The sequence below is a fragment of the Protopterus annectens genome, chromosome 1.part2, assembly GCF_019279795.1.
Source record: "Protopterus annectens isolate FY-2018-M chromosome 1.part2, PAN1.0, whole genome shotgun sequence".
NCBI classification, from domain to species: domain Eukaryota; kingdom Metazoa; phylum Chordata; order Ceratodontiformes; family Protopteridae; genus Protopterus; species Protopterus annectens.
In genome coordinates this window covers 650,401,703-650,545,881 of record NC_056727.1, presented here as the reverse complement: position 1 = coordinate 650,545,881, position 144,179 = coordinate 650,401,703, and positions in this window count along the sequence as shown.

Here is a 144,179-nt window from a genome sequence, read left to right as displayed (position 1 = left end):
AGCAGTCCTGGCTAAAAGTATGCAGTCTATCTGGGTCTCTTCCAGGCTGCCAGACTCACATGCTTGTCTCCTAGCCTGACTGCGTTTAACTGCCTAAGTACATGATACTGCTTCATCCAAATCCTTCCCTCTCAGGACATCTGCAGGATGGTAGCTTCATACCCCAGTTGTCTCAAGACAACCTACTATTGGCATTTTGTCTTTCCCACTTACTGTCTCTTTCACCTTTTGTTCCCCACCTTGCCTCCATGGACAACTGTATGCCACATGGCCCCACTGGTTGCATTCAAAACATTTAACCCTAGCTCCTGGATGTATACCTGGACTAGTGGCTTCCCCTGCTACTGGTGGATTCTGCTGGGGCAGTCTGTGCTGCCCACCATGGGTTCCTTTAGTCCCATGAGCAGTACTGGGGGTCCCTTTCCTGTGCAGGGCTGCCCTGCTTGCTAGGTATAGGTCTCCCTTCTTCCCCAACTCCTCTGAAGTAGCACACTGTCTATCAGCTAACCAGATTCACATGTCCTCAGGCAAAGTGCTAAGGGCTTGTTCCCTTACCAAAAGATCTGCCAGCCCTTCAAAAGTGGTGACCTGAAATCCACTCACCCAGCTATGAAAATAAGTGCTCAGTTCAGCAACATATTCACATTCATTTTCATCTGCCTTGCATCTATGCTCACAAAACTTTTTCCTATACATTTCAGGTGTTAGCTTACAACATTCCAACAAGTGTCTTTTTACAGCAGTATAATCAAAACAGTCAGTGTCATGTGTTTTTGCTAAAGAAGTTACAGCTTTACCATGGAGTAAGGGGGTCAGGAACTGTACCCAGAGCCCTTGATCAACTTCATGCTGTTTACATACCCGCTCAAACATATGAATGAAGCTATCAAAATGATCCCCCTCTTTAAACCGTGGAAGAAATTTGTAACTTTTTGTGCTTCTGGGCTCCAGTTACTCCCTTCCCCATTACCTCCATGACTCTGATGAAGAGTCAGCATTTCCCTCTCATGCCTCCTCTGATGTTCATTTTCCTCAGCTTGTAGACTTCCTCATTTTCTCAGCTGCTTCTAGTTCCCTACACCTGGCCTCCAATTCAAGTCTCTTTAGCTCCAGCTGGATTTTTAAGTCCACTGCAAAAAGGTTGAGCTGTCCATTCTCCGAGGATATCGTATCTCCACTGTCAGTCTGATTGTCCTCCAGGCTGCTGTTTTCTGATGCAGCTGTAACCAAGGCTGCAATCAGGTCTGCCTTAGTCAGGTTTCCATGCATCAGTCCCCTAGCCTGGCACATCTCCACCAGCTGGCTCCTTGTTAGCTTTCCATACTCATCTGCTGACATGCTGCCTGCTCACCCTGACTAACATTAAGCTAACAAAAGAAATAAAACAATTGTGATCTGAACTATGAGTATACACTGCATTGCTGTTTTAGAGTACAAAACACTTTTAGAGATCACTGTACATAAGCTACAGGAATTTGCTCTACCCACACCACTACAAGCCAATTAGTGTTTGCCAACTAATCAATATGTGATGTGGATCCCACCACAGCAAACCAATAATGTGATAGGATATCCCAACCACTGCCACCAATATGCGACACCCATGCCCTGGCCTAGCAATCAAGGAGCCTCAATCCTCACCACTGACACCAGAGAGCACGACTCCTAGAAGAGGAAAGGATAACTAATACACAGAGTAAAGTACAATTTCCCTTAAGTGCACACAGAGATCACAGTCAGTCTGGGGCTGGTTGCTCCTTTGCTCACAAGGTCCCCAATAAGACTCCCCACTGGCACAGCTATAGGGTCCAGATCTCAGCCTAGCTGGGCAAGCTAAATCCTCCAGTACCTCTCTGTCCAACTAGTGCTTCATGTCCCTGTCACGTAGCTGACACACCACACACACACTTTGAGAAGAGGTTATACAACCACACAGACCCTCCTGGGAAAAGGCTGGCACAGGTTCTCCAGCTGTGCCCCTATTACCCAGACCATATGGTAGTAATTCCTGCCACTACCCAACTAACAACATCAGCTACTAAAATGACTTAAAAGGGTGTCCAATTATTACTGTGCAATATTATTATCCAGTTGGTAATGTGACTATTTAGTCTAAGACTTATTAGAGTGGCCTATTAAAGTAACCTCTATAAATATGCAATGTACTTTAGAGCCTACTTCTCTATACAAACCAGCCACAGGTAAAGGTTTTTAAAATATTTAATAATAAATAATTAAAACACAAGACAATACTACTACACCACAGAGATATCTATGAGTTCAGAGATCACACAGAAACTTAAAATAATACAGTAGGACAGGTCTGATGTCAAAGAAAAACACTTATTCTAACTTTCTAATCTTTAGCTATTCTTAAGAGAAAACACAGTGCTATATTCTTACTTACATACATAAAGAGCAAGCAGTGCTGGGTTAGATGTCCACCATCAAAATGCTTACAGTCTCTCACTCAATAATAGTTTTTAAACACTAACCAACAGCTCTGCTGAGGCCATCCCAAATTACATCATTTTGACACTTAGGTTTTCTCAGGCCACAAACTGCATTTTTTAGCAAGCTAACACCTGCTATGGAAACTACAACAATACAAGACATTTCACATATACACTGCAGAAACCAGAGCAATAAAGTACCTTCCACTTGTAAATTCTGGCCTTTAACTTTAACTTTAAAACAATGTGCATGAAACCTTCATCCAGACCCACTGGAGCTGACTTTTAAAATATCACAGAGATTCATAAGATCTTGTTAACTTTAAAAGACACATTTGAAATGCTTGGCTTGGTTTTCCTTACAGTAGATGACAATGTTGCAACAATCCTGAAGTTCACATTTTACAGTGTTTTCTTTTCATTTAAAAACACAAGCCTGTATTTTACATTTATTTATACAGTTGATATAATTATGTATCAAATTCTATTTGACTAGGCTGCCAGCCTTCACCCGTCTTCCTTCCAATCTTCACATGTACATTGTTATTCCTGCTTTAAGTAATATATACAATGTATGATCAATGTCTATGTTACTGTCCTGAGGCTGCCTGGAATGCTGATATACAATTGATGAGTTTCTGTTACAGCAATTATAAAGGAACACTGTTGTGTTGGGAGTAGGGTACAACACCATATGTTCTGCTGGGATACACAATAGACTGACTATCATGTAACCCCACTGTCTAACATCTCCCTTGACTGATGTACCAGTAATCTGTTGCAGTATGACTGTATGAATATTCCATGCATGAGGCCTAGTGAATAGTAATGGAAACATGATAGTGAAATGGGTATCTGTAGTCCCATGTGGATGTTATTTATGCCCAAGTAGCCCACTATATTTACTTACATAATGTACCAGATCCATGCATACAATGGTATATCATATTAATCCTTACAAGTACTGTGTAGGTTATGGACTTATTTTGCAAATGTAGCAGGTGACATAACTGCTGGATGACTCTGCCAGATGCAAGCAGTACACAGCCAATAGATGGGTAGGTACAGGATGTGTGGGTTGCCTGCCATCATTTTTAATTTCTGTATGTGAGTAAGAGTAAGGTTTCAGTACCTAAGTCCCTAGCTTGTCAGCGAATGTGCTATGTATTGCCTCTTAGCCAAAGCCAGGGCATACTGAGCATGCCAACGTCTGCCTACAAGGACACGAGCAGGGAGCTCCTCCTCTGAGTCCTCCTGTGACTGTGGCTGTGGTGACCTAGGCAATGGTGGGGGGGGGGCTGTGTATCCCTTCCCTTTGCTGATCCTGCTGCAGCTATTTCCACAGGATTATATTGGGTAGCATATCACATACTGTAAATATATGTGCACATGTGGTTGGAGAATACTGCAGGGCTCCACCAGATATATTTAGGGACCAGAACTATGACTTCAGAAGCCCAAACACATGTTCTCTGATGTTCCTAGCTTGTACATGTGCCTCATTATGGCATTCTTCTGTGGGTGGGTATGTGTGCATTTCTGACGGATGTCATCATCCACAGTTCCAGGGCAAAGCCAGCATCCCCCAGTAAATGTCTCCCAGTAGCAAACATCTGGTACAGCTGTGATGTGTGCCAGATATGAGAGTCATGATAACTGCCAGGGCTGCCAACATACACACTCAGGATAATCCCCTGGACATTGCACATAACTTGGCAGTTGATTGAGTGATACCCCTTACATTTAACGTAGATTCTACCCTGCTCACCAGGTGGTGCCTTGATGTGTATATGAGTGAAATCTATGACACCCAGTACTTCATGGTAGTGTGCTACAAGGTAGAACTGTTGCATATTGCTGACCCTCACCTCAAGGGAGAGGGGTAAAGATATGGACTCACTGGCATGTGGTAGCTTAGCATGCAGGATCTGGTGGAGTATCCTGGATGCAGATGCCTGTGACACCCCCATCATGTCTCCAATTAGTCTTTGAAAAGTACCTGTAGCTAGTATCCTAAGGGCTACACATACATTTGTTTCCAGTGGGATGGGTTCCCCTCTGTTGGCTCTGGCTCTGATTTGAGGGTGGCAGAGCTCAGTGAGTTCTTGTAATATGTCCCTGTCCACCCTGTAGAGCTCTACAGTTTCCAGTTCATGTAGCTCCTGGAAGGTTACCATGGGCCTGAACACTCTTCTCCTTCTCTGCCTAGGCCTATTGTCAGCAGCAGCAGCAGCAATGACTTCAACATTTAGCACATACAGATGTAGCAGAACTGCAGCAGCCACTAGCATTATCTCAGTTAAAATTCCCAAGTTTGTACTCCAATGGTCCAGAGTATTAGGGGAAAATCAGATTGTAGGGTATATGCATACTTTATAGAGGTCTACTGCAGGTCCAGCATGTGTGACTGGCTAATTATTACTCATTTCACCTGGCTAGAATGTAACTAACATCATTTAATGGTCCTACTTTAGTGCACGATGTGGATCTATGCACCATGCCATACCGCATAGGTTAGACACAATATTAAATATTCATTGGATATATCTGCTTTCCATTCATTGCTGCCTATATCATTACTGTCATGTGGGTAGTGTGCTGCATGAATACATTTAGCTATGTGGTGTGCTGTGCAGTATACCTTAGACAAAAGTCAAAGTCAATTACTGAATATATCTGGTTTTAATTACTTGCTGCAAACATCCTCACTGTGACTTGGATGGTCTTTCCACATGAACACACTCAGCTATGCAGCTTGCAGTGCAAACACATGCAATAGGAATTAAACAATCCTAGAAGTGAAAGGATACACCTCCCTGCTGGCATCCACATCCAGTGGAAATGTCAACATGGTGTGGGAGCCTACACAAAGTGGATATGGGGACACGCTTTCTCCTTTTTGCTATTCATCTACCTCATTTCATACATATCTGTGCTGACAGCCTGGAAACTACATGGTTCATAGCCATATGAACTGAGAAACAGCACCAATGCTTCATTGTATGGACCCAATGCAAGGATGTATAATACATTTTTGACATATTATAAAATGCATTTTTTGCCTTTTTTTCTATTAAACATGTCTACAGACTGTGGTGCATAGCACAAACATGCCAAGATTATTAAAAAAAATATTATTAATTTAACTTATTCCCTTCCTTTTTATGATATCTACAATATTAGTATTGCACATATTTGTATGTGGTATAACATTTTCAGGGGAGGTATGTCCAGATTTCTGTTGTTTTACTTCCCCTTTTGTCTGTGTAGACTCCTGTATGTGGAAAATTTCTCCATACACTATGGACACTGACACAAAGTCTACACGGATGCCTTTCTACTTGTTGTATCTCTCTACTTGCCTGATTTACATAAGATTCACCTACTTATCAGGTAATTTACATTCCTCTGTATTTTGCATGTTTGAGCATGCATGTGCACCACTAAGCAATGCTTACTGAAGCTAAAATTGCTCGAGCTTGTATAAGCATCATGCCACAACGCATGCACAAAAAAAATTGTGTAGGCTTTACTGAACCCCCCCCTGCTTATCTTTTAGATTATTTGACCTACAGGAAATGATTAGCAGCACTGATTTTGATAGCAGTTCATTACTGGTCACTCTGAACATCAAGGATTTATACCACGTTTTACCACAAAGAGATGATGAAGAAATATTTTTGAGTTGTCGAATAAGATTCTGTTTTCTAGTTTTATATCATTACATATTATTTATCAAATACTTGATGTGATTTTTGGCTAAAACTATTGCTAGTTTCAATCTCAAGCTTTTCAGACAGATATGTAGATCAAATATTTGACAATTTAATATCAAACCACTGATAATGAGATTTTATTTATAGTTCTGATTTTTGGCAAATACACTGCATTTAACTTTTGTTACATACATAATTTATTTATTTTTTGTGCAGCAATGTGAAGAGCAAAATCTACAAAAATTTGTTATACACAAACAATTATGTACCATTTCTTAAATTTAATGTGAACAGTTTGTTTATAACAGTTTGTAACCAGAGACTTATTCCTTTAAGTGACGACTGGACATCTGGTAACTTGTCTAGTTGGATGTTCTGGGTTTCATTATTTTACAGTTTTGGTTAAAAGGATTTTCACTATCATCATCTCGATCTTCTGTAATTTGTGTATATGGGTCTTCGATATTATAACGTAGACCCATATACACACACACACACACACACACACACACACACATATATATATATATATATATATGTGTGTGTGTGTGTGTGTGTGTGTGTGTGTGTGTGTGTGTGTATATATATATATATATATATATATATATATATATATATATATATATATATATATATATACCAATGAAACACTTAGATATAATATACTTGAAGGTCCAAAAAACACTTCACAATTTAACAAGGCTGTTATCATACACAACTGGGAGGAGGACCTGAACCAACAGCCAGAATCACCTGCATCCTGGCAGTACTAACATGATCAGCTACTCAGACAAACCAACCGGAGTCTCTACCTCCAGATACAGTAATGATCCATTTTATAAATGTGCAGATACAAAGAAACTATGCTACTTAGAGTTAACATTTCACTCACAGGTTATAAATTATAAGCAAAAGAAACAACTGCATTGACAAAGATGCCCACCCACCCAAAAAGGTTGATCATACATATTTCCCTATCTAATGGTGAGGTTAATATAAACAGACAAGCAAATAAAGCTGAACAAATTTCATGATAACACATCTGGGGTAGGGGATTGAACCCACAGGTATCCTCATAATGTGGGAACACTACCCACTTGTCTAAACATATGACAGGATATATGCACAGACAAACTAGTAACATTAAATAGTGATACTGTTGCCTTTGAGCTGTGGAAGGCATGGCAGAACTGGCAGTAGTGTATGAAATGTATATATTTTAGGAATGAATCCATACTAAACTTAAATATTAAAAGTAAGACAGTCTACAGCATGTATACCCACCCCTGTGCTCTCTTGATGGAAATAGTACTAAAGATTGTAAGACAATATTTTAGAGAGAATTACCATCTTTATAATCATAAATTACTCTTCCATGGTAAAGAAGAATTTGTAGCATTTCTTTACTGTTATATATAATGGTTATACCAAGGTATTTAATTTGATTACTATTCCAACTGAAGTTAGAATATTTATTGTATGAATTTTTTATTTTTGTATTAATTAATAATATACTTGTTTATGGGTTTAGTGGCCAGTTCCCCCTTACATATTGATTTAATTAAGATGTTTGACTGGCATGGACTTGATTTACTTGAATTGTTAATGAAATACAACAATAAAGATATAGATAAACTTATGGCTGAACTGAGTAGTTTGGAGGTCGACGTGCAGACTGATATAGAGCATGAGAGATACAGATTCGAGCATCAGTGAATATATACTAGTATTGAACACAATCTGATTGAACTCAAAGAGAATAAGCTTAAAAAATTAAAAAGGGACAAGCAGCAATATGAAAAGTGACAAGCATATCCTAAACCCCCTAAAAGCCAGCAATGGTGTGAAACTGTCAAAGGAAAAATATACTTTAAAAATGATCAAAACATGGTAGGTTCAGTTTAAGGCACTTTAATCTTGCAGCAAGGAGACAAAAACATGCTAATACAGAGTTTGTCTAACCAGAAACAGGAAATACTTTCATTTTTATACATTCTCAAACTGGTTATGTCCTACCAAGCTGACGTAACAGATTACCACCTTTTTCATCATCATCTGCTGACCATCTTTCCCTTGAATTTCTGCTGATTTATCAATTTTTATGTGAAACTTCCTGAGGAAAACAACATGGCCTTGATTACTCCCAGTTAGATACATGTTATGTTACCATTCAAGGTACTATGGCTAATTCAAGCACAATGCTAGTAGTTCATTTCTCTAATAATCGTTTGTCTACTTTATCTCTAAGTTACTGCAGCTGCACATGTTCCCATCCTTTGAACAGAGTTGATTGTCTAAAATCATTACATTTACAGAATATAGTATTGTTCATTTATTCATTCCTGACCTAGCAGATAAGCACCTGCTTCTCAAGTACATTTCCAAAAGGCATAAACATGAATATTGCTGTGCTAGCAGTTACTAGGTCAGAGGGCAACTTGCAAGTTTCAGAAAGCATACTGCAGTTTTCAATAAGCATATTTTTCAATCTCATATGAAACTCAATTTGAATAAAATACAGTGCATGAAAAATAGAATGAAAAGCGTATTAAAATACTTGGTTATTAATTGGCATTAAGCATACACACATTAATACATATTTTTCTAACATTTCCCTCCTGTTAATACTTTTTGATTCTATTTTCAAAAAAGAATAAACAGTTTGCTTCTTTTCCTAACCTCTTCCACTCAGGATTTGCAGTTAAGAAAGTCATTCAGTTTAAACTTTTATGAAAGTGTTTCACATTCTAGCAGCTCTTCAAATTCAGTACTTTGATACATAGTCTCAGATACTGATATATCTATGAATTCTTTGATTAAGTTCTTCATGCAGGGAATTCCACAACAAACACAAACTCCTATTAGATGATCATTAATGTCATGCTGATGGTCAGGAATAAACGCACAGCATTCTTCTTTGATTAAAGCACACGTCCCACCCCTCGCCACTAGGGTGAAGTCAAGAGCCATTCGGTTTTGGAGTACTACAGTTCTCATGGCATTCAGTTCATCAGTTATCAGTTCAAGAGCAGAAAAAGTCGCATTACTCATTACTTCGAGAAGTTTCGACAGTTTTTGCAGCTCCCATATCGATTTAACTGCACCATATGCAGGTAATATACCTGCCCAGGATATGACAGCATCACTTAAGTCCATGTGCGCAAGTTTGGTTCCCACATCACGATGGTCTTTTCAGCCCGCTTTGATCTGTCCCACTGGATTCGCAGGTTTCTTAACAGTCTTTTTGGTCACATCTCAGGTATTTCAAATGTTTCCCTGAGGCAAAACTGCAGTGTGTCGGATGGCTGGAACCAGGTACCCCAAAAAACAACTGCCAGACCAATTCTCAGGAAACCATTTATATGCTTTTTTACCACACACAAAATAACAGTCCTCAACTTTAGTTGTTACTTTGTTACGAAATGACTGCCCTGCATGAAACATTTTCCTATCTATTACAGATAACTGTTTAAAAAGTACAGGATTGCGTTGTACCTGATCAAGAGTCTTATGCATAGATTTCAAAAATGAGTCATAATCTGTACTACAAGATCCACTCAAATCATTTGGTTTTCTATAACATTTATACTGTACTGTAACATTACACTTACTCCATCCCACTTGGATGGTGTCATTTTTGTAAAAACATACAATTCCTTTTTGTGTCACAGGCAAATACAGTGCTACTTTATCATGTGCTTTGATAACAACTGTGTCAAAAACTAGATTTTCCCAGGTCTCATTGACCCCTAGGGGGATAGCAGTCATCAATAAACCCCCATATGCTGTTGGTATGGCCGTACAGACCCAGCAGTTCGAAACATTAAAAGTCTCAGTGTACACACGTGTAATTGCCTGATAAGTGTTAAAGTTCGGATGCCAGTCTATGTTTGGTTCATTACGTCTAATCAGTTCAACTTTTGTGGCAGGAAAAAGGAGTGGCCACAACAAAAAGAACAGTGTGATTAGCATAGCTATTAAAATGATCATACAAGTTTTCTGAGGTTGCTCAGTGTCTCTATTCACTCTGTACCTGGCCATTATGTTCTTGTTGTACAACAGTAACAAAGTTTTTGTCCAATTCAAAGTTCTTAACCAGTTTACAGTGCGTCAAATGAATCCAGGAAGCTCGCTCTGTGATCTTGACTGCAGTGGGTGTTGACAGTAGTACCTGGTACGGTCCTTCCCACTTCGGTGAACTCCAATTCTTTCGCTTCACAATCTTCACCCAGACCCAGGTGCCTGGGGCTACTGGTGCTTCTGATTTCGGTTGTTCTTTATCTGAAACAGAATTTAACTGCAAAAGTTTGTTATTCAAAAATCGCCTCATATATCCTGCAAGTGAACTGTCAGCCTCCTGCTCTGCGGACATGAGAGGTTTCCACTGAGGTGTATAATATGCCCTCCCAAACAAAGTTTCAAAAGGAGTTAATCCCTTTACATTTGGAACAGTTCTCATGCTCAACAGTGCTAAAGGCAAACAGTGCACCCAGTTCTTCTGTGTCTCGGTCATTAACTTTCTAAGCTTGTTCTTCAACACCCCATTGTGTCTCTCTACTAACCCTGCAGATTGGGGGTGGTAAGCGCAGTGATTTTTTAACGATATCCCAAAATAACGACTAAGTTGCTGTACTGTTTGGTTCACGAAATGTGTACCGTTATCACTATAAATCTTTTCCGGTATGCCAAATCTGGGTATAATTTCTTTAACAAGGACCTTTGCAACAGTGGCTGCATCTGGATTTTTAGTTGGAAAAGCTTCTACCCATTTGGAAAACATATCTATAATGATAAGGCAATACTTTTTATTCTCGCATTTATTCAATTCTATGAAATCCATACAAATAGTATGAAACGGATACAGTGGTGTAGGGAAACTCCCTTGCTTAGGCTTCAATGCCCCTTGTGCATGATGCTTGTTACAAGCATGGCATGCTGCACAGAAATTTTTTGTGTAATTTGTAAATCCATAGGTTGTAAACACTCGATTCACTAACTGTACCATCCCCCCTGTTGAGACATGGCTCTGCCCATGGCTCAACAAAGCTGCATATCTAAACAAATTAGATGGCAAAATTGTTTTTTTTTCCTTGGAGATGTACAGTCCCTTTTCAAGGATCGCTCCTCGTTTTATCCACTTCTGTTTTTCTACATTTGTAGTAAGTGTCTGCACTGTTTTTAACATTTCTAAATCTAAAGTCTCAGAGGGTTGTAATTCCTCACTCAAAAGAAAAGCTTCTGAGGCTGAAGCTGCTTGCTTCGCAGCTGTATCAGCCCGTGCATTACCTTTTGAAATCCTATCCTGTTGCTTGGTATGAGCTACGCATTTGCAAATAGCTATTTTTTGAGGTAACTGAATAGAATCCAATAGATCTAAAATAAATTGCGCATGATTAATTGGTTTACCAGTAGATGTTATCATTCCTCTATTTTTCCACTGCTGCGCAAAAACATGTAGTGTAGAAAAAGCATACTGACTGTCAGTATAAATGTTCAGTTTCTTACCTTTTGCTAAGGTACATGCCCTTGTCAAGGCAATCAATTCTGCCGCTTGTGCAGATAAATTGTGTGGTAAAGATTTTGCTTCTAAAGTTTCAGTATCAGAAACGACTGCATACCCCACTAGGATCTGTCCTGTAGGACCCCTCCTGCACGAGCCGTCCACATAGTGTCACTTCGGCATCATCCAAGGGAACATCCGTAAGGTCTTGTCTAGGTAATGTCTTTTGCTCAATCTCCTGCAGGCAGCAGTGTGGTTTGCCATCCACAGGGGTTGGGAGCAAGGTTGACGGATTCAAAGTTGTGCATCGTTCAACTGTCATATGAGGTTGGCTCAACAGTATAGTCATACAGGAAAGATGCCGAGCAGGAGAAAGATATGCTACTTTTTCTTGCAGTAAAATAATTGCGACTGCATGAGGCACTCTCAATGTGAGAAGGTGGAATAACACTACTGAGGCCAAAGCCTGCACTGCCATTGCAGCTGCAACTACTGCTTGTACAAAGTGGGGCAGGGATCGCGCCACTGGGTCTAACTGTGATGAGTAGTAAGCTATGGGGCGTTGCTTGTCCCCATGTTGCTGTGTCAATACTGATGTCATATAACCCTGCTTACAGTCTACAGTTTGAATAAATTGCTTATGATAGTTTGGTAATCCTAAAACTAAGGATGATGCTATCAGTTGTTTCAGCTTGCAGAAAGCTGCTTCTGCTTCTGGTGTCCATTGTAATAAATCCTGTGCTGCCATCGGCTTTTTGAATATTAAATCGGCCAGTGGAGCAGATTCCAAAGCATAATTTGGTATTCAGCTTCAACAAAAATTAGTAATTCCCAGGAAGGACATCATTTCCTTCTTGGTAGTTGGTCTAGGTGCCTGTAATATTGCTGTTTTTCTATCTTCATCTAATATTCTACCTTCCTGGGATATTACATATCCCAAGTACTTAACTTGTTTTCTCCAAAGTTGTAGCTTTTCCTTGTTTACTTTGTGACCTTGAGTAGCTAAAAACTGTAATAAAGCTATCGTGTCCTCTTTGCATTCTTGCTGGGTGGGGGCTGCCAGCAGAATGTCGTCTACATAAAGTAAAATCTGACTACCTCTCAGTGGGATAAATCCTGCCAGGTTGCTTGCCATTTCTTGTGCAAATATTGTTTGACTTTCACAATATTCCTGTGGTAATCTTGTATATGTATACCGCTTTCCCTGAAACGTAAATGCAAACCAATATTGGCTGTCAGGGTGTATCGGTATCGAGAAAAATGCATTACTAATATCTACCACAGAAAAATATTTTTGCTCAGGCTTTAAATCATTCAGTAAGGTGTGTGGGTCTGGCACCGTCGGTGCCCTGGGTATAACCGCATTATTTACAGCTTGTAAATCTTGGACAATACGCCATTCCCCGTTTGCTTTCCTGACAGGAAATAAGGGTGTATTACATGGTGAATCAGGAGATTCTATTAAGACTCCTTCCTTAAGTAAGGCTGCTATTATAGGTTTGATTCCTATCTCTGCATCCTTTCTCAAGGGATACTGTCTTTTCTGGGGTCTAAATGCTGACTTTGGCGTAATAGTAACTGGTCCTGCTGTTCGTATAAGTCCTACATCTGATTTCCCTGTTGACCAGAGAATGTCTGGTATGCTTTGCAAGGCTTTTTCCTCTTCTTCTAATAAAAGTAATACTCAGCTATTCTCATTAGCCTGTGAGTGCACAGCTGGGTGTGTCTGTGTGATCCAATTCAATTTCTGTTTCTGTACTCCTTGTTCAGAGAGCTCTAATTCTGTCTGCTTTTCCCACCTTGTGACTTTTTCACCTAAGTCTGCCCATTTCAAATTTCTATTTTTAGTTAAGCTAACGTGGCAATCGATTAGATTTGTAAAGTGCTAAAAATTCCTGGGGCAGTGAACAGCTTACTACACTGTTTCCTTCTGCATCCCAGTACAAATTTTGTAACACTAGTCTGTTTGCAAGGTTCTGAAACAATTCCTGTTCATAATCTTTATCAGGTCCTGGTCTATTACAGTAATATAGAGTACAATACAACAAATTCTGTTTGTCAATGTCGAGGGAGGGGGACTTACTGATGGCTACGTTCATCAGTTCTTCGGTTACTGCCCCTGGACCAATCGTAACTAAGTCCTGGCTGTACCAATAATATGTTTCACCCTCCGGTCGCACTACAAAAGTATCCATTTGTCGCTGTGCTTCCATACCCTGCATGGTTGGAATTACAGCTATGCCAAATATCTGCATTAGGTCTCTACCCAAAAGGTTTACTGGGCATTTTGCAGAAACTACAATTTTACTTCTCTGGGTCATCCCTGAAACGGGGTCTGTTATTGCTATGTCATGGGAGAGTGGATCCCGATACAGCTGTCCATTAGCTGCCTTCACTGGTATATAATCTGGTGATTCTGAATCTTCCGGTAATTTGGAAGGGTGTATCAGGGTCCGTGAGGCCCCTGAGTCACACAAAAATTTGACTTCCCTCCCCTCTACCAGAAGTGTCACTTCCGGTTTTGTATCTGCTAAGTAAAGCTCTAAGCTCAATAAAGCTAAGTCCAAAATTTCATTTTCTTCGATGTCTGCAAATTCATGTACATCCTCTACCCCTTCTGTCACATCCTCTACACTTGCTATCACATTTGCACTTGTCTTTTCCTGCTCATTTTCATTCAGTGATTCCTGACTATCATATAGTCATTCCTCATCCTCCTTATTTTCTGTAGTCACCTTCTTATTTAGCCTGCAATCCCTTGCTAAATGTCCTTTTTTCCTGCACTTAAAACATTCACCTTTCTTCTTTCTTTCTTCAAAATCTTCTGATCGCTTGTCAGATTGTTTATTTCCCTGGGCATTTTTCTTACCCTTTTTCCCAGTTTGTACTACAAATATTTCTGACCCATCTTCTGCCGAAAATACTTGAGTTTCTTTTTCTTTTTACTATTAAAATGTCTTTCTGCTTGTCTAGCATATTGAAGTAATGGCTGTAATCTACTTGTACGTTGATCTACCATGTGCTTTGTAATAAAGCTGCTGATGGGAGTTATGCTACCCTTCAAGAATGCATTCTTTAACTGTTGTTCATATGAGGAATCTTGTGTCTGGTTTTCTGGTATCTGCATTCCGCAGTGGTTATTAAAACATTCTAACAGTCTAGCATAATATCTATCAACCGTTTCACCTTCCTGTTGGATACACTGATTAATGCAAGTCCAATCAGCCCTAGGCTTCCATTTTTCAGAGATTCGGTCTGTCAGACCTTTCACTCTGCCATCCAGTTCTGCATTAGTATGTAGGAGTGGTCTAAGTTGTGCGTCACGAGGATTCCAGTCACCACTGATCATGTGCCAATCTGGACCTACAATTTGTCTAACTACTTTTTCTACTTTTTCTCCATTCAAATGGTAACTTAATCTCATACCCTGTAAGTCTTCTAAAAATTTTTGAAAATTCACTTTCGGATGGGGAATTCCCTCCGTGGCTTTCTGGATATCTTCCGGTGTCCACGGTCTATAAACTAAAAGAGTCGGATCCTGTTCTGCCTGTCCTGCCTGAGGATTTGGTACTTCTATGAGTGGACATATCTCTTCTTCACTCATAGCCTGTGATTTTCTATTTATTTCACATAGTTCAATCTCCCTCCTCAAGTCGCGTGTTCGAGACCTTGTCTCGATAGGATCCCTGACAAAAGGTTTTGATGCTGTAGAAACAGCTGGATATAGCGGAGGTGGATCAGCTTGTCCACTCGCTTCATATTCTGGTAAAGGAAGCGGAGGGGGCGAAGGAGGGGCCGTTGCTATTACCAAGTTATTGTCTTTTTTGTCTAAAAACATTGTTTTTGAATTCTTTATTTTCTGTTCCCTGCGATTTTCTTCCTCAAGCCACCTATGCGCCCGAGGGACTCCTAATTGTCATTGCTTTTTAGTTGACCTTTCGTGTCTGTTTTTAGTTGCCTAACAAGTTTCATAAGTGCAAGTTTATCTAAATTACCATCAAAGTTATACTTATCAACCCATTTTGTATAATACTTAACATTGTCGGCCCGCTGTAATTGCATATACTCCGCTTCTTCCGTTACGGGCGGGTCTCGGGAACTTTTTGTACACTGATTTCCCATTGTTGCCTTAGCTAAGCTGTTAATTGTTACTTAACCCTTTTTATCACATGGTACGACAATTCTATACCTTTTCACAGTTTATCTAGAATAACTGCCTACCTATTCTGTTTCCCTGATCTATGACAAAAACAGTAACCTCTTTTTCTGTCCCTGATCTGTACATGCAAATCTACCTGACAAAAAACAGTTCTGTAACTAGTCCCTGATCTTAAAACAGAAATAAGGTAATTCCTCCTTACCTGACCCCCCGTGAGTTGATCCACCGGATCGTTGACTCGTCCTCCAATCCCAGATCAGAAACAGTGTCTGGTCTCTTTCGAACGACAATTCAGTCAGAGGTCTTTCAAAACAGAAGAGCCAATTTGGCCTCTTCTCCGTACGGATGCATGCCACCGGGCCCAATTCTGACCTAGGCCTAGAGCGAGAGGTACTTTCCGGTCCGAAGGACCAAACTGTCAAAGGAAAAATATACTTTAAAAATGATCAAAACACGGTAGGTTCAGGTTAAGGCACTTTAATCTTGCAGCAAGGAGACAAAAACGTGCTAATACAGAGTTTGTCTAACCAGAAACAGGAAATACTTTCATTTTTATACATTCTCAAACTGGTTATGTCCTACCAAGCTGACGTAACAGATTACCACCTTTTTCATCATCATCTGCTGACCATCTTTCCCATGAATTTCTGCTGATTTATCAATTTTTATGTGAAACTTCCTGAGGAAAACAACATGGCCTTGATTACTCCCAGTTAGATACATGTTATGTTACCATTCAAGGTACTATGGCTAAATCAAACACAATGCTAGCAGTTCATTTCTCTAATAATCCTTTGTCTACTTTATCTCTAAGTTACTGCAGCTGCACATGTTCCCATCCTTCGAACAGAGTTGATTGTCTAAAATCATTACATTTACAGAATATAGTATTGTTCATTCATTCGTTTCTGACCTAGCAGATAAGCACCTGCTTCTCAAGTACATTTCCAAAAGGCATAAACATGAATATTGCTGTGCTAGCAGTTACTAGGTCAGAGGGCAACTTGCAAGTTTCAGAAAGCATACTGCAGTTTTCAATAAGCATCTTTTTCAGTCTCATATGAAACTCAATTTGTATAAAATACAGTGCATGAAAAATAGAAAGAAAAGCGTATTAAAATACTTGGTTATTAATTGGCATTAAGCATACACACATTAATACATATTTTTCTAACAGAAACTAAAGAACAATTTAAAAACAATTTAAATAACATATCAGCCACTAACTATGTAGTACGACAAACACAGGACAATGTAAATGAAAGGGGGTTTAATCAACAGTCATTTACTGACATAAATGATTTGCAGGAATTGCCTTATTTAAGGCATTCAGACAGAATAAGGGAAATAAATCAATGAAATAATGATGGTGTCCCTCACACAAATGATTTTTATATGCCATCAAGGAGAAATCAGAGGAGAGGGGGATTTTATGGTTGATTGAGCAGAACGAGGGCCAGTTACTGTTACAGGAGGGATTAGATGACATTAACAATGAGACATTTAATAATCATTTGATGTATTTTAATATTTATTCTGAATCTGTCACAACATAATTACCTATTATTGTTTCAAATCAGAATGAAGATTTTAAGGAGTATATTTTTTCACATACAAAGATTGATATGGATGTAGTTAATTTATTGAGCAAAGGGCTTAATTTTGTTCCTTTAAGGGGATCTAGTTTTGCCGCATTGGTCACTGATCTCAAATTATTTTTAAGAAAGTTACATTTTAGATTAACATTTGATAATGACATGGCTATAAGTGGAGATTCCTGTATAGCCAGTACATTTAATCTGCCCCTTCATCCGGCTTTAATAATATATGAAAAAGTGTGTGAACTTGATTTTAGGCATTTATTTCATGGTAGATATAAAATTTTTAATTATAATCTTATCTGTCAAGAAAGAGAAGTTCTAACATACTTAGTAAGGCAGAATATTAGAGTAATTAGGCCGGATAACAAGGGTGGACTGGTTATTATAGACATCTTTGATTACAATGGAAGAATTACACAAATCCTTGAGAGGAATACTTATGAGTCAGTAACAAAAAACAGGTTTATGGGGCTTATAGAAAAGTAAGGGCATTACTACCGGATATTTTTTTTGGAGCAAAGAATTGATGTGGAATTATACAATTACTTAACAATGGCATCGCCAACAATACATGTGATGTTTGTAGCTCCAAAAATACATAAGGCTATAGCTAACCCCCCATGCACCCAATAGTTGATGGACATAATTGTATAACATATGCATGTACAAAGTATATTGATATGAAACTTAAGAGATTCATAAGCATTGAGAAACAAATATGTAAGGATTCATGGCAATTTTTTACAACTGCTTAATGAGATTGAATATTTAGATGATTTTTATTTCCTTACAATTGATGTTAAAGATCTTTTCTCGGTTATTCCACAACAAAAAAGGTATAGCGCTAATAAGTGAATATCTAATGACAAAAGATGTTACCCAAATGTATATTAATTTGTATGTTGATCTTTTAGAAATAGTTTTATTCAATAATTATATATTTTTTGATGGTAAGTTCTATCTTCAAAAAGTAGGATAGGTATGGCATGCCGGTAAAAGAAGTTAATTATTAATAATGAGACATTTGATAAGCATATTAAGCTATCGTGATAATATGTTTGTCTTATGAACAGGGATGCTGGATATATGTAAACTGTTTGTTGAGTCTCTGAATAATACCACTGATTATCTTAAATTTACTTAGGAGGTTGATACCAGCAGCATCAGTTATTTGGATGTTAGCAGAAAGATGTAATTAATAGAAGGTTAATCTCTAAAATATATAGGAAGGCAACCTATTCTAATTCATTTTTACATTACCAAAGTGCCCATCAAAAAAGGTCATTGCTGAAAGGTCAGCTGGTTCAGGCAGCCCAAATAGTTACTTTGGACTCAGATTTTGAGAATGAATGTGATAACCTTATTGATATGTTTATTGCTAGGGGTTACCCAAAGGGGTTGCTTACTGAAATGGCTATGGAAGTGATTCGGAAAAAACAAAATGGGTTCTTTTAACCAATATTAGGTAGTAATAATAATAGTAAGAATTCTAATTCTTCTGTGGAGTTTAGATCAAGCAAGGAAATTTGTAATTTTTCAGCCAGTTTTGTTACAACTTTTGCTGCTGATTTTAATAGGATAAGTGCAACTTTATTAAAGAACTGTGTCTTTATTGATGAAGATGGGCTGGTGAGAAACAAAATTAAAGAAAAATCAGGAATAATAGCAAGAATAGGGGTTATCCTTAAAACTATGTTGGGATGTAGTAAACCCTATAATTTTTTTAAAAAGTCTCAGGGATGCAAAAATGTGGAATGCACAATTATTGTGGTTTAATTTTAGTAGATGAACAATTTGAGGTCAGAAATGTAAGTTACAGTATCAAAGGAACATTTAACTATGCCATCAAAGGTGTTGCATATTTGGCAATGTGTAAACAATGCCTAGTAAATTATATTGGTAAGATGGAAAAAAGCTTAAAAGATAGAATATATGAACATCAATATGCTATTAGGAAGAGTAAGAATTCTAATGCATTGGCCAAGCATATTTCTACTAATAATGACCATTATTTTCATCATTTAGTGATTGAACAGGTAGTACATAACATGAGAGGTGGTCCGTGGACTTTACAACTAGAAAAAAGAGAGTTAATGTGGCAAACAATTTTGAGTGCTTATGCCTGGCCAGGCATTAATGAATATAGCTCCATCGATAGTATTTTGAAGCTAAGGGCACTTTGTAGATAGACATATAGATGTATGAATTTATTTATATATATATATATATATATATATATGTATATATATATATATATATTTATTTATTTATTATTTTTCCAGCTGGCATTACAGTTTTAAAAGGTTTTGTTAAATTATGTTTTTAAAGTATATGGGTTTTGATGAAATATTGCTATACATTATATAATTATTATAGTTATATTAACACAAAAAGTAGGACTTTTACAGGTTTGATGTTAAGAAGTAATGTTTAAATGACTGGTAATAGAATCTAAATCATCAGCCTGTTTTTTTTCAGTATATTTATATTTATGTTAATTGAAATAGTTATTTTAGATTTTGTTTTATTTAATATATTTGTATATTTTCATATTATCATGAACTATTAATACATTATTTAAATGTTCATTGCTGACAGTGTAATGTTAAATGTTTTAGAGAACATGACATAATTTCCTGGTATTTGGCAATTCATGGCTGGATATTTAAATGCTGAGTGTGTTAGTGAAAGGTATCTGAAGAAGTCTGAAATTAATCAAACAAAAGCACTTATGTATATTGTTTTATAAGTTAATTAAAGTTGTTGGTTCTATTAAGTGGCCGGTGGACATTGTGTTGTTTGTTTTGTTTAATGTACTTGTTTTATTATGATAAAGTCTTAAGTTCAGAATTTCATCAAACTGAGGGAGTCAGAAACCTCAGTGTTCTCCCATTGAAAACACTGGCACAATCTTGCAATAGGTCACAGTGAAAGAGAAATCCCCACATTGAGAGTCAGAAGCTAAGCTTGCTTCTGAGTCTGAATCAGAAATATGAGGAACAAAGCCTGTATCCATCCCTGCATCTTCCTGCTCAGATTCAGAATCTTGAATCTCTGCAGGAAAAGAGGAATCCCCTTTTCTTTAACCAGAAACTACTTTACAAGAAGGATCAATAGCCTGAAGTAAACCTGGAGCAAGACCCAGTAAACTATTCATATCTAAAGAAATTTGAGGAGAAGCCAATACATGCTTTGCATTCTGTTTCTTTTTGACAAGAAAAATATGGACTACTCTGTTACTAATAGCATCAGCTGCTTCCCCAGGGATGAGCACAAAATTCTGATACAACAAGTAAACTTTCTCTGTTCCCTCCTCCAGGACCATCAGGACTGTCTCTCTCTTGACCACTGAGGGGACCCCAACAGCTACAGAGGACGTGGCTAACTTCTGGTTCATAGTGGCTGTAAGTACTACACTAGAGAGATCCAGGGTAAAATATGAGTGGTTTGAGGTACAACAAATGGCCACACCAGAGTCGCCCACCATCAGCTGAGGCAAATAACTACCTTGCTGTGGTGGCAGAGTCCGTTTGCTTAACTTTTTCTTTTTGTGTCTGGAGGAAGGACTAACTGTGGGACCCATATTCTGTTCCACAGTCAAGGTGAAAATAATGACTCTTTTCTGGGGAAGAGAAGCCAACAACTGCCATTAAGCACTACCAGTCCACAAAAGTTACTTTTCTGACAGAAAACTCAGCCAGCCCTGCAAATGAAAAAGAAACACAATTTCTCTACAAAAAAAAAAAAAACATGTTTTCAGTTACTTCACACTACTTTTAAACTGACAGGAAAAAACAAGTGTTCCGTTTAATAGTATGTTACAATCTCAAGACAGTCCATTAAAACAAAACAGTCCTAGCTTTAAAATAAATTTCCCAAAGACATCAACAAAATTAAGAAAATGGGAGTTTTTAACACCAAAGTGAACTTATCTGCCCAGCAAAGGAGAAAGCAGGCTGGCTGTCAATCCTTGTAAGCCAGAGAGGAGTGTACTCTTCCGCAGCAGTAAAGCTCTGAGAGGCTTCTTGCCTAAACTTGTCTTTTAGTCAGATCAGCTCAAGCTGATTGACACTGTGGTTGCATGGAAGGTAATCACAAAAGATGAAAGAAAACTCCCTGAGTCAACAGATGTAAAGTAAGCGCTTTTGTTTACTGACATAAGCAAACTTTTTTCAGACAAAATTCAAAAGACATTACACCAATAAATACAATCAATTAATTACATCACCAACTAACAATTCAAGTTCCCTGCCCACATTTAAAGGAATACTTAAAAATGTATATGACCATAGGCAGAACCACATCTCATACATACATTAAGTCTTACATTATGCCAACATTTAAAATAAATATTGAAATTCATCATCATAAAAATCAAAAGTACAAAAGTACATATACTATATCCACAAAACCAATATTTTATAAAAATGCATTCATCTAATAAGAGATTTCAGTTTTAAAATGCATTCAATAGAAAGGCAATCATTAAGGCCTGGGGGTACATGTGCATTAAGCCTAACTGCCAATTTAATTCTCTCTCATCCAACCTAAATGGCAAATAGTACCCCCTGAGATTTTCCCCAACTTTATCAAAAACACAAAATAAAATTTGATGTGTGGGGAAAGACTTCACATGTCTAGCCAAGGCATTATTCAAATTTAATTTACTCATGTCATGAACATGCTCATAAATTCTCTGTTTCAAGCACCTTTCCATCTTCCCAACCCTGACACACAGCTAAATAAACTACTTTACTGGAATCACAATTAAATTTTCCTTTCAGATGATCCATCTTGTCCCGGACAGTGAATGAGTTAGTTACATTCACATATTTACAAAACCGGCACCTGCCACACTTTCCCATCCCACAATAGGGGGAATCCATAAACATGTGTCTCTCCAACCTTAGTTTCAAATTCAAACCCTTTCTAAAGGTTATTTTTGGTAAATCACCCACCTTATTCCTAATGAAGGGTTCCTCTGTAAGAAAACACCAATTTTTATTTAAAATTGATTTTAACAATGGTGCATCCAATGAAAAGGTAGTGATGAAGTTAGTGGGTAATCCCCCACTCGTCCTAGGGTTTTCACCTTCAGATACAATCGCAGTAGGATCACCAACCAAAGAGCCACCAGTAATTCCAAGCTCATTCAGGCCAAGATTCAAGTTATCAAACCTATTCATGTTATGTGCATGGAAATCTATACACTGACGTCCCACTCACTAGGCTGAATAAGGAAAAGGTTACTGTTAGCTGTCTGTCGGGCGCCAGGATCCACCACATAACACAAGCACTCAAGTCACTACAGAACAAGTACAAATATGACTCTGTCATTGTCCATGTTGGTGTGAATGACCTGAGCCATACCTCTCTAGACTACATGAAAAGAAACATGGAAGAGTTCTCTGATCACGTAGCCCACGCTGGTATGACCCTGACCCTGAGTAGCATCCTGCCCTCACCAAGAATGATACCACGGTATAAAGAAACAAATTCTCAATTTCAACAATTGGCTAAGTTTCTGGTGTCATTCAAAGGGGATCCAGTGTCTGTCCACCTGGGATGACATGCTCGACAAGCCATGCTGCTTCGCTAGAGACAGCTTGCACCTGTCACCCTTAGGCTTTCGAATACTGGCCAAGGCTCTTGCCACTCCCATAGTGCCTTTTTTAGGCAAGGCTCAAAAGACAAACCTACCGCCGTAAATAGCACAAGTAACAAAAAACTGAGGGTAGTGCTACTCAATGCCAGAAGTCTGAACCTCAAAATGCATGCACTTGAGGCACTCCTCAGTATGTAGAAAATCGATATATGTGCAGTAACAGAAACCTGGTTTAAGGCTCCAGAGAGCACCCCAGCACTACCAGGTTACAACTCATACCATACATTTCGGCCACAGAACCCAAACCAAAATACAAAAGGTGGGGTGTATCCATATTCATCAAGGATACCCACACCTCCAGGTTAGTGGCACAGCACGATGCTTCAGAGATCATCCACGTGCAACTAACAATGGGCAAAACTGCAATTCAAATTGTAGCTTGCTACAGATCACCCATCATGTCCCAGGACCCCCATTCCATGTTCCTGGAAACACTGGGAAACATAAAGATCCTACCAAACACCCTAATATTGGGTGATTTAAATTATCCAAACATTAACTGGGAGAACTACTCAAGTACTAACTCCCTTGCCCAACATTTCCTAGAATTTATAAACTCAAACGCCCTGGTTTAACTGGTCAACACTCCCACCAGAGGTGACAACATATTGGAATTGGTCATCACCAACACTGGCGACCGGTGTTCCACACCAGAGGTCAACCCCTCGCTGGTTAGATCTGACCATAAACAAATCACTTTGGATATCCACATTCCGCCCCCACCCTGGACAGGAAAACCACCATGAAAAACTTTTCAAAAGCAAACTTCACGTTACTTAAGACCGAGGTGGAAAGTTTCAAAGCCCCATGCTGAAGGATAACGCTGTCCAAGCTGCAAAAATCTTTACTAATGCATTCTACGGGCACCTACAAGAATGCATGGATCATGCCATCCCAAGCAAAACCAAGACTCACTCCTCCAAGAAAAGGAAACCTGTCTGGTGGACTCCTGCCATAAACAAGCTATACAATAGAAGGAGGAAACTAGTACAGAAAAGAGTAAAATCCCAAGAAGGGAAGACATCCCTGATCAGTATCAGCAAGAAACTATGATCCCTCATAAAATCATCCAAGGTGAGCTTTGAAAGAAAAATTGCCAAGGACTCCAAAGATAACCACAAGGCATTCTTTAGCTATGTCAAGAATCTAAGTGACAATGCTCAGATCTCCTCAGAGTTAGTGCAGAATGGCACAAAATACACTGAACCGACCGATATCGCCAACATCCTGGCAGACAGGTTCAGTGCAAACTTCACCCCCTCTCACCCCCAAGAGGGCCCATAACCATACCAGAAGAATGAAGAACCCCTGAAATCACAGACACTCAGGTTAAAACAGCCCTATCCAAAGACAAAAACACATCATCAATGGGACTGGATGGTGTCCCAGGCTGTGTCCTACACAAACTCAAAGACGAACTAACCCCTCACCTAAACACACTGTTCAAACTCAGCCTCTCCACAGGCTATGTACCCATAGAGTGGTGCACAGCAGCGGTTATTCCACTCCACAAAGGTGGAGCCACAACAAACCCCAGGAACTATCTCCCTATAAGCCTGACTAGCTTGGTCTGCAAGGCTATGGAGCGCAGCATCATGGAACTCATTAACAGAGACATTGGGAACCTCCAAACACTGGACCCTACCCAGTTCGGCTTTGTTAAGGGCAGATCATGCCTCCTGAACCTGGTGGACTTCTTTGAGACAGTTACCAAGGCTATAGATGAGGGGAAAGGTGGTACACACAGCCTACCTAGACCTCGCAAAGGCCTTCGACACCATTCCCCATTCTGGTATTATTGACAAACTCACCATCCTGAACATAAACCCCTACGTCACAAGATGGGTTGCCAACTGGCTCACGGACAGAACCCACATGGTGAGAGTTGTGGGAGCTAGGTCCGACTCTAAATCGGTTACAAGTGGAGTTCCCCAGGGCTCAGTCCTAGGACCCCTCCTGTTTGGCATATACTTCTCAGAGGTACAGGCAAGCGCAGGAGGACTATGGCTGACCAAGTTTGCAGATGACTGCAAACTAGGGGCTATAATTGACTCTCCGGCTGACACAAACATCCTCCAAAAGGGTCTCACTGAGACGGATACCTGGTGTCAAAATCATGGCTTCAAGCTAAATGCCAAAAAGTACATAGTCATCCCATTTGGAAAAAACAAAGTACCGACAAACTACCATATAGGTGGTAGTCCCCTAAATATGGAAGACGTAATAAGGGCTCTGGGGACTCAAGTAGATAGTAATCTCAACTTTGATAATCACATTGCCAAAGTGGTTAGAAAATCCTTCTACGTGGCCCACCTAATCACAAAAGGGTTTGCATCCAGATCAAAAGAGGTCATTATACCCCTCTACTCATCACTCATCAGACCCATCATAGAGTACAATGTCCCGTTTGGGATGTACCTTACAGGACACCTGCAACAGCTGGAAAGACCACAGAAATACCTCACCAAGAGGATCACTGGCCTCAAACAGATGCCCTATGCAGCTCGACTGAAGAAATTGCAGCTGTACTCGGTTGCATTCCGCCTACTTAGAGGTGATCTCTGCCTGACATGCAAGGCCGTGTCCAACCCAGAATTGATGGACATGCTCCACCTAAAGAAAACCTTATCCCCGCGAGCCACACGCTCTAGGGATCTAAACCTCACCACAACAATAAATAGGACATGCTGGAGGGATAGATTCCTGTCCCAGAGACTTCCCATGCTTTGGAACAAGATCCCAATGTACATCTGGCAGAGCTCCTCGCTAACACTTTTCAAAAGAAATCTTGAGTGGATGGGAAACAGAAAGTTTACCTCGGGGATCACTTCAGTGACTCTGCTGGACAGAGGCACAGGGAACTAATCTAAAGGGGCGACAAAAGCCAACACATTCTAGCTAGGCTTATAAATGCCATCGGGCAGATAGCCTAGTACCTACCTATGAACCTATGAACCTATGTCAGTAAACGAAAGAGCTTACTTTACACCTGTTGATTCGGGGAATTTTCTTTCTTCTTTTGTGATTACCTTGTTGGTTTATTCAGTTTTTCAGGTGCATGGAAGGTGCACTGATGCTTTTGAAGCAGGTGACTGCTATATGCTTGGCAGGCTATAACCCATATAGCTAAGGCTACTGCAGCAGCAATCAGTATGATGAACATCTCTATAGCTTTATCCATCATCTCAGAATGTAAAGTTGCAAAATGATTTAAGGCATAAAATAGATTTCAGATTGCAGTCCATCAGGTTGTGAGTCTTTGCTACTAGTGATGTTAAAGTTTACTTTTATTTATTTTATAAATAAAAGCATGTTTTCACCAAAAATCACATATATAGTCTCATTTTACATTAACAGCCAGAAAGGATATTTAGAAAATGAAATCCTCAGATAAAACGAATAGCTCACAAGATAATAAATTACATTCACATTGTAAATCTCAATGGACTGCAGTGAAAGAAAACTCACTCAAGGTAGAGATTTCTGCATTTCTGAAAGAAAATTGAGGCAGCAATCTACTTTAATAGTATATGGCTTGTAGCTGATGAATTAGAATCTAATCAATTAACTGAGTTCTAGAAGAGGAGCTACATAAAAGACTTGCCTTTGTTCTTCTTTCATGATGTCTGTAAAGCAGCTATCACATGCACTCAGTGGAGGAAGAGCTATTATATGAGTCATTCTGTGTCTTTTACACTAGCTGACAAATTATACTCTAGTGATGCAACCCCATTTTAAAACGGGAAACAACATAAGACAATTGCAATATAAAAAAATGGTTTATGTCTTTCTTCAATGCTGTCTTCAAAATGACCACTATCACTCACTCAGTTGAACATGCTCTACAAATTAACCTTTGTCTGAATGTTTCAAGTACATATTGTCTTCCCTTAAAACAATGTCCTTAGTTGATCTGCACAGAAGCTCACAAAACCAGAAATCCGTGCAGATATCCATGACTGTTGGCCCAAACTCGATAGGGCTCTCAGCAACAGCTGATGATTTACCGCCATCAGTCTGCAGCTGTCAGCTGTCAAGTAACAAAACCAGGATAAGAAATGTTTTCTCCACAAAATAGTATTAAGATGGAAAAATGATAGGGAGCATGGACCTGCTGGCACTTGATCAGTGATAACATTATGGGGACTGAGGAGTGAGTCATGAGCATTCATAGTTAACAATTTCCACGTATTCATTGATGAAGGGAATCACATAATATATCAGAAAAACAAGCACTGCACCAAAAGCTCTTCATGCCAAAGCTGACACATTGTTCTGATATGCAAACACAAAACAGGCAGTTCTAAAACCCACAGGAAATGTAACTTATTAAACTATTTAAAAAATATAAACATTAAAAATGTCATGAATGTAGACAGAACTTATGACTAGGCAGTCAGACACCTCCAGTTTGCCTTCTGAATAGTCTTTAATCACATCTGCGATTTCTTGTTTTGAGATGGGCACTAAAATGTATCCTGTATATCTAAAAAGCTTGAAAGATGAAGATCTTAGAAAATGTTTGCTTATCATTTTGTTGACAAATTTCTGAAGTTACATATATAGAGCTACAATGGTCAGTAAATATTGTTTAATCATACTGTTTCAGGTTAACCATGTTTTAAGAGAATTACACTAACGTTTTAGAATAAAATATGGCACAATATGCTGAATTATTCTAAAAGCATACAGCTCTATGCCCACCCATAAATTAATTTTCTTTCAGTAATTAAAAGTAAAATCAGTCATTCTGTTTAAAATATATTTTATTTTAGCAAATGCTTCTCGTTTTAGGTATTTAGTTTCTTTTATATACTCTGTATTTTGTTTTAAAACAGTATTAAAAGTATTGTCACAATTTTAATGCTATTTCTTTATTCAGTCCTGATGTTGTTTTCTGAGGTACTCCGCCTCTTCACCTAACCTTCTGTCTGTTCAAGTTTGGGTGCTGTAATACATCCTGCTTCACAAACACAGTACTCACATCTATAAATGCAGTAACATGGTGCCTCTTGTACTTGGCCCAGAATGCAGTGAAGTTCATAAAAGGCACTCGTTGTTCTTCAGCAAAGAAACTTGCCAGTTTGATTATGAATTACACCAGATAGCATTAGTATGTAATACATGACAGGATCAACATTTAATTATTGTATTTAATGTAGTCCATGAAAGCATTTATACAATCACCTTGAGTAAGAAAAATGATAATGATGTAATGTAAGATCAGTTATATCCATAATAAAATTTGTTTTCCATATTCTGCTTTAGTGGGGGGGGGGGGGTTGTGCTCATTATTATATCAGAACTGCCAGGATATAATTCACAGCACTCCCCACAGACATATTGCAAAGTTATATGATCTGCCTATGCACTTCCTGAGGTATAGCACTAGATGTTGTAGAAGGGTGGCTTTGAAGTGTTATGGTCCACAGTGTTCCATGGTCATTACCATGGGTGGTTAGAAAACATTTGTGCTCTTTAGGCATGATGTCAGATAATACTATGTTGGCATTTATTAAAATGTGGGATACAGTCCTGTGGTAACTCCCAATGGTGGGAGGTTTCAAATCAAACTGTGTTGCGGGTGATAGCATGGGTGGTTGTGCTCATGTTTCTGTGCATGGAAATATAAACTATATGCAGTGTTGTTCCATGACTGTATTTATTAATTTCCTCATGTTCATACATTTAAATGCTGATGCTGTTTGCTCAACCATTTCAAATGTTGTGTAACACATCAGTTTGTCACCTTGCAGTAGGTTGGACATTTTGTTGATATTTAGGTAGATGTTCTTTGCACTTGGTGTCCAGTAATGATGGCCAACTGAGGAGGAACACTGTCCACTCGTTTGCCTTTTCTGAATCACAGACATAGTCACAGCATCCCATTTACATACTTCTTGTACATGACACATTCAAGGTACATAACTACATACAGCCAGTTAAAACATATATGAATTACATTGTTTAGGGTTCTAGCATGTGGTCAACCATGTACCACCCACATGCAGTTGGGTAACATGTCTATCAAATCTGTACCATAATCGAAGAACAATTGTACAGATTATATATGTTATAGGTTGAATTTAAAAAAATCTTGGTAAGTCTTTCATTGTGAGATTCAATGATAGTATAAGAGATGAATAACCTAAAATAAATGAAGAAAGGTCAGATAAGTAGCATTAATTGTCCTCACTTACACATTTTTGCATATTGCAGTATAAACATGAATATGAATGTAATGGGTATATCCCTGGTTAACGTAAGATTCTAGAGACCATAAACTTCACAGAATCTGGTGGATTTAGCCAAGTCCACTGAAGATGTGTGGCAAACCCAGTTATATGCAAATGTGTCCTGGTCTAGTGAGCATAACTCACAACAATGCAAGCACTACAAATAACATGTGATATCAGCACGACTACATTTAGGTACAGCAAAAGCATTTTACAAGGAAAACTTGTTCATAAAGCGATATATGTGCATTACCAATGTACATGTGTGGAAGGTATAAAAACTCAGTGGAACATGTCAGTCATATTTGGAAAATACTGGCTGAAGACAAATGTGTATCAGCAATAGTTCTGAAACATGATAAATATCCACAATATGTTACAGATATCATAATAAATCACAGACAAATATATTTGGACACACCTGTTATCGTTTGCAGAGTCTATTGTCATTGTTTGCAGAGTCCATTGTCATCATCATCAGCCTCTTTGCTGAAGGCCCTCATTTCCTCTTGCTCTCTTACTGACTGCCCAAATCTTCATCAGCAGATTGTCTTCCTTTCTGCACATGTACTCAGGCCACTGTAATTTAGGAGGTTACCAGGCTATCAACCCAGAGGTCATTTCAAGCCTAGACATTCATCCCAATGTAATACCATAGATACTCTAGTCAATACTCAGGACTGTATTTAATAATGACTGTCCATGTCCAGGAGGGTTGTGTGAGCTATCCCTGGTAAGAATTTACTGTGCCCCATCCACTCGTTCAGGTTCCTTTTGGGCAGTGTCATAGAGGTGCTGTGCTTCACATGAACTGGCAGCCTATTCCAAAGAAGTGGCAGTCACTGGGAGACAAATCTGTCCCTCCAGTATGTTTTTATTTAAGTCACAGGACATATTTAGGTCTCTAGAACTGGTAGCAGTAGCCCCATTTGATTTACGGATGTGCAGCAAATTCATTAGGTTTGGGTCAGAGATTGCTCTGTAGGCCAGACATAAGTTTTCCCTAAGAACTCTGTACAGTGATCAGTATAGGTGACAGGACTTTAGTTGGTCTGTGTAAGCCATGTGCTGGAGTCCCTTGATCCTCTTATTATGAAACCTCTGAGTTCTCACCAATTGCTGCAGGTGCTTTGTACGGTATATGCCGAACGGGGCATTATACTCAATTATGGGCCCGATTAATGACGAGTATAGAGGGGTTATAACCTCTTTTGCTCTAGAGTGATGCCTTTCCGAATAAAGTGTGCTATGTAGAAAGCCTTAGTTACTACAGTAGACACATGGTGGTCAAAGGAGGGTTGCAGTCTACTTGTGATCCCAGATCCCTTAACATTTTGTAGGTACATAGGGTATTGTTGTTAATCTGATACTGTGAAGGGACATAGTTTTTACTGAAGGGAATGATGATCCATTTCTTTGCATTCAGTTTGGAACTGTGACAAAGACACCAGTCGTTGGTCAGCATAAGACCCTCATGAAGTATACTGACATTATTTGGGGATTCAATAATTGTACCTAGTTTGCAGTCATTACAAACTTGGTCAGCCACAGCCCCTTAATTTTGGCCTGAACTTCTGAAAAGTATATACCAAATAGTAGGGGGCCCAGCACTGACCCTTGTGGTACCCCGCTGGTGACAGGCCTGTTGGTTGATGTGGAGCCACCAACTTTGATAGTGTGTGACTGGTTTGTGAGCCAGTTGGCAACCCATCTTACAACAAAGGGGTTTACATTCAGTTTGCTAAGTTTATCGGTAATGCCTGAGTTGGGATTGTGTCAAAGTCCTTTGCCAAGTCGAGGTATGCTGTGTCACACATTTGCCCTCAGCAATGGCCCTGGTCACATTTTTGAAGAAATCCACCAGGTTTAACGGGCAGGATCTGCCCTTGGTGAATCCAAATTGGGTCTGATCCAGGGTTTGGAGGTCGCCTATTTCTTTATTTGTGAGCTCCATGGCTTTACAAATTGAGAGTGGCCAGATATATGGGTCTATAATTTCCTAGGTCTGTTGCTAACCCACCTTTGTGGAGGGTAATAAGTGTTGCTGTTTTCCATTCTGCAGGAACAAAGTCTGTGGTTAGGCTGTGAGTGAATGGGGTACTTAATGGTGATGCTAGTTCATGTTTTAGTTTGTTTAGAAAACAGCCTGGGATGTTGTCTGGTCCCAAAGAGGCTGTGTTTTTTGCCTTAGACAAGGCTTTAATAACCTGCTCTTCAGATATGTAGGGTGGGTGGGAGTTGGGGGTAAGGTTTGTGATAAGTTTGGAGGGGATAAGGGTGGGGTGGCAAAAGCCAAAGTACCTTTTTGGCTAAGCTTATATAGGTCCTACGGCCAATAGCCTAGCACCTACCTACCTATGAAATTTTTACCAAATCTGTCTACTAGCAGGTTTGCTATCTCTGCGGGATCAGGATTGTGTGATACTGTTAGTCATAGTTTGGCACATGCTTGGGTCCTACCTTTTAGACTATGTACATAGCTGTACATAGGGCATTTATAAGCCTAGCCAGAGTGTGTTTGGCTTTTGCCACCCATTTTAAATTAATTTTGCTATGCCCTTTTTCGAGGTTAGTATACTGTGCCTCTGCCTAACAGTGACACAGAAGTGATACCCGGGGTAAACCTACGATCTCCCATCTACTCATCAAGATTCCTCTTGAAGGGAGTCAATGAGGGACTCTGCCTAACCTGGACTGGGATTTTATTCCAGAGTGAAGGGAGCCTCTGGGTTATGAATCTGTCCCTCCAGCATGTCCTATTTATTTCAGTGCTGAGGTTCAAGTCTTTCGAGCTCGTGGCTCGATGGGATTTGGATTTTCTGAGGTGCAGCATGTCCATTAATTCTGGGTTGGACATGGCTTTATACGTCAGGCACAGATCGCCTCTGAGCAGGTGGTATGCCACTGAGTAGAGCTGGAGTTTCTTTAACCGGGCAGCATATGGCATCTGTTTGAGCCCTTTGATCCTGTTGGTGAGGTACTTTTGGGGGTCTTTCCTGTTGCTGCAGGTGTCTGGTAAGGTACATCCCAAAAGGAGCATTGTACTCAATTATGGGCCTGATGAGGGATGAGTAAAGAGGCACGATAACCTCCCCTGATCTAGATGTGAATCCCTTCATGATTAGGTGGGCTATATAAAATGTTTTTCTAACCACTTTGGCCACGTGGTTGTCAAATGAGAGATTGCTATCAACTTGGGTCCCAAGGTCCCTAATTACTTCTTCTGTACTTAATGGATTAGCACCTATGTGGTAACTTGTGGGCACTTTGTTTTTGCCAAAGGGGATGACTATACACTTTTTGGCGTTTAGCTTGAGGCCATGGCTCTGGCACCAGTTGTCTGTTTCTATGAGGCCCTTTTGGAGGATGCTTGTGTCAGCTGGAGAGTCGATTATGGCGCCCAGTTTGCAGTCATCTGCGAACTTGGTCAGCCACAGTCCTTCCGTGTTGGTCTGTACCTCCGAGAAATATATACCGAACAAGAGAGGTCCCAGGACTGAGCCTTGTGGGACACCACTTGTAACTGGATTGGAGTCTGACATGGCTCCAGCAATTCTAACCATGTGGGTTCTGTCCTTGAGCCAGTTTGCAACCCATCTAGTGACATAGGGGTTTATATTTAAGCTGGTGAGCTTATCTATAATGCCCGAGTGGGGTATTGTATCGAAGGCTTTTGCGAGGTCCAGGTAGGCTGTGTGGACCACCTTCCCCTCGTCAATGGCCTTGGTGACTGTTTCAAAGAAATCAACCAGGTTTAAGAGGCAGGATCTGCCCTTAACAAAGCCGAATTGGGTAGGATCCAGTGTCTGTAGGTCCCCAATATCTTTATTTATGAGGTCCATGATGATCCTTTCCATAGCTTTGCAGACCAAGCTAGTCAGGCTTATGGCGCGATAGTTTCCAGGATCCGTTGAGGCACCACCTTTGTGGAGAGGGACCACTGTTGCTGTACGCCACTCTTTGGGTACATATCCTGTAGTAAGGCTGAGATTGAACAGTAGTTTTATGTTTGGGTTTAGCTCTTCTTGGAGTTCATGTAGGATGCAGCCCGGGACACCGTCTGGTCCCACTGATGCTGTGTTTTTTGCTTTGGAGAGGGCGGCTCTTACCTGTGCATCTGAGATGTCAAGGAGGCAGCACTCTGCTGGGATACATATTTGCCCTTTTGGTGGGGGGGGGGGAGAAGTTTGCGCTGAACCTGTCAGCTAGCATGTTTGGACTAATTCTGAGCATATCTGGGAATTCCCACCCAGGATACTAACATAACTAAAGAAATCCTTGTGATTATCCTTAGTGTCCTGTGCAATTTTTCTCTCGAAGCTGGCCTTAGACGATTTTATGAGTGCCCATAGTTTTTTGCTAATACTGGTCAGAGATGCCTTCCCTTTTTGGGATTTTGCTCTGTCATGTAGTAGCTTCCTCCTTCTATTGTATAGTTTGTTTATGGCTGGGGTCCACCAGACAGGACGTCTGCCTTTGGAGGATTGGGTCTTGGTTTTATTTGGGATTGCATGATCCATGCATTCCTGAAGGTGTTCATAGAATGCGTTTATAAAGGATTCTGCGGTCTGGGCTGTATTTTCCACAGGCCCGGGGGCTTTGAAGGATTCCACCTCAGTTTTGAGGAGTGTGAAATGTGCTTTAGAGAAGTTTTTCACTGTGGTTTTCTGGGCAGGGGGTGGGGTCGGGATGTGAATATCCAGTGAGATTAGTTTATGGTCTGATATTGCCAGTGAGGGATACACTTCTGGTCTGGAGCATAAAGTCCCCATGTTGGTGATGATCAGGTCCAGTATGTTTTCCCCTCTTGTGGGAGTGGTAACAAGTTGTTCCATAGCATTTGAGTTTATAAATTCTAGGAACCTTTGGGCTAGGGTGTTAGAGCTAGAGTAATGCTCCCAGTCTATGTTTGGGTAGTTGAAGTCGCCCAATATAACTTACCTCAAAATAAACCAATAATATTGGAAGAACTTGTACTCATGCTGTTCTCGCAAAATAATTGCTTAGCAAAAGGTATACACAGTGCATTAATAATTGCAATATCTACCTTGTGGATGCATGATGTGAATCTTGGTGTATAATTTGCATGATCAATGCCATCTGCATAAAATTCACATATATGAGATGAACACATGCTAATGATCCTACAGGGCAAAAATGAGACTGACGATAAAAACACACACTTCCCTTCACTGCTCTTCCAGCCTGTGCATATGCTCAGTGCACAAGGCTTTGACATGGGTAAGATCCTCATCACCTGCAGGAATAAAATGAAAAGAAAGATTAAGTTCCAAAATTGATTGTATGTTATAAGGTTAAACAGCATTTAATGTTAAAATAAATCAGTGAAGAATTTACCCTTAGTAAAGTAATTGTAGTATACAGCATTGTTTTATAATCCTAGGTCACAATTTGCATAGAAAGACATTTATATCAAAGTGCAACTGCATCAAACACTCTAGGAGAACTTATGTTCACAATGAAGTCCAGAATTCTACCTGCCTAGTTACTTGTTCTTTACTATGCAAAAATAAGTTAACGGAAGTCTAATACCAGCAATCTATGACTTCGCAGTAGAAACATACCATGCCAAGTGTCCCTGACTACACATCAATAATGATAAACGAGGCGACTTTTGGATAAAATATGAGACAGGCCCAATGTAACATCTGAAGAATGATGTTATCTGCAATAGGCACAGTTTTTAATGATATTAAACAAGGGTTGTGCCAAATGCACACTAATGTTAGAGGGACAAGCTTTAAAATTTAAGCATATATACCCTAGTAATCTATACAATTCTTATATACTGTCAGATAGCATACAGCACATAATGGACATGTATAAGTGCACAATAGTACACACACTCATAAAAAATAACAATGCAACCATATATTTACATTTCTTTGTGTGGACTTTGCACAGTTATTTATGTAGGAAGAATGGTGAGAATTCCAAACGAGAGTGGAGAAACTTGATTTAAGTTATGCTTTAGCTAAACCTGTGAATAAATGTCATAGAAATGAGAAAGATAAAATATATTTTATATATTCAGTTATTGATCAGGTACCAGATTATGATGAAAGATTCCATGCAAATGATGAGTTAGATTGGAGGGAAATTTGCTGGCAAATCAGATTGAATGCCTGCAATTGCCCAGGTTTAAATGACAGAGAAAATGATAAAATAGTGCTGAGAAGGAAGGAGTTAATTCACTGAAGTAATTGTGCGACTGTTTGGAGGTTATTAAAATGCTGTAAGTAGTGTTTAATGGTGTCTGATTAAGTTCTATTGCAGAGAATGAAAGCACTTACCATTATATACAGGTGAATAAAGTTTTTATTTTTAGTGTTTTATTAGTCATTTTTTAAGTATTTATTTTATAAATGGCCATTGAAGTTCATGAAGCATTTGAGTTATATATATTTACAATGTTCACAAATTAGGATGTCTTGACAGATTTACAGATGGATGATGTACATCAAATATAATCATATATATATTATCCTACAAAGTACGGACATGAACAAAAACATACATATCCACACAGAAAAAGGATAAGGTAAACCATCAATGAAAATTAACCCGCAGCAGTTGCAAGTGAAAAAACAAAGCTGTCTTTCAAGCAAACACATAGATGTGCATTACAAGATCTAAATTCTGATGGGAGAGTCGACTCCACAAAAGCAAGGTAATGTGGAGTGCAGTCACTTACATGACCTATCCTGCTAACCCTTCTGCTATGCTAGAATCAAGGAAGCACCTAGTCAGATTTTCTGTAAATGAAGTGTGATTACAACGCAAACTCATATGGAATGCGCATCCACTGCAATGTTCCCAAAATTTCCAAGCTCAGCCAAATATCGTATTAATCAAGTAATTTATAATGCTGAGCATGCATATATTTTGGATGTTCAATACAATCTGCAATAGGAGCACAAGTTTATATTTGGTAAATGCGTAAATCGCATGGAAGTATCTAGAAGTACTGTGGATAAGGAAGGAATGTGTGGTCATCCTCAGCATAAACACATCTTGTACTACAATAGAGAGATTGCCTTACAAAGGTTACAAGTAATACGCGTGTCTCAATGTTAAACAAAAGAAAAAAAGAATGTCCGTGACATGAATGAAATGACAACAGTAGGGGTTCATACCCAAAACAACATAGCAATTAGAAGTGCAGTTAATGGACTCAAGCCAGAAGTGCTAAACCATCAGCTATGCCACAGTGCAGTGATTACATCTCCATACTTGATATACATCCAGTCTGATTACTGCACTCAGTCATATCAAGCACACGGCGACCTACATTAATATTACAATATTAGACTCAGCCAAGAAGTACTGCATGTGGACAAGTATTAATGAACACCTAAGACGCAGCTCACAAAAATTCAAATTATATGATCATTGCAATAGAAGTGCACATCCATGAGTGTTAAGAATGTTCTACATATCGTACATTCTTACAAAATTGAGGATTACAGAAAAATGTGTAGTCATCTACTGCCTATAGGCATTAACGCACTCTGAAAATGAAATGTGTGCAGTTTATTCCGAGTCAGTACATAACGTTGCAACATAATCATATCAAGTAAAAAAATCAAAATGTTTTGTCCATACATTTTGTGTATTTAAGGAATTAGTGGGATTTGAACCTGCAGAAAATCAACCTCCATATACATCACTCTGCAAGTTGTGCTAATGTATATCAAAACAAACTTCATGGCTGAACAGCTTCTCTGAATAATTAGCAGTTTCTCTGGGATCTGCAGAATACCTGCATTCCTTCATAAATACCTGATGTAACTTAAAATGCAACATGCTTGCATGTTTGGATCAACTAGTGTGCGAATTACTTCTGTATGTGCAGTTAGACATCCATCAATATTTAAATATAACATTTTAATTCCATTAAGAGTTCCCTAATTATATTCATACACATATTATATATGGAATAGCTTTGGACACTACATCATCTAACTACATATGGTCAGTAAATGTTTTTTATTGCTTTTGTGGAATACAATACTCATTATTACTCTACTATATTCATAGGGTTCTGTGTGAAACATCTAACATATTTCATGCATTTTTTGGGGGGGATTCTTTACACATCAATATTTCAGTTGCACAAAAGATGGGTATAGACTTTCTCAATATGCATGTGTATGGATACATGTCTGTCATTATCAGGTAGGTTTTCTACAATTAAACCAGCCCCAGTGGACTTTGAATAAGGATGAAATATACTCCTATATGTTGGTAATGCAGATTCACTTCTATGTCTGTATTAGGTTTGCAGATAATGGTGATTTACCGAGTTTTTGCAACTTGCATATTCAAGGTCTGATTTATAGATATTCACTGATGCTAACTAATACAGTGGTAGTTGCTATACCATTCAATGGAACTGGGGAACCTCAGGATGACTTAGCATTTAACTTGGTTGCTGTCATCACATCTAGCCATCACCACATAACTGTTTATTTTTCATAAGCTGATCTTTTTCTGCCTCGGCGTTTTAACACATTCTGATAGATATGTTGCTTCACATATCAAAGTCACATTTGTGCTAAACCTTGCCATGAACTGTAATTATATCTGTGATGTTACCCACATGCTTGATGTGGAATTGGTAGTTATAGCTGGATGTGCATGTAACTTAGGGCAGCACAGTGGTGTAGTGGATACTTTTGTTGCCTCACATAAACAGGCTTCCTGGTTCACTTCTCATCTGGGGTGCCTTCTGTGTGGAGTCTGCATGTCCTCCATGTGTACATGTGGGTTTCCTCCCACTTTTCATAGACATACAGTAGGTGGATTGGACACTCTAAATTGGCCATAGGTATGAGAGCATGTGGTATGTTAGAAGTACTGCAGCAGGGTAGCCACTCAGCAGTGTAAACATTAGCTCTAGATGATTGTCACTGTTGAATTGGCACCCGAACTCCATATGGGAAAAAGTGGCTGTAAGTGTGATAACACTGTTTTTGCACTACTGAAGTTGTGGTACTGTGATGATGTTCTTTGCCCTTACTTGTCAAAATATCCACTTACATGGGGTTAAATCCCATCTCTGCACATATGACATATCTTAAGATATGGAATGCATTAATGGCAGTACACATCTGTGTTGATGATGTTAGGGCATATGAATAAGCTATTCAGATAAGTTTTCTATGGTGTTTATGCATATCTGTACATAACAGTAATATGGATGACAATAATTATTTTGCCTGTCAGTGCACTGTATGTGAGAGGTGAGGCATTCAACTGACATATGTTTTGAACATTGACATGTCATTATGAGAACCCCAAGTCTGATTTGTGTATATTGCCCTTTCTTTCAGATGTCTAGCCATAATAGGCAGGATAATTTTTTGGCAATGGAAAATGAAATTAGTATAGATGCTCTGCACCAGGATGGACAGAATTTGATAGGACAACCAGGCTATGCTGCATGGAGACAGCAAGTGTGGAGGGATATTACCAACATGTTCAGCACTGTGGATGGGCACAACCATACCAGGGAGGCATGTTGACAATGTTGCTCTGACATGATCCTTCAACCAACAGACTCCACTGCTATGAGAGTGTGAGGAATGCCACTGGAAGAGAGTCACCATGGCCTCCCCTAGATGACATAATGATGTTTCTGGCCTCCCATCATAACACCCACCAGGATTGTCTTATACCTTGGTGAGGTTTTGAGGCAGGCATTTCAGGACATACAGGTATGCCTGATTTTCACAAACTCTGAAATATAGTCCAGTTGTCATTAAAGGCCATTCATTCATACATCTCACCTTAATTTTTTTATTACTGTCACAGTAGAAGGACTATGTTGTGTACTGCAAAACACTCCAGATGCGGACGCACACAGTATGTGTCATAGCATGTTATATTATCTAAACAATGCATAGATAGCACTGTCAACATTATGAGTACTGTTCTATGTGTTGCAGTTGCATGGACCCATTGACATCAGGACAACAGCATCATTTCTCACTTAAGTATCTCCATAAACTGTTTGTGTGATCATTAGTCTTTGTATGCCTCTGGCTCCTGTTATGGCTAAGGTGTATACTTCACTGTTGCTTCCATTACATTTTAATTTACAGGTACCTTCTTGTGCCACATGGTACATTCGCCAACAAGCACAGACAGAGCTGGTAAGATTGTTTATATAGTTACTATAGTACAGCACTTTTTGACACAACTGTGGCCTTTGATATTATTGTGGAATTGTTTCCGTTCATGGATACCTCATCTGGGCACCAGCACCACTTGTCACATGTCTCCATTGTCTGTTAGTGAGATCAGTAGCCTTTGTGTGCCTCTGCCTGCTGTTATAACTGAGGTATATACTCACCTGCTGCTTGTGTTCCACTTTAATGTATAGATTCTGCTTTACATTGATGCTTCAGCCCCCAAATGGGATACAGACCTGGTAAGGAAGTCTATATGGTTGCTATAGTGCAATATTGTTAAATACCTCTGTGAATTTTATGACTTATGTGGCCTTGTTCACCTGCATAGGACACTTGCAATCTGTACAGCATTGTTGTGCATCTGATATGTGTGCATCTTATTTACTGTGTTATACATCACTGCAAATGCTATGTGATGATGTGCATGCATTTACTACTGACTTGTTATGTATGTGTCTTTTTTACATGACAGTGGAGTTTTAGCTCTCACCAATGGTGATGGAGTCAGAAGAGGATATTTCAGGTATGAATTTAGTATTTTTTACATTGTCCATTATATTTCTTTGATATGTGACTGACATGGCTTATCTCTGCTGTGTAGGGACCCTGCACTACCCACAGCCACACTGACCTGGTAAGTCGATATCACCATGAGTATTCATTGCATTTAGGTAGTTGTCCAATCATGTCAGTCATATCCTGCCTTGTATGACCTCTGTGAATGTATATGACATGTATCATCTGTCTCTATTTGTAGCATGTCCATTACCTTCCTCCTCCAGTAGCCCATCCTCTAATCCTGAGCTGTGGTATGCTATGCCTTAATGTAATAGGATGCCCAATGGCATGTGTTTAACTGAATTGGTTTCATTGTATGGCCTGGAAGGGGACAGTTATGTGTGGCATGGTGTAGCTTCTGATTGAGATGATAGTGTTGCAAGCCATTCTGATGATGTTGGGATATCAGATTGTAGATATGATGATGACCATGACCCTCTGTTCCATGTTGAGTCTGATACTGATGGTGTCTCTTTCCTAAGAGAGATTGCTGCTATCCATCAGACTACATGTGGGAGTGTAGCTGATGTGAGTGGACACATGTCAAATGGTTCGAGCAGCCAAATGGTGTCAAATGGTGCCCATGTACTGTCACAGGCACAGTGATGTTATAGCTCTGACCTGTGCACACTTTACCACACTACCAATCATGTAGCACACCAACTGCATGTGTCACATGATGGTCAGAAACGCAGACATGGAGAGGTCATGGCAGCACTGGCTGCACAGAATGACAGTGTGTTATCTGTGGCATACTTTGTTGACAGCCTTGTTACAGTGATGCTAGGGAAGTGCCATAGTATGAACCATATGTTGCATACCCTAACTGTACTGAGCTGATTGCCTCTGGGGGGAGAGGCAGACTCTATCTCAGAAGACCTACACATGACCCCTGTAAATCAGTGTCTGTGCTGCAATATGTCTGCACATCTGCGGTTGGTGAATCAACACTAAACTCAGCAGCCACATACCGACAGACACATTGTGCTCCTACTCACACCATGTGTCACACTACTGGTGTCAGCACTTCCAGATCCTCAGTACAGCATTGTGGGCCAAGTTTTTCTGGATATGGAAGGACAGCCAGGACTGTAGTGTGAGCTGTCAGTGTGGGTGCCATAGACAATTTTAGGGAAACATTGACAGTTGATCCAATGTGTGCCCTGTTGTAACATCATGACCCTGTGGGAATAATGACTGCTGTGCTGACCACTGCCAAATCTATCTGTACACGGTTTCTCATATGTCTGACACCACAGGCTTTTTCTGGGCATTTATCTCACTTAAGTGATTGCCTTTAAGTTGTGTTATGTTGTACATATTTGTCATTATTATATGTTAGATCAGATACTGATGATTATAATGCGCTAAGTGACAATCTCCTTACTTCCATGTTTGCATCTCTTGATAGGTAACATATAGCAAGCACTTCTCATGATCATCAGTATGTTATCTTTTTTCCAACATTGATTGATATATTACACATTTTATTCTTGTCTGCCACAGGTATGCCACTGTATGCATGCCAGTGTTACATATAATATTTTAATAAGGTACTGCACATCCCTTACCCTCAGCAGTGCATGCACTTATGCTGACATACTTCCATTTGTTATCCTCTTGCTGATGTGTACCTCCCATGTGTGCCTTCTCATATCTATCTGCTTGCACACACACACACACACACACACACACACACACACACACACACACACACACACACACACACACGCATATCAATATGTATATACCTGTTTTGTTGTATCACAAACAATGATGCATGTTCCATGGCTGATGTGTCCTGTCTGTCATTGATGCTCTGCATAAGTGAACATATTTTTTACATCTGCATGACTCATGTTGTGGCAATAACCTGTGCATTTCAGTGTTGCCTTAGGTGTCCCAGTCTACGTCAGGCATGTAACATGAACCTTGGTTGTGACATGGATATGCTTTACTTGGGCCACTCATTGACATAGTGTCATTACTTATGCTGCTGTATGCATCATAGTGTGCTAACACTGTTACATATCACTATACTATGTGTCATGCAGCAGCGTTAGTGTACAACCCCTGCAATTATGTTATGCTTGTGATGATACATTCCTATACACAGTGTGGGCCTAGATTTGTGATGGTAATGGGTGTTGTACAACTAATATCACATGCTGTATTTCTTTATCATTATATCCTACCTTTATAACTACATTTTGTGATGTGCATACCTCAAGCATGCCAGAAATATGCCAGTGTGGTCCTCTTTGGTGCTGTATCTTGCAGAATGTATTCTGTGGTGATGTTCCTCTGTAGGCATCCAAATGTGTTCCTTGCTATATCATGTGTTTATTTATAAGGTATTTCGGGTGAATCATATGCTTTTATTTGTGATGCTCAATGTGAAGAACTAAAGGGCTGTTTTCATTAGCTGTGTTATGTGTTGCCTTTGTGGGGCAACACTGTGTGAACATCATTGTTTTATCTGCATACTTCTGTATGTGTGGTTTGTTATAACTCAGAGGCATAGATCAGATGCTTCTGTGTTTCCTGCACTAGAACATATGGCCACAGCCTCTGTCACCCACACCTATTTCTTTTCATCCCTGTGTCTTCCTGATCATCCTGTGACAGCTCTGACAGTTTTATGTCTGGACATCTTGGGTTCATTGGGTAGGTCTCCCACACCTTAGGCTGGTAGGCCACCATGTTTTGATGTCATCACATTTGCTGTATTGCTGTATGGCACACATGGTGACCATCTGTGCTGCCTATTCTGGTGTGTTTTGCAGTGCACCTATGGATGTTTTCAGACATCTAAATCTTACTTTCAGCATACCAGGCACATGCTCAATGGTGTTCCATGTCACAGTGTGTACTCTGTTTTATTCATCCTTAGCAGTCATTGATGGGGATCTGTATGGTGTCATAAGCCAAGGCAACAGTGGATAACTGCAGCTAATTGTTTTTAAGGGCATGAAAAAGAATATTCGTTCATCATGCTTCCTGTTGCAATGTTTGGCTACTGCTTACACTACAGTAGTGGTCATGTACTCATCTAGTAGGAGCCACTCTAGTATTGCACCATATTGGAATGCAGCCCTCAGAAAACTTTCCCTCCAAATTGTGCATCATGTACTTTACCAGGTTGTTTGCCATGATATTGGTAATGAGACTATCTGCAGATCATACCACCTGACAGCTTAGAAATGGTAACCTCTTTCTATTGATGTATGTTCAGCATCGGGTACCACTAGGATTTTGTTTGAGACATGGATGCAGTCAGTTATACTGAGGATAGGTGGGACATTTTCAGTGTCATAGAACTGTTACATGACAGTTCTGCACTCCAGGGCTAGTGCCTGGAAGTTGTTGTGTTCATATACTTTAACACATTATTGCCTGGAACTGCAGTAGAATATGACTGGCAGCTATCTGGGACACTTCTACAGCATTGCTAGCATGCCACATGAATATTCCAGAAGCCAGTACACCCAGACTCAGACACATTTTTGTTTCTATTGGTACTAGGTTACCCCACAGACTGTAATTGTATATGTGGGTTATATATATCCTGTTCAGAGTGCTGGTTTAACTGCAGCCTGGCTTGATGCCTTGCTGACTGCCTTCTAGGATGCATTTGTAGATCGTCCTCTATAAGGCTTGTAGTACTCCAGCCTGCTAAGGTACATTAAATGCTGCTTCCATATTTTTTCTTTTACTTATATTTTTTGGATTCCCAGGATTGCTTAGTAACTCATAGAATAAAGTAGCATTAAGGGTAAGTACATGCAGCCTATACTGAGTGCTTTCATGAAATCTTTGGCACACTAGTCTGTCACATTTTATTTGCATTGGGCTCAGACATTGTGTTTCAGAATTCAATGTGCATGCAAAATTAAACTGCAGTGAATAAATAATTACTTGCTTCTGTTTTACAGTCCATTATGGAATTGCATCCACTGCTGATGGGCGAATGTCTTCCTTCTGCTTTCTCTAATATCTGCAAATTTCTTTTTGAACCTAGCCAAAAGTAAGGCTTCTACCATGTCCAGGCAGGTGAGCGCTTACATGAAAATGCTGTATTTATCAGGGAAGTTAATGTATTATGCTTCCATTCTTGTTCAGATTATGTTATAAAAGAGGACATATTGAACTTTCTTTGTCAGTTTGTGAAAATGTGTGATATTTCCATCTGTGCCAGGGGGAATAGGCCTGTGCATGTGTAACATATGCCAGCATAGTTAGCTGGAGTTGATAAGTAGGTGATTTTGTGTCATTTGACTATCACACTGATTTGTACAGATACTTGTGTTAAAAATGCATCAACAGTATTATTATTACTGATTAAATGTATATGTTTAAACAAAGAGTTCTGGAAGAGAAGAATAGATGTTTTTGAAATTCGTCTATAGTTTTCAGATACTGCAACATATTTTAGCAAAGCTCTGAGTGTGTATTGTACCAGAGTCAGGTGATCAAATGTGATGTCATTCTATAACCAGCACTGAGAGGATGGAATTCTTACAACAGTTTGTTTTGTTTTCTTTGGAACCTGATATAAAGACCTGTGACAGTTATCACAGTCAGTTGAGTTGAGTTCAGTTCAGTTAGAAGTTGGAAGCACATCAGCTTGCCTTGTGGAAGTAAGCATTTCAGTATTTCATATTGCCTTGCTGAATTAATTAAGTTAGCTAGGGGACAGTTATTCTTTAGCCAGTCAAGAAATGCAAGCAGATTAGTAATATAGTACTTTCCTATATCTGTTTGAATCTGTCCAACTGTGTTATTTTTATTTCCCCTGTGAATGAAACTCTGGTGTTTATTGTACTTAGATATTCAGTATTCTCATGTTTTCTATTTTATTATTTATTATTAAATATCTTTATACCTTTCATTGTGACTGATCTTTAAGAGAATATTTTTTTTAAGAGAATACTTTTAATATCTTGAGAGTACTTGTGCTTATTTTAGTGATGCATTGGCCACTCTGAAAAGCCTGACTGTTTTGGTTACACTCTGCCATTTATGTTACTTGTGATGACCCTCCATTGTATGAGTAATCAGCCACAATGAAAGGTTTAAATATATTTAATAATAAATAATAAAAGAACAATAAAATACTCAGTATATATTCACAGTGACATCAGAGTTCAAAACCACATGAAATATTTAAAATAACATTGCAGTACAAGCTTACACTAATAAAGAAAAATATCTAAGCTAAGCTTCACTATATTCCTGACTGAATCTAAGAGAATTATACTTTTCCCTAGAAACTTACTATGGAGGAAGGCAGTTGATATGATAACTGGTTCTTGTTGTTGCTGTCAGGTCCAAGACAGAATGCAGAATGTTCTGCCTCACTAAGAGACTTCTCAAAATAACATCTTAAATATTACTGATGAGATAGCTTGCAGAATGATATAATTTCTGGTCATCTGACTTCTAGTTCTCATGCAAACACCAATACCCAGACAAGGGCTTTTGCTCGGATCTTTGGAAGGTGCTGGAAGAAGTCATAAAACAATGGCATTCCTTCATGCTTCCAAAGTAGCAATTAGTTCATCCCAAAGACAATACATAATGCTTCCTAGTACCGATTTTGTGTATCTAGCTGCATTAAAGTATCTTCATGGCCTAGCCTGTAAAGTAACTTAATTTCAGATATTTTTTTCTAAAGTTTGATGGACTGAGGTTAACCCTCCAGTTTCCTCTGTTAACATATACATTCAAAGAGTTACAATAGTGCATGTACTTTTCTGTTCTCTTCCAGTAGTGTACACTGTGGATACATTTTAAGCACAAGCAATTTACAAATACCTTTTCAGCACACACATCTGTACAGAGCAGTTTGATATACACATGACATACAGTTCTAATACATTTGTAACACAAGCATCTTATATATATTAGTTTGATATTCACAAATGACATATAACTATTTACAAAATTCCAGCTAGCTTTGCTGGCAGTACCTCCTTTTGCTCCTTTTGTCACAATCTTCCCTCTTCAAAGACTCAATCTAGTTTGCAAGTTCCCCTTGAGAAATGTTTCTTGAGAGGAATGAGCCTATCTAGGAATACATTACCTCATACCCTGTCTTCAGATTCCAGTTGCCTTGGCATTACTGACCCCATTATAGTGTTGCAGTGTCATATCATATGCCTGCAACCCTAGGTTCCAACACAGTAACTTGGCATTTCACTAGCTGGCTCAATGTAGCCATGTTAAGGGATTGTGATCTGCAATTACAGTGAATTTCCTTCCATACAGATAAGGATGACATTTCTGCAGTGCCCATACTATGGCTAAACATTCCTTTTCTACAACAGCATAGCATTCCTCCCTGGTTTGGAGTCTATAGCTGAGATATACCACTGGGTGCTGGTCTCCCTCTGAAGAAACCTGGCTGAGTACAGCCCCAACCCCATGGCATAAAGCATCCACCTGCACAACAAATTCTTTGCTATAATGTGGACTGGTTAACACGGGGGTCCTCCCAAAGCTCCTTTAGGCTTCTGGAATGCCTGCTTGCATGTTGGGGTTCACACTTCCTTATCTGACATGTTTTCCTTGTCAGATCTGTGAGGGAAACAGCTATACTACTGTAACTGGGGACAAACATTCTGTAGTACCCTGCTGTCCCTAAGAATGCACTCACCTGCATTTTGGTAAAAGGGGCAGGTCATGTCTGAATGGCTTTCACTTTGGTAGATTCCAGCCTGATCTTACCACACCCCACTCTTTGTCCCATGTAGGAGACCTCTGCCATACCCACCTGACACTTATTGGCTTAATGGTTAACCCTGCCTTCTGTAGTCTGCTCAGCACCTCCATGACATGCTGAAGATGCTCCTGCCAGGTATGGTTGTAGATGGCAATACCATCCAGGTTAGTGAGAACAGAATTTCCTACTTTTGATAGGATACAGTCTACCAGCCTCTGGAAAGGCACTGGGGCATATTTCATCCCAAAGGGCATCTTTGTGAACTCATACAAGCAGAAAAGAGTCACAAAGGCTGAACTCTCTCTAGTCTCAGGAGTCAAGGGCATCTGCCAGTAGCTCTTGGTAAGATCACTAGTAGTAAGATACTTAGCCCTACCCAGCTGCTCTAGAGCTTCATCTGTCCTAGACATGGGGTAAGCACCTGACTTTGTGTGACTATTTAGTTTCCTGTAGTCCACACAAAACCTAGTGCCACCATCCTTCTTTGGTATCAGCACCACTGCAGAGGCCCAAGGATTGCTGGATTCCTGGATTACCCCCATTTACCACATTTCCTATATATCTTCCCTCAGAGTCTGCTTGACTCTCTCAGGCATGCTATAAGAGGTCTGATTGATAGGCCTTTGGGGTCCTGTATCCACATGGTGCTGCATCAGCTGGGTACACTCTTGTTTCCCAGTGAACATGCCCCAAACTCCTGCAATAGTGCATGGGTTTCTCAAACCTGGCTAGGGGATAGCTGCTGGGATATTGCTACCCCTTCCACTGATGTGTCCATCTGAGCCTCACTGAGGAGATCAGTCACCATATCCCCCTCAGATTCCTCCTGACATCCACTGCAAATACTCAGCACAAGGGCCTGTCTATCATGATAAGGTTTCATCATGTTAACACTGTACAGTTTGTTGCACTGCCTCCTGCCTAGCAGTTCTACCATGTAGTTAATGTCACTGATCTTACTTACCACTTTGAAGGGTCCCTCCCAAGCTGCCTGCAGCTTACTGTGTCTGACAGGGATGAGAACGCATAATCTGCTGTCCCACAGCATACTTTCTGGCTTGAGCATTCCTGTCATACCAGACCTTTTTCCGCTCTTGGCTTTCTGCCAGGTTCTCCTGGGCAAAGCCCATAAGTTCCCTGAGCCTTGTCCTGAGGTTTAGGACATATGCTACAACAGACTCCTTGTAGGATTCATAGTTACCTCCCACTCATTGCGAATCAAATCTAGAGGTCCCCTCATCCTATGCCCATACAGCAACTCAAAGGGTGAAAAACTTGTGAATTACTAGGACACATCTCTGTAGGCAAACAACAGATGGGGTAAATATTTGTCCCACTCCCTCTTAAACGGATCTCCAAATGCCTGTAGCATGGTCTTTAGTGTAGAGTTTAACCTCTCCACCATACAATTAGTCTGGGGATGGTAGGGGATGGCCTTTAAGTGCTTCACCCCACAGCATACCCACAGACAAGCCAGCAGGTCTGACATGAAATTGGCACCTCTGTCAGTCAGTATTTCTTTTGGGAAACCTACCCTCCTGAAAATCTCTAACAAAGCATTTGCCACCTTTTCTGCCTCAGTGGAGGACAGGGCCTCCAATTCAGGGAATCCGGTAGCATAATCTACTACCTCTAGGATATACTTCTTCCCTGTGGAACTTGGGGTAATCAGGGGCCCCACAATATCCATAGCTACCCTCAGAAATTGCTCCTCAATTGCAGCTAAAGGCACAAAAGGCACTTTGAGCTTGTCTCCTGCCTTACCTACTTTTTGGCACTGCTCACAGGTCCTGTAGTAGCCTGTTACATCCCTGGAATTCCCAGGCAAATAAAAGTTCTGTATAATACATATCTTTGTACCCTTTATGCCCATATGACCTGCAAAGGGAATAGCATGGGCTATGGCTAGAAGTGCCAGATGGTAGGCTCTGGAAACTAACAACTGCTGTATTCTCTCGCCCTCTAACCCTCCCTCAGGGGTCTACTCTTTATACAATAATCCTTTGCCCCAGTATACAGATTCCCCATTTCCATGTGAATCATGACATGAAATTGGCACCCTGAATTGGCCACCTTGCCTGGTATTTAGAAAAATACTACTGAGAAGACCCCCCCAACAAGATTGTGTAAATTAATCCATCCTAGTTGCTCCCTCCCTGCTTTAAATGCAAAAGAAATACTTCTGGCCATCACCTGAAGACACCCTGAATTGGCCAGCTTGCCTGGTACTTAGAAAAATACTACTGAGAAGACCCCCCCAACAAGATTGTGTAAATGTATGTTGCTTAACACTAATTAAATGTAGACTTGATGTACTATCTCTAGAGTTAATCTGCCCTCCCGTGTGCGCTTTCTAGCAGCCTACTGCAGACCATTTGTCCTCTCCCCCTCCTGTTATCACTACCCTAGAATATATTTAAACCTAAGACTGGTCCAACTATCCCTGCTGTTTGCTATCTCATTCAACCATTAGGTGGCAACATCTACCAATATAAATCCAAGATATTCTTTATAATCCCATGAAGTTTTATTTTTTTACAAACAGTTGGTTGCGAGTTAATATCCTTAGACTGTAAATACCCCCCCCCCCCGCTAAACCACCCTCTGTAAAGGCAGCCTTCATTTTCTGGCTGGAAATATTTAGCTCATACCTTTCAACTAGAGCCTTTAAACTGCTCTTTGCTGATACTTTTTCTGCCATCCTCACCTCTATTTAGCCCTCCCCCCTCCTGGAACTTTTTTTCCTACCAACTTTCAACCCCTTTAGTCCCCCCTACCTTCTACCCCTCTAGTTCAACCACCTTCCCTCCAACTATCCCCTCCCCCATAGCTAGTTTCCTACTGGAGTTTACTTATATCTCCCAAGGACTGTAGTGCCATTTTTAAATCCTGTCCTGAGCATCCACACCTCCTCTGTGCTGGTCCTGTGGTTTAGGCTGCTTGTTATGGCCTCCCGGTAGATCTTTTCAGCATATCTGTCTATCATTTGCAAGCCTCTAAGCAACTATTGTACTAACACCACATTTTTACTTGTAACTGTATTTTAGGGTTATAGATAGCCTTGTGCTGATGGCTATCACTCCAATGCATTGTTTGTTACTGTGTTGTAAGGTTATTGTTGGCCTCGTGTTGACGGCTTAATTTATCTGTGACCTACATGTGTTTTTGACCTCTGCAAGCTGCTTTTGGGACAAGTGGGGTTCTCTTCTACACTGACTAATGCTGCATTAATTTAGTATGGGTACAAGGGGCTTGATTGAATACTGCTGGCTTGTGATGACCAGAAACCTGGTGTAATGATGTCCTGTTAAAAGGACGCCAACCAAAGCGCATCACTGAATGCCGGATAGCCTCTTAAGGTGGGATAACAATCCCCCTGAAAAGCCTTCTGCTTAAAATCAGGTTTAGCAGCCATTTTTCTTTCCATTTGTAACTATAAGGGCTCAGCACAGCTTCTACATTGTTTTGGGGACTGTTTTGCCCTATATACTGTACTGTTTGACTGCTTGCTTTGTACTGTGTCATTTGCCCTTTGCTTAGGTTAATTACCAGCTTAGCAGCTGTAAGCTGCTTTTTGGGACAAGTGGGTCTCTTTCTATGTTGTCACCAGCTGCATTACTTTAGTCTTAGTATACAGGACTCGATTGTTGCACTTTGCTGGCCTAGTCTGCTCTCCAGATGTCCTGTTAAAAGGACGCCAATGAACGTATATTGTTGAAGGCCTTTATTTCACTTTTAAGGTGGATCAATGGTCCTACTAGAGCCTTTAGCCTAATTACTAGCTTAACAGCTATTTTTCTTTTCTGTTTGTCTCTATAAGGGCACTACATGGCTATTATATTGTTCTGAAAACTGTTTTGAAAACTGTTCAGCACAAGTTATTGCACAGCATGAACATATCATAGTTAACTGTGTTAGTCTGTTGAGCACTATATATTGCACTGTTTAGAGATTTTATAGTATTACTTTATCATTTACCCTTTGCTTTCTACTGCTTATATTTGGCTCTACTGCTGTATAACCCTGTCCTCTCAAATGGACTAGGGTCACTGATAGCATGCTGAACTGTTGAATGAATGTTTTGTTCTATTTAATGGAACCTATATTGCCTAACTTGTATTGTTCATAGCATAATGTCTGCTGCTTTCCATTGTTAATCCCCTAAACCTAATCTTCCACTACATACTTGCTCCAGCCTCATCTAACCACAGCCTCTCTCTACTACTGTGCTTTGTTACATCCTCCTTTCTCTAAACATCCCTTACCTGTGACCTTTCCCCTCTACATCTGCAAAACTAACTAACTCAGTGTTGTCTCCCTTTCCTCTACAGTAATCCATCCCGGGTGCTCCCTCCCTGCTTTAAATGCAAAAGGAATACCTCTGGCCATCACCTGAAGACACCCTGAATTGGCCAGCTTGCCTGGTACTTAGAAAAATATTTCTGAGAAGACCCCCCAACAAGATTGTGTAAATGTATGTTGCTTAACACTAATTAAATGTAGACTTGATGTACTATCTATAGAGTTAATCTGCCCTCCCATGTGTGCGTTCTAGCAGCCTACTGCAGACCGTTTGCCCTCTCCCCCTCCTGTTATCACTACCCTAGTATGTATTTAAAGCTAAGACTGGTTTAACTATCCCTGCTGTTTTCTATCTCCTTTTTCCATTAGGTGAAAGCATCTACCAATATAAATCCTAGATATTCTTTATAATCCCAACAAGTTTTTTATTTTTTTCACAAACAGTTGGTTGTGAGTTAATATCCTTAGACTGTAAATATCTTCAGCCCCCCTGCTAAACCACCCTCTGTAAAGGCAGCCTTCATTTTCTGGCTGGAAATATTTAGCTCATACATTCCAACTACAGCCTTTAAACTGCTCTTTGCTGGTACTTTTTCTGCCATACTCACCTCTAGTGTTCTTTCCTGCTCCGTTCGCCCTACAGGCTCACTCCGCTCCCCTGCCCTGCCCCCAGTTCTCACCCACCCCCAGTACTCCTAGCTTTATTCAGATCTTACCCCACCCTCTCAGCCTAAGTACCCAATACCAGCTCCCTCCTCATTACTCCTCCCACCTATAGCCATCCTTCTTAAAATATGTAATATGTACTCCACCCAATAATTATAGTCCCCTCCTCTTTCCTTAAATCTCTAGAATACCTCCATCGCTTTTTAAACCCTTTCTTCTTCATAGCCTTCTCTATTTTCCTAACCACTCATACCATTCTCTCTTTGCTCCAACATGCTCTCCTCAAGTTATCACACCCTGCAGTCCCCCAGCCTCCTCTTTAAGTTCCTACTTCCCTTATTCTATGCTACCTCATATTCCACCTATGCTTGTCCAGTACCACCTACAAAGACAACTACCATACAAACCCACCTTCTCCGTCACTCTTACTCCCATTTCTACTCTATCTCCTCTTCTCTCATTCAGCCCAACCCTCTGCACCTATTTCACACTAAACTCTTCTCCTCTAAAGTCAAGACACTGTCACCTGCTCCAATCTACAATCTACCACAATTCATGCCTGGGAGACCAATATGGCTAAAGGATATCTCCTTCAACAACCTAGTCCAAGCTGGTGATATCCATCCTAACCCTGGTCCTACATCCTTTATTAACAACACTCATCCCTTACCCTCTTCCTCCTATCACAACACCCTAAAGATTTTTACAATTAATGCACCAAGTCTAAAAAACAAAGTACACCAATTTCAAGCTTGGTTAAGCCATAACCAACCAGATATCTTAGCCATCACTGAAACTTGGCTCAAGCCCTTTATCTCCAACTCTGAGATTCTGCCCCAGGATTTCATTGTCTCAGAAATGACCGACTAAATAAAAAAGGTGGAGACACTGCCCTAGTCTACTCCAACCTTCTTACCTTAATTCCTTTCCAAATTCCAATTCCTCAATTCCAGAACACTGAACTAACTGCTTGAATTCTAAAACTAAATAAACATAAAAATATCTGCATCATTGCCCTATATATCTCACCTGGTAACAATATTTCTACACTCGAAAATATTCTCCTATGTGCCTCTACTGAAATTAACTATGAAACTTATATCCTTGGTGATGTGAATATTGACTGGAATAAAATCAATTGCCTCTCTCCCTCCCTATCCATTAACCTCTATAACTTCACTCAAATAATCCTCTCCATCACTCGACCTAACAAAATAAACTGTCTTGGATCCACTGTAGATTGGATCCTAGTCTCAGATCCAAATAAAATAACCAATTCTGGCACAATTCCTGATACCTTTAGCAACCACCTCCCAGCCTTTATGCATCGCTCAACTAGTTCCTCCCCACACCAGCATCAATACATTCAAACTCATAACCTCAGTAGCTTCAACCCAACTACTTTCTCAAATACTTTCAAACAAATGATATGGCAAATTCTAAACATCCTTCCTCTTGACAAGGCTGTAGAATACTTCAACTCTGTCTTTCTTGATACTTTAAACTCACTAGCCCCAATAAGAAACAAAAGGATAAAAATTAAAACTGCTCCTTGGCTATCCAAAGAGACAAAACAGATTATGCACCACAGAGACAAACTATGGAAGCTTTACCAAAACAATAAACTGGCCAATACCTTGCTCCAATATAAACAGTTCTGTAACCATGCAAAACGACTAATCACCAAAGACAAAAAATCCTACTATATCAAACTTCAGTCCAATAACAATAAAAACCCCAAAGAATTCTGGAACTCAATAAACTGACTCCTCAATCCAGGCTCCAAGAATAATCCCTGTCCTGACCCAAGTAAATCTGACCTCGAACTAGGCTCTGACTTTAACTCATTTTTCATAGAAACTATTACTACCCTCACCAAGACATTTCCTAATAAAAACCCAACTGCTCTACACTCTCCCCCTTCTAACTCTCCTCATCTGTTTGAACTCAAACTCAACTCTACTATCTTTATAAAAAAAACTTTTGTACAAACTTAAACCTTGCTCTAACGCTCCTGACAATATTCCCTCTTCCTTCCTAAAATATGTTGCTGATGGCATTGCTCTCCCAATCAGCATCATTATTATCCAATCCATAAAAGAATCATATGTCCCCAAACTCTGGTGCTCATCTTATATTCTTCCTCTTCATAAAGGAGGCAAAAATACCAGCTTCTCAAACCTTTGCCCCATTGCTTTGCTCTCACCAATCTCCAAAATCCTAGAAAAATGCATCCACCTCCAACTTATGCATTTCTTGACGCAAAACAATCTTCTCACTCCTACCCAGCATGGCTTCCATCCAGGCCATAGCACAATAACCACTCTACTCTCTTTCCTAGAAACTGTCAATCAAGCCTGAGATTCAGAACACTTAGTTTCTATTGTTTTACTTGATCTGTCGAAAGACTTTGATACTGTTTCCCACAAGCACCTTCTCTGTCATCGCTCAAACCTTAATTTCTCACATAATGCTTTATCCTGGTTCTCCAGCTTTCTATCAGACAGATCACAGACAGTCAAATGAAAGAACTTCATCTCTTCCTTCCTATCTACCCCAACTGGCGTACCACAGGGATCCGTCCTTGGGCCAATGCTTTTTAACATCTTCATCAATAACTTTCACACTGCTATTCCTGATGCTAAAATCATTCAATACACAGACAATTCAACCTTAGTCTGCTCTGCCTCAAACCTCTCTGAATTGCTAACTAAAACCCAAACTGCCTTCTCAATAACTGAAAACTGGATGTGCCAAAACCACCTCTCTCAATGCAAATAAATACAAGATTCGACTATTCCCTCCCACAAAGACCCTCTCCTATGATAAAAACAACTTCAAAGTGTATAGTCAAACCAACTCACCTATAGAAGTTGTCCCCTATGCCAAACTACTTGGCATTACTGTAGATGAACACCTCAAGTTTGATATTCATATTCAACAAAATATTAAGAAAACCCACCAAAAGCTAGGTATGCTGTATAGGAATAATCGCTTTCTCTCCAACTCTACCAGGCAAACTCTGGCCTTGACTTATCTTCTTCCTTCCTTATTATATGGAGCCCCTTTCCTAACCAGCCTGTCCTCCTCTATCATGTCTAAACTAAAAAACTGCTACAACAAAATCTCTAAATTTGCCTCTAAATCTAAAAATACCACCCATCACTTCCTAACCCTACAATCCCTGAATTGGCTTGAACTCCCAAACTACCTTGACTATCTCTAACTCACTACTGCATATAGACTCATATTTCACCCATCAAAATGTCCCACTCTAACATCATTCCCCCTTATACACCCAACAGAGCTCTCAGATCTGAAAATCAGAACTTAATTACTACCCATAAACCTAAACGTTCTGCTGTCCAACCTCTCCTATCTTTCACACTAGGCAAAAAATGGAATTCCCTTCCCTCCACACTAAGAACAATACCAAACTCAGAAAACTTCAAAACCCAACAATTCAAACACCTGTCCACTAAATGGAAATCTACCTGCCTTCACCCAACCTAATCAATGGGGGTTCTCTCTCTGGTTCCCAAGCTCTACAACTCTCATAGTTATTTTCCTATGAGTCTATCTAAGCTCTCGACAATTTCTATAGCTTCTCTCTAAGCTCTCAACATCTCATACAGCTACCCTCATACAGCCCAACCTTGTAAATATTGTAAATAGCTTTCTACTGTTGATGTGTGTATGTAAAGCGTATTTACATTTTCTTAAAAGGTTTGTATGTAAACTGTTTTCACACCTAACACATACGTGTTTTCCTCAAATGAAACTGTATGACCCCTACTTTCTAGCTTAATGAATTTGTTAACTATGCATGATACTGAATGCATTCATGAGTAACTATTCTACATAATATTATCTTTAATATTAACTATCAGTTGTATCTAAATTGTATAATGCGTCTTGGAGCTTTCCTCCCCGGGCCTCCACTGAAAATGGGTCAATTTGGCCCAGTGGACATCCCCGGTAATCAAACTGCAAATAAATAAATAAATAAATCAGGTGCCTCCCTAGCTACTTCCCTCAGGCCTTGTAATGTAGGGTCTGAGAGTTGAGCCTGTTTCAACTATCTCTGTGTAACCCTTCCCAGCTCCCCTTTCACAGGAAGTCTGGTATCCTCTGACAGTGGTGCCTCACTGTCAACCTAGGTACTACTACTCACCTTTGCCCTTGCAGTCACATGATCCAAGGGAACATTAGTACCCAGCAGCAGCTGTGGCTCACCTTCAGTTGCACTGTCACAGGGCAGCTCCCTTTCTGAAGTAATCACCTCACCAGTCCTGGCTTCAAGTGTGTGGTCTGTTTGTGTCCCCCCAGGCTACCAGACCCACATGCCTGTCTCCAAGCCTGACTGCATGTAACTGCATGCACACAAGCTACTGCATTAACAAAATCATTCCCTATCAGGACCTCTGCAGGGATATCTTCAAACACAATTACTTGCTTGTTTCCTTTTCCATCCTCCCAGTCGAGATGAACCCAAGACAAAGGTATTTTGAATGGGGTCCCTCCTAAAGCTCTGATTGGAGTAGACTGCCCAAGCAAGTAGTGCTCCTCTTTAACCATTGCTGGCTTCACAATAGTTAGGTCAGAGGCTGTGTCTCTCTTAGCAGTGGCCTATTTCTCATCAACTAAGATAGGATATAATTTCTTGTGGTAGTTTGCTACCCTTGTTGTCTCCAGAAAATTTACTGCTGGCATTCTGTCATTCCCACTTGCTGGCTCCACTGCCTTTTGTTCCCCACCTTGCCGCCATGGACATCTATATGCTACATGGCCCCACTGGTTACATTTAAACATTTAACTCTGGATCCTGGCTGTGTACCTGAATTAGTGACTTCCCCTTTTACTATCAGACTCTGTTGGGGAAGTTAAGGCTGCCCACCATGGGTTTCCATATGCCCATGTGCAGCACTGGGTATTGCTTTCCTGTGTAGTGATGCCCTGCTTGCTAGATATAGGTCTCATTTTTCCCCCAACTCATCTGCTGTGTTGCATTCTCTATCTGCCAACCAGTTTTTCATGTCCTCAGTCAAAGTGCTAAGGGCTTGTTCCCTCACCAAAAGATCTGCCAGCCCTTCAAATGTGGGACCTGACACACATTCACTCACCTATGAAAATAAGTGCTTAACTCACAATATAATCACACTTACTTTCATCTGCCTTGCTTCTATGCTCAAAAAATGTTTTTCTATAAGTTTCAGGTGTTAACTTAAAACACTCTAATAAACAATTGTTAACTGTATTATAATCTAAACAATCAGTATCAGACAACTTAGAAACAGCAGTCACAGCTTTACCATGGTGTAAGGGGGTCAGAAACCATACCCAGAGCCCTTGGTCAACATTATACTGTTTACATACCCTTACAAACATATGAATAAAACTATCAAAATGATCACCCTCTGTAAATTGTGGAAGAAATTTACTGACCTTTATTGCTTGTGGGGTTCAGTTATTCCCTTCCCCAGTACCTCCATTACATTGGCAGAGTCAGCATGCCTTTTCATGTTGCCTCTGCCTCTCATTTTCTTCAGTTTCCAGATATTGCAGTCTCTCTGCTTATTCTAGTTCCAAATGTTTGGCCACCAGTTCAGGTCTCTTTAACACCAGATGGATTTATGAGTCCTCTGAGGAAAAATTGAACTGTCCATTTTCAGAGAGTTGTACATTCTCAAGGCCAGCCTGGCTGCCTTCCTGGTTGCTGGTCTGTGATGCTGCTGTCGCTAAGGTTGCAATCATTTCTGCTTTCGTCCAGTTGGCGTGTACCAGTCCTTTGGTTTGGCACATCTCAGCCAACTAGCTCCTTGTCAGCATACCCTAATTCTTTATTGACATCCTTGCCTGCTCTCCCTGACTAAATTAAAAAAACATAAATAAAACTATTGTGATATGAAACTCTGAATGTCTTCCAAGTGGCTGCTTGAGAGTACAAACACCTTCTTTAGTGACCACTGTTTAAGGCTACAGGAGTTCAATGTCCACACCACTGAATCCCACTATGTGGTGTAGTGGTTCTACCACTGCCAGCCAACTAAGATGTGATGACCCTCCACTGGACCAGTACTCAAGGAGTCTCACTCTGCACCACAGGCACCTGTGGGGGATGTTTACTATTCGGATTACAAGTACACACACAGAATTTCTAGATGCAGCTCTCTGCAACAAGTGCAATTTCCCTTAAGAGCACACAGAAGCTGCAGGCAGTCGAGGGCTATTTTCTCCCTCTTCCTCCAGATCCTCAATAAGACTCCCCACTGGCACAGCTATAGAGTTGCTATCTCAGCTGAGTGACTAAGCCAGGACCACCAACACCTACTCTGTCCAACCAGTGCTTCATGTCCCTGCCCAAATAGGTGACACACATACTCTTTGAGGTTTGATTTACACACACACACACACACACACACACACACACACACACACACACACACACACACACACACCTGGGAAAGGATGGCACAGGTTTACTAGCTATGCCTCCCTCTACCCAGACTATAATGTAGTTACCACTGCCATCAGTCACTCCTTATCAGCTACTTTAATGCCCTTAACAAAGGGTGTCCAATTGTACCGTGTAATATTAATAATAATATAAATGGTAGTTTAACCAACAGCAAGGGTATTAGGAGTGGCCCACACAGTGTCACCAAATAAATATCCAAGTACTCTCAAAACTTAAATAGCTCTATGCAGATTAGCCACAATGAAAGGTTTAAATATATTTAATAATAAATAATAAAAGAACAAGAAAATAGTATATAGTCACAGTGACATCAGAGTTCAAAATCAAAGGAAATATTTAAAATAACATTGCAGCACAGGCTCATACTAATAAAGAAAAATATTTAAGCTAAGCTTCACTATATTTCTGACTGAATCTAAGAGAATTATACTGTTCCCTAGAAACTTACTTACTATGGAAGAAGGCAGATGATGTGGTGAATGGTTCTTGTTGTTGCTGTCAGGTCCAAAACAGAATGCAGAATGCTCTGTCTCACTAACAGACTTCTCAAAATAATATCTTAAATATTACTGATGAGGTAATTTCTGGTCATCTGACTTCTAGTTTTCATGCAAACCCCCATTCCTGGCAGCTGACCGTATTCAGCATCTGCTTATACAAATACCCATACAAGGGCTTTTGCTCAGATCTTTGGCAGGTGCTGGAAGAAGTCATAAAACAATTGCATTCCTTCATGCTTCCAAAGTAGCAATTAGTTCACCCCAAAACAATATAAAATGCTTCCTAGTACAAATGTTGTGTCTTTAGCTGCCTTGATGCATCTTTATGGCCTAGCCTATAAAGTAACTTAATTTCAGATATTTCTCTAAAAGTTTGCTGGACTGAGGTTAACCTTCTGGCTTCCTCCGTTAACATATACATTTAAACAGTGCATGTACCTGTCTGTTCTCTTCTAGTAGGGCACACTGTGGATACATTTTAAGCACAAGCACTGTACAAATACCTTTTCAACACAAACAACTGTACAGAGGAGTTTGATATATACATGACATACAGTTCTAATACATTTGTTACACAAGCATCTTATATAAATTAATGAAAAAACAAAACAACTGACGAGAAGCCGGTCCAAGGTACACAGTAAAATGTTTATTGCGGAATACAATAAACTGTATAATCCAAATCTTTAAGCACAATGTAAACACACTAATACAAACACTTTTCATTTGCACTAAAGCAAACTTCCTCAGAAAACCTTGTAATTAAAAACACTACAAGTTTAAATTAATATTACTAGTGACATCACAATTACATAATTATGCTGCTATTCAAACTTTAAAGATGTAGTGCTATAAAATAACGAACCACTCAGTTTAATCAAAAGCACACTTTAAAATTTCCTTATACCAAATATACTGTACTTGTTGTTGTAACATTTTAAGAATAGCCCTGAATGTAATACTTGTGACCTATAAAAATGTATATGTGTGTGGTATATCCATCTGTACCAGTATATATAAAATCATAAATAAAAATATAAAATCATAAATAAAAAGTATGTGTGATAACCGTTCCCTTAAATTCTGTACGGCTTTTCATGTTCAAAAATACCTGATAATAAGGTTCAACAACATATTTAAACCACAATTGCCACTGTATACTGTAAAACAAATGTATTATCTACACATATTTCTATTTTTTAAAATGCAACTAACTGAACACATATCATTCAACCCAGGCAATCTATATGCATCAAGTCTGATTTGCCATGTTAATTCCAATTCTTCTAAAAGAATTGGTATCGGGCCCCCTCTCGGGGGTATGTTTACTTGATCTATTGCCATGTATGCAAAACTATGGCCGGGTGAGGTATCTACATGCTTTGCTAATGCATTATCCATTTTACCTTTATTTATAGCATACTGGTGTTCATACATGCTCTCTTGAAGTTTACATTCCATTTTCCCAATGTAAAATGCGTCACACTACTTACACTTTGCAAGATAAACTATAAGTTTAGACTGACAGGTGAATTTAGATCTCAACTTGTATTTCAAATTATTAACAATAAAATTCCGTTTTCCAAAATTGGTTCCACCCAAACAGGGTCTGATTTATTGCATTATTTTAATGGTACAACTGATTTCCTTAAGTTTACCTCGGTGTTTAGTACAGAAGAAATAGCATACCTTGATTTATTGGTTGTAAAAAATAGAACTTCACACTGTTTCCAGGCAAGCATACATAGGAAGGCTACGTATTCAAATGATTTTCTCCATTTTTCAAGTTGCCACCCCTTCCACCAGAAACATTCAGTCGTGAAAGGCCAATTAGTAAGAGCGTCCCGAATTAACACACAATTGCGTGATTTATATGCTGAATGCAACCATCTTAAACTTATGTTTCTAGACCGAGGTTACCCTGAAGATTTAATTACAAGTTGACTGACGAGGTTACAGGTAAAAGGATGAATGGAATTTATTCACCGATATTAACGGTAAAAATTCAATGTGACATAGAAATGGATACACCAAAAGAGCCTTTTGAAACAGTAGCCTCCACATACAGAAATGAAAAGGTTGCATCATGTAGCGTTAATAGCTATAGTTCAAATTTCATCACCACATTTACCTGTGACAGTCACCTAGTAATAGGCATCTTAAAGAAAAATTGGAATTTATTTAAATCATTTCCAATGTTATGGGATAGATTGGGTGACACACCCGGTACAACCTTTAGAAGGGGTAGGAATATGAAAAATGTTTTTGAATCATTGACGTTTCAAACTATAAAAACAACTGGCATGTTTAAATGTGAAGCATGCAATTATTGTAAGTACATGGAAACTTCCAATAATTTTGTTGTTAATAATTTGAAATACAAGTTGAGATCTAAATTCACCTGTCAGTCTAAACTTATAGTCTATCTTGCAAAGTGTAAGCAGTGTGACGCGTTTTACATTGGGAAAATGGAACGTAAACTTCGAGAGAGAGTGTATGAACACCAGTATGCTATAAATAAAGGTAAAATGGATAATGCATTAGCAAAGCATGTACATACCTCACCCGGCCATAGTTTTGCATACATGGCAATAGATCAAGTAAACATACCCCCGAGAGTGGGTCCGATACCAATTCTTTTAGAAGAATTGGAATTAACATGGCAAATCAGACTTTATGCATATAGATTGCCTGGGTTGAATGATATGTGTTCAGTTAGTTGCATTTTAAAAAATAGAAATATGTGTAGATAGTACATTTGTTTTACAGTATACAGTGGCAATTGTGGTTTAAATATGTTGTTGAACCTTATTATCAGGTATTTTTGAACATGAAAAGCCGTACAGAATTTAAGGGAACGGTTATCACACACACTTTTTATTTATGATTTTAAATATACTGGTACAGATGGATATACCACACACATATACATTTTTATAGGTCACAAGTATTACATTCAGGGCTATTCTTAAAATGTTACAACAACAAGTATAGTATATTTGGTATAAGGAAATTTTAAAGTGTGCTTTTGATTAAACTGAGTGGTTCGTTATTTTAAAGCACTACATCTTTAAAGTTTGAATAGCAGCATAATTATGTAATTGTGATGTCACTAGTAATACTAATTTAAACTTGTAGTGTTTTTAATTACAAGGTCTTCTGAGGAAGTTTGCTTTAGTGCAAACGAAAAGTGTTTATATTAGTTTGTTTACATTGTTCTTAAAGATTTGGATTATACAGTTTATTGTATTCCGCAATAAACTTTTTACAGTGTACCTTGGACCGGCTTCTCGTCAGTTGTTTTGTTTTTTCATCAGTTTTTTGATTGGTTTATGATCTTATATAAATTAGTTTGATATTCACAAGTGACATATAATTGTTTACAAAATGACAGCTGGCTGTGTTGGCAGTACCTCTTTTTGGCACATTAGTATTGGTTTTGCTCACTATAATTGAATACCCGTGTAAGAGCCTGAGAATGGTTGACTGGTGGCAAAGTAGTTACCTTATAGTCTGGGCAGAAGGGTTACAGTTAGTAAATCTGTGCTAGCCTTTCCGAGGAGTGTGTGCGTGTGTGTGAAAATCAAATACCTAGTCGTTGGTGTGTCAACTACTTTGAACTGGGACACAGCACTCCAAAGTAAGTCTTGTTTGGGATTTGGAGAGATAGAGAGCCCAGTCCCAGGTCAAGAGCGTGGTCTCTGTGTGCTCTTGGGGGAAATTTTGCTTGATGCAGAGAGCTGCGTCTTAAAATACTGTGTAAATCTATTCCTGTTTTGAGTCTCCATCTATATCTCTGGTGTCAGTGATGAGGATCGTGGCTCCTTGATTATTGCCTGGGGTAAAGAGAGGCTGTCACAAGTTATATAACATGCACCCATAGTTACACCTGAAAATATATTACTGAGGCATCAGTACAGTTAAATGTAATTTCTCAAACTCATAGGTGAATACTAAGCTAATTGCCCAGAACGGCCATTTTAAGCCTAGCCAATAACCCAAGGTCAGAATTAAACTCTGTACATTGTTTCCATGAGGTGAAGTGCTTACCCATTATGCCACCCCCCTCTCCCCACAAAAGTCTGGCCTTAGCTGGATTAGAAGCCAGGCTCACCTATACTATATCCCTTTACTTACAACTGCTGCCATAATAGCAAACCTTTGTCTTTCAACACTTTTTTTAAAACTTATATATAAAGTAAAGATAAATAAATAAACCACACTGACAAATATTACATTTTAACTGAAAAATACGTTCAGGCTTCTAGACTCCGAGAAATTTTCCTATGGTACATTTGGTTGGGATGCATGGCTAAAGTTACATTCAGCTGCAGACATATGGCTGTTGCAAAGTGAACTGCGGGTACACAGAAGCACACAGGACTAAGCCCACAGCTTCAGTAACCAACTATGCAGGAAAGAAACTAAAGTTCATTGCCCCAAGCATCAAAAGATAGCAGACAATATGGCACACTTTATATCATACAACCAATGCTCCTATGACCAAATCTAACACAACCAGATGATCCAAATGTGTTAATCAACAGGAACAGCAGCAAGAAAATCAGAACAGCAACAGGAAAACGCAAACAAATAATAATCCACACTTTTATTCAACAAAAGTTCTAGCACCTCAGTGTAAGCACCTTTACAGAATACAAAACTGCTTACAATCAGTTCTCTCTGTATATTCCAATTTCAATTAAATTTCCACCATTATCTAATTAAATTAAACAATTAATTAAAACAAAACAGAATAAAATCTTATTTAAAGCAAACACCTCCAATTTACTCCATTATTGAGCCCCATAGGGGCTAATATGTTATACCTTAAAATATAAATAGACTCTTTATATAATATTTTTTCTTTTAATAACAATTCATTTTCATATTTCTCTTTTATTTGTTCCAAAATGGCAGACATTGACAGCAGGCATGTCAGTGGCAGTAAACATGCAGTGCACAGTGGTCAGTGCATTTATTATTGGTGTATGTGGACAATTACACCCTTCACAGTATCCAGGGAACATTACTTAAAACAAGCACTGGAGCATAATTGTGACTACAGCAACATGCATGATTTCTTCCATGCTGTAGCACACTTCTACATGTTGTACTTACATATACTGTAACTAAGCGCAACACACATTACTTTCCCTGCCCACATGCACTTGTTTATTGAAGCTGTAGGCACGGCAGTGGATGTTTCTTTTTGCCCACAGTAAATTTGCAAAAGCCATATGTCTCTGAAACTGAATGTAACTTCAGCCATGTGTCCACAACAAAATGTACCATAGGGAAATGTCTTGCCACCATTTAGTCTGAACCCCAGATAAACAGCATAGCTTTCACCCAAAATATAGTAAACAAATGACAATCATCTCTTTACTGAAACATATAGTGAGGCCATTTAATGTAGCTATGTTTCTGATTTAAAAAGAACTTTAAAAAATGTTAACCATGACCATACACTTAATAAGCTAGATGATTATGCATATTCAACAGAAGTGACCATATATGTTATGAATTATTTATCCAATATCATAATCAGTAACAGGCTGTATCCATATTAATGTTGCAGAGGGCTCTTTCTTAGGTTCACCACTCTATTTACTTTGCATAACTAGCCTTTTATGGGACTTGCCTCATTTAAGAATTATCATTTTTGCTTGTGATACACCTTACATAGCTCATAAGTCAACACATCAGATAGATACAATGTTGCAAAATGGTTTCTTCTTAATTTAGAATTTTTTCTAAAATAATAAATATTATCACTGTTACATTCACAGTTATGATATCTGGAACTGCAGAAAGGCTATGTAATATTACTACACCCTATATTCCTAATATAACTATGATACTACTCAAGAAAAATAAGTTTGAGTACTTTTAGATGACAATATAATGTTTCACAATTACATTGACTACAACTAAAGATTTGGAACAACTTAAGTTGGCTTGTAGTAATCCACATCTACTAACTTCTGATGCTGTCCATCCTGCCACCATCAATGTTGTAATCCCTCATGCTTTACTCATCACTGTCCCTGTATCAGTATGAAAAACAATTACATTACAAACTAAAGGAAACAGGATTCTAAGGTTTTTCCACTTTACTAGTTTAACTAAATGGCTTCTCATCACCTCAAGGTCTGACTGCCTGATCAATGCGCTTACCTTTGAACTCCAAAAAGATAGGTGCTGCCCACCTCTTGTAAACAAATTAATAGTATATGGACCTCCTTAGTCCCTCTGAAGCATTGTTACCATCAAACTGACTTTTTGCAAGATTTCTCCTGCTGTGTGGAACAGTCTTCCTACTGATATTACTGCTTTAGACAATCTTAGACTTCTTAACAAAACGTTGAAGTCAAACCTAGCTCAGGAATATAAATGTGTATACTCTGGAGATGTCAGAGGATATGGTTTATAATCATCCCACAGGTACTTACTTTAAGGACTGCTTTCCATGGCTATCTCAGGAATCGAAATGGGCTTTCTTCAATGATGTTTTTTAAAGTGGCCTATAATTATCTTACAATATTTACTTCCAGGAGTGTGTGTGTGTGTGTGTGTGTGTGTGTGTGTGTGTGTGTGTGTGTGTGTGTGTGTGTGTGTGTGTGTGTGTGTGTCCAACAACCATAATCCAAGGAATATGTAGGTAGGCCATATATTTAAAATTTCACCAAATTAACACCACCATGAGAAGTTTGTCCACAGAGACTCCATAAACAATATTCAGACTGGCTTAAAAGTTAGTACTTTTTTCAGTCAAATGATATAGGATTACCTCAGACTAATAAAGCATCCTCATGTGAAACAAATACATATGGAACAACCATATGAACTGAACCCATGACATACAAACATGCTGTCTGTAAAATTTTCATAGCAATTTATAAAACAAATCGATCGTACTAGGTGCCTAATGGAAAATTAATTGACAGTCAGTGTTATATAAAAGACTGTAGTCTGAAGGAGGAGAAAATACATGAAGTTAATTCCAAGTGAGAGGCTCATCATGGGATAGAGCGGCAGCTCTGCTTAAGATTCATTGTTCCTAAAGTTGAATTGTCCAGTCTTGATGCATTGTGAATGTGGCCTGAGGGGAGATCAAGTGAAGAACTGTGTAGAGCTGAAAATAAGGTGTAGCCAAGGTCTGAACCTATGACCTTTACTTGGTATCTCATTGCTGGACTGGCTATGTCCTCTCTTTTAAGCTACAGTAAATAGTGCAAATATTTTGTGGAACTGACTAAGGAAGGCCAATTGATGCATTGTAAATGTGGCCTGAGGGGAGATCAAGTGAAGAACTGTGTAGAGTTGAAAATAGGGTGTAGCCAAGGTCTGAACCTGTGACCTTTACTTGGTATCTCATTGCTGGACTGGCTATGTCCTCTCTTTTAAGCTACAGTAAATAGTGCAAATATTTTGTGGAACTGACTAAGGAAGGCCAATTGAGCTATCTTTTTACTTGATTCTTCAAATGAGCCTGTGCTTTTTATATATTTGGGCATCCACTTGTTTTTTAGAATTTATCATACATACTATATACAAAATTTTTAAGTAAACTTAGTTGCCCATTGCTATAAAAAGAGATTACCCCACAACAAAAGAAAGTGCACTATACAAAGTACTATGAATACTTTAGTAGTTTAGGGAATACCTCTACTCTATAACCAAATCACAGACTATATATATGATGAGTTTATTTGAATTTCTGACAGGTATGTATTTACAGGAGCACGGTATTTTCACCAACAAAAATGATTTCCCACTCTTTTCTGCCAACTGCAAACACTTAAAGTAAGTCATAGATAGTAATTATACTGCAACATAACTATTTCTAAGTACTGGCAATTTGACAGATTTTTATCTCTTTCCCACAAATTTCTGAAATTTCTGTTTGTATCTGGCATCACCCCCATCTAAGATTTAGGTTTTATATTTCCATCACATTGTATGTCTTCAAATTTTGTTGTCTTGTTTTTTGCTGAAAAATGATAGCCATTTGGGCTCTTTGGATTCCTAATATTAAAAAGTTCCTGTTCTCTTCCCAATGTCTTCCAGGATGTGCATGTGTTGTTTCCATATCATCAAACTATATTCTTTAGTTGCTGATTTGTGCCATTAGTATTTCTATCCTTAACACTGCCTCTGTCTTCCTGTGCCACCTTACTCATGTGTGCTAACCCTAACCCTAACTCTAACCCTAACCCAAATTCTAACTCTGATTAGATTATATCTAGCACACATGAAGAGCTTTGTGCAGTACTCATATGAGCATACTTACTAACTTCCATATTAAATGAAAAAAAGGCAATACAAGGCAGTGTAGCTCAACAGTATGCAGAGCTCATCCCTGCATGCCATTTCACCTAATGAGACCTCAGTATCTGCCTCCATGGAAGAACATCTTACAGTTTTACACAGCTTTAACTTTTTCCTCTGGATCAAAATAACTTTCCTTCTTAATACAGAAATGCTCATGCTTTAAATATGGCTAACTGACCTGTCCAAAGACTTCTGTCTCCATATGTGGCAGCTGATGAAAAATCATTTTGTTTTGCAGAATAGCTGAGAGCAAAAATGTATCCTTAACACTTGTACATCTTAAAAATATTTTGGAAGTTTCATATGAACAATAGGTTGTCATAGACTGTTGCTAGGTGTTCACTTTTGCTGTTTTTCATTACCCTTTATCTGAGAGTATTCATGACTCTGAATTTCAGCAAAGCTTGGATTATGACAGCTATGCTTAGTTTAGATGTCTTGACAGACATTCACATCTGCTTAATCCTTAAAGTTCAGAAGTAGTTCATTTCTGGTGTACTGCATAAACTGTACAAGAAGTCAGATCAGCCTTATTCTCCTGTCCCTGACATTTAGCTTTGCCTTTGACTGAAACTCTTATCTTCTACAGTGCTGCTTAATGTTTAGATAAGGCAGGCGCAAACAGCTTTTATTAAACTTTTGTTTATATCTGATGCTTTAGTCTAACTAGTTCTGCTTCTGAAAGACATGTTTGCAGTCATGTCTGGTTGTCACAAGTCTGGTAAGTCTTTAAATGGTATTAAGTAGGCATTTGATTCTCAGATACTGTATCAAGCAAGTTTCACGTTTGTAACTCAGGTGCAGCTGATTAACAAAAGGAAATAAAGTTCAACAATTTCAAGTTAATAACATCAGAATAAGCAATATATTTCCAGAAACATAATTATTATTTTTTATGCTTCCATGCGGTTGGCTTTGTTAAAGTGCATTGCTGATGCCTGTATTTCCTCTTCAAGTGATTATATTTGCTAAAATGTGTTACTTTTGACTGTATTGCTGGCAGACACAAAGTTGTAGATCACTATTACTCCATAGGTGTAAAGAAATGAGATACCACATGTCAATAAAATTATAAAATGAAACTATTTTATTGGTAATCACTTTCGGCCAATAGTAAAACATACAGACTTCATCAGAACAATCTCAATTACATCTAAGCTCATGTTTAAATAAGTTAATTTAATTATGTGATGCAACTTAGTATATTAAAACTGATTAGTCTTTCTTTTAAAGAAACAATCAATTGTCCAAGACAGTTCACCCAAGATAAACAATTTTAAATAGTATATCTAAACATATAAAAATTACCAACATTTTATATTATAGCAATGACCCATGCCTAGGTGTGGGTAATGCTGGATTTACCCACGGTTGGTGTGGTTTGGTCACAAGGGCGAAGCCCGAGTGGCCAAACAAAGACAACTGCGGGTAAATCCAGCATTTCCCACACCCGGAAGTGGGTTATTGCTATTATACAATGACATTATTTAAGAAAAAAATACTTACTTTTCTTAAATAATGGCATTGTATAATGCCTCCTTGCTGCCCTTCAGCAATGTGTCTGGTATTCTGCGGCAGTTCTGATGTACTGTGCATGTGTATACTTACGCAGTACATCAGAGCTGTTGGCAAAAGCAACGGAGAAAACAAGATCTCCGTTGCTTTTTACAACCTGTCTCGCTATGTTAAATGAGTTTAACATAGCGAGACAGCATTAAAAAAAGCAACAGAGAAAGCAAGATCTCCGTTGCTTTTTAAAGTGTCTCACTATGTTAAATGGGTCATTATTATTTGGTCATTATTATTTGGTCATTATTATTTTCATTGGGCAGAAAAAGGGAGTTGCAGCTAGACATGATGGCATGCAATTGACCTTGCTGTGTTTCAGGTGACATTGGGCTTCTCAGAGTTCTGATGGTAAACATTTGGCAGGTAATGACCTGGGAATAATTACCTAGCTACTGTTGGTAGTTAGGATAATTGATGATTTGTTTAATTTACAGAGGTTATACAAGGGTATGTGTATTACTTTGGCATGAGAGAGTGATCATCAGTTTAATTTCAGCCACTTAGGCAATGGCTGTTTTGGGTATTTATATGATAGGGCTCTGGGAGGTTGATGACAGGGATCCAGTTTGGTTTGGAGAGAAGGGAATACACAAAATGATGTTTGGCTTCACCCCTTGTTTGGAAGGTTTTGTTGGAAGTTTCGGTAGGAAGGAGGGGGAATAGCTTGGTCAGGCTGGTGGGTGGAGAAGATGGCAAGGCTTGTCCCTCTTTTTTTCCCCCTCTGGTGTTGGGTGTTCATTTCAATGAGTCAGAAAAGGAGAATGAGCAGTTGGGCACTGCTTGTCAAGTAAAATAAGTGAGTCGCGGTAAGGATATTGCTTATTTGGTTAGGGTGATCAAGGTCACGCTGCCCTAGTTAACAGTTATATGGATGTTTATACTGTGATTAATAACAGTTACATGGATGTTTATGCTGTGATTAATAACAGTTACATGGATATTTCTGCTGTGATTAATAACAGTTACATGAATGTTTATATTGTGATTAATAGTTATATGGATGGTTATGCTGTGATTAATAAATAATATTGGTCAATAAAGGTATGTTTATGTTAGTTTAATAACGGTCATCAAGCGTTATTCTGAGTGAAGTGTTTATTGAAGGGAACTGGGACAAATGGCATTTGGTAACAAACCAGTTTGTCCAGGGACATCTTCAGGTGGGAGTCAGATATAAATTGTAATGTGAATTAAGAGGGTAGGGGAAGGAAAGTAATTTGGGGATGGGGGTAAAGGGGATTCCTATCACATTATCGAAAACTGATAATGTCGAACGGCCATAACATCGAAAGTGGCATTCATCAAAACTGTCCTTGTGGGATCGCGGTACAGTGAGGATCAGTAAAGTTGACCTTTCCTCACTGTAGTGTGACCTCGGAGTTGGTATATATAATCAGCGGGGGGTGTGGGGGGTGCGTCCCCCCCACAAGAACAGTTTCAATGAGTGGCACTTTCGATGTTATGGCCGTTCAACATTATTAGTTCTCGATGATGTGATATAGACCTGGGTGAATGGGTTAAATGGAAATATAAGAAGATTGGGAGGAAATGATGTGAGGGTAGGGAGTGGCTTAATGGGTTTTATGCAAGTGTAATTGGGTAAGGAGTCACATTTTGGCATGAACTTGCTACCCACCCTTCCTTCTTTTTTTTTGGAACATTGGGGATTGTGGTTATTTAATAGGTTAGGGTTGGAGGAGTAGAGGGGCAGGCTCATCCCTCTTCTCTGGTCTTGGATGTTCATTTCAATGAGTTGGGGAAGGAGTGTGAGCATTTGGATGCTACTTGATAAAATAAGCGAGTGGAAGTAAGGATGCTGCTTATTTGGTTGGATGTTTAATTTAATAAGTGGGAAATGAAAGTGAGTGATGGGAAAATGTTTGATAAGTAAGATAAGCGAGTGGAGGTAAGGATTTTGTCAGGGTGAGCGAGGTCACGCTGTCCTAATTAACAGTTATATGGATATTTATGCTGTGATTAGTAAATCATATTAGTCAATAAAGTTATGTTTATGAAAGTTTAATAAAGGTCGTCAAACGTCATTCGGTGTGATGTGTTTATTGAAGGGGATCAGGGCAAGTTTTCTTGTTCTAAACTGAACGAGAGTTTGCAAATAGGATACAGTTTAAGAAAGGAGTTTTAGATTATAAGGAGGCAGGTATCCTTCTGGAATTCTCTGAGTGAAGAAGGGAAAGCTTTTATCCAAAACTAGTTTGTATAACAGGGTACCCAGAAGGAGGGAAGCCGTCTATGGTATGGGCAGTCATATGGCTTTTGTAACTGTAAGGCAATGGTGTTTACATTTATTGGAGAGGTAAATGGACTAGCAAATGTTGATTAAGGTGTATATATATATATATATATATATATATATATATATATATATATATATATATATATATATATATATATATATATATATATATATATATATATTTTTTTTTTTTTGCAAAGCAAAAAAAAAAAGCAATGAGTGGGAAACCATATTCAAGCTGAAGGAGGACTCTCTTTCCCAATTGCTGCCCTAGCTGTTGTAGAAGAGAAATGGGAAATTCTACTGGACCAGAATATTAATTTACTGACTTTGAGGTTGTAGGTATATACTAAGCTAACTGCCCTTGCAGGCCACTTAAGCTTAACCAATTTCACTTTTAAAGGTGAGAATCAAACCCTGTACCTTGTGTCTGTAAACACCTTAACCATTATGCCAACCTCCATCCCCAATTGAATGTGATACTGGAAACTAAGAGAAGGACAAGGAGTTGTAGAATTTGTCATATGCATACACTAGGAGAGGGCTGATTTCCCAAGGGATGTTGTTAACAAAAAGGGACAAGAGAATAAGATGACATTTTGAGTCATTAGGGACACCTTTGCACATGTAAACTAAAGTAGATGGTGTGCATTCAGTTCTTGCCATGAGATGTCTGCAAAACACAGGGTCACACTGGAACTGATGCTTGCAGAGGTTAGGAACTGTAGTAGCAGTGAATAATCAACAGTGTCAAAGGCTTTTGTTAGGTCAACAAACAATGTGCCATTTTATTTTATTAAGAAAGACGTTGTATATTTGATGGCCACCGTACCTTTTTCAGCCTAAACTGGTGCAGCTGGTGGCTAAGTATTTCATACATTTCTTGGGGACTGGCCTTTGGTATAGATTAGCTTCTGTAAGATTTTTCCTTTTGTTGGTAGGGCTGAGAGAGTACTAAAGTCACTAGCACAGGTAAGAATATTTGGTGGGGATATGTCTCACTGTTAATTTTACAAACTGAGTATAATTGAGGTTTTGCAAGACATAGGTTGCACAGCTATTTTAGAGTGGGTAGGATGTAGTCTGCTTCTAAATTAATGAACCAGGTATTGACGTTGTCTCTTTTGGGTGGGGATGCACCTTTTGGGACACTGTCAAGGGTCTCGTCTATTTCTTTGGTTTTGATTATTTTAGTGTAGAATTGGGGGAAGTCTGACATAGAGTCATGATCTGGAGTGGAGTTAGAGGGATACACAGAGCACTTAGGAGGGAGAGATGTGAATTCTCTTAGGATGTTGGAGGGTATGAGTTGTCCTGGAAATGTTTTGGTAGAGTTGTTATGAAAGAGGTCTACTAGGAATGTCCAACTTGTTATCTATGTTTAGTGGGCTCGGGATTTTCCTTTGTAGTGTAAGGCATTCTGAGAAGTTGTAAGCGATTTATCTTTGAGCCTTTTGTGGTTTTCTTAACTAAGTTATATTGCAATTCATAACAGTCTTGATTTTCTTTGGATATACTTTTTTTCCAGGTCTTCAAGCAGCAGCATCATTATGTTTATAGAATGATTGAATGATTTAAGTTCCTTCTTGTGTTGATGTCCTTGTTTTTTTTTTTTTTTTTTTTTTTTTGAAGTCTTGAGATTGAAGAAAAGCATATGTCTAAAGAAATGAGTTACTCTACCCGATCGATGCATAAATGTAGTATACAATTGAAATAATGTGCTTAGCAATTTGGTAATTTGTTATCAAACATATTTTAATTGTACTACAGTTTTGATAATGCTGTAACAATAATTCAGCAAATTATTACATTTTGAAATAATTTGCCTATGACTGATGACTACGAAATTAATATTATTGAATATTATGTCAAAGAAGTGGAACTTGTTTTTCCCTATAATTAAACCTTATAATATTTAATATTAGTGCACACCCTAACTGTGCTTACTAATGTCACTATGCCCATTGCAAAACGTACTGACAGCAATGGACATCCTTGCTTCATTCATTTTTTAATGTCTGTACTTTTATAAAAGAAATCCCCATTAGTATTCAAAAAAATATGCGAGCTGATTGGGCAGCCCAGTCAACATGCCAGCTGTAAATACACTGTGCTAATAGAAACAAGCCTAGCCACTAAAATATTTTAGGATGGATAAACTGATCGTACATACATAATAAACCACAGCAACCAACAGTAACAAATATGGTAAAAACCACAGCAGCAGCAATCCAGCAATTCCAAGGAAGGAAATTTATTCACCAAACAGCAATAAAAAACCTCTAGCGCCTCGGCCAACAAGCCTTTAACAGAGTACATCAAATGAAAAAAGACTCACAGTTTATATACACATATACTTAATTGAATAATGAATTGATAACTTATATTACATAGTTAATTGAACCTTATTAAAACATAAAGCACAGTTTAACAAACTTATACAAAGCTTTTCCAAAAGCATTCTTGATTCAGACCAACAGGACACATAGTATTAAATTTTAAAATCAAAAATGCCTCTTTTTTTCTTAATAATTGTTTAACTTGTTCATCTGTCATAAACTTTTTACATATTAAATTATCTAAAATTGTAGCCTGAAAACCTTCCACACTTCCATTATGTACTTCATTAAAATGTACTGCCACAGGACTAGACAATTTATAATTTTTAATATCCCTTATGTGTTCTTTTATTCTACAAGCGAAACTTCTTTTCGTTTCCCCTATGTAGAATTTATTACAAGTACATTTGATTGAATATATAACTTTTTGACTATTACAAGTAAAACTATCATTAGTTTCAAAGTTCTTATTATTAATTTTATCAAATTTTTGTGTAACAAAACTGCAAATACTACATCTACCACATATCGCTGTCCCTTTTTCTTTTATTCTTCCCATTATTTCCAGTTTTGGTCTGTGAAACCTACTATGTACAATAAAATCTTTAATATTTCTACCCCTATTAAAAGAAAATAATAACTTCTTATTTTGTAAACAATCTACTTCTTTCTTTATAATATTCCAACTAGATTTGATCATATCTGTAATTTCATCAGATATGACTGAATAAGTAGTCGTAAAATAAATATTTTTATCCTGCTCACTCTTTTTATAATTATTATACCATATCCGACCACATTTCAGTGACTCACTGTTTAATACTTTATTTAAACTCTCTCTAAAATACACTTCATCATATCCTCTCTCTTTAAATTTCAAAAAACTGTCTTCCAGTTCAATATTTCTATCTCTTTTCTCACTACATAATCTATTAATTCTATTAAATTCCGTATATGGAATAGATTTCATGGTGTGCCCTGGGTGAAAACTTTCACCATGCAATATATTATTGCTACTAGGAAATTTCCTATATATTTTGGAAATTACCTTCCGTCGGTGACTATCCCCTATTAATTCTACATCCAAAAAATGTACTTTTATGCCTTTTTGTAATCCATCAAATCTTATTCCTATATTGTTAGCATTAATTTGACTAATAAATTGATCTACTAGGTCATAACCACCTTTACAGATAAAAATAAGATCGTCTATGTATCTATAATACTGTATAACATGTGTACAAAAAAATTGATTAGTATAGATATATTCATGCTCAAATAAGCCCATAAACATGTTAGCATAGCAAGGGGCAAATGGAGCCCCCATGGCTGTTCCTTGTTGTTGCCTATATAACTGACCATCAAATTCAAAAATATTATTTTGAAGGCACATCATCATTAATTCAGTAATATATTCAGCCATAGGACTTTCACCTAAAAAATATTTCATAGCTCTAATACCATCACGACGTTTAATACTAGTATAGAGACTTACTACGTCTACTACTACAAAAAACATTTTCTCATTCCATATAGTCTGATAGACTTTTGTCAGAAATTGAAAAACATCTTTCACATAAGAAGGCAATTTTATTACCAATGGAAGTAAAACCTCATGTAATAAACAAGAAATATTATTCAAAAAGCCCCCACTGGCCGAAACAATAGGACGCCCAGGTGGATTCAATAAATCCTTATGGATTTTCGGCAAACAATAAAAACATGGCATTCTGGGATTTTTTATAGCCAGTTTGTCAGTAACATCCTTAGCTGAAAAATAATGTAATCTTTTGCCTTTTTCTAACAAATCATAATATATTTTTTGAGATGTGTTATATTCAGTTATATCTATACATTGATATACACTATTATCATTCAGATGGTCATAACACATAGATAAATACTTTGTATAATGCATCATAACTAACTTTCCACCCTTATCGGCTGGTTTAAATACCATTTGTGTATTACTACTTAGTTCACTTAATGCACGCCATTGTATTAGATTCAAATTATATACAACACTTCTTTTCTTTTGACCTATAAACTTATCATAAATTATCTGAACATTATGATTTAATGATTTATCCAAGCACTGTATACTTTCATTATTGCAAAATGGAATAAAATCACTTTTAACTTGAATATTATCAGTATTTAATTTACAATAGGCATTATAATCATCATTTTCCCCTGAACAACAGGAATAGAAGCTATCATTAGAACTACTACTACATACATCGACTTCAATATCTTCCTTATTCATTACCAATTGTGAAGAAAAAAAGTGCGCCAGTTTTATCTTTCGCATAAACCGAAATATATCACTCTTTAAAACATGTAAACGGGGAAGAACAGTTGGTATATATTTAAGACCTTTAGATAATACAGATATATGAGCCTCTGAGAGCTCCATACCAGATCGTACATACAATTTGCATGCTTTTACTGAATGTCCTTTTCTTATTATTATTTTTACTCTGTCTTATGGAGAACTTCTTATTTTTTATTTTCTGATAACTTGCCCAGCATTATAGATACTCAATAATGCCAGAGAAAGTTCACACTTCCTACTTTTCACATAACACACATATATGCCAGACTTCCTATTGTATTAACTTTTAAAGTGAACTTATAAGTAATATTACAAAAGTCACCTTGTTTCTACCCTTTGTTTACAGTATGTTTTTTAATTAGTTTACTATTCTAATATGTGCACACTGACTGGACAGACCAAACTGGCATGCTCATTGAAAAGTAACATTCAGCACAAATGTTTCAATCGAGATTTATTTGACTCTCATTTCCCACCAGTAAATTGCTCCTTGGAAGAGAAAAAAATGGCTCTCAGTGCCTGGAACTTCCCTACAAACATCTTCAAGGCATAAATAGCATTGTGTCACAAATTGAATGTCTGTCATTATTTAGTGACCGCAGCTTCAATGAGTTGCCAAAAAATAATCTTTTATGAAGAACAGACCAACAGTATAAGGCAAACATCATGGCAGTTTGCAAAAATCTAGACATTTAAGAGGCTGAGCATGCACTATGCACATCTTAAATGCCCCAGATTACCAGAATCAACCATAAGATCAATACTACCTGTTTATATAGACTAGACCCACATCTACCACTCCACTTTTTTAGGCTTCCTTATGGAAATGTCTTGAAAATATTTATTTATTTAAATGTGTTTACTGGGGTAGATCACTAATCAAACAATGAGCCTGTATTAATCAATATTTTTAATTTGTTCATAATGTAATCAGAATTGCTTTAGGCCTCTTAGTTCAAAATTATGTGCATACCTGGAGTCAGTAGCCATGTGGCTAAAAATGCTTATGTTTCTTCTTAAAGAGCACATTACTGTTTTTTATGTCCTGCATTTTATATTGGTGAGCTATAAATTTAGTTCAGAATCATACAGGAGTAGAATTATGACATCAAGTGAATTGCAGTATTTGTCCCATGTACAATAAAATCAAAACTCTTTTCTTCCACTTGTTTGCCTTCTACAGCTCCAAGCCATCTTTATTTGGCATCTCTGGTCTTTTCCTCAAACTGCTTTGCATGGTCCTGCCCAGGTTCTCCACCTTGCCTTCAGTCTGCCAGTGTCAACCAGTTTATCACTTGAAGGTTTGATCGAGGACCCAGTCAACCTCCAAATTCTCTTCAAATACTTTACCACGAGTAACTTCTTCCTCACATTACAATGTCACATGACCTTCTTCTACAATGATCTCCATCAATGTGTGCCATGATCTTAATATTATTTGTTTGATATTTTACTTTATTTTAAACTGGGTAAAGTGGGTGAACTAGCAATACAGAAGTACTGAAATGACTTGCTGTTAATTGCACAGTAGGCAAAATGAGAGAGAGAGAGAGAGAGAGAGAGAGAGAGAGAGAGAGACCATCAGACTAAAGCCCTGGACTACAGACTGGAGTTCATTTGCAGCTTCTTAATTTATCAGCTTAACTGATATATCTCAGTGATTAGTCCTACTGGGAGCGCTTTGTGAATATTTACCAAAGAGCAGTTTCCTCTGTGTCTGGCAATTTTTCTGAGGTAATATAAACATCATTGGGTATCCCTTTTAAAAATGATCACAAACTACAGCTCTCTCAGCTGATGTATAGAAATTAGTTATGTAAATATATAAACAGTGAACTCTTTGTACATATAAATGGTGTACAATGTATTTTCTTTTTCTGTGCATATGTGCATGAATTAATGCTTTTGTGTGTGTGTGTGTGTGTGTGTGTGTGTGTGTGTGTGTGTGTGTGTGTGTGTTAGTCTATAAGTCTGTGGATTTTCATCAAAATTCTCCTTTAATATTACACAAATGTGAACAAGAAAACTGTGCTGTCATTTGATTTCTGACATTGTGTCTATTTATTCTAAGGTTATGGACTGCATGGTTATTGTAGAGCTGAATTCTCAGTCTGTTGTCTTCAAGTCCATATTTGCTAAATGGTTATTTATGGAAAGTTGTATGATTTAGAATTTGTAAAAGTTGTAGTGTAACAATACAGATCCAGGGACAAAATACTTTCATGTAATGTTAACATACCAGTGAATAACTGATTTCACTTTCGGACATTTAGAATTATCTAGCATGTAGCCGCAGTAAACTGCTTTGCTTACTAATTGTACTGTTATGGCACACTTTTGTCTTTCACGCTGTGAAATCTTTGCAATATTTTGACGTTGTGAGATTTATTTTTCTAGAAGCTTTGAAAACTGAACTCATGATGCTAAGTACCAGCTTCCTGTGCAAACTAACATTAAACCACTTTGTCTTCCATTACTATGTAGTCCACCGCTGATATGAATTATGATACAACAGAATGCCTATGTTGCTTTTCCATATCTTTAGGGAGAAAGGGTATAGTGACTAATTTTAAGAGCACTTTTTCTGGAAAAGGAACAGAATATCGAACACAAGGTAGAGTACAGTGAATTTCTTTAGAGGTAAGTTAAAAATGTGAAGAGAACGCATAGAATAAAATATTAACACGATGTTGGCAAATTGGGCATTTTCAACCTGAAATGGGAATATTCTAATATACTTCTTCTGCAGTATAGACTGTGTATTACCTTTGATAAAGTGTGTATATGTGCCTGCTAGAGAAGCAAAAATGACCTCCTGTATTGAAAGGCAAGAAATTTACATTCAAACCAACCTCAACATTACAGAGTTGCATGCATTTAATTGCAGCCATTTGTCTGAACAGAATTACTAGATGCTCTAATTAAGAGGGCATGAAATATATAGAGACAATAACATTTGCTGGCTGTTATTTCATGGCTCTTCGCAGTTCTGCATAGAAGCAGAATGATTTCTGTGCTTTCAAAGACTTATCTTTCTCTTGAGAAGGTAAAATTGCTTTTAGACTTCGCTGAGCTGTCACTGTGTGAAAGCAGGGATTAGCTATGAAAACGTAAATAAGCCCTTTTTTCATCAAGCATTATCCATTCACTTCATTGTATCTGTATCAGATGCCCTTTAGTGTTAGCTATTTATTTCTTTATTTATTTATGTTTATGCATTTTTTATTCTAAAACTGGTTTCCTTGGTTTCTACAGTATTGCTGATTTCAAGGATACAGTTTCATAAGGGCGTAGTCTTGCATGTCAAATGTGCACCATGCCACATACTTTTTTAAAAATTATTTAGCTTAAACAAAGAAATGAGACAGACTATATATGAACATTTCTTGACATATGTAGCATGGTTTTATTGTACTAAATTACAGATTATATTAAATGGCTTTTGTTTTTAGAATTCTTAATTGGCAATTTTTGTTTAGATACACGCATTAAGCCTGTCATTTTTTAATACTGAAAGTGATGTCTGCAGAAACATTAACTGTCTGGGATGAGATAAAGAGGTTATACTTTGGTAAAGGGTTGAACTATATTCTGGAATAGTTTCCTATTACCTGACCATAGGTTTAGGTTAGTGAATACCTAAACGTCGAACTGGTAATAGTGAAAGCAAAAAAACGTGAATGGCCGATTTAATGCAGGGAAAGAATTCCCTTGGCTGTTATGTGGATTTTGCCCCTTTCCCCACTATAGAGTGATCTTGGAGTTGGTATATTTAGTTAGGGGAGGGTGTGGGGGGGCCGAAGCCCCCCACTTCATTTGGGTTTAATTTTTTTTTTTTTTTTGTGGCCGAGGGAATTCATTCCCTACATTAAATCACCCATTCGCTGTTTTAATTTTTTGATATTACCAGTTCAACATTTAAGTATTCACTAACCTAAACAATCGATCGGGTAATATAGATGCTTCTGGAATATGGTGTACAATTCCAAATCTTCTTAACTCTGCCATGGCTTCTGAATATCTTTCACTTCATTCATCTGTACTTGTGCAAACATTGCTCTGCTTATAACTGTATGATTATTTTCACTAAAGCTGTATGGATGGATTACTATATGATCCTACACACCACGGGTCACATACTGCAGCTGCAGTATGTCATTTGCTATGCCATTTACCATTCCTGATCATATGACATATTGCTGAAGACAGAGTGCTGAAGAATATTTGACTAGAGTCAAAACATAGCTATTTCCCCAAACACTTGCATAACCTGACATTTCTACCTGATTAACTCTTAATGCTGATATTATCATTCAGTTCTGCTGGGGGTAAAACTTATCCAAGACTAACTGCAACACAATGTTCTTGATTCAAGACTGCAGTCATAGTACCCTCCTCTGTCATCTAGTCTGACTTGCTCAATGATATAAAATAAATGTTTATTAAAGTTTTTACTAACCATCCTATGTTTGAATAATGCATTGTTAATGTTTCCCCTCCTCAGCTAAGCCACGGTGGTGCAGCAGTAGTGTTGTTTCCTCACAGCAACAGGTTCTCCTGTTCGATTCTCAGCTGGGGTGCCTTGTCTGTGGAGTCTGCATGTCCTCCCCGCAGTCGAGTGGCATTCGAAAGACATGTGTAAATGGGCGTGCCTTTGCTGAAGGTTGGGTGTCGGGCTGGCAACTCGGCACCATAAAAATTTACTGCCAATCATTAGCAGACCGGAGTTCCACTGTGGCAACCCCTAACCGGGAAAAGACAAACAATGTTGCCCCTCCTCACAGAGTATAGATGTTCATATATACATTGCAATGGCTTCCTCATGGTTTTACCCATGTATAAGCTGTTTTAAGTAAGACAGCAATATAAACAACAAATTTTGTATTACAAGAAAAATGTCCATTTGTTCCATATGCTCTTTCCACACAGGCAAACTAATATTATGGTCCCTCTGTAATAAAACAAGACACAAAAACTGATTTATAAATTCCTCACAGTTTGTTTGTATCCAAATTTAATTAATCTCTCACAAAAAGAATAGGATTTGTTTTAAATTGAAGGCTTTTTTACTGACAAACCCAGACAAATCGCCTAATGGTTTTATTAAATGACTATAACTTTGAAAATGTTCTAATAACCAGTAATATTTTAATATGAACAGTGCCAGATAAATAAGTAATACAGTACGATAACAAACATTCTACATTATTAAAACTCTTTAAAAAGCAATCAAATTGACTATATAAAAAAGGCTAAAATCAATATTCCTTTTTCAGCAGTGCTATTAAATACTTCCTCTTTCTTTAAATTGTTTCTTTAATTGCTCCTCTCTTGTTCATAGGTGTTTACTAAGCTAACGACTACAAGGGGCATTTTAAGCCTAGTTATGCATCCCACATCCCTGACAAGTTCTGGTACCCTTGATAAGTGTAAGCATGGGCCTGGGAGATGAACCATTTACAGGTCACCTGTGTCCAGTAGAGACATAGGTGCCAAACCAGGGACGAATTTCCAGTTTTCCTTCCACTTGTCCAAGTTGCACTTGAGTTGGGTTAGGGAGGAACTCTGCTTCATATGGATGGGGAGCCTGTTCCATAGATGTGGTTGTCTCTGGGATAAATACCTACCTCTCCAGCAGGCCCTATTTATATCACAGGCAAGGTTTAAGTCTTTAGAATGGGTAATTCTAGTGCTGTTTGTTTTGTGGATATGCAGGAGGTCCATCAGAGTGGGGTCTGACAATGCCCTGTATGCCAGGCATAAATCTCTCCTCAAAAGCCTGTAGGAGACATAATACAGGGATAGGGCCTTGAGGCAGTCTGCATAAGACATTTTACTACTGTCTTCAGCATATGTAGTTATATATGGCACCCTTATGAACTGACCTTTCATTATTTTACATTTCATATAGTCAGGATGAAAAACTGAAACTATGTAAATAATTATCAGCAAATATTTGCTTCCTATAAACCCTTGCTGTAAAACTTTTGGGCAGTTTAACAAAATCTAAGAATAAATAAATAAATAAATACAAATAAAAATTACTAAAAACATATTTGTCACTACAGTACATTGCAAAACTCATGTAATACAATTAATGCATGGAATAATACAGTTTTCAAAGTAATTTTGTATAGCTGACCATGCAAAACTAAATTGTTAACAAATCTGGTGTAAATCCAGCTATATGAAATACCTCCATTTTATAAAGAAACTCAGCCTCCCAACATGCCATAACTAAATTAACAAAGGTCTGAGCTAAAAGAAGCTCCCATAGTAAACCATTTTATATGTTTAAAATAAAGTTTTCTGAGCCTGAGAAAAACTGTTGCACAAAATCAATTCCTCTAATGCACATAACATTTCTGTTTCAGTATTGTTCACATTGGTCAAATATAACCTCAGGAATTAAGGGGACATCAACTGCAGCTAATAAAATAAAACTATTATCATATCAATATACATACTACTCAGCTTTGATAAGTAGCACTAGGTATGTTTGATAAATATTATTCATTCATTTTTTTAATTTATTTGACATTTGTTGACTGGGTTAGTCCGACTGGGCAGAAGCCCATTTTCAGCGGGTGCCGGGGAAGAAAAGTTCCACAAGTGATTACAAACATATAGTATAACAAATACAATGATACAGAAGATAAAGAATTATCTAAAGAAAGTATATAGGTTCATAGGTTCATAGATTGGCACTAGGCTATCGGCACTAGGGCCTATACAAGCCTAGCCATAACAATTCCCTGGCTATTTCTTCCCACACTATTTACTTCCCTGGACCCAAGTCTAGCAGGGTGACTGACGTGATTCCCGGGGTGAATTTCCTTTCTCCCATCCAATCGTCAAGGTTCCTTTTGAAGAGGTCCAAAGAGGCGCTCTGCTTGACATACTAAATTATGTAGTAAATTATATAAATACATACATATATACATTAGAAATTATGAGCAATCATATATAACTGAAATTCAGCAGTACAAGTCCTGTAGGTGTAGATTTGATTATACATTTGTGAGGGACTTGTAAAGACTCAGGGATGAAGAAAAAGAGGTTATTTTTGTAAAAACTCAGGTAGGAGATAGTGTAGTAGTGAGGAGTTGAAATTTAGCCAGTGAGTAGAGATGCAAGGAAGAAGGGGGTTTGGGTGGTAGAGAGGATTTGAGAAGTAAGAAACATGGAATGAGTATGAGTACTGAGAAAGGTTCAAGAGGAGGATATGAGACTAATGAGGCAGTCATGGAGGGTGATTGCAGTGACGATCCAATAACTGTTATGAAAGTTTTTGATAGCAACCTTGAATTTTTGTGGGTGATTAATATTCCTGATTTCTAAAGGAAGTTTGCTCCAAGCTAGAGCAGGGAGGTAGCTATAAGGTTTTTGCCCTATTTTGCTTTTCGGTTTGTGATTTGGAGGAGTTTTTGGTCAGAGCTATGGAGAGAGGATGAAGGGACAGTATTTTTTTTAATTTAGCATCAACCCAGAAGAAAGGGCTAAGATTTAGTCTAAATAGCTTCTACAACAGGATCGAAAGATACTGAAAATAGCTTTGTGATCTTCATGAATATCAAACAAAATTCTAATCCTTGTTTTTTTGATCCACCTAAAATCTTTTTTTCAGTGTTGTACTTGATGATGCCTTGATCTCTTTGTACTTAAGTAAATATTTTTCTTACAGAAGCATGTGCCAACTATATCCTAATAGCTCTTTCACATGCAGTTGGGAGACGGAGAGGGTTAAAGAGTGACAAACTGTAGGAAGAGACTTCAGTGTGACAATCAGCCCAGAGAATTAAATATTATATGGCAAGATGAAATGCCACTGAGAACTGAGGGGCAGTCTAGCAAATATAATGAAATAAGGGGCTGGATATATATCTTGTTATAGTTTAACCAAATAATATGAAGTATTCATCAATAGAAAGTGCTTTAATCTTAGGCTTAAGGTGGTACAATGGATTAAGGCAATGTAAGGGAAAAAAAACAATACAAGTAGGACAAATAGGTATAAACACAACAAAGAAAAGTGCTAACTATGTAAAGACAATTAAGGAGGGAGACAATGGAGCAAGAGAATCTAGAAAAGGAAAATTCAAGATTTAAATAGGAAATAGAGAGCAGGATTCTGAAGAAATTGGAGATGGAAAATTGAAAAGATTTTGGTAGAATGAAGAAGAGATCACAAGAAGATAGCCAACAAAAAATTACAAGAAAAGAGAGGGAAAACAAGTGGGGTAAAAGAAATGTTAACAAACATGTTATTCTAATAAGGTAGGTTGAGGCAATTCATCAGATTTACAGAAATATTTAATACTTTATATAGTTTAATAAAATAACTTTGACACATTTTGTCACAGCAAATTTCTACTTTGAATGTCCTCATTAGATCTCTCTCACCCCACCCTACTATGATTCAAAGCTAACAGTCTGATAGGTATCAGTCAGTAAAATAGCACTCCACCCTCTCTCCAAACCTCAGTCATCACCAGTGTACCATAAGGCTCTGTCCTTGGTCTCCTCCTCTTTAACATTCTCACAATACCCTCCACACATCCACACAACAGGCCTCCCTAATATAGTACACAGATGGCTCAAAACTCATTTGTATATCTGACAACATGGCACACCTTCAAACATTACTCAGGAAGCCTTAAAAGCAACAGAAACATGGCTCAGCCATTAAAAAAATCCAAATCCTTCTCCCATGAAAAAAAAAATTAAGGTATTGCTTCTTGATAATAGAACCATTGAAGTCTCTTCTCACAGAAAATTATTACGAATGATAATCTCATATTTGACCTGCATATACAAAATTCCATAGGAAAACCTTATCAAAAATGAGGGATGCTTTGTAGACCCAAAAACATTCTCACTGACACAACTAAAACTACACTTGCCACTGCTCATCTCTTCCCACATTTCTTTATGGCACTCTCATCTTTACTAATCTTCAGACATCAAAAAAAAATTAAAACTTGAACAATTATTTAACAAAGTTCCTAAATACACAACAAATACCTCTTTCAGAACCCACTGCTATATATCACTAAAAGACTAAATTGGTTAGAACTACCCCATCAGCTAACATATACATAGTTTCTTACCACCTATAAAAATATTCAGAATCCATCTGCTTGTCCAGCAATGAATAACATTCTACACAACTATGTTCCCATTTGGTCATTATGATCCAAAATCTCTTGTCTGTCCACAAACCTAACAAATCTGCTGGGCATTGTCTGTACTTGTACAATGCAGCTAAGGTCTGGAATTCCTTATCTCTATCCATCAAGTCAGTACATACCCTACTATCCTTCAAAATCATTCTGAAAGACTTCCTAGCCCAAAGCTGTTTCTGTTCTTGCTCAGCATCAGGATAAACTACATCCCTGAGTGTGAACAAGTACCTGTTCATACCTTACATCCTTATTCTCCCTTTTTCAATCACTCACTTACTTCTATTGATTTCTTTCCTCTGGCTTTCTCTCTAAATACACCATAAACCTGGCTTTCTCTCACTTCGTAATGTAATGTAATCACTGTTTATATTATACTAATGTACCTTTAACTTCTGCATTAGCTGCCTAACATTTCTCTAACTATTAAATCATTAGCATATACCTTGTATATATTCTTAACCAATGCTTCATATTATGTAAAATTTGGTATAATTATTTAAATTGTAGTTGTTTTTGTAATATTTTTAACGACTGTAAAATTATTGCTCTTATATTTTGCAATACTTTGGAGCTTTTCTCCTTGGGCCTCCACTGAAAATGGGCTCCTATGCAGTCCGTCTTTCCCAGTAATGAAATGTGAATAAATAAATAAAGTGACTATCTTATGTTCTATGGACTACCTCTGCAGCTCCAGTGTTATTCATTTACAAAGGCCTGCATTTACTCTTGGTACCCGAGAAAAATCCTTCCCAACAGTACACTGCCTTCTGGAACACATTACCTGAAACCATCCAAAAAGTGATAATCTCAGATGCACAAGGAATCCCTCCATCCTCATCTAACTAAAGAAAACAAATTTAATTGGTTCAGAGACACAAGTGAATTTTGCTACAGTTCTCACCCCTTCACTAACGCTAATTGGCATCAACTCTCACAAAATACCGTTTGCTATACAAACAGAATAACTTTTGTTGCTTTTCTTGCAGCTTAATTTTCTAGATTTGCATATGCTCATGCCCTTTACTGAACTGTAACAGCTATTAATTTGCTTTATTATTTATCAAAATGTACCAGCTGTTTGCTTTACATATATTGCATTTACAAGCTTGTCTAGTTGCTTTCATTTGCTTGTTTGCATTTTCATTTTATAGATACTGTTTATTCTGTGCATACTGTAATATATTGTAAGGCATTTATAAACTCCTGAACATTGCTTTGCATGTTCTGAAGAAAGTATATATTTTTTGCATGTATCTTTGTCTGTATCCTGTATTTTCCTGGTAGCCAGGTCATGGCTAAAAATAATCATCTCAATTAACAAGTGTTGAATAAAAAATACATAAATAAATAAAATAAAATGCAATAGTATTCACTTTGTTTGAAAGAGCAATGCATGATAGCAGAGAGAATTTATTATTGTCCATCTAATTGCTGAGGTTAACTTTGAAAGTTAACAGAGTAATACATTATTTGACAACTGCGGGGCCATGATACGAGTGAACATTTTCAGGGGTAACCTGAGAGCACTATCTGGTCATTGAAACAGTTGTCACACAGTTGACAAACAGGTAGAATAAATTAAACCTTGCAGCCCTGACTATAGTAAGCAGCTCCTTAATAGCTCAGTGTCTTAATAACCTGTGCTAAGAGATGGACAATTCAGCCAGTGATTCTTATTTATTTGTTAGTGCTTGTTGGGATTGCAGGTACAGGTGTTTGAGCAGGCACTGCTTCTGTAGGGGTGCAGGAGGTCAAACAGGGGAGGGTCTTTCATGGCTCAAAAAGATTAGGCAAAGTATGTATGAGTCTGTAATTGGCTGGATTAGTGTTAAGGTTATCTTTCTGTAGTAGGCACCACATCTGCAGTTCTTTTAACATCAAATAAATGGCCTGTAGAGTCTCTGTTTTAAAGAGAGGCTCAACCAAGTTAGTTGTTGTATCTTTCGGCTTTTCCTGGTTAGGGGTCGCCACAGCGGAACTCTGGTCCGCTAATTATTGGCAGTAGATTTTTATATACCAACTTGCCAGGCCTGACGCACAACCTTGAACGAAGGTACACCCATTCATGCATGTCTCCACACAGAAGATGCTTTAGCTGAGAATCGAACAGGACAATGTCTTACTGTGAGGCGACAACGCTACCGCAGCACCACGTTCTAATAATGAAATACCTAAAACACTATCAGTAACCATGGAAGTGACACTTTTACCTTTAGATAAGGCTGATAAAACTTATTCTATGGTAATTTGAGGATGATGTTTCCAGGGTAGGAATGTAGGAGGGATAACTGAATGCGTAGTCATGCCAAAGCTAGCACTAGATTTATCTGCTATAATACTGGCTATTTTCTTCGGATCTGAGAGGGTAATATTATTTTAGACAAACACAGATCATACTGGGTGTTACTTCTTAGCTTCCTGGCATAATAATGGTTTATAGCTACCTTTGGTGGTAGTTAATAGACTGAGTTCATACTCAGTTAACACTTTCTAAAGGTACAGTTAGAAATATTGGTAACCTATTTCAGTACTTTTTTAGGGGAAAGATGAAGATTACTAGAGTGAATTCAGCATTTTCTTTCTTTCTTTTAATAAACAGTTTATTGATATAAGTATTCTGTAACAAGGGTTTGTTTTTCAACTTCCAGCTATGTTTAGAGTGGGTCAGGATGGGTTTCTCAGTGCAACTAATTAGGTGTAAGCGTAAACTGGAGGTGAAGGTAACAGCATTTGCAATGAGGTCAATATGTGGAGGGTTATTTTGGAATTTATTTTGGTCATCTATGAGTTGCAAATGATTTGCTTCTGAGAAATCCATAAAGACATCAGTATTTGCTGTGGAGCTACCACAAGTTTCAAAGAAGATACTGGATTTGTGGTATACCAGTGCTATTCGTACTATATGTTTGCCATTTGATAGCTGGTTACAGAAAGTAACCCAAGAGAATTACCTTCTGATGAATAGTGATTTCATCTAAAGCATTTAGATAATTATTGTTGTCAGCAGGTGATATGGAAGATGATTTGTAACTAGCAGTGATGTGGTAAGTAGGATGTATTTAATGTATATTGTATCTCCGAAAGGTTTTAGTAGGGTTCATGAGGAATTTGCTATGAGATATTGGTGGCTATTATAAATATGGATATTTCCTGACAGTCACCAGTGGGTAGACAAACTGTAGAAACTGGTAAACTGCTCACACAAAAACAGCACAAACTCCTGGTTCCTCACTGTAAGTCTCCAAAATACAATGACTTTTATTTATTTATTTATTTAACATTTGTTGACCAAGAAAATAATTATTGACTTGGATGTAAAGATACGTAAAAAAGGTTATTGTTTATTAAGCGTTCAATTATAACTACACTTTTCATCAAGTACACGTTACCCAACTTCCTCAGATAAAATCGTCAGATAGCCTTTTCTCAGTGAGGCACTTAATTTAAACCTAATCTCGAGACACTTGCACAAACCAACGTTGTTGCTATTGGTTCACTGTTTTCAAAAACTTACATTTGTATCTACCTAATAGATACATTGTTATATAATTGTATCTAAACTGTCTCGTTTATAGATTACCCCACTTGTGGAACACATACTAAAATATACTATTCCGTACGTATAAAGACATTGTGAAACATTATAAATATAAAACATACATGTATTATGGTTATTCAACTCTTATGGTGTACGCACTTTTTTATCATAAAAGCTTGTTACTATTATTGTTAAACATCCTTCTTTATAAGGCTTAACTACCACTTAGGCAGTTGCAACGAAGCTACATCAACTTTTCTAATATAAATTTTGTTATCATATCCTATTCAATTGCCAACAAGTGGTTCGCTCTAGATCTTATATATACTAAAAAATATATATGTGTATATGTATGCTGAAGAAATAAGACAATGGAAAAAAATCAAACCTAAACTTAAATTAAATTAATAAATTAATAGATTAATAGAAATGATAATAAAAAAAAATAAAATAAAAAAATAATAAAATAATAAATAAAATAAAAAAATAATAGTAACAATACAAGTAAAAATATTGGAGTTATTACCATTAATCCAATATAAACACCACCGACAACACTTGGGAGTACATATATAAACTTTATCTGTTATCTAAATAAGTTCTTTAAACATAAAATACACATTATAGAACTTACTTCCTTAATCCCTGGAAATTGGCAAGCGTTCAATCTCAGTTGCCAAATTAACTCACTTTTTTCCAATCTGAGTGATTCATGTCCCCCTCTCCCATCACTTACAAGTTGTTGGATGACTCTAAATTTAAATAAGTGTCCTGGATTTTCACTGATGTGTCTAGCTTATGCATTTTCCAATTTGTTCTTGGCAATACAATATGTGTGTTTGTATATCCTCTCACATAGCTTTCTATCGGTCTTCCTGATATAAAAAGCAGGACATGCACCACACTTAGCTAGATAAACAACCTGCTTACTTTGACAGTCATATTTTCCTCTAATTTTGAATTTTTTGTTTCTAATTTCGAAGCTCAACCCTATGTCAATATGTTTGCACATATGACACATATTACATTTGTACATGCCCTCTCTTTTATTTGTAATTCTACTATTGGCCTCTAAGATTGACTTCAAATTACTTCCTCGTCTGAAGACAAGTTTAGGTGTTTCTGGGAACAACAATCTTAAATGTTCATCTCTCATTAATATTTCCCAATTCTTCATGATGATAGCCACAATTTCACTAGAATCTAAGGAAAATGTACAAATAAAACTGTAGGAGCATAATGGTTGTTTTTCTATCCGCTCCCACGTTCTATTTACTAGACTGTCATTTAGAATAGGGGTATATATACCTAACTCCCTTTTATGTTCGACCTCTCTAGTGATTTCCTGAATAAGTGTAATTGGATACCCTCTTTGTATAAAAAAATTTTTTAGCAAAACATATTCTTCTTTGAAATCTACATCTCTTGATATCATCCTGGCTGCTCTCACCAGCTGATCCTTCACTACTGATTTTTTCTGAAATGTAGGGTGACAAGTGGTGTATTGAAGAAACGTGTTTGAATGTGTATCTTTCCTAAAACTTTTTGCTATATAGGCCGCATTATGGTAATTTTGCTTAGTTCAATGTCTAAATATGCAATCTTATCTTTGCTATACGAAGACGTGAACTTTAAAAAGTTAGTGCTAGAATTAAAACCTTCTATCATCTGTTGCACGTTAAGTGAGTCACTTTGAAACACGATAAAAATATCATCTAAAAATCTAGTATAGAACTGAATGTTATGTTGTATTGTAGGATTAGATAAAACATGTTCTCTCTTCCAATAGGCCATTACAAGATTAGATAGGCTAGCCCCACACAGGGAGCCCATCGCCACACCTACCTTTTGATGGTAAAATCTAGTGTTAAAGGTGACAAAATTGTACGACGATACTATGTCGAGAAGTTCTTCCACTGAATTAATCTCACTCAGAGGTGCTCCATGATGGTGCATCATATAAGATGTCCATTCTATTCCCTCACAGTGGGGAGTGGATGAATACAGATCTTTCACATTCACGGTAATAAACAAACTTTCCCCACTGAAGAGGAGCTTGTTTATACTCTCCAAAAAGGACCATGAGTCCTTTGAAATCTGTGGCACTTGAGTGACATATTTCTTTAAGATGTTATCTACCACCTTTGCACAAGGATATGTAATGCTATTCCTTGCATCTACTAAAGGACGCATTGGGGGGCAATCTATACTTTTATGGACTTTCGGGATTCCGAACAACATCGGTGTCCTTGGAGCTGGTTGTACCAATTAATTGTATAGTTTTATCTATTTTTGACTCTATATAAAGATCTTCTATAAATGACCTAACTTTTCTATAGGCACCATTAAGTTCATTTTTCGATACTTCATCATACGTGTGACCCTTCAGTATGTCAGACATTCTGTTGTTATAATCTGTGATATTCATAATAGCCAAGCCTCCCCCTTATCGGGTTTCATAAAATGTACCGGGGTCTGGCTTAAAAACTTTAATGTTTCTCTGTCTTCCTTACTGATATTATGTTGTTTTGTGTTGCTTGATCTTGAACCAAAAGGTTTGTTCGATAAATCACAAATATCCATTTCTGAAACTTGCTCAAACAGAGCTATTAATGGATGTAGGGGTGGATTGTATACGCTAGCTATGTAATAATCACTCCTAGTGTTCATTCTTTCTCCCATTAACGCCACTAAATTTAATTTACGGGCGAATACTTTTAGATCTATCAAAGTTTTTGCTACATCAAAATGGGTCGAAGGCACAAAAGTGTAACCTTTAGCTAGTACATCAGACATTTCAGATGTTACATTTATTCCTGAATAATTAAATATTTTAAAGTCTTTATCAGAAATGTAACAAATGTTACATTTAACTAACTTAGATGTTAGACTTGTTGGAGTCCTTCCTTCTACCATTTGTTGTTCCTGTTGTTCTTCGTCTGTCTCCCTTTGGATGGTATGAAATTCGAGGCTCGGTTGCGAAAATTTCTCGTGTTTGATGAAACTGATGATTTTTCTTGATTATAACTCTCACTCCATTACAATTCTGATAAAGACTTTAAAATATTTAATTATTCAGAAATAAATGTAACATCTGAAATGTCTGATTTACTAGCTAAAGGTTACACTTTTGTGCCTTCGACCCATTTTGATGTAGCAAAAACTTTGATAGATCTAAAAGTGTTTGCCCGTAAATTAAATTTAGTGGCATTAATGGGAGAAAGAATGAACACTAGGAATGATTATTACGTAGCTAGCATATACAATCCACCCCTACATCCACTAATAGCTCTGTTTGAGCAAATTTCAGAACTGGATATTCATGATTTATCGAACAAACCTTTTGGTTCAAGATCAAGCAACACAAAACAAGCGACACAAAACAACATAATATCAGTAAGGAAGACAGAGAAACATAAAAATTTTTAAGCCAGACTCCGGTACGTTTTATGAAACCCGATAAGGGGGGAGGTTTGGCTATTATGAATATCATAGATTATAACAACAGAATGTCTGACATACTGAAGGGTCACACGTATGTTGAAGTATCGAAAAATGAACTTAATGGTGCCTATAGAAAAGTTAGGTCGTTTATAGAAGATCATTATATAGAATCAAAAATAGATAAAACTCTATACAATTACTTGGTACAACCAGCTCCAAGGACACCGATGTTGTTTGGAATCCTGAAAGTCCATAAAAGTATAGATTGCCCCCTAAGGAATAGCATTACATATCCTTGTGCAAAGGTGGTAGATAACATCTTAAAGAAATACGTCACTCAAGAGCCACAGATTTCAAAGGACTCATGGTCCTTTTTGGAGAGTATAAACAAGCTCCTCTTCAGTGGAGAAAGTTTGTTTATTACCGTGGTTGTGAAAGATCTGTATTCATCCACTCCCCACTGTGAGGGAATAGAATGGACATCTTATATGATGCGCCATCATGGAGCACCTCTGAGTGAGATTAATTTAGTGGAATATCTTCTCGACATAGTATCGTCGTACAATTTTGTCACCTTTAACACTAGATTTTACCATCAAAAGGTAGGTGTGGCGATGGGCTCCCTGTGTGGGGCTAGCCTAGCTAATCTTGTAATGGCCTATGGGGAGAGAGAACATGTTTTATCTAATCCTACAATACAACATAACATTCAGCTCTATACTAGATTTTTAGACAATATTTTTATCGTGTTTCAAAGTGACTCACTTAACGTGCAACAGATGATAGAAGGTTTTAATTCTAGCACTAACTTTTTAAAGTTCACATCTTCGTATAGCAAAGATAAGATTGCATATTTAGACGTTGAACTAAGCAAAGATTACCATAATGCGGCCTATATAGCAAAAATTTTTAGGAAAGATACACATTTGAACACGTTTCTTCAATACACCAGTTGTCACCCTACATTTCAGAAAAAATCAGTAGTGAAGGGTCAACTGGTGAGAGCAGCCAGGATGATATCAAGAGACGTAGATTTCAAAGAAGAATGTGTTTTGCTAAAAAATGTTTTTATACATAGAGGGTATCGTATTACACTTATTCAGGAAATCACTAGAGAGGTCGAACATAAAAGAGAGTTAGGTATATATACCCCTATTCTAAATGACAGTCTAGTAAACAGAATGTGGGAGTGGATAGAAAAACAACCATTATGCTCCTACAGTTTTATTTGTACATTTTCCTTAGATTCTAGTGAAATTGTGGCTATCATCATGAAGAATTGGGAAATATTAATGAGAGATGAACATTTAAGATCGTTGTTCCCAGAAACACCTAAACTCGTCTTCAGACGAGGAAGTAATTTGAAGTCAATCCTAGAGGCCAATAGTAGAATTACCAGTAAAAGAAAGGGCATGTACAAATGTAATATGTGTCGTATGTGCAAACATACTGACATAGGGTTGAGCTTCGAGATTAGAAACAACAAATTCAAAATTAGAGGAAAATATGACGGTCAAAGTAAGCAGGTTGTTTATCTAGCTAAGTGTGGTGCATGTCCTGCTTTTTATATCAGGAAGACCAATAGAAAGCTATGTGAGAGGATATACAAACACACATATTGTGGTGCCAAGAACAAATTGGAAAATGCATTAGCTAGACACATCATTGAAAATCCAGGACACTTATTTAAATTTAGAGTCATCCAACAACTTGTAAGTGATGGGAGAGGGGGACATGAATCACTCAGATTGGAAAAAAGTGAGTTAATTTGGCAACTGAGATTGAACGCTTGCCAATTTCCAGGGATTAATGAAGTAATGTTTTATAATGTGTATTTTACATTTAAAGAACTTACTTAGATAACAGTTAAAGTTTATATATGTACTCCCAAGTGTTGTCAGTGGTGTTTATATTGGATTAATGGTAATAACTCCAATATTTTTACTTGCATTGTTACTATTATTTTTTATTTTATTTATTATTTTATTATTTTTTTATTTTGTTATTTTTTATTATCATTTCTATTAATCTATTAATTTATTAATTTAATTTAAGTTTAGGTTTGATTTTTTTCCATTGTCTTATTTCTTCAGCATACATATACACATATATATTTTTTAGTATATATAAGATCAAGAGCGAACCACTTGTTGGCAATTGAATAGGATATGATAACAAAATTTATATTAGAAAAGTTGATGTAGCTTCGTTGCAACTACCTAAGTTGTAGTTAAGCCTTATAAAGAAGGATGTTAACAATAATAGCAACGAGCTTTTATGATAAAAAAGTGCGTACACCATAAGAGTTGAATAGCCATAATACATGTATGTTTTATATTTATAATGTTTCACAATGTTTTTATATGTACGGAATAGTATATTTTAGTATGTGTTCCACAAGTGAGGTAGTCTATAAACGAGACAGTTTAGATACAATTATATAACAACGTATCTATTAGGTAGATACAAATGTACGTTTTTGAAAAGAGTGAACCAATAGCAACAACGTTGGTTCGTGCAAGTGTCTCGAGATTAAGTTTAAATTAAGTGCCTCACTGAGACAAGGCTATCTGACGATTTTATCTGAGGTAGTTGGGTAACGTGTACTTGACGAAATTTGTATTTGTAATTGAACGCTTAATAAACAATAACCTTTTTTACGTATCTTTACATCCAAGTCATTGTATTTTGGAGACTTACAGTGAGGAACCAGGAGTTCGTGCTGTTTTTGTGTGAGTCACCAGTGGGTCTCAAGGAATAATGTATGCTGGGGTCTACATTAATTCATTGAAGTAAGAATTTGTCAAATACGTATTCAGCGAAGGCTAAACAGCAAAATTCATTACTGTGAAGCATGGAATTTTCCCAGGATTAGGAACCACCCACCCTCTAACACTTCAGAACACACACACACCACACTAAATCAAGCCCACCCAAGTGGGGGGGGGGCTTCTTTCCCCCACCCTCCAAAGCCCCCCACCCCTCCAGCTATATATACCAACTCCAATATCACACCACAGTGGGGAAAAGGACAACGTTGTGCTGATTTCCCAGTGGTTCTTAACCCTGGGAAAAATTCCGTGCTTTGCTGTAATGAATTTCACTGTTTAGCTGTCGATGAATACATATTTGATGAATGCATAATTCAAAGAGATATTATAGACCGGTATACTGAAATAAAATATTGAATACGTAATGTCACTTTAATAAAGCAAGTCTCTGTAATTACATAGATATGGATATGCTCAAAATGTTAGAAGAGTCATAAGTTTGATTACTTTTGTGCTTAGGCTCATAGTGTTGAACTCTGCCATCTTGTTATAATTCAAATTAGGATTTACTCATTTTGAGTGACTAGGAGGCAGACTACCTCAAAAGATGCTATGTCAGTAACAGAAACTTTAGCCAATACATGAAACCCATGCTAAGAGAGGTGCAAACCATCTCTGGTGAATCAGTAAGAACTGTCTACAGTCTCCTCCCATGCTAACTCATACATGATCCCCAAAGAGTACTGGAGTGGTGCATTCAGACCAAACTCCTATACTATATCACATGAAATGCACTCCTTTCTCCTTCATAGCATGGTTTTTGCCCCAATCACAGTACCTCCACTGCCCTTCTTAACTTCACTAGTACTGCTAACATTTTGGGAAATGATGGCAAACTGGTATCTGTCCTCTTTCTTGATCTGTCCAAAACTTTTGACATCATCTCCACCCTATAGCCTTAAAAAACTCCATAATCTAGGCCTTGGCAATTCTTCTCTATCCTAGTTTTCTAACAGACCCTAGACAGTAAAGTTGCTCACTAACATCTCATCCCTTCTCCCTACTGCAGTCGGGGCCCCAAAAGGATCCATACCATGATCTGTCCTGTTCAGATATTTGTTAATGTCCTTGACCTAGCCAGCGCGAATGCTACCTTGGTACAGCATGCAGGTGATTCTACCATCATCTGCTCAGCAAAGAATCTTGATTTCCTACAAAAACTGATCCAAGAATCCTTCACATCTATAGAAAACTGTCTGACTACCTCCCAGCTATTCCTAAACCCTAGCAACACAAAACTAATTCTCTTTTTTTCTCTTTCCAAATCCTTGCAATAAAGGAAGCATCCTTCACTATTACCTCTTCCAACAATACCAAAATAGAAATTGACTCAAAACAAACTACCAAGAGTTTACATCAACAGTGACTTAAAGTTTGCCTTCCACATTTAACATACAGTGAAAAAAAAAAACACACCAAAATGTAAACACTCTCTCTAGGGCAGAATCTTATTTAACACTGCAAGATGTCATATTGTCACCAACCTCCTACTACCTACTCCCCTATACTCAGCACCAATACTGACAAACATCTAACTAACTCAACTAAAATACAAACACTGCTACAACAAGCTCACAAAATTTGCAGGCAACCTCCGCCACAGAACATATCACTGCTGGCCATCAGAGACCACCCCTGTCTTGAACTACTTCACCAACTTAAATACTCCCAACTCTGTATTATCCACAATCTAATACCCAAAAATAAATGACTATCCAATTCTAGTCAACTTTGTACAGTCATACAACCCACTCAGAAGCTTGTGCTTTCCTGATAAAGACATTCTACACATTTATCAAGGCCTAATAACTTTGCAAGATATTCCCTCTTCTCCAGTAAAAGAGCCGAAAACCTAGAGCATCCTCTCCCTAACAGTAAGAGAGGGCTGCTCACTAAAATCACTCAAACTACAGTTAAAGTCTCACTTACTCAACTCTGAGCTCTGCAAATGTGCTGCACCACATTAGCACACCACTCCTCTTTAACCTCACCCATTAAACTCCCTCTATATCCCTTCCTACCTGTACTGTAACTCCTTCCATATCCCCCTACTACCTGTTCTGTAACTCCCTCCATAACATCCTCCTACCTGTACTGTAACTCCTACCATATCCCCCTCCTACTTGTTCTGTAACTCCCTCCATAACATCCTCCTACCTGTACTGTAACTCCTCCCATATCCCCTTCCTACCTGTTCTGTAACTCCCTCCATAACATCCTCCTACCTGTACTGTAACTCCTTCCATATCCCCCTCCTACCTGTTCTGTAACTCCCTCCATAACATCCTCCTACCTGTACTGTAACTCCTTCCATATCCCCCTCCTACCTGTTCTGTAACTCCCTCCATAACATCCTCCTACCTGTACTGTAACTCCTTCCATATCCCCTTCCTACCTGTTCTGTAACTCCCTCCATAACATCCTCCTACCTGTACTGTAACTCCTTCCATATCCCCCTCCTACCTGTTCTGTAACTCCCTCCATAACATCCTCCTACCTGTACTGTAACTCCTTCCATATCCCCCTCCTACCTGTTCTGTAACTCCCTCCATAACATCCTCCTACCTGTACTGTAACTCCTTCCATATCCCCCTCCTACCTGTTCTGTAACTCCCTCCATAACATCCTCCTATCTGTACTGTAACTCCTTCCATATCCCCCTCCTACCTGTTCTGTAACTCCCTCCATAACATCCTCCTACCTGTACTGTAACTCCTCCCATATCCCCCTCCTACCTGTTCTGTAACTCCCTCCATAACATCCTCCTACCTGTACTGTAACTCCTTCCATATCCCCCTCCTACCTGTTCTGTAACTCCCTCCATAACATCCTCCTACCTGTACTGTAACTCCTCCCATGTCCCCCTCCTACCTGTTCTGTAACTCCCTCCATAACATCCTCCTACCTGTACTGTAACTCCCGCCATACACCTGTATTGTAACTCCCTCCACATCGCTCTCCTAGCTGTACTGTAACTCACTCCATATCCCCTTTATGCGTTATCAGCTTTGAAATGCAGTTCTCTATCTTTTGAAAAAATATAGACTATTGTATATTATTGCCATTCAAATGCTAGTGTAAGTCCTTCTATTACTGTTGTTTGTACATTGGTGTCATTCCTCATCTGAAAATGGGTCTTGTGCCCAGTTTGTCTTTCCAGTAAACAAAATTACTAAATAAATAATAAAACAGATAATAAGTGCAATGTGATTACCTTAATTTATTATCTTACAGACATTTAGTAATTAAGAACTGATTTTCAGGTGTAGGAGGCTTGGTCAGTTTGGTCAGTATACCAGTAGCATGGCAGTGCTGCACGTAGTGACGTTACAGGTAGTACAAGGGTTTTAGTAAGGGTTTTCTGTCCATCTGTGTAACTAGCTAACTGTGTAACTGTTCTCCTTAAATACATTCATACAAATCTGTCAAAACTGGAGGCAGACAATCATTTAAAGTTGTTAGGAATGACCAGCTACAAAATAAGCCAGGAAAGAGATAGCAAAGGACTACCAAATATAGTAACACAGTAAACCAGCAAAACACACAACAGCAGGTCTCAGTAATTCAGTCTAAGGGCCAGACACAACATGACAAGCCTGAGGGTGGGCATTGGCAAGATTTACATGTTTTTTGAACTGAATGGCCTTGTAACCGCTATGAAATAAGTGAAACTGCTCTTCCTCTCGCCAGAGATCTCAGCAGAAAAAAGCAAAGGGGTATCAGCATGTGCCAGACAAGAATGCCTCTTTTTGTCAGGTACCACATGTTTGAAGGGCTCATCTGGAGTGCATCCTCTCAGTCTGTGTTGTGCTACTCAGCACAGCTAATTGTAACCCACCTTGGAGGGTCAGAGGCAGTTTTCAGCTTCTTCTTTTCGGTACGCATCTTAGTTACCAGCTGATACTTTTCTACTTTCTTTGTAGAATGGTACAAAGAATTTGTTCAGAGATTTTAAAGGAAGGTATTGCAATGTACACTTTCTGAATGGGAAGATATAAAAGAGAAGGTAATTCAAGTGACATCATTCTAAGGGGGAGACCTTCCTAATACAGTATCCTATTGTTAATCAGTAACAATAGATAAAATAAAACCAAGATGACCTTCTAATGACAAATTTAAATAAGTCGTAGGCAGTTTAAGAGATCTTGTGTTTAACAAAACAACAGGAACAGGGAGAGTAAGTGGGAAAACCTAACATGTTTGGAGATCAGCAGATGCAGAGCAATTGTAGACTTAGCAGCTTAAACTGTTCCTATTCTGCTACAGATGCTATTTCCCAGCTCCTGTATCAGCTCCTGTAGACCGAATTACTTGACATAAAGCATCCTTTAACTACATCCAAAGTCTAAAAGGGAATGCCCAGCTATGTGCTGAACTGGTTGTAGATGGGGTCACTCATACTACACTGGCAGATATTGCCAACCTGCTTGCTGACAGATTCAGTGCAAATTTCATCCCCATATCCCCACCTACCATATCCCAAAGCATACCTGACACCAGCCCTCTGATTAGTATGTCTAGAGAACAGGGCATCTCTGCACTTGCCAATGCCAAAAGCACAGCCTCAATGGGACCAGATAATATCCCAGGTCATTTACTAAACAACCTAAAACAAGACCCAGCAGACCCACTTGGCTTTCTCTTTAATCATAGTTTGAGAACTGGCTATGTTCCTGCAGAATGAAGAACAGCAACAGTAATCCCCATGCACAAAGGTGGTCCATCAACAGACCCTGGGAACTACAGACCCATAAGTCTAACCAGCATCATCTGCAAGGCCATGGAAAGAATTATCATGGACCTAATCAACAAGGACATAGATGATCTCCAAACACTGAACCCAACCCAGTTTGGCTTTGTTATGGGTAGATCATGCTTATTAAACCCAGTGGACTTCTTTGAGAATGGTACCAAAGTCATGGATGAAGGTCAGTCAGTGCACACTTCCTATCTCGACCTTGCCAAGGCTTTCAACACAATTTCCCACTCTGGCATCATTGAAAAATTCTCCCAGATAAGCATTAACCTTTACATTACTAGACAGGTAGACAGTTGGTTTACCAACAGAACACAATCTGTCAAATTTAGTGACTCCACCTCCATCAGTAGACCAGTCACCAGTGGAGTACCACAGGGAACTGTGCTGGGCCCCTTATTGTTTGGCATCTATCTCTCAAAAATCCAGGTCAAAGTAAATGGCCTTTGGCTCACCAGTTTCGCTGATGATTGCAAACTGGAAGCAATCATTGAGTCCCCCAATGATGTCAACATATTAAAAGAAGGGCTAACACAAATAAATGACTGGTGTCAAAGCCGTGGTCTAAAACTAAGTGCAAAAAAAGCATTATTATTCCTTTTGGCAGAAAAGAATTCCTTACAAATTAAAATATTGACAGCACCCCTTCTGAGTTCCAACCCAGCGGTGTGACACTTGGGAACACAGTTTGTTAGCAATTTGAACTTTGACCACCAAGTTTCCACAGTGGTAAGGAAGGCCTTCTACATAGTGCACCATATAAGCAAGGGGATAGCATCCATGTCAAGAAATGTTATAACTCCAATGTACTCAACCCTCATCAGACCACTTATAGTATATAATGCACCCTTTTGTATGTAACTCACCAGACACCTGCAGCAGCTGGAGAGACCTCAGAGGTTTCCCACTAAGAAAATACAGGGACTCCAAACCATTACCTACATGGATAGGTTAAAGCCCTGTCACTTAACGCTGTATCTTATAGTCTGCTAAGAGGTGACTTGTGCCTGGCCTATAGGGAAATCTAGACTCCAACACTACCCTAATGGAAATGCTACAAATCCATAGTCAAATGGCACAAGAGTTACTTGCTGTAGGGATCTCAATCTGGCTTGTGACAGTAGAACATGAGAGACAGACGCTTCTCTGGAATAGACTTTCTTTTCATGCAAAACAGAGCTCCTCAATGACCCTATTCAAACACATCCTAGATAATTGGATGGCAGATCACAAATTCACCCCTGGGGTGGCATCCATGTCCATCATGGACAAGCGGAGCTGGTGTTGATCAGAGACCTGCTGTGAACAAATGGGGATACTTGGGATTAACATGGCTAGGCTTGTAAAGGCTATAGGGCCTCTGGCATAGTAACCTCCTATGAACCTATGAAACCTATGACAGTGAAAAACTGCAAAACCAGTCTTTGCTGATTGGCCCTAACCATGAATGTGTTAAACCTCCAAGGAAAAAAAAGCAAAGAAAAACAGAAATTTAAAGTAAAATAAGCTGTAATAAAACAAGAACAAAAGGCAGGAAACAGTGCAAATGTTAAACAAAAAAAATCCAAAATAGTCCTAAAGCACCACAAGTAGAGGACTGGGAAGGCCCACATAATACATTCATAATATATATGGGCAGTTTTAATGTACTATTACTGGCTCATTCCCTGCCACTGTAAGTATCCTAAATGCTTAAAGGTCATGTGCAGTGCAGCAAAACAAAATGCAGTGTCTGCATTCTGCTCTACTTTATTCAGGAAAATCGCTACTGGCAAGAGGCTGTCCTGTTCCAATTTTCACATAAAATAATGATTTTATGTGAAGAAAGGACTATAAAAGGAAAAAAAAACAGCTTCTCAACCAGTCCTCTCACCCTGCCTCATGTGCGACTGAGATGGGAGTTAATCACTGACATCAAGACAGCAGTGGAAGCTCTCATTGTCTTGACTTCTGTAAACTGTAGTACAAGTGTGTGTATGTTTGGGCTGCAATAAATTATTTTACATTATTGTTTTAAAATGCTAGCAAATTTTCTTTTCTGCTAGATCAAAGGCAATGCATGTGGTAAATAAGTGTGCATGCACACCTGCAGACATACACACACCATGAATACAGCAAAAGTATTGGCTCTCAACTAACAGTAATACTGATGGAACACAGCTTTATTCATTAAGTATTACTGTTGCCTGGTGGGTTGGGGTGTGTGGTGATGGGTTGTCAGTTGACTTTGGGTTTGTTTTTTTTCCACAGGTATTTGCAAGTATAGGGGAATTACCAGATGTCAAAACACCTGCGTCCATAACCTCACATCAGCATTGTGATAGTTGTGATGATGTATGTCACATCAGGTGTAAGCCAAGTAAAAGAAAAACACACATTTTTATGAAAGATAACTTTTTATAGGCTGGAAATTTCTTGGTGTTTTTTTAAATGCACCAGCAGGTCAGGGTTTTATCCAAAAGGTCTTTGATGAAATGGTTCAGATCGGTAAGAATTTGCAATGCATGTAATCTTTAAGCTTTTAATAGTATGAATTGTCATCCTACCCAGTCATTCCATCTGCACAGTATCTTAGGAAAATCCTCAGCTCAGAAAAAGATACTTTGTACTACACAAATGTTCTCCCAGTCTTGATGGGTTACTGACCTCACAGGGAATCATTACTGTAGGAAGATAACTGACAGACAGATTGACTGACAACGGTGTCTGAAAAGTATTTTTTTCTCCATTAAGACATGGCAAACAGAGCAACAATTCATAGGGGAGAATTCAATAAAAGGGGAGAATTCAATAAAGCTTACATGGAGTGATTTTCCATGAAGGCATAGTGGCACAGAGCTTACACAGAAGTAAGCAGCCGCATGATCCAGTAAACAGAGCAGAGTGGTGTGAACGAGCATGCGGGCACGGAATTTCCGTGGCATGCAAATCACCTCATAAGCAGGTGAATTACATGCAAATGAGGCTACTGGAGTGATCCAGCAAGCAGACCCCGTGTTGGTTTCTGAAGTGTACACAGAAAATTTTTAAGTGAAAGAACATAAAAATTGAACAGGGGTTGTAAAAAGCCCATTTATAAGGTCAGAAATTGCATAGTAGGCAATGATATGTGCAAAACTATGCCCTGTGTATCCAAAATGTAATGCAAAATAATTTAATATAAGTTTTTTTAATACCCATATTATGTTTGTGTGGCTCTCAGTAGTGCGCAAACATGTCATTATGCAAAAAAAAAAATTTAAACGTTTAAAAAACAAAAATTAAGAAATATGTGAGAATAATGCATTATAGGGTCCTGCATGGAGTGTGTACAATGGTAGATTTCTATGGTTGCTAAGGAGGCAGGCCCTGGAATAGTGTATTATCCAGGTTGTGTGCACAGATCTGTATGCAAATAAGCTGGGGTTACTGATAGCAAAAATGGGCTACTGTGTCCACAGATAAAATCTGTGTAGCCCCAGAACCATGTTGGTGTCCACAAAAGAGCTAGCTGACATCAAAAGGGGGTGTGTCACTATATGTTTAAGCGGATTGGAGCTCTGCAGCACCTGTTTGGGTGATGCACTTCTCAGCTAAGTAGGGGTGTGTGTTCAGTGCTGCTAAGCTTTGTTTAGCTTCTGGGCACTTGTTGTAGCTGGTTTGAGAGTGTTTGCATGCTGCACTGCTGTGCTTAGCAGGGAAGGCAGTTAAAAAAAAGGAATTAGCCTGTAAAAGCCAATCATGTATAAATTCCTGATAACCCCTGTTCCACTTACACTGGGCCATTCAAACCCCCAATGATGTACCTAGCAGGTGGAATACATCATAGTTAGCCAATCACACAGGCTACATCTGCAGCAGACCACTATAAATTATGCATACACCCTATAATCTGATTTCTCCCCCATACTCTGCACCATTGGAGCACAGACTTGGAAATGTTAACTGACAGAATACTAGGGGCTGCTGCTGCTCTGCTACTTCTGTATGTGCTAGAGGCTGAGGTCATTGCTGATGCTGCTGCTGACAACATGCCTAGACTGAGAAGGAGAAGAGTGTTCAGGCCCAAGGTAACCTTTCAGGAGCTACATGAGGTGGAGATTGTAGAGCACTACAGGGTGGACAGGGACATAGAACAAAAACTCACTGAGCTCTGCCACCATCAACTCAGACCCAGATCCAACAGAGAGGAACCCATCCCAGTAGAAACAAAGGTATGTGTAGTCCTTAGAATACTAGCTACAGGTACTTTTCAAAGACCAACTGGGGACATGATGGGGGTCTCATGGGCATCCGCATCCAAGGTACTCCACCAGTTCCTGGCTGCCATGCAAACACATGCCAGTGAACACATTTGTTTACCACGCACCCCTGAGGAGAGAGTCAGCAGTATGCATCTCTTCTACCGTGTAGCACACTACCCTGAGGTACTGGGTGCCATAGACTGCAGTCATGTACACATCAAAGCACTACTTAGTGAGGAGGTTAAAGTCTGTGTCAACCACAAGTGGTATCACTCCATCAACTGACAGGTCATGTGCAATGACCAAGGGATTATCATGAATGTGTGTGCTAGCAGCCCTGGCAGTTATCATGGCTCCCATACAGCTGTACCAGATGTTTGCAGGGGGCACATCCTGTACGGTCATCTACTGGGGATGCTGGCAATGCACTGGAACCATGGATGATGACACCCATCAGAAATGCATACACATCTACTGTAAGTATTTCAATAAGTACTGCGAGCTATAGTGTGTCATCATAGGTATTTAGGGGTTCTAATCTCACATCAGCAACCTTGTGTGTAAACATTTCCCTTATAACAGTACAAGCATGCCCATCTGGCCTATGTCTATGCAATGGTCAATCATTTTATGGCCCTGTGACTAGCATCCTCCTCAACATTGGCCTCCTTTGCAAGGCCTACTGATGCCATCCACTTTAGCAGCACTGGCTGACAATCTCAAAAAGATAAGCTCCTGTGCCATGGGCAATAAGTACATGGTGCTGGAATATACTAACAGGTATGTAGGGGTTCTAATCTTGCAACAGGCAACTGTGTGTGTGTGTGTGTGTGTGTGTGTGTGTGTGTGTGTGTGTGTGTGTGTGTGTGTGTGAATAGGTGTAAATATATCCCCTTGCAGCAGTTTACACATGCCTGACCTGCCTATCTCTGTGCAATGGTGTTGCAACTGTGTATGTGTGTGTGTGTGTGTGTGTGTGTGCGTGTGTGTGTGTGTGTGTGTGTGTGTGTGATTAAATATATCCCCTTGCAACAGTATACACATGCGTGTCTCACCTATCTCTGTACAATGGCTGTACATTTTAAGACCCTGTGAATACCCGCAGGCCTCCCCATTGGCCTCCTTTACAAGGCCTGCTGATGTCATCCACCTTAACAGCACTGGTGACAATCTCGCAACTGATAAGCTCCATGACTCATGCAATAAGTACATAGAGCTGTATTAAATACTAATAGATGGGTAGGGGTTCTAATCTCAATAAAGGCAACCCTGTGTGTGTGATTGTACAAATATATTCCCATGCAACATACACATATGGGTGTGCAATTTTCATGCATTTTACTGCCCTGTCACTAGCTGTGGGACCTAAATAGCCCAAATCTACCTAGGCATACATGCTATCTGCCACCACCTACACTGTATGTACAGAACACCCAGGTGACATGTGTCAGTGGTAGCAGGCCTTGTCACAGGGTATGCATACATGATCACACTGACTGCCCCCATTGTCCCTGACACACTGTTCTACAGATATTCACCTAGGTAACCACACATGTCTACAGCCGTACCTTGCTGATGTCATATGTCTACTGTGCTGCCATGCCATCCTGTGCTGCTGTATTGCCACCAAGTCTCCATAACTTAGACACTCAGACACCTGGAACAGAAACATACACAGTTCTGGGAGACACCTGTCATTCTGCAACACTACTGCCAATCTAACATCATGCAACAAAGATACACAAAGTTTGATGTGTGTGAGTCAGGAAGGGGCTCTGGTAGCTGGGACATGGAGAGGTGCCGTGTGTGTCTGTTGGTGACCTTCATTTGACAGTGATGTTTGAGTGTGTGCATGTACACAGTCAAGCTGAGTGCTATCCCTACATGTGTGTATGTTGGACAGCTGTGGACTGTACATGGCAGAGTTGACAGTTCACTGTCTCCAGCCATGAACACAGGAATTGGCTCTGCTAGGAGTGGCACTGGCACCACTATGCCCAAGGTAAGATGCGGTGCTAGTAGCTGATGGTGACTGGTGTCTGCTGGGCCCCTATCTCCCATGGGACTGCCAAGGACCACGTGCCCATGGCCTGCCACATTGTGTTGTGGACAGCACACTCCCTTCTGTAGTACTGGAGGTACTGCCAATATGGAACAGTGAGTGTGCAAGGCCACATGGACTCCTAGCAGATTGTGTTACTGACCTATGTCAACCTGTCTGATGCCCAACTCCAACCAGATGTTCCAGCACAGACACTGTGCGGTCAAGGACTGACGATGTCTCACCTCACCATCTGTCCACTACGTCAGTGAAATGATCCATGGTGTCACCAATGTGGTGGAGGGAGTCAAGGATGTCAGACTGTGCTGCATCCATAATCCTGAGCATCCATCTGGTGTTGCATTCGGAACATGCCTCTGCCTCCATGATGGACCAAAACATGCATTGCGGGACCCGTGATGTGACACCTGTGACAGGGTGGTGGATGGACAGCAGTCCTCCTTTTACAACCCCTGTCAATCTGCCTGTGTGAGACCTCGCTAGAACTCTGGCTATGGCCAGTGTCTACACTCATTAATGCCATAGTTGCCACACTCTGTTCTTTGTCACCACAGTCTGGCTGTCCGATATCTGTGGCCTCAGTGGACTGGGTATGTGTGGGCATACTGACTGTGTGCGGGGACAAAGGGGGAGGAAGTGGTATGTCAACTCTTGGGACAGATTCAGCCCCCAAAAATCCCAACTGTGCATCAGTATGGCCAGCATCATCATCATGAGATTCTGATAAGACACTGATATCAGGTTGCGAATGTGACAGACTCCAACCCCCATGTTCACCTGTGTGGAGGAAGACAAAATAAGTACATTACTACCTGTACTATTATGCATTGTAATCCACACACACACACACACACACACACACACACACACACACACACACACACACACACACACACACGCGTGCGCGCACTCATGCACACACATGCACACACACACACACACACACACACACACACACACACACACACGCACACACAGCTGAGGAGGCACAACTGCATTACACATACCATACCTTATTTCTGATCTCATGCGCAACACACAGACTGCAACATACACAGACAAGACAGGCCCTTATAACATGCACTACAGCTATGTCTGGTTAATATTGCCAGTACTATATACCTGTGTGATAAGAAATATGTCAGTATATCTGATAGACCTACACCTAAAATACAGTGCACCCATCTTGAGTATACCATGCCAGTTTTAGTATCACTCCCTCAGGTATGTGCCATCTCCATATTGTGTGTGACAAGACATCCATGAGTGATTGCCTCCTGCAGACTACATAGACCTTCTCAACAATAAGTGCAAATGTGTTAATGGTCCTGCAAATACACAACTGTGATTACCCATTCAATGCACATCAGTTAACCTCTACAAAATGGAACATACAAGTATTGTACTCTGGCTAAGCATAACAGTTGTGTCTAGGTCAAAATAGCAACCCTTAACATTCTTAGGGTATATATGATCCATATCACACTTACCAGGTACAGGACCTTGGACTCTGGCTGCACCTGACATACCTATGGAAATGTGAGAGAGAGGTATCGTCAGCAATACCAAATGTGGCATTGTTACAGCATTGTTGTTGTTGTTGTTGTGCCTTTTGGCTTTTCCCGGTTAGGGGTCACCATAGTGGAACTCCGGTCCGCTAATGATTGGCAGTAGATTTTTACGTGCCGAGTTGCCAGCCCTGATGCACAACCTTCAACGAAGGTACGCCCATTCACACATGTCTCCACACAGAAGACGCTTTAGTTGAGAATCGAACAGGGCAACGTCTTACTGTTAGGCGACAATGCTACCGCAGCACCACCACAGCATAATATGTGCATATTTCAACATGTACAGTAGCTAACATGATACTGCCTACATTGCTGACATTCTGAGCATGTGTGCGCAACTGTGCATTAAAACCAACCCCCAAAAGCAGATAGAAGTGACACCCATGTATTGGTATGCACAGGCTGCCACAATGGCTGATACAGTATTACAATGATGAACAACACAGGAAGCCTACCTGGATGCACCTCTGATGTGGATGCTGTGGCATCCACCTCCACAATGTATGGGGTGATGGATGGTTGGGAGCCAGTGGATGAACCCAGGTTTGCCAGGAATTCCTCTGTAGCTGAGAGTGGTCATTCTGATGCAGGCCCTCCACAGGTGGCAGCATGGTCCCTGGCCACAGCAGCAGGCCTTTGGCATGCAGCAGCAACCATTTCTGTTGCCCTCTGTTGGACCTGCTAGTAGGTTCTGTCCTGTAGCCCTATTTGGTTGACTGCTTTGACAAGGTCAGTCCACAGTGCTGCATGTTGTTCACGATGCTGGCAACTCCTGGACAGCAGAATGTTATGATGCAGTCTGAGGCCATCCAGGATAGCATTGTTTTCAGTGTATGACAATGGTGGGTGCCTCCTTCGATACATCCGTTCTGAAGAAGATGAAGAGGGGAGCACATCACAGGACGAGATACATGAATATCCACTATGTACAGACCCTCCACAACCAAAATGGCCTGCACTAGTCACTGCTACCTCCCTCATCATAAGCCACAGTCTATCATAGGATCATAGGATCATAGGAACTTACTAGGCTATTGGCCCTGAGGCCCTTATAAGCCTAGCCAACAGTTTAGCCCATGCATAGACAAATCAGCACCTGATGCCCCTGTCCAGCAGGGACATAGGTGGAATCCCAAGGGATGCATTTTCTATTTCCCATCCAGTTATCCAGATTGTGCTTAAAAAGGGGTAAAGAGGTACTTTGTTTGACGTGGAGATGGAGTCTATTCCATAGATGGGGGAGTCTCTGAGACAAAAATCTGTTCCACCAGCAAATCCTATTGATGAAACAGACCAGGTTGAGGCCGCATGTGCAGGTTACTTGAGTGGAGCTTGACTTTCAGATATGCAGTAGTCCCATCAAGGTGGGGTCTGAGATCACCTTGTATGCTAGAGAGAGGTCACCTCTGAGGAGTCTGTATGAAACAGAGTAGAGGGACAGGGCTTTTAGATTATCTGATTATGGTAGATTTTGAGGCCCTGGATTCTCCTGGTGAGGAACCTCTGTGGTCTCTCCAGCTGCTGCATGTGCTTTGTGATGTACATGCCGAATGGGGCATTGTACTCAATAAAGGATCTTATAAGGGAAGAATATAGGGATGTTATGACCTCCTTGCCCCTGGATGAGATACCCTTACGTATGAGGTGAGCCATGTAGAAAGATTTCCATACAATGGAAGCAACATGGTGGTCAAAACTCAGGCTGCTATCAGTCTGGGTGCCCAAATCCCTCATGACTGACTGCAGGTTATAGTGCCCCTCTACTCATCACTCATCAGACCCATCATAGACTACAATGCCCCATTTGGATTGTACCTCACAAGACACTTCCAACAGCTGGAAACACCACAAAAGCACCTCACCAAGAGGATTGCTGGCCTCAATCATATGTCCTATGCAGCCCGACTGAAAAAAACTCTGGCTGTACTCAGTGGCATATCGTTTACTCAGAGGTGATCTCTGCCTGACTTACAAAGCCATGTCCAATTGATGGACATGCTCCACCTAAAGAAATCCAAGTCACTGCTAGCCACGCACTCTAGTGACTAAACCTCACCACAACAATAAATAGAACATGCTGGAGGGATAGATTCCTGTCACAGAGACTCTCCATGCTTTGGAATAAAATTCCTAACTACATTAGGTAGAGCCCCTCACTAACGGTCTTCAAGAGAAGCCTCGATGAGTGGATTGGTAACAGAAAATACATCCCTGGGATCACTTCATTGGCTCTGCTTGACAGAGGCTCAGTTAATTAATCAATGGGGCAGCGAAAGCTGGCACACTCTGGCTAGGCTTATAAATGCCCTCGGGCAGATAGCCTAGTACCTACCTATGAACCTATTGTTATTAATGTGATAATTTGTGGGGACATCTCCTTCCCCAAATGGGATGATGATGCATTTTTTTGTATTTAGCTTGAGGCGATGTTTCTGGCACCAGTCATTTGTTTGGGTGAGACCCTCATGGAGAATGTCCACATCACTAGGGGAATTAATGACAACTCCCAACTTGCAGTCATCTGCAAACTTGGTCAGCCATAGCCCACTAGTTTTGGCCTGTACCTCAGAAAAGTATATCCCAAATAACAGAGGCCCCAAGACTGAACCCCGGGGTATGCCACTTGATATGGATCTATTGCTTGAGTTGGCTTCCCTTATTTTGACTAGGTGGGATCTATCAGTGAGTCAGTTGGCTACCCATCTGGTAACATATAGACTGATGCCTAGTTGAGAGAGTTTATCTATTATGCCTGACTGGTGAATAGTGTCGAAGGCTTTGGCCAGGTCAAGGTAGGTGGTGTGCACTGTCTTCCTCTCATCTATGGCTTTGGTGACTGTCTCAAAAAAGTCAGCCAAATTTAACAGTCATGACCTCCCCTTGACAAAGCCAAACTGTGTGGGATCGAGTGTTTGGAGGTTGTCAATGTCCTTGTTAATGAGGTCCATGATAATCCATTCTATGGCCTTGCAGATCAGGCTAGTTAGGCTGATGGTGCTGGAACAACAGGAACCAAACCAAATAGCAAAAAAACAACAAGAGCAAGTTCCACCAGGATTTATTGTACACAAGAAAATCTCTCTCTCTGACGTCTCGGCCAAAGCCTTCAAGGAGAATGAAACACTTACATAAAAAAGCAATTGTGGACAGGGGTTAAACCTAGACATGAAAAATCTATTTATCAGGGGACTTGTAGCAGGATACAACAGGATAATACAAGCTTAACTAAGGAAAATATTTATTTTGTAACTACTTATGGATGCTTTACTAAACAGTTTCTTGACATTGTTAGCCAATTTTGGCTTTATTTTAGTTCTCTTAGGAATGTTCAACAATGGCTTGATGTAAATATGAAGTTTTCCTACCGTAAGGGTAAGAATATAAAAAATTTTCTTGTAAAATCTAAGATTATGATGCCCTTGTTAAGAATGTATAGGGAACCTGTTAAAGTTGGGACTTTTCCCTGTGGGAAATGTAAGGTTTGTAAACACATTGTATTCAATTTTAACTTTATTAACAAGGTTAAATTTGATAGTCGGGGTGTATTTAGTTGTAATTCTGTGGGTGTCAGTTATGCTCTACAATGCCCCTGTAATAAGTTTTACATTGGTGAAACAAAGAGGGCTTTTAAAATAAGATTTTTAGAGCATTTAAGGGACATCAAAAATGGTAAAGAAGACAGCCCAGTTGCAGCACATTTTTTAGAAGCACATAATAAATGTAATGATGGTTTGAAAGGAACTGTTTTAGAACAAGTTTGTGTCTCTATGTTTAGTAATACTGATGTTAAAACTGTGTTAGTGCAGAAAGAAGCTGTATATATTTTAAAATTTAAAACCATGTTTCCTTTTGGGCTAAATGAAGAGCTCAATTGGAGAGTATTAGCTTGTTGAATTGTTGTTTAAATTGATTAATTGTTTAATCATTTTATTATGATTGTTTAAATTGATTAATTGTTTAATCATTTTATTATGCTTGTGTATATAAATTGCTTTTTTATGTAAGTGTTTCATTCTTTTTGAAGGCTTTGGCCGAGACGTCAGAGAGAGAGATTTTCTTGTGTACAATAAATCCTGGTGGAACTTGCTCTTGTTGTTTTTTTGCTATTTGGTTTGGTTCCTGTTGTTCCAGCTTTATGCCTACTGATCCACAGTTCCATCTACCTCGGATTTTTAGAGATAATATGGAGGGAAGTCAAATGTCCCTGGATAATTTCCTGGTGAATTCTTCTACTGCTTCCAATCAACCGGACAGAGGTGAGAGACAAGCTCCACAAAGAGTGTTAAATGAAGCCACCAGTATTTGGGAAAAATGGGAGGAGGACAGACGTTCGAGACCCACTAATCCTTTTTCTGGTGTGGGTAGAAAAATTTCGTTAACAGTTAATACAGAACATAAAACATTATTTGATGAACTGGAGAAATTGATGTGGAAGGAAACTTCAGTGCATTACAATATCTGTGGGCTACAAAAATATGTGGAGACTGACACTACTCCTAGGGGTCTGAGAGTATTTAAGGATCCTTCTAGTCCATTTGATTTAAGTGTGGATACAGACATTTCTTTCCACAAAAGGTGGGTACATGCTGCCCACAAATGTGTGAGTGAATGGCTCCAGATACTTATAGAACGCGATCAGATAAAACATAAGGAACTGTGTTCTGGTATTAAAAAACTCTGTACTGATTTGACAAATGTGGTTCCGCTGTCCGTATTTGATGATTTTCTTAAGCAAACCAACGGTAAATTGAAGGAGTATGAAGTAACTCTGGTAAACAGAAAGAAGGGGAAACTTTTGCGGGACATTCGTGACTATGAATCTAATAAGGCTTTCATATCCAGGACTGAACGCTCTAAACGTCGTAAACAGGTTAGGTTTTACCCAGATGATGCTGGGAATCAAGCGTTCAATTCCTCGGCTTCAGAAGGAGGTTACACTTCGCATGAAGAAGATTGGAATGAACAATTGGAACAGTCTGCAAACCCAGGTGGGCAGCGTTTTGGACAAGGGGGGTTTAAACGGGGAAGGCGGTAATTCTTGTTTTGTTCCCTATACTAATGTAATGTTCAATGCAACTGAATATGTAGTTAATTTATCGAGTTATATTTTTAGTGATACTGAAATGTGTGTGCTAAACAAGGGACTTAAATTTGTCCCTATGGTGGTTACTCGTTTGCACGACATTCAAAGTGATATGTTTTCTTTTTCTAGGAAACTGCATTTGAAACATTTTTTTAGCAAGAACATTTCTTCTGTATTAGAAATGGATGATGAGAGTTTAGAAAGTTCTACAGATAGTTTTTATTCATGTGCTTCTGAAAATGAAAATAATGCATATTTTATGTTTGATACTTCTAATGTTCCTTCTCATAGTACTTTCATGCCTGAAATTCTTAATGGGGAGGTATGTCAGTTTGTTAGTCTGGTGAATTATTTTTCTGAGTTAGCATATAAAGATTTTATGAACAATAGGTCTAATATAGTCTATAATATGTCTATTCAAGAATGGAAGGCCTTATTAACTTTGAGTAAGATGGATGACATTGTTTTCAAGCCCTCTGACAAGGGCAATAAACTGGTGGTCATGAGTTTTCCTGATTATTTGGATATGTGTATGAAACATCTTTGTGATATTAACACATATAAGGCTGTGGAACCTGAAGTTTTTTTTACAGCTATTAATGAATATATGGAGTTGATTAATAAGGGACTAAGATTAGGCTATTTTTGTCAGTCAGATGTTAGAAAAAAGTTTCAGGTAAAAGGCTGTAAAATGGCTTTATTTTACTGCCTGCCTAAAATTCATAAGAATTTGCAAAAACCTCCCGGTAGGCCTATAGTATCGGGGTCAGAGTATTTTCTACATAACCTAGGTGTCTTTTTGCATCATTTTTTGTCCCCTCATGTTACTAAATTGCCTTCTTATATAAGTGATGTCTTTGATTTTTTGAACAAGGTAAAAAATGTTAAGATAAGTCGTGATATGATATGGGTCAGTATTGATGTAAAAAGTTTGTATACAAGCATTAGACATGAATTTGGTTTGGAAGCTTTAAGGTTCTTCTTGGGAAATTCACCTGCTTCAGAATATGTGATGGAAATGGTTTATTTTTGTTTAACACATAATTTTTTTTAGTTTAATAATGTTTTATATCATCAGTTACAAGGTACAGCAATGGGGGCTTCATTTGCCCCCATGTATGCTAATCTTTTTATGGGTTTCTTTGAAGTAAATGTGATTTATAAACAAAGATTTTTTCAAGAACATGTCATTCATTATTTTAGGTACGTTGATGATTTAATATTTTTGGTGGACGGTGATAGAGATGAAATTATTGAATTTTTTAATAAAATTAATGTTAACAAATATCATATCAAATTTGATGGCCTAAACATTGGACATATTATTCCCTTTTTGGATGTAGTATTAGACATTTCAGATGGGGAGAATATTATAACTTCGCCCAATAAAAAATTTGAAGGGACATGTCAGTATTTACATGGCAATAGTGGGCACCCCTTCCATGTAATTGAGGCTTTACCGTATGGTGAAATGCTACGTATTTCTAGGTTATGTAACAGATCTGATATTTTCCAAAAAGAAATGTGCCTTTTGGTGGAATCCTTTTCTACCCGAGGTTATGGCAAGAATATTTTGGAAAAAAGTTTTACAAGGTTGTGGACAGGGGTTAAACCTAGACATGAAATATCTATTTATCAGAGGACTTGTAGCAGGATACAACAGGATAATACAAGCTTAACTAAGGAAAATATTTATTTTGTAACTACTTATGGATGCTTTACTAAACAGTTTCTTGACATTGTTAGCCAATTTTGGCTTTATTTTAGTTCTCTTAGGAATGTTCAACAATGGCTTGATGTAAATATGAAGTTTTCCTACCGTAAGGGTAAGAATATAAAAAAATTTCTTGTAAAATCTAAGATTATGATGCCCTTGTTAAGAATGTATAGGGAACCTGTTAAAGTTGGGACTTTTCCCTGTGGGAAATGTAAGGTTTGTAAACACATTGTATCCAATTTTAACTTTATTAACAAGGTTAAATTTGATAGTCGGGGTGTATTTAGTTGTAATTCTGTGGGTGTCATTTATGCTCTACAATGCCCCTGTAATAAGTTTTACATTGGTGAAACAAAGAGGGCTTTTAAAATAAGATTTTTAGAGCATTTAAGAGACATCAAAAATGGTAAAGAAGACAGCCCAGTTGCAGCACATTTTTTAGAAGCACATAATAAATGTAATGATGGTTTGAAAGGAACTGTTTTAGAACAAGTTTGTGTCTCTATGTTTAGTAATACTGATGTTAAAACTGTGTTAGTGCAGAAAGAAGCTGTATATATTTTAAAATTTAAAACCATGTTTCCTTTTGGGCTAAATGAAGAGCTCAATTGGAGAGTATTAGCTTGTTGAATTGTTGTTTAAATTGATTAATTGTTTAATCATTTTATTATGCTTGTGTATATAAATTGCTTTTTTATGTAAGTGTTTCATTCTCCTTGAAGGCTTTGGCCGAGACGTCAGAGAGAGAGATTTTCTTGTGTACAATAAATCCTGGTGGAACTTGCTCTTGTTGTTTTTTTTTTTTTTTTTTTAGTTAGGCTGATGGGTCTATAATTTTTCAGATCAGTGGATGCACTACCTTTGTGTAAGGTGATGATAGTGGCTGTACTCCACTCAGCTGGGACAAAACTGGTACTCAGGCTTTGGTTGAATAGGGTATCTAATGGTGCTGCAAGTAACTGTCTGGGTTTATGAGGATCCAGCCTATGTTATCAGGTTCCATGGAGGCTGTATTTTTTGCCTTTGAGAGAGCAGTGATGACTGATCCGTAGATATAAGGGGAAGGGGGCAGGTACTGGGAATGTCCTGACTTACTGATGGGGAGGGGGAGGGGTGACATTTTCACTGAATCTGTCAGCCAGTGTTTGCTATATCTACGGCATTTGTATATCTGGTGTTCTTGACCACCTGCTCTGAAAAGATCTGGGTGCTACCTTTGAGAGTATGGACATATGTGACGAAGGTCTTATGATTGTCTATAGTAGATGTGGCCAATTTGGACTCAAAATTTGCTTTGGAGGATTTCACTAGTGCTCTTATTTGCTTGTTTAGGCTAATGAGAGATTGCTTCCAGTTAGGCACCTGCTCCTTCTTGGTCATGGACAGCAATTTTTTTTCTTTTGTTATAGAGTTTATTTATTGCAGATGTCCACTAGACAGGTTTACTCTTCCTTGTGGAGGATAATTTAGCCTGTCAGGTATTCCTGATTCCATGCATCTATATAAATGTATAGTAATTTGGTATAGTTTTGGATACTGGTGCCAGTTCCTAGAGAGGGGGAGGGGGCTATGAAGCTGCTTATACCATCCCTCAGGAGGCTGTAATCAGCTTTGGAGAAGTTTTTTTGATTGATCCTATCTAGAGGGGTGTCAGGGGAGATGAGGACTTTGAATGTGACCACTTTATGGTCAGATCTTAAAAGGGTGGAAGGGAGGATGATACTGCAGGGATGCTGCAGTGGTTTCTCATGTTGGTTAATACCAAGTTCAAGATATTATCACCTCTTGTGGGGGTATTGACTAGCTGTTCCAAAGCATTTGCATTGACAAAATCGAGGAAACTCTGGGCATTTGTGTTCTAGCAAGAGTAGTTCTTCCAGTCTATATTTGGGTAGTTAAAACCACCCAGAATCAGGGTAAAGGGTTGCATCTTGATAGATTCGAAGCGGTACAGATAGGCAGTTTCAGCATCTTGGGTCAGATTTGGGGGCCAGTAGCTAGCTATGATTTGTATAGGGGTCTTGTCAGTAGTTAACTGTACCTGGAGTGTCTCCTGTGCATCATACTGTTTGACCAGTCTGGAGGTGTGCATGTCTTTAATATATATTGAAACTCCACCTCCTTTGGCTTTACTACCCACAGTTTGGGGTCTGTATATATGATAGGATGGGTAACCATGTAAGACTGAGGTGCTCTCCACAGCTTTGAACCAGGTTTCTGTGACTGCACAGATGTCCACATTTTCCAGGGTTATGAATGCTTGCAATGAGTGCAGTTTCATGTTTAGACACACTATGTATGTGGCTATCACCAACATAGTAGCAACACCAGTTATGTCCCTGTGTGCTGTGACAAAGTCTGTTGTATGTCTCCACACCCATCAATGCCTTCTACTGTTGTGAGTCCTACTACTATGTCATACAGCCACTGTCAGACAAATGGGTGTGTGTTATTACAAGTATATGGGGACAGTCCAGCAACACAAGTATGCCACAATGACAGACAGCAATGCAAACCTGCTGTAGTATAGCTTCCCTGTAGGCATCATACCTCTCCAGTGCAAAGATGTTTCCGGAATGTGTATGGGAGCTTGATATATGTTGTCCTGTTTGCACAAACATGTGTATGTCTGGCAAACGATTGGCCGATAATTGATGGTTGTTGTCAGAATATGGAGAATCTGGCTGTCACATGCCAGAACCCTCAGGAAAAATGTATGCAACAGTAATATCTGTTACTCTATTCATACACTTAATTTGTATGACTAATATGTACACTGTCACTGAGGTTGGGCCTGTGTCCCCCCACAAATAATGGCTATGACCTGAATTCCTGCAGAATGGGGTTTCCAGGTATGCTAGCCATAGCTCTCAAGTGATGAGATACTAATGTCAACAAAACAGTGATATAGCCAGTGTACATCAGGGACACCTTTACAATGTGTGAGCTATTCTTGTGTCACATTCACAGACTGAGAGGTGCTGAATGACAGTACATCATGTGATATGACAGCTGTGTTGATCTTTACTTACTGTCAATATGCCTAACTCACAATCCACTAGCTTTTTTACACCAGCCGACCATTGTAGGAGGGAGTGAGAGAGCCACAGCTGTGATTTCATTTACAGCAGGCACAGTTGAGAGGCATGCCTATAGCTTTTGGACAGCAGAGTATCACCAACATGTCATTCCCAGAGATGTACTACAGGCCTACTGTTGTTCTCCCTTTTCCCCATACTTGCATCCTCCCATCTGCATCCCATTATATGCGGATTTGTATGACATACCTGGTAGAGTGACGTAATCCTTTTGTGAAAAAATCCTCAAGAAAAAAGGTTGCTAAATCATACTCTGTCTTAGTAAAGCAACTTACAGACCTGTTTACCAGAGGTAGTTGCTTGCCTTTAGTAGGTCATGCTCTTTAACAGGTAATTGCCTGTGCACCAATCCATGGCTCAGACTTGCTAATTCCATCCAGAACAGCTGGGTTGCACTTTCATTAGCCAATGACATGGCACCACAGTGCAATATTTAAGGCTTTCATGTAGGCCTTGGCCCCTTTCTTAGTCTTTGAGATGGACATTAGTGAGATGAGGAGACTACAGTTATCACAGTGGGTAGGTACAAATACTGTCCACTGCTGAGAATTATGAGATATGTCCACAGTTTTGCATGTTATGTTTAGCCATTGTCAATTGATGTGATTATCTGGCAGTTCAGTGTTAAACATTGTGTGTTGAGGTCAGTAAGGGGGGAATGGGGGTAAAAGACATGTGAGTGTCACATGTCATATCCATCAGAATATGCATACTGCTGCAGTAGCTGCTAGTCTGTCAGCTCACTATGTTTGTAGGGCCAAACTGTGAAAGATGTCCCTGTCACTCGACCTTTGCCCCCAGCCCCTTTATGTATGTGTGTTGTCTGGAGCCCTTGTTCTAGGGGGTTGTGAGGTATGGTAGGTCTGTAGCAGGTAGCATAACATATAGCTGCATATGTTTCAGGCTGCATTTGCTGCTGCAGCCTAAGACACATATGGGGTAGTGTGAAAACTTTGGAGGACAGCAAGGTGTATGTGCCACTGAGGGAGCAGTGTCGGCTCTGTTGTTACAGTAGAGCCAGTATAAGGGTACCCCTAACAGTCCAGTCACGGTATGTGCTTAAGGTACATCTGTTATGTAACAGTGCCAATCAGAGAGTAATAGGTGACATATAGGTAGGCTATAAAAATATGTGCAGTGTGTCCCTACCTACAGGCCTTTGACTTGCAAACATGAGTATCAGTTAATTCAGTAGCAGCAACCTGTTTAGTTTAAACTTGCATGACTCAGTTATTATTTGTTGTATTCACAAGAATATAATTGAAGTGTAACACACTGGATTCAAACCCAGGACTGTGGGTGGCAAAATGTATTGCATACAAGGAATTTAACAGACTGAGCTACTGAGTCAGTGTTGCAGTGGGTGTATTTGCAAGATATATGTGCATGCATACAGTCTGTGACACATGATTTGCATTAGCATGTGTTTTGTGAAGGGTATGAAGCATGACACTCAAATGTCTGTCATGATTTTCTAACCTCAGTCTTTAATTACTTGCTGGTATTTTACCGGACAGATATGTTTTTGTAAAACTGTGCCAAATGTAGGGGGCAAAACTGTGGACACTCTGCAACAGTCTGTACAGTTGACAGATATACCTGCTATCCCAGGCCTCACGTATATCCATTATTATTTATATGGCTGTGTACTGATGTAGTGTCTGCATCACAGTCCCAGGGACACTCCCATTTTTCCCATTATATGTACTTGCAGTGTGTCAGTGGCAATCAGTATATGTTGCTGGAAACACTGCTTTTAATTCAGAGCTGAGTGGCCTAGTGGGCTACTGCACTGTGCTGTAATAGGCATGGGCCTAGGTTTGAGATGTAGCAGGGGAGATTGTTTTGCAGATATGCCTAACACTGTGAGAAACACATAAGATGATTAAGGCATTTTTAACCAGTGTTAAGCGGGTTTACTCTGGATTGCATGGTGCACAGCATTGCGGTGCTCTGCTTAAACCCTGGCTAAATTTAAAACAAGAAAATAAAAAGGGGGTGATAGGAAAGTGGTGAAATGAGGGCAAGTGGGGGGAAATATACTAAAAGGCAAGTAGGATTGTCCATTTCTTGCACAGCAACAGCTGAGCAGGTTTTACAGAATTTGGAATTTGGAGCCTCACACCACAGAGAGAGGGCTGAGGTCAACATAAATGTGTTGATAAAGTAATGTAATAATTAGCTGTGTCCAGTGGACACATGTTGAAATGGAGAGCTATATATGTGGTGCTATTTTTTTTTTGTGGAACAGGTGCCCTTTTTTAAGGAGAGAGTGGAATGTTGGGGAAGGGATGTATGCACATGTGGGGAGGTAAGTTGGGTATGAGAGGTTGCATTTGCAGATAGAAAAGACAGCATACAGGGGCAGTGTGTGACACATGAGGGGATAAACAACTTGGATGGGTAGGGGTTGTGGAATCAGAGGTGTATGTGCCACCAGGTAGCAGCAGCTTGACTGAGATCTCCATCCATGGGCAGTCAACACTGCTCCTTCACTACCCTGAAGGTGGCTGGTGGCTGTGCTGGAGGCTGAGTGTCGGGACCCGCAGGCCCCACCAGGTTGTGGAGTCTGCACTCAATCTGGCACAGGCATTGTTCATAACTCCTATGGACAATCCTGTGCACCATGGGCGGTAGTTGATCCTGGGTGACAACCCCTCCTTCTGCCCCCACTCCCAAGGGGGACGGACCCCATCCCCTGAGGCAGTTCCACCCAAAGGTGGTGCAGGGCCAACAGAGCTGGCACCACTGGCTTGGGTCCCAGATGAGCTGGTACCCAGTGCCATGGCTGGCTGAAGTAGGGTAGGCAGATCACCAGGAACTGGCCTACCCAAACGTGCTGTAGGTATGGAGGTAGAGCAATAAATATAGGTGAGTTATGAACAAAACCATTATTAGTAATAATAGCATGCCAGAACATTGTATATAACCCCATTACAGTTAAATGCATATTATTTGAAACATAACAATAAATAACAGAACAGTCAGTATATTAACAGCATGCCAGTAACAGTTACATCATAAGGTCAACAGAAGAGGTAATTCAACAAGATATGTTAATATGCAATCATAGTAATGCATAACATTAATAAAACAAATGCATAAAATACAGTTTTTGGAGCAACATATGTTAATAGTAAACCATAACCAATATATAACAATTATAAATGTGTGAATATAAGCAGTGGGAAGAGAGAGAAATATAGTCCATTAATACCATCATGAGCTATATAGTTAACAACCATAATGCTATCTACTCTACAGATCTGTCCTTTCTTTATGTGTAAATGTGCCCTATAGCTGCTGTAGCACATGGATACCTTTCAAGCTATCTGCATGAGACACTATGGACCAAGCAGTAACACCTGCAGGTACACACCTACAAAGAACACTTGCCCATCAAGTGGACCTATATAACTACCAAGGAGTACTGTGGACTAATGTACTAGTAATTTGATATTGACATATGAATCATGTTGATGATACATCTGTGACAGAGGGATTACACAACAGCAATTACATTCCGTGACAGTGTGATACTTATGAGACATGCATGTGTACAGTACAGAGAACACACAACTATCATGCCGTGCTTGGCAGGCATGGGGATCGTACCTAATATCACTGACTGCAGGGGACATATGCATCACATGCAGTAATGTTTATTTTATTTTATTTATTTAACATTTGTTAACTGGTAAAGTCCAACTTGGAATGAAGCCAATTTTCAGCGGAGGCCTGGGGAGAAATGCTCCAGATGTATGTCTTTGTAACTTGGGAGGAAACTGGAGCACCCAGAGGAAACCCACATGAAAGCAGGGAGGACATGTGGACTCTGCACAGAAGGCACCCAGCTGAGAATCCAACTGGAGAACCTCTTGCTGTGAGGTGACAATGCTACTGCTGCACCACTGCGCCATCCTAATCTTCCTAATTAACTGAATCAACCTTTAGAAGACACTCCAGGAATACAGCCATGCCTTCCTTACACATTTTATTTCTTTTGTCTTATTGTAGTTTGTTATTATTGAACCTGTTACCTTTATTGTGTGATATAACTAGCTCATTCGTGAGAATAATTGTAACAGAGTGTGACAGCTGTACCAACAAGTATTTACACATATGCTGAGCTAGCTCACCCTTTTACCTGTGTCCCTGTAGAGAGAATGATTTTATTACTCATTTTTTATTTCTTTTAATTTATTATAGTTTGTTATTACTGAACCTGTTGCCTTTAATGTGTGGATAAATAGCACATTTGTGAGAATGATTTCAACAGTCTGTGACAGCTGAACAAGCAAGTATTTACACATACTACGGGCTACCTCACCCATTTAGCAGTAGTCCCTGTGGACAGAATATCTGTCAACATAACATATGTAATTCGGTAATAGTTATTAGTACATGGAACTGGATTCAAACCCAGGTCTGTGTCTAACAAAATGTAATTCATACACAGCATTTAAGAAACTGAGCTACTGATGATATCTGACTGACTGACTTTGTTCTAGAGCTATCCTGGAAACAAAATATGACCTGCTACTTATACTACAGTGTTATAATACAGTGCAGTGACAGTTGGACATAGGTGCATAAAATGAAATCATGGCAGAGAGGCTAGGTAACCTATACATTACTAAATAAACTGTAAGTGTATACAATATATTGTTACTGGGTTGAAATATCATCCCTAATTCCACAAGTATTGCACAACAGTTTATTAGAGATGCCTTCATGAATTTAATGATATACTTTCAAGTTTTTATTGACCAACAGTTAATGTAATGCAGGTGTTACAATACAGATGTAATTACACAGTTATTGTGATAGAAACTTTATTTCATTTAATTAATCAAGGTTAATGCTTTACTCTTTCCTACTTATTGTAGTACATGTGGCAGTAGCCACTTAGCAGTCCAGGTCTATGACCACATTCATTACAATACAATCAGCACTGTTTATGTACCTAATAGCAGTTAATGCTTTACTCTTTCTTGCTTCTATGTCTATAGATTGAAAGATACATCTGTACACATCACACTCATGGTGCAACCTGGCCAGGTACCCTGCATGCGCCTCAACATTGCGAGCTCTCACCTCTTCAGCTGTTGAGAGAGAAGCACACCATTATGCATACCAGTTTAGCAGACATTCAAGGTTAAATATTGGTGAAACACAGGTAAACATACTTACACACTTGTGGAACACTGTCCACCCAGAATTCTTGGATCCAGATGTCCAAAACAGCCCCCTTTTCTTCTTTTTAGGTCATCATGGTGGTGATGACACTGGTCACCTGTGTGGGGGATGCCAGTTGCACTGGTGAGGTCTCTTGCCAGCTGGTCCCAGGCCTCCGCTTTGTACTCTGAGCTCTGGTAACCACCCTGCATGAGCCAGTCTTCATGGTTTTTAACAAGGAGTTTGACGATGAACCTGGACTCTTCAATGCTCCAGTGCTGTGCCCGAAAGGGCATACCCTCTCCAACACCTGCCATAGTATTCCCACAGGTTGAACTCCAACAGATTCTGCAGTATTACCACCTACTGTGCTTAATATACCCTGTTTTCCTGGACTTTAACACCATTGGGCAATTTTTTAAAATGCTGTGCACCACTTAGCACCACACAAATCAGCTGAGTTCAGCTCAGCAGTGCTTAAACTGGCAATGCTTAGAAGTGTTTGGCATTGTTTAGCACTGCACAAATCAGCTAAGCTGTGCTGAGCATTGTCAAGTGGTGCTAAAATGGATCTTGTTTAAGCGGTGCTTGGCATGGCTTAGGAGGGCTTAGTGGAACTTAGGTGAGTGCAGCACATCAGGATTTACAAATAATTGGCATAATTTGTAATTGGAAAATAAATGCTTAATAACCCTTCTGTGTGCTCAAACCCTGCAACTACTGCAGATAAGGCTGTCACTCTCATGATTTGGCTAAGTGGATGTGTAGAATGCTGCTATACTTTTACATCTATCTCTCACCTAAGTTTAAGCACTGGTGAGCACCACACTGCACTGCACTGCACATACCCACTCAGCTATGTTTAAACCTGACCTTTGCATTCATAATTAAATATATCTGTTTTCTATTTTTAGATGTCTGGCATGTGTCCATTGCTGTGGGCTAGTCTGCTCCATGCCAACATAAAAAGAAAAATTAATACATATCCATACATTGATTCACTGCACTTTGACAGTGCAGGGGGTGTGTTGCTCATCTTCGGACACAGTAACACACTCCCTGCACTGATTCAGTAACGTGTTCCAAGGCTCTCCCTCAGTAGCATGCCTTCATTGATATGCATGGCTCGTTACTGAGGGTTAACCATGTACATGGCCACGGTACCTTCCGTGTAGGCTCTACACTATGCCTACACAGATTTTATTAAATCCTGGGGATAACCTTGCAGTGAAAAGCATCATCCATTTGAAGTCCAAGGATGGGTATTTATTTATTATTTATTTATTTGACATTTGTTGACTGGGATAGTCCCACTGAGCAAAAGCCCTTTTTCAGTGGAGGCACGGGGAGAAAAGCTCCACAGTAAGACAAGAAAAAGCATTATACAATAAGATGAGGAAATCATTTATTGTATAATAAAGCAGTTTAACAATATATCTAAAGTGCTACCATATATATTAAGCATAGAGTACCAAGACTATGTATGGGTATCAGTATATGCAGTGCAACATTATTAGTTAGTGTTACTAGGAGGGAAGGGATGATAAAGGCTGGTTAAAGAAAGAGTAAAAGATGAGTTCAGGTAGGAGGATTACAATTACAGCTCCAGCTGCTGTTAAGGTATCTTCAAGGTTAGGAAAGCTGCACTGTATGAATTCAGGCAAGGCAGTGCTTAAACCTTTGCTATACTGCAGTGCAGCTAGGTACACCGCATGTAAGGCATGATGTGCTTTATCTGAATAAACAACACAAATTAAAAATACTTTACAAAATCTTGGACCTGCTCCTGTGCCAGTGCTGGCTCAACTTACTCACTATACTTCACTCAACAGCTTTAACCTAGATCACACTTCACAACCCTCTCTAGCCTCCTACTCTCGCCTTTCTTTTGTTTTTCCCAATAACGTACCTTATCCACTTCACCTCTGCAGACCTTTCCTCTACCTCTTTCTCCCTCTTCCTTACTCACCTAGGCTAACTGAAGACACCCTACCCTGAACTCTTCTTATAATCTGCTTCTCTCCATCCTTTTCTATCTATAACCATAATATGAGCACCTCTCTCATACTAAGACATCACTCAGTTTCACCTCACTGTCTCTAATCATTTAATCTCGAATATCTATTTAAATATCTTATTAGAATTGGCTTCCCTATTAAATAAGCAAACGTCCAATATTGTAAATGCCACTATATCGACAGCTACATTTCGAAAAGGCCAAATCCCAAACAAACGGAACAGTAATTTTTTTCCTAGGAAAAAAAATCGCTGGTCCGCAAAAAAAACCCAAAACCCCCCCAATAAAAACAAACACAAAATAAAGTGGGGGGCTGTGCCCCCACATGTCCCCTACTTAAATATACCAACTCCGAGATCGCACCACAGTGGAGGAAAAGGCAAAGTCCCGAAAACAGCCCAGTGATTTTTTTCCCCTAGGAAAAAAATCGGTGTTTTGTGTCTTCAGGATTTGGCCTTTTCAAAATTTAGCTGTCAATAAAGTGGAGTTCGCAATATTGAACGTTCACTTAAATAATAGGGAACCTTAGAATTGTCTCGGGTCTCACTTATCACATAGTAATCTATGTAACAAATAATATGACTAATGAAGTTTTTCCTCAAATATTTTCTCCAACTGATGCTATTGTTTTTCATTGCACTCTACTATGAAGCATATAGGTTCATAGGTTCATAGGCTGGTACTAGGCTATCGGCCCTAGGGCCTATACAAACCTAGCCATAACAATTTCCTGGCTATTTCTTCCCAGAATATTTACTTCCCTGGTCCCCTTATATATTATATTTTTCTCATTATTGCATTTTATACTTTTATGTTTTGCAGTATAACATGATACTTTGTGATATAAAATAGCTGTACCCGATTTTTGAAAAATTGTGACTGTAACTTTTCTCCCTGGGCCCCAGCTGAAATGGACACTTTCTGGCCCAGTCAGACCTTTCAGTAAGCAAATTTCAAATAAATAAATAAATGAAAAAAAAATGTGTAGCTCAACCTGCTCTGCTTCAGACAGGGCTTCTTGGTTTTGGAGATAGAATGTTTTACTTTTTAGGGCATGCAGTTAAACAAGATGTCAGCTGCAGGGGTAGGTGTGCTTTTTTGTCAATGGCTGTTGTGTTATGTTATGTAATTCTGATGGGAAACTGAGAAGTTGGACTGAAAAATGTTTTCTGCTAAAGATATTGCATATTCTGAACTTTAATTATATATTCTTGTAGAAAGAGATAATTTTATTTACACTACAGAGACAGAAGTCTGTCAAATATGTAACATTGTACTGAGGATTACAAGCTAAAATATATGCTATAATTCTGCAATGCCTGGAGCTAAGACATCCGTGAAATAAAGAGAAGGAAATAAATCCAACAAAAGGAACTTGCACAAAGTTACTAATAAGAAATCCAAAAATGTGCAGAAACACGAAGAGGTATGACCACTTGAATATTCCAAAGCGTTTATTGTAGCCACAAACGGAAAAAATATGCGTACTCTTCGTGTTTCTGCACATTTTTAAAGAGAAGGAAATAACATTTTTTCTGTACAAAAAAAAAAATATATATATATATATATATATATATATATATATATATATCTACTAAGGATTAACTTTTGGCAAAAATAATAACAATCAGAAAATAATAGCACATTGTCCACGGGTAGAAATAATATGAGTATGATAAATTAAAATATGGCTGATATAACCTTGTCTTGTGCATGTATTAGCATTATTTGAAATAGTGACTTTTTCTAATCTGAGGCATTCCGTAATCAGAATAATCAGAACATTTATCTTCTGTAAAAGTGATGTAGCAACCTCTGATGAAACTCATACTGAAAGAAAATGATCAGTGGATTTATGGTAACAATCAGCTCTATTTCTGATATGCTCATTTTAAAAGCTGATGCTGTACAGTTAGAAAAAACTACTGTTTTATAAAGGCTAAAGTAAGCATTAGTCCTCTAGGTAGGCCCCAGAGAAGAATTACAAGATGGTATTTTACTTTATGAATTAGTGGGGTGGAGGAAAATTATAAACCCATCTTACATGTTATTGTTAAACACATTTTAATAATAAACTGTCTTGTGAATGTAAGACATATTTTGTAATTTCTATTTGAAGTTAGCATACTTGCAACAGTTAACCATAAAACAAAACAAAACAAAAAAAAAATGGAAGTGCATTTTAGAGAACACCTCAAAAGAACCAGATATGACTGTTCATCTTGTGAGTTTCGATAATAAATTGTTTAACTAATGAGCAATCATATCTGGTTTCATAGAAGCACATTCTACAGTTTTGTTAATAAAATGTTTAACTGATGGATAGTCATATATAGCTCCTTTAAGGCACACTCCAAAGTGCACTTTTTGTTTTTTATTGTTACTTTTTGAAGTTCTATTATATATACCCTTTTGTGGTAGTTAGGAATTAAGTCTACAGAAAATAAGCATCTGTTTTAAATATGCCCATTAAAAACAAGGAATAATGACAGATTTAAACAACCTTATGCTGCAGTATCATTTTCGTATTATAGGTGTAATGGACAAAACAGTCTATGTTGTGTCATTGATACAATTTGGTTCAGGAATATACATTTGTACTTTAAAAGGGATTAATATGTTGCAAGACTGAAGAAGTTCTTTGTTTTTCCTCTTTAAATGACTGTAGGTTCATAGGTGTATACTAGACTAATGACCACAGGGACCTTGCATCTCCAATGTATCTGACACGTTTTTGTACCCCAGGGGCTATTTTAAAGGTATATGCAAGCTAAGGCATGGATGATCAAGTGTTTGCAGACTGCCTATGTCCATTAAAGACATAGGTGACAGACGGAGGGGAATTTCTGATTTCCTATTCACTGGTCCAGGTTATGCTTGGATGGGGTCAGGGAAGAACTCTGCTTCACATGGATGGGAAACCTGCTCCAGAGAAGGAGTATTCTCTAAGGCACATACCTGTCCCTACAACATGTCCTATTTATCCACACAAAATAAGAGTAAGCCCAGCAAAGATAACAAGTAAGCAGGATATCTGGACAGAAGATAAGGGCACCAACGATATAAAATCAACTCCTTTTAATTGAACAAGGTAAAATAAATGCCACACAAAATAAAAGATGTGTTTTTGTCCAAGTAACACTCAGACTTCATCAGATACAATAACATGAATGAAAACCCCCTTATATAGTGCCATCTTTAATCAATTAAACATAATTAGGCAGTTAAATGTACAGGAACAAAATGTCAAAACACTATAAGACCTATGGATCTAAACAACAGGAACTTTAAATGCTATAAATCCCACATTAAAAAAAATGTAAACATCATTTTTTCATAATATTTATGATGAAATAGTAAAATGAAAGAAATGTTAAAAATTGCTGTTAAAGTTTAGCAGATCTTAACTTTAACAAAGGTACTAGGGAAATAGTGTTGTTTAATCCAGGGGGCCTGTCAGCTTCCAAAACAACCTGCCAAAAGGTCTTCCTATATTCTAGTTTAGTTTCTCAGGGACCACCTCTCATGTCCCTGGGGACCAAAAAGAGGGCATTTCTGGTGTTCTTATTCCTAACATCATTTAGTTGTTCATAAATCCCATGTTTCAATTGTCTTTCAGTTTTTCCCATGTAAAATGCTTCACAGGAGCCACATGTCACCAGATATACTAAGCCCTGTGAATTACAATTGGAGTATACCTTGCCCACCAGGAGTTTCTGCCTAACTGTAATAAATACATCTTCCCCATGAAGAATATAACCACACTGGGGGCATGCCCCACATTTATAGGTGCCTTCCATTCTGTGAGAATAAACATTGGCATTGTTAGCATGTTCCAGCAAATTCTTAATGCTTTGTTCTTTCCTAAAATCACCTTAAATGGTGTATTCTTCAAGTTATCCAAGTCCGTAAATTCAGAAAATCTGTGCCATTCTCTCTCCAGAATATTCTTAATGTGGTAGGCATCCCCACTGAAGCTGGTGATAAATGCCCTACCATATCCTTGTTCAATGAGTACCTGATCTGTTTGGTTGTTCAGTGTAAAAGACCCTAGGCCTAAAATTGGGGGATATTTGTCTTCCTCCCTTGAAAAACCTCATCTCTGACCCTTAAAATCATGTCTGTGGGATACCCTCTCTCCACAAACATTCTCTCTAAAGTAATGCACTCCTCAAAGAAATCCTCATCTAGGGAGGTCATACAACTCGCTCGAATGAATTGGCCTTTAATAATCCCCCTCTTCTCCTCTTCTGGAATAAAGGATGTGCACTGGAATAACAAATGCATGTATTGGAGAAGGTCTCCTTTCTATAAATAGTGGATTTAAAGCACCCTTAAGGTTTGTGTATAGACATGTCCAAGTAGTTGAGTTGGTCAAATGCCACTTTGTAGGTAAATTGAAGAAAAGTTGTAGTCTGTGTCAAATATTGGATGAAATCATCCAATAGATCAAGACCGTCATCTCACAAGAGGCAGATATCATCTAGGTATCTAGTATACATTTTACAACATGCGGGATACTGATATTGATTTACAAATGTGTGTTCCCATACTGATAAAATGATGTTAGCATAAGTGGGGGCACACCTGGCCCCCATTGCTACTCCCTATTCCTGGTGGAAAAATTCCCCTTCAAAGAGCAGGAAGTTGTTCCTGAGAACAAGTTCAGCTAGTTCCAAACAAAGAAAAATGTCATTCTCTGATACTCCTGTCCTCATTCTAAGTGCCTCCTCTAACCATACCAGGCCTGTGTAAATGGGAATGACTGAAATTAAGTTCACCACATCAATTGCAACTAACTTCAAATTGTTGGAAAAATGGTCAGATATGACTGCAAAGGAAATCCCAAGAATCCTTCAAAATGTGAGTTTCCCCTTTCCACAAAGTTTTTAATTTCCATTCAAGATATTTGGCCAGGGGTACTATCTTTTTGCCTTCTGAGGCCACAATTGGTCTAAGGGGAGGATCATGAACATCTTTGTGGACCTTGGGTATTCTAAAGATAGAAGGGACTCCAGATCTATTGTTTTCCAGGTAAGAATAGGTCTCAAAATCAATCACTCCTTGGTCAAACAGATCTTTCAAGGCCAAATCTATTTATTTGTAGGAGATATTGATTTCATTAATAGATACCCTTCATCATGGAGAATGGTCAGCATCTTGGCCTCATAAAGAATTGTATCCATCAGGCAATGCCCCCACCCTTGTCGGGTTCCATTACCCTGATATGGGGGTTGGAGCACAACTCCGTGAGAAGATTGTTCTGACTACTAGTCAAGTTGTATCTAATTTTGTTTTCACTGTGGGATTTTCTGAACTCTTTTTCCAACACATTTTCTAAGTTCCTCAACTACGGGTGTAATGGGCGGGTTAAGTGTGCTAGCTTTTTAGGAACAGTGGAACAATGTAAAGAGGGAGCTCCACCAAGCAGGTTTTCCAAATTAAGTTTTCTTATAAACATTTTCAAATCTAGTATGACCTGAGGAAAGTTACTCTTGTTCATGGGAATAAACTTAAAACCTTTCATAAGCAGGATGAAATATTCTTGTGTAAGTTCCAAACAGCTGTAATTAAAAATATGGAAACCTTGCCAGCTCACCACATTATGATCACAAATAATGGAAGAAGGTTCAGGGGTATTTCTATCTATCATGCATATCCCCTGTACTCCCCTCCCTTCTGATTGTAAGTGTCTCTGTGAAAATGGTTGCTGTTGTATTTATTTCTGAGTCTCTCAGATCTGCGTGGAGGTGTAAAATCATTTGGAATGTTGATATTATCCTGTTCAGAAATATTATAGGCCCCCTGTTCTGGTATAACTTCACCATGCTCTCGTGATTCTAGTTAATATTTATATCCCAGGCAATGTTTAAATTCCTGGATCTAGTAGCTCTAATTCTATTCATTTTGCAGATATGCAAGAGGTCCATCAGAGTAGCATCCAGTGATGCTTGTATGTCACACGTAGATCTCCCTTCAAAAGTCTGTAGGAGACAGAGAATAGGAATAGGCTTTGAGGTGATCCCAAAGGATATCGTGTTAATGCTCTGCATGGTTTTTGAGAGGAGCCTATGTGGATGTTCCAGTTGTTTCATGAGCCTAGTCAGGTACATACCAAAGGAACCATTGTACTCAACAATGGGCCTGATGTGGACTGAATATAGTGGAACAATGATTTCCTTGGACTCAGAGCCAAAACTTTTGCTTAAAAATTAAGCAGCATAGAATGAATTCCATACTATCTTAGACACACATTGGTCGAAAGCCAAGTTACTGTCTACATATGTTCCCAAAATCTGACAACTGATCTTCTCTTAAAGGTGTACTATCAGTGAGATAGTTTCCTGGGATACCCAACTTCTCAAAATGATTTTCTCTTCGGCATTGAGTTTTAAACTCTGGCTCTTACACCAATAATTTGTGTCCGGTAGCCCATTCTGGAGGATGTTAGTGTCTTGGGGACATTCTATGCCCACTCCCAGTTTGCAATCAGCTACAAACATGATCAGCCAGAGGCCATTGATGTTGGCCTTGACTTTTGAGAAGTAGATGCCAAAAAGAGTAGGCCCAGCACAGAGAACTAAGGGACATTGCTAGTGACCAAACTCTTTGCGATGGTGGACTCCCCTATCCTAACTTCCAGGGTCCTATCTGAAAGCCAAGTTCTCTCCAGTGTGTAGCATAGGGGTTTATGCCTAACTCTGTGAGTTTATTTACTATGCCCAACTGGGGTATTGACTCACATGTCTTGACCACTCCCTCCAGTACAGCTCTTTTCAGTGCGCACCTTTAACTCCCTGTGGGTGTGGCTTGAGCCTTTAAAAATGAAGTTATCACCTTACAGTTCTAACAAAAACTCATTGAGAGAGATCAAATATCAATACAGTTGTGTTTGTCATCATGTATGCTTCAAGATAAAATGTTCTGATACCTTGTATGTAGAATGGTTTTGGAATTATTAATGCAAATATGAACAAGCAATATTTGATGTCTAGAGGTGCAGTAGGAGGTAACTGCAGAAACCCCTGGAGGAGCAGTCAGCTGTAATGAGTACACTATGTTGCCCTCATCAGTTGCCTGGTAACTTTCTGAAAGAAGTCCACCAAGCTGAGTTGGCATGATCTGCCCTTGACGAAACCAAACTAGGTTGGATCCAGTGTCTGCAGGTTTCCTATATCATAAATCATTTCCATGATAATTCTGCAACTGGCTTTACATGACTAATAGGTCTGTAGTTTCCACGGTCCGGAGAAGGCTCACTCTTATGCAGAAGGATGACTGTCGCAGTTCTCCATTACTGTGGCAAATACTGACTGAAGGCTGTGGTTAAATATTGACTGCAGTGCTCCTGCGAGGTCATGTTTTATGCTGTTTAGGAGGTAATCTGGGATATTATATGGACATAATGATGATCTGCTCTTAGCTTGGAGAGTGCATTTAGTACCTGTTCCCTAGTGATGGTCGGAGGGGGTCTTATGTTCAATAGTATTTCTTGAGGAATGGCTGGAGTAACATTGGAGGTGAATTTGCCAGACAGTAGATTTGATATGTCTTCTGACTCCACATAGATGGTTCCATTTATAATTAGTTCTGCACATTGTTGAATACAACCTTTGAGGTTATGGACATAGCTAAAGAGAGCCTTATGGCTGTCCTTAACATGGGAGACAATTTTTACCTCAAAATTCGAATTGATAGACTTGATTTGCCTGATGAACTGTTTGCTTAGATTAATGAGGGAGTTTTTATCCTTCTGGGCATTATATTTCCTGGCTTTTGCCATTACTTTTTACATTTTGTTGTACAACCTATTGATGTTTGGATTCCACCAGGGTTATTTGTTTTTTGAGTTTGTTCAAAGCTTATTCCTGGTAGACACTAAATTATTTATTTTATTTATTTATTTAACATTTGTTGACCAGGAAAGTCCAAATAGGACAAAGCCCATTTTTAGTGGAGGCCCGGGGAGAAATGCTGCAGATGCATATCTTTGGAATGTGGGAGGAAACTGGAGTACATGGAGGAAACCCACGCAAATCCAGGAAGGACATGCAGACTCCACACAGAAAGTACCCCAGCCGAGAATTGAACTGAAGAACCTCTTGCTGTGAGGTGACAGCATTAACTGCTACACAGCTGCACTGCCCTATTGTCTCTGTGCATCTATTAACACAATTTTTAGGGTATCCTTGAACAATTTTGCATAGGCAACTGTGTTCTCGGGATTTGCAGGGCTTGAAATTTTGCCACATTGTCACTTAATAATATGAAGCTTGCCTTAGTAATTTGGATAAGGAGAAGTTCAAGCTTATCATCCAGTTTGACCAGCCTTGAAGTGAGCTTGTTATTGACATAGTTTGAGACATCTCTGTCTTTAGTCCCCACCCAAGCAGTTGCTGGCCTAAATTAGTGATCGGCCCTGCACTGTTGGGTTGTTCTTCATGGCTTTTAACCATATCTAGGTAACCACACAGATGTCTGCATTCTATAGAGTAAGGAGAGTTGGGAGCAGTGCAGTTTCTTGTTTAGTCTCCTGGCATTGAGCAGTAACATCTTTAGATTTGCTTAGGTTCGTCTTGCTATGTAAGAAGTTTTGTCAGTTTGGCATTGCCTAAAAAAGACACTATGGGAGGACAATGTTTTAGCCAATATTCAAAAGCCTAAAGGTCAGGTGTAGACCATCTTTGGCAAAGCAACAAGTTCTGTTGATCATATCCTTCCATGCTGACAAATACTGCACCCCCTTGGATTAACACCAAAAGCTAAGCCAATTATTGAAGCATTCATCTTCTGTTCATATTTTGGCATTATCCTCTGAAAGGTAAAATGCTTCTCAATGCTAAGCTCATACCAGCCTGAGACACATAGTCATAGCACTCCAGCATGTCTCTCTTCATCTAATCTATGGAGATACATCTCACAACATTTACACCTACATGGACTATGGCAGAGTCATATTGACGCTTGTGGTCCAGTGGCCTGAGTGCATGCATGCTCTGGCAGATTCTGACCCCGATAGGCAACTAACTGTGATTTTCTCCTTAATCAGCCTGGTGAGTGAGACTTCTGTGTGTCTCACAATCGAGTCACCTATGACTAAAATATTGAGATGTATGATGGCTCGTCTTATGCGATTTGAAGTTGAAGCTCCATGTGATGCACTGTATGTGTTTTTGCAGGTATTGTTTTGCTGAAGTGCTTTTGTGGCTGCTGAGGATATCTTTTGTAGGTCCAAAGTTTAAGAGGTCTTTGGGGTTTAGGGAGATTATGTAGGTCTATGTGTCTGGCATACACTGTGCATGATGGGTGTAGTATGTGCATTTCTGACAACCTGGCTGGTATTGTGAGTTCTTGTATGTGAAAGCTTTGCTTCCATTGACATTGTGTAAATACATATCTCACATACCTTATCAGTTTGTTTGAGAATAAGTTGGCTGTCAGTAAAAATAAGGCAATTGCTACATTGCCACAGGATATGCATATCCACCCAGATGGCTGTGGAGATAGCAGGAAAGTTATGTCCATGGTTTCTAGCCCTTTTTAGGTAAACTGTACATTACTGTAGGAGAAAGAGTAGTCACGTATGTTTTTCTATAAGGTGTATAACGTTACCTGGGCATAATCAAGGGTCCTTATCCCAGCAGAAAAGATAATCATGACAGATGCTGGAAAATATATTTTGAAGTTGCTGCCATTTTGCTTGCATATCTTCAAAACAAGGATGGGCATATTTTATCTAATTTTATTTTTAGTTATTTTTGGTGGGATGGTAAGCAAAAGTTGTTAATAATGTAAGTAAGATGGCCATTACAAGGTATTTTTAACTTGCACTCCAGAGAAAATTCATTAGTAAAATGTAATAGATTAAATGATGCACCATCTTGATTCCATGCATTTTAAAGGGTTAAGTAGGAGAATGAAATGTCCCTTGCTAGTCTAGACAAATTTCATCTAGTGTGTATTAACAAAAAAAAGAAAAAAAGAAAAACAAAAAAAAAAACAGGCATATTTAAAAGGTGGAGCACCTTACTCAACAAAAGACAAATAGAGCAAAATGAATGAAGAAATAAATGATAAAACGTGTGCCTTTATGCCACCATATGTTTCACATCCTTACTGGCATTAGCATCATCTTCATCATCATCATCATCATCATCATCATCATCACCACCTTTAGAAGCAAGGGTAAAAAGGTCATTTCTATCTTTTCAGACACAAGAGATCACAAAACAGAACATTGCCTGAAGGAATTTAAAAAATGTTTGTTGCAGTAGCTACGTCCAAAATCCTTGCAGCTATCTTTTGTGGTATTGAAATGCTTTCAGTGTGTCACTATGAAAACCCAGTTGCTTGAAGTATGTACTATGCCTTGGATATTCAGTCAATGAGATCCTGAAAGGCTTCATCAGCAAATCAGAAAGAATCATAAAGTTGTTGCATCTTTCGGCTTTTCCCAGTTGGGGTCACCTCAGCGGAACTCCGGTCCGCTAATGATTGGCAGTAGATTTTTACATACCGACTTGCCAGGCCTGACGCACAACCTTCAATGAAGGTACGCCCATTCATGCATGTCTCCACACAGAAGACGCTTTAGCTGAGAATCGAACAGGACAACGTCTTACTGTGAGGCGACAACGCTACCGCAGCACCACCACCGCATAACGTGCAACATTTAATTCTAGTTACAGACAAGTTATTTACTTCCTTGGTTTAGCCAGTACGTGAAAAAAATATTAGCTGTTGTGAGAGATTGAAGCATAAAAAAGAAAAAAAAAAATCAAAATACCAAACTGGCAAAAGAATTTTATTAGCTAAAGTAAGAAAATTTTAAATGTAAATAAAATAAAGATAACCTCAACTTATAAATCCACTGTTCAATATAAAATGGAACAAAGTTAAGGTTTCCTCAATCACAGAAGGACTTTAACAGACATTGTTACATTCATTATAAATATAATATAAATACGCATTTAAATCAATCAAATTTATAGCAAGCATTACTTAACACTTAAAACCAATTTATGTTTCTAACATAATTATACCTGATGTATTAAGTTGTAAAAGTAGTTTTTGTGGCTCAATGCATGATGCATGAGCGTTTTAACATATAGAGAATAAGAATGCACTATATAAACATGCTACACAATGTCCACATTTTAAAAAGTATTGCAAGAATTCATAGAAATGCACTGCACATCTGCACCGTGCTTGTACACCCAAGTATCGCTGCATGGAGGCAGCAGACACTGGACATCTAAATTATAATAAACAACACTTAACGGCCAGCTTCCTGTGCTCAAAGGTAAATAAATAAGCCAGGCAGCAAGTATGTACGTGAACCACACCTCTCAACCTGCAGACATTGGAAACAGGTACAAAAACCCTTGAATAGAAGGTACATCCTGCCAAAACTCTGGACATCTAATTAGCATAAAATGTGAATACCAAATAGCACATAACTCTTCCCATTTACAGTAGGAATGTGGGAATACTACTCAGAAATGCATGTTTAAAAACCAGAGAAAAATCTAAACATATTATCAGAGATGGTGTTAAATCTGTTGACTTTAATGCACTTTATTGCAAAATTCTACCACATAAGGTCATTTTGGCTTCTGAAAAAGATGTAAGATGTGTGTCCTCTTTCTTTAAATTATTGTTGCCATTTGTATATTGATCATGCAGTGTGATTTTCTGTGTCAGCTTCAAAAATCACATGTGATGATGGGGATTTAGAAAATTATGTGATGGCATAAATTGGTCCTGAAATTAGGGACATACCTATAAAAATAGGTATATAATGTGCAGTGGTAATTCAAGCCTGAAAATAGGGATGTTCCTATAAAACAGGGACAGTCGATAGGGGTAAAATGGACATAACTATGCAGTGCAGCTCTGCATGCATATCCAAGAGCAGGGAACAGAATCCATAGATCAGACATTCAATTCATACCATGATCCTATGAAACCACAAAGTGTTAACCTAAGGTCACTACTTGTAAAGTGACCTGAGCATCTGCACATTTTTTCTAGCATGAGTTTGTAGTCACAAAGTGTTAGAGATAATCATAGTCAGTAAATTTTTGTGACTCTGGTATGCTGCAGAAAAATATAGTATTCAATACACATGCATGTGTTCTGACCTAATTTGTCTACATGGCATGCAAATAGGTATAAACTTTCTTAGTAATAGATGTACAATGCCATGTCCTAGGTTAAGTCACACAGATTTGGGTACTTATACTGCTTACTTTGATCAGTTTATTACACCTGTAAACAGATGGAAAATTTAAAAAATGAAAATAAAATTTGAGTAGCCTTATTGGGATAAATAACAATATCATGTGGGTGTAAAGAAATTCTAAAGAGGCATGCAGTGCTCAGACAGCATGTGATAAAGGTGTGTTTTCTCTGTTTTCTTAAGGATGTTCACCCTTTTTCTGGCATTTACAATACAAAATGGTAGCAAAAAAAGAAAAAGAAATATGTGTGTCATGTTTGTAATCATTACTGGTAACTGCAATATCAGTACAACCTTTTCCTTTACATGCCTGGCATGTGCATCACTCTTATGGCCTATCTGATGTATGTGTTTTCTTATGGTGCTGAGCACAGCAGTCATATATGTACATATGTGTCACTTTCTTGTACTACAGTAATGTCAGATGTCACTGGTAGTTACCAAGTTGACATCAAATGATGTCAGTAGGGATGCCCAGTTTACCTATATGTACATGTTGGCACATGCCTGCTGCATACCATCCAGTATCTTCCCTTACAGCTGCCATATGGTATATACATATATACATCAAGTGTCATCCTTTTGATTTCAGCATGTTGTATTGTATGCAGGTTACTTCTTTTCTGTAGGCATAATTTTTACTATTCCCAACGGTATACATTTTATAGCTCTGTCTCATGTATTCACATGTGTTTGCATGTCTGGAGGATGACATAGCGGGTCTATATCATAACATCGATGTCTTATAACTTCGAATGTTATAATATCGACCCCAGTAGAGCGAAACATCAGAATACTGAACAGACAGAATAGCAAATTTTTTCCCAGGGGAAAAAATTAGCTGTTCCGACAAACATATTCACAACACAAGCACACCAAAATAAATAATCCACACACACACACTTCACAAAACCCTATACAAAATCATACATACACCACTAGCTATCCACTTACCTTAACCCAACCTTAATCTTAAGGTCCGTCACTCTCCCACACTCACCTTACCCGCTCCCTAACCCTAACTCACCTACCCCACCCTAACCCTCACGTCCACACAATTGCACACTTACCTGACCCACACCCTAACCCTAACTCACCTAACCTGTGCCCAATCGCACACTCACCTTCATTCACACACTTACCTTAACCCGGTCCGTAACCTTCACTTCACAGTTGAGGAAATAGCAAAGCTGCAGAAATGGCCCACTGAATACTTTCCCTAGGAAAGTATTCGGTGTTCTGCAGCCTCGCTATTTCCAGCTTTCTCTCTACTGGGTTCGATATTATAACATTCAAAGTTGTTAGACTTCGATGTTATAATATAGACCCGACATAGCTAGTGGACACTGCACAGTTTCAGTCTAGTAAAAATTATGTCAGTTACATCTCACAGATGGATGGCACCTGAGGGGGAGAGGGAGCACTGTCTCCCCTTTACATGAATAAGTGTGGCAGACAGAGGTCTATGGTATAAATGCTGTGGGAGATGGCACCTGAGGGGGAGAGGGAGCGCTGACTCCCCTTTACATGATGAAGTGTGGCAGACAGAGGTCTATGGTATAAATGCTGTGGGAGATGGCACCTGAGGGGGAGAGGGAGCACTGACTCCCCTTTACATGATGAAGTGTGGCAGACAGAGGTCTATGGTATAAATGCTGTGGGAGATGGCACCTGAGGGGGAGAGGGAGCGCTGACTCCCCTTTACATGATGAAGTGTGGCAGACAGAGGTCTATGGTATAAATGCTGTGGGAGATGGCACCTGAGGGGGAGAGGGAGCGCTGACTCCCCTTTACATGACAAGGTGTGGCAAACAGAGGTCTATGGTATAAATGCTGTGGGAGGTGGCACCTGAGGGGGAGAGGGAGCGCTGACTCCCCTTTACATGATGAAGTGTGGCAGAAAGAGGTCTATGGTATAAATGCTGTGGGAGATGACACCTGAGGGGGAGAGGGAGTGCTGACTCCCCTTTACATGATGAAGTGTGGCAGACAGAGGTCTATGGTATAAATCCTGTAGGAGATGGCACCTGAGGGGGAGAGGGAGTGCTGACTCCCCTTTACATGATGAGGTGTGGCAGACAGAGGTCTATGGTATAAATGCTGTGGGATGATGCAGTTTCATGTCACAGCAGCATGATAAGCATGTTACTGACAAGCTATGTGATGTCAAGACAAAGGTAATTCCATGAGAGTACAATTCCCAAAATATAACCTTAGTGGAAGAAACTGATGCTTCTTTCTAAAGAATAGTGTACACTTTTAATAATCCTTTCCTTGAATTAATGATATACAAAGGAGAGAGAAGTATTTTTTCATTTGAAGAAGAGATGAGTATTTTTTTCATTTCTGCTTTCTGCGTCAAATCATAAAAATTTCACTGCAGACAGATTTTATATATTCAGACCTTAATCTCCTGAAGAAGCATTTAGATTAGGTATTGCTGAAATGAATTTCATATTCTGAGAGTTTTATTTTAGGCATTTAGTTTCAAAAAGTCTTCTATCAGAATAAAATATTTTATTCTAGCAGAATAAAATATTTTTCAAAGCTACCTACTATGAAGATTTAGCTGTATATTTTTTATTGAAAATAATTGAACATTTAATACTCACAGCTTCAAATGACAAAAATGAGGAGAAATAGATACTGGAACAGAAAAAAAAAATCTTGCTCAATTACTTGCCCCATAGAAGTATCTACTTAAAGTATTACCATTATTATTTTTAATTTGCTAGCATAATAAATCCACTAGATATAGAAAAAAATCAGGGTAACCCGTAGCATTTCCTGGATAAATAACTTGCTCAGAGTCATAATGTGAACAGCTGGAGACTAAGGGACTCAAGGTTTGTACTAAAGAATGAATGTTGTTAGTAGCGCATGGTCCTAATCATCTGTACTGAATTGTCAGAGGATAGAAGTGTGAAGGCCATCCCAATTGACATGTATAATGTAGCTGATTATCTGAATGTTACCAAGCTAATAACAGCCTAGTTGTTGTTTAAAGATTTAATAAAAACATGTTTTTATTTAGGTTAACCTAATTCACATGTTGTTGTCTTTCTGCTTTAGGGGTTGCCACAGCAGAACTCCGGTCCGCTAATGATTGGCAGTAGATTTTGATGAACGCCGAGGTGCCAGCTCGATGTTCAACCTTCAACGAAGGCACGCCCATTTACGCATGTCTTTCGAACGCCCACCCAACTGCGTGGAGGACATGCGGGGAGGACATGCAGACTCCACACAGAGGGCACTCCCCACACTCCAGCCGAGAATTGAATGGGAGAACCTCTTGCTGTGAGGCAACAACACTACCGCTGCACACTGCGGATTAACCTAATTCACATGTATATCATGAATATTTGAAGCCCCTTGTAAAAAGGTCATACAAGTGGAGAGCACTTAAAATCATAGTAGGTTAAATCAGATATTATCATTTATCATACAGGTCAGAACTGGAAAGGAGTATTTTTAGTCATACCATATTTATTCTTGTAAGACGTAATGGAAAATACTTGAAGAATTCTTGGATTATGTATGCATCGGGAATATGTGCAAAGCAAACTTTTACATTCTGATCTGCTTTCTTAACCCACATTCTAAGGATACTACAGTAAGATTTTACAGACAGCATAGATTTAAAGATCTGGTTTACCATCCTGTACTGTTAACAAGGAAAGTGACAGCTAAAATGAAATAACAAGGAAGCCTGCTAATGTGTTAATTTGTCATAGATCAATACAACCCAGCTTAAAGCTTGTTACTGAATATCAAACCATCTTAACCCTCAAGAGTTATTGCAATTAATGTTTTTATTCCCAAGCTTGAATATGTTTTACCATTGAATGATCATAAAAGAAGGCACAATTCTCATCTTTAACATACCAGCTGTGGTGTAGTTACATGCCTTCATTAATATGCTTTGTGCATTGTCTTCATGAATCCCCCCAAATAAGGATTACTAGTAAAGGAAACTAGTTTATATGGTGGATGACTTCTTTCTGTTCCTTTTTTTTTGTACTTGTTAAAGATAAAAGGCAGGCAGAATATTTGAGATATGAGAGTAGAATTGCCAAAATGTAAACTATATCAGGAGGACTAAAACAGTTATCATTTATCACACTCCAGTAAATTATGGAGTGAAAATTATTAAGTCACGATCAGTAAAGCATACTGCTTTTCAACACTAAAACTGAACATCACTGTCTCAGTGTGTATTTTACCGTAAATTGATATTCCTTCAGTTTTAACATCCCATGGCTCAGTAAGTAACAAGTATATGAATCATCCACAGTGGTGGGGGTTCAAATCAGCATGGGAAAGAATAGCAGTTTTAGATATAGCTAGTACACGAGTCATGCATTATAATTCCATGTAAATACCATTATAAACTTTCAAGGAAGAATAGACAGCCATTTTATATTTACCACTGAGAATCTGAGAAGCACTAAGAATAAAATAACATTCTGATGTGAATTTTGTATCTCAGAACACTATCACAAATCATTAAAATGTAAAAATAAACTTTCAAGGAGAAATCAGAGTGTGCTATTTTATATCAAGGTACCAACTTCACTTGTGAAGGCATCCAGGATATGACTGCAGGAGGGCAGAGGATAAGTAAGAAAGGTTGTACAGGTTATGATTCAGATGGATTAAAGCCAAAGGACAGTATGTACTATGTTGAGGTAATTAGAGATGAAAGGAAAGCCTGAAGCTGCAAAGATGTGTTATGCCACTGGAATTTGGAAAGTAAGAATGAGCCAAGATAAACTTGATATGGTTGCAAAAAGACACAATAATTAATGTTGATAGTTTGAGAGTTACTAAACTAGAATAGAGTATAATGCAACATTTTTTATGTAATACTCATCATGACTTCTGCTATAGAAATAGCGCAGCCATCATAGCTAATAGAGTGGTGTCAAAAACAGGGGTCATTTACAATGAAATAACATGAAAGAAGGATTGCAATCAGACTTATAGTGAGTTTATGATCCAACTGTAGATGCCAAAGAGGTAGAAGTCAAGCAGTTGTATGAGGATTTATGGCACCTTCTAGAAATAATACACATAAACACACACACACACACACACACACACACACACACACACACACACACACACACACATGCGTGCGCACATGCGCGCACACACATGCATACACAGATATACACTTAAAAAGGGTATTCCGCTGAGCAAATGTGACTAGAGTATAAAATGAAGCAAAACATAAATTATTAGAATTTTGCCAACATAATTCACTGGTCATAGCAAACACTCAAAAGCCTAAAGTATGGCTTTATACATGGATATCACAAAATGATCAATGTGGAAATTAGTTTGAATACAAACTTCACAGTCAGAGGTATGAGAGCCTTATACATTCAGCTAAGGCAAGACTTGCAGTTGATAAAGTTCTAAATTAAATTAAAAAAGGAAAGTTTTTTGAGCCATCTAGATACAAGCACAACAATATTTTAAATTAATACTGAGAGAAGGACAATAACATACTTCTTATTAGGAGTAATTAGGGGTAATATATAATTATCGACCTTGAGATGAGTAATCTATAACCAAATGGAATAGGTTATTTTGAGCACAAAACCAATGAACCTTTGGATAGATTTAAGGGATTAGACTGGCGGATAGAGCACCAAAATAACTATTGACAGAAGTGTGTGACACTGTCCAAATGGCAACACCAAAATATTTCATGCAGAAAGGAGTTTAAGAATGTAAAATGGCTATCAGTGGAAGTTGTAGAAGTGGCCAAGGAGAAGGAGAGCAAAAGGCAATTGAGATAGATATGGATAAATATGTCAAATTGAATGCAGAGTTCCAGAAAATAGCAATAAGTAAAATGATTCATATTTAAATGAGCAGTGACAAGAAGTGAAAAAGATAAAATGATAAAAACAAGAGATGTCTTCAGGAAGATTGGCTGTACTAAGTGAAACACCTCATGACACTAGCAGGAGATATTATGAAGAACTTGCAGAGGAGCTATAAAGAAAGGGAAAGGAACCCAACATCACAAATGCATATGATTGCATACATCTCAAGATCTAGAAGCAGACATCCTGGAGAATAAAGGTAAATGGGCTCTGGGGAAGCATTGCTTGTAAAAAGGGTACATAAACTAATGCATTTCTATCTAAATTGCTTAAAATCCAACAAAATTGTGCTCTTACAGTGTTGGTAAGAGTTTTCCACCAAATATGGAAAACATAACAATAGCTATTGGACTACAAAAGGTCAGCCTGCATTCCAGTTTCAAAAAAGGTGATGCTAATGAGTACTCAGTTTGTTTGTTTTTTTTCAAATATTTCTTTATTTTCCTTTTAAAACATAAATATGGAAAGACTTTTCAATGTGAAATGATAGTAACATAATCATTGTTTGTTTATACAGAGTCTGATATAAAACAAGTTAACAATTAAATATAGCATATATTACCAAGAACATAACTAACATAAAAGAAGATAACCTATATACACTATATACAATAAGTGCCATTTTAAAGTTCCCAGAAAGTATTCTTATTTGACCTACTCATCTACTACATAAATTTATAATACAATTCATATTGTCAGACAAAGAATAAAGTTTGCACTGACAGTTGAAACAGTTCTGCCTAGCGTATAGTGAGATAATATGGAGGAGGGTCTTCCAATAATGGAGAAAATATGAACGTTTATTAAGGTTGATTGCACTGAACGTATGTGCTAGTATGTATTTGGTTGCCATTTGTCTGAAGCTTGACCATGAACACTGACTCCTATCTAACCAGTTCTGAATAATGTATCATTTTAGCAATGAGAAGATGGTGACTAAAACATGTAGTTTTAATTCAGGGAGATTTTCAGACATAATATGAAATAGTATGAATTCCCATGAAAGAGGGTTTTTCATACCTCATCTTCTCAAGCCTGGCTCTCAATGAACACCAGAGTTTATATGTGCCCTTACAGCTCCAGAATAAATGAAATAAATCTGCTTTCTGGAATTGGCAATGTGGACAATTAGAGGAGATTTTTGCTTTAAACTTATTCATGTTTACTGGAGTTAAATAGGCATTATTATTAATCATTAATTGGGTATAAATATGTTTTTTAAAGGGAGTTGATTTCCATGTAGCTTTAATGGCCTGAGATTCCTAACTATCAGAGAATCTAGCATTTTGTTTCAACCAGTAATCTGACATTATAAATGCAGATTGGTACCCGAGCTGAGTGATCAATTTATGAGTTTGTCAAAAACTTTTATTAGATTGTAGTACCATCCATAAAGTTTTACATGTATTTACATTGTTTCCATGAATTTCAGAATCTCTTGTCAGTGAAACTTTTAATTCCATAATTTGTCTCAAAATTATGATGTAGCCCCTTGGAAGCTCTAAAGCCTTCTTGCATCTTCCCAAGACATATTCCTAAAAACATAGATATCCCATAAGTTTTTTACCTCTAATAAGAGGGAACATGTTTAAATTTAACATTTCATTATTTAGTCTAATGTTTGAGTTTAGTTGAAATGCTTGCAGAATTCAGAATGCTTTATATAAATCTAGGGAATCCAACAGTTTATGCAGTCTTAAGATCATGAACTTTAACAAAGCATGGATTT